Genomic DNA, 144,179 nt, shown 5'->3' with positions numbered 1-144,179 from the left:
TCTTGCAATGAAAGTACTCGCACAATGTGCAACAAATTCAAGTTCAGAGAGAAACTGGAGTATGTACAAGTATGTTCACAACACTATTAGCAGACAGAGCAGAGAAATTAATGTATATGTATTGCAACGAAAAGATACTGAATCACATTGAAAGTGCTGGCTACGAGGAGGAAATGCCAACCTGGTGTATGATTGTCAAAACGAAGATGAAGAAGATTTCAATGTTGGTGTATCTCAATGCATTGTAGACGAAATAGAAGAGAATTTGATAATAGATGTGGAGGTTGAATTACGAGGAGAACCACAACTCTCAGACTTAGAACCAGATAACAACTCAATTGATTCAATATAGCTTGAGAGTAGAATGAGTAAATGTCAAAAACCATTGTAAAAGACCTTGTATTCAAATGTGTTTTGAGTAATTACAATGCTTCATATTCTCGATAGTACATAGTTTGTCGCGATATTACATAGTTTGTCGATCTCAATTGTGTTTCCCTGAAGCAACATCTTGCTCATCAAAGAGATTTCTAATTGTGCTAGGGGTATCTGGGCGTGCTTTCTTGAATTTATATTCGTTTGCCATGCCAACCATAATATATATTCCTTGTGGAATATCTTGTGAACAGATTGCACAACGACTACTGTTTTGCATCAAACGAATAAGAAAAACTAAATGATAATAGTGACCACATGTCAATGTATAGTACCCACTCCATCCATCAAAATTCTTGTAGTAAACTGGACATTGGGAAGATAAGGATGCATTTGAAGTAGACGAGGGGACCAACTCCGGATGCAAGACAAGGTGGCTGATGTGTGTCCCTTGTACATGTGTTGGATTCACTCGCTGTGTCAGGTTTTGAACGTCTTGACTTAAGCGGTGAATGCTTTTATCCATCCGGACTTGTGAGGGTTGCGGTGTCTGGGTGGCTATAGAAAGACGTGTTATTTCTGCATATTTCTCTGCCAGCTGTATTGTGTAAATATCCTTCTCTCTCTTTAACTGTAGGCCGACGCCTTTCACTATCAATGCCAGCTCATCTCAGGTGAAAGTGACACAACTCTCCCTTAAATCATGAGTGGCAACAGTTGTCTCCTTTGACGAGAAGTCTACTGGTCGTTGTTGCACAAAGTGAACATATAACATTTTTGCAAAATATAGCGCACAATCTGCATTGTGCAGGGGATGGCCATAAACCTCCAAATAAATCCTCTCAGCGTTATCTTTGATACCATCATGGTTGCACTTTGAGACCATCCACCTTCCTTTCTTGATCTCTGCGTCCTCACATGGCCATATTGTCTTGATCAAGTCCTTTGTCACTTCTTTATTGATCTCTTTCCACTGCATATGGTTTGGATTTTCCCACTTTGACAGTCGACGAGCAGTACGCGTCGCTTGTTGTGCCGACATGCCGTGTGCCAGAGACTTCATGGTTGAAATGCATTAACAGCCACTTGTTGTTGATCATTAGGCAATGATTGGATGCCAATATCTTGTTCTTGATCGGCCATTTTCTCTTAGAGCTGCAGTCAACAAAGTGGCAAATATTCAATATCATTGGAAAATATATATTCTCACTCATTGGGACACTGTGCGGAATCCACTAAATCAAACCACAACAAATGCGACTAATTGAACCACAGGCAAATTTGAAATACTGACAGTTAAATGACAAATTTGAAATGACTAAAGATAATTGATTCAATTAGGTGAACCACTTCAAACCGGATAATACACTTCAATAAAAAAAAGAATACACTTGACAAGACATGTATATCATAGAAATGTTTAAATCGGATAAAATGATGGTGCAAGTTCAACAAGTGGATAGTGGACATTGGACATGGTTAGGATCTGTCTTTAAATGTTATTTGAAAAATATCAACACGTCAGAAGCATTCCTTCTTTGGTCCCGCTCTTTTAACTTCATCCAACAATCTACTTTAATTCGAATAGCCCTCATAACATCTTCGTTCGGGTGGTGAAAAAATTCTTTTGGAAAATAAGATTTTATGGCTACAGTCCAAAAATCTGCCAGCATGTTGAACATGTAGCGCAATGCATAAATGTCGCTCGCTTTTGTGTATGCATCTGTGCACCGTGGATCGTATAGTTCGGGAGCAATCGATGGTCGCTTAGCCATCTTGGCATTCCCTGCTCTCTGTGCATTCAAAATTGCTTCGTCCGACTGTGCGCTTGGAGACAGATAATTATTTGCTGCGCACTTAGCAAGTGTTCTCAACATCATACCCCAATCAATTATACTGACGCGGGGTTTATTGGCGCGAGTAAAGTCCAACATTACGTTGAACGGGTGCAGGTCACTGTGCACTATATTGGCCGAGTGGGCAGCTGCAACGTCGTTGATTAAGGCATGACAAATTTCCGGCATCTGCTCGACCATTGCTTTGATCCGCATCATGTCTATCTCGCTTACAGGATTGTTTGCTGCAGGCAATGACCTCCAACCGTGTTGTAGCCTGTGCATGTGTCGTCTGAACAATCCATGAGCGAACAGTAAGGGGCATATCATGTCGCCCACGGTACCCCCATTGTAGTATGGGGAATATTGTGATCCAAGAATCTTCTGTAGTAAACCCAATGCACCTTACAATGGAGGGGTGAAGCGTTTGCATTCCTTGCTCTGTCTGAAAGCTGTCAAATTTTGCCTCACTCCCTCCCTTGTAACATTTTCCTGCATATGTAATGTGGCCTGAAAAAATGAGATACCTTTGATAGTGTACAATGTGCACACACCAAAGGAGCCTGCTCCAATCCTCATACCTTCTACCAAGGCTTTGTGAGGGATGCCGATAAGATGAGTGCACTTTTCATTCAAAGTAGTACGCATGATTGTGCCGGTGCCACTGGCATCGGATCGATTCCCAAAGCTGCTTGCGCATCTTGGGCCATCTTCAATCTCTTGGGTAAGGCTGCTTGGTCCTTGGCTTTCACACGCTTCATCTTTACCTTCTGTTCTTCCCAGAATTTATCCCAGAGCTCTAATTTTGACATGTCGCAAGCAGGTGGGATATCTTCCTTTAAGTCTCCGCAACATACTTTCATATTGCCCAACACTGTTCTGACCTTGTGGTGGGGGTCAAATTCTCGTATCCTAGCTGGACTCAACAACTCGTATTGGCCTTCAAGTTGCAACCTGCGCTCTGTGTTCTCCCATATAGCGCTAGTGATTTCTTTGATGTAGACATCGCTTTCACTAATCTGTTGTATGCGATCAACTGCACATGATGAGATTGCCAAAATACATTCTTTACGAATGGCACGCATAATATATTTCTTTTGATCTGGCGTCATATTTTCACTGGACAATACAAAAACAACATATCAAATACAAATTCATGGTTGCGAATGACACTACCACTCTCACACTATCTCAGGTAAACTCTTAACCACCACTTGAAGACTTTAACAAATGTGCAAGGAAATATTGATAAAAATTGAATATAATCTTCACTTAAAATTGCAATCTGTTACACGTGTAAAAAGCAGTTCAAACAAGTGATTTATAAGAACTTAATTCAGATCAAACAATACATGTTAACGGTCTTTAACATTTCAACATATATTGAATTTTTAACTTATATTTTTCTCCGTGCGCACATACTAATTCAAACAAAGCACACACCGACTTAAAATCTTCAAACGTTTAAAACATTGGAAATATACAAATTGGACTAGCAAATTGTGTTCACACACTTTTTTACATAGAATTTATGTAAATGTAGCAATCAAAAAGCAATGATAATTGATGGTCTTTAAAAAGATACAAAAGAATATTTAACATGAAAATTGTGTGCATTTAGATTTTTTGTAGAGAATTTATGTAAATGAAGCATTAAAAATAGCGATAATGCTTGAGAGTCCTTCAAAAAGATTAAAAACGAATATTAAACATGCAATTTGTGTGCAAATATCTTTTTACATGTAATTTACATAAATGGAACATTTAAAATAGCGATGATTGATAAATAAAGTATTCTATATAAATGAAACATTTAAAATAGTGGTGATTAATGAATAAAGTATTTTATATAAATGGAACATTTAAAATAGCCATGATTGATGAATAAAGTATTCTTTTGAATATGATTAGCCAGTATATAATTTCAAATGGACAGTAACGATTTATACATTTTGTATATGAAATACTCTTCACAGCCGCATTACCGACCAAGTATTTCATATACTTAATACTTAAAAAAATAATTGCACATGCACATACAAATTATATGACGTTCATACGGTCGGATTAACGATTTGAACGCCACATTTATGTAAAAACATATGCTTCTAACAAATGACACTCTATTAGCCGCATTACCGATCGAGTATCGCATGAATCTAAGAAAAAACAATAGCCTGCATACAAACATCATATAGCCGCGTTACCGATCGATGCCCATATGTTTTTGGGGAAGGGGAAGGAAAGTTGACTTACCATACGGATACTAGATTCGCCGTGTTACCAATGTAGTACCCAGATAGTAAGCCAATACTTACCACAAGGACAATATCTTCCCCGCGTCACCGAGGTGATGCCCCCGTGATAAGCATTGTTCCGTAGAACAGCTTACACACACACTCCCATTGTGTGGTAAGGTACCTTATTACTTCCGTGCACTAGGACAAAAGGCACGCTGCCACACAACACATACACACACACACAACACATGCCTGGATCGTGTGGTCAGGTACTCTGCTGCTGCCGCGCACTGCGACACAGAGCACGCTCCCATACGACCCCCTCTCTCCTCTCAAAGGTGGTCGCCAGCTCTCTCTCTCTCTCTCTCTCTCTCTCTCTCTCTCTCTCTCTCTCTCTCTCTCTCTCTCTCTCTCTCTGAAGACGAAAGCAGGACGCTTATACACCCAGCGGGCCCGATCGGACCCGCGTATATATAACGCTAATAGCTCGTCGGGATTTTTAGGATTCCCTGCGGGCCCACATGGAAAATAATGAACCCCAACGGGCCCGCCGGGGAAACTAAAGAGCGCCGGCGGAAATTTTGTGGGTTTGCAAGTCACCACTAACTGGGTTCTGTGTGATCATGTTTACTATGATCATGTAGATGTCTCAATAAGACCTTGTGATCACACAAAATTTGACGTAATTACGTAATATTAAATCCATGGCCATCATTTACATCTTGTAAAAAGCATTAGCAAGTGCAAATAACTACCACATGTAGTCGTAAGCGCAACGTTTCCAACTCCCTTGATTGGATAAGAAGCATTGCTAGCAAACGTGATGATATTCCTATTAGGAACACTCTTAACAAAAATAAATAGATTACAATGAGATGTAATGTGCTTAGTTGCACCACTATCAAAGTATCAAACATTATCAACAAATAGATTACAATGAGATGTAATGTGCTTTGTTGCACCACTATCAAAGTATCACACACTATTAACAAAATTTACAATGCGTCCATCATGAATAGATGAGTCATATCCACACACTATAATTTCATTGTTGTGTCTTGCACAGCTTTTGCCTCATCTTCTTTTTGCCTTTTTAGACTTCTCAGACCTATTGCTACAAGGGTTGGCCTACTACTTGAAGAAGCATTGGAGGTGGCAATAGTGGTATTGTTATTGCATTGCGCAACCACAAATTCCAATTCAATAGCATGTTGCAAGCCTTGGTCGTTCTGCACTAGAACTATTGCAGCAATACAGAGAGAATACCATTAAACTTCAAATCCTAAAGTTTATTATTTGTCACAAGTCTCTAGGTGAAGGCAAAAGTCTAATACGAATCTAGCAAAGCATTAAGAGTTATCTTCGTAAGAGACCTCCAAGGAATGAACTCATGGCAAGTAATTACTCGCCAAAATCTTTAATCTCCACAAGAAATACACACATATCCTCCTCCTCATGCTTAACATTTGACTCTAACTCATTACGTAGATAAAGCGATTGTTGCCATATTAGGTTCTACATACAAAGAAGTTATTATATCCCATGCATGTTTTGTAGTTTGGGTAGATAAAATGAGTGGAGTAAAGGAACTCTTAAAATAAAAGTGAAATAAATGCATGAGCTTGTGCACATTTAGTATCTCAAAATTCATTCTCAATAGTAGGCACAACAACTCTAGAAGGAGAACTATAAGAACTTGTGACATCATCCAAAGAACCTCGTATTACATCACAACTTCACATAATATTCCAAATTCCATTTGCAGCAAGGAGATGTTGCATCATGTAGGCCCAAAGTGGGTAGTTGTCCCTATCTAATCTATCCTAAGGAAACAACATGAGGAAAATATCATTGTTATTAGCCATGGTTGGGCGCTGCTATGATAAATTTTTCTGTGTGGAGGATAAATTAGATAAAATCAACTTGTGTTCTAGCACAATCCACAAAAGACTACAAAGCCCGTTTTGCAAAAGTTTGCACGATCAAAAAACCTGCATAAAAGAATGAAATTGGTTATGCAAGACTACAACTAGTGGTACTGGAAGTCAAAACAGGTCGGAATGAAAATTATTGTGACAAAAATCTTCATGAGCTTGCCCAATGGTTATGTTTCTTCATGAATGCTCACCAAATATCGACTCAATTTGAGAAAGTGATCCAAGAGAGGATGAGTGATGCTACCCATGATATTAAAGCCTACCTTGATACCTACTATTGGACATACAATTCAAGAATGAATGCAAAGATGGAGAGGATAAAGGAGAATCTCAAGTGCACATAACACAAGAAGTGGTGCACTAAATTTTCTAACTCAAAGATAAGGCATGCTCGGATGGCCAATGATACTTCTGCAAGGAACCATACTCTTATGAAGGAGTTTGATCCTCTCTTTGTTTGTGCAAGTGAAAGTCAAATAAGTTCTCAACCAAATATAATTTCTAAGCATGGCTGACCAAAAAAGAATTCTAAATTTGTTCAACCAACAAAATTCTTGACCTAGGTGTTGTTGTTTCAAGTGGTGACAATGAAGTTGACCCATCCTTAATTACCCTATTTGAAGACTTTTTAGAGAAGAAAGTATTATCAAGATCTTGGTCTCTAGAGACGGGAGGGAATGTTTTCAACTTACATTTCCAAAACAACAAAACTCCTATTGGTGGAGTAGTCATGTGTCGAGCCTTGAAACAAAAGGGGATTCATAGTTTTCATGGTGTGCTTGGGTATGTAGTTAAGAATTCCGCATTTTCAAGGTAATGAGATCTACTCAAACTGTGGTACTAATCAGTTGAAGAATACTCATACGCACATATATTTTAATTCGTGCTCTTATGTTTTGGAACTTTCACTTGAAGCATCTCTTTGTCATGAATTCTTATCCACTATTAATAAAAATAATCAAAATTGAAAAGTACTATCCTTCATCCTCTTGGAGCACTCCTCATCAAACTAAAGGAATGCTTGCTTACAAGTGCATGATGAACCCTCACAACACCGCTATGTTGAAATTAAAGAGATCTTTTTGGCTCACAATGAACCTTGTGATTCACACCCCCTGAGGATTGATTGGCTCAACCAACATTGGAAGAATGATTCAAAGTAACATAATGTTTCATTATGAATTAGATAAATTTTAAAATTCTTAAAAGTTAAATATGTATATTATATTTACCATGTAGATTCAAAGATAATGTTTTTATTTTGGATGATTTTATGGTGAAGATGAAGAATTTAAAAGAAAGAAAGAAAAGTGCTCTGTTATTGAGATTGAAGAAGACAAGGAATACATTTCATCGGTGAAAATATTGGTATTCTAATCAAGTAAATGATAAATGTAAAGGATCTCTCTCTCTCTCTCTCTCTCTCTCTCTCTCTCTCTCTCTCTCTCTCTCTCTCTCTCATTCATGCGTGGGGGTATGAGTGATTGATTACCTAACAATAGTTTGACATGTGCAAAATATTGAACCATACAATGGAATTAGACCAGTCATATGTATATACCACAATTGAGAGTTAAAGTTTGCAAAAAGGTACAAATTAGATTGTATAGAATGACAATTATATTTATTGAGTATATACACAATTGACACCAATTAAAAAATAAAACTAGAGCCGTTTCTAGGGAAAGTCCCATAAATTTGGGAATTGGAACCAACTATGGATGACGACATGTTGCTACTACTATAGTTGCTATTGTAATCCCAAGGAAGGAGACTCTTACTTGCCACCATCCAAGAAACACAAGCATGTCAGTATTCAAATTTACTTGGGAAGACAAGTGTCAATGACCCCTTCCCCTTGTTATCGGTGTCAAGAAATACAAATCAACTAGCAACAAAGTAGATCTCTAAGTATTAAATGTAAAGAGAGTGTGTGTTGGAGATCCGAGCTGCTGAGAAATGAGATACTGCCAAGTGATGAGTAATTCAGTCCCTGAGAAAGCCTTCATTTCATACAATTAAAAAGTCACAAATATATCCATGATCACATTATTGTTTGTGTTTACGTGTTCTAAAATCTCATGTTTACAATTTCTAAGAAAATTTGGACAACATTTTGTTCATTTGAAGTCTAATTTAAAAAAAAAACAGTCATACATCTCTCATGAGATCCTCATTGGAGGTGTTATGGCTCAATCCGAAAACAGAAACTTATCATAACTTTTAAAGGCAATCCTCTTTATCGTCAAGTTTAGCATTGTTAACCATGTATCGAACAATCATGCAAGAAATTCAACTATACAAATGTTCAAAAAGTATAAGTTCGAAGCCGAATAGATCCATTGCTATGTTCTAGGGATTGATTAGGTCCTCAACATGGCAAAAAAAAAAAGAATTTGGCAACAACAATATGCAATACGATCAAACAAGCTAGCTAATTGAAAGGTCAACAAATTGATTGTCATGAAGAACGCTAACACCTAAAAAAGCCAGCAAGTTGATAGTATGCTAAGCATCTTAGGCATGGTAGCCTTGAATGTACTAAGCATTCATAATGTGTTTATGAGATAGATAACAATCATTTTTAAGCTATTGTATGTCAATCAATTTGTGTAAGAATTTCGGTAGCATTTCCTTTGTATCTGCTCAATACTGTCAAAAAAACTCGACAACATTTCCTTCATATCTCCTCAATTTGTGTAAGAATTTCTGCAACATTTCCTTTGTATCTGCTCAATTTGTGTACGAATTTTGGTAGCATTTCCTTTGTATCTACTCAATTCTTTCAAAAAATTCATTCCCATCCATCTCCTATGATACCCTTAGATGAGGTTGCTAGAAAACCAAGTAGTGACAATCATCTCATACAAAGAAGGAAGATAAAAAGGCTCGACAAACCTGATCACATTTCATACCGAAGCAAAGATATTTTGTGTATGTGTGTGGTCATTTATTCATTTTCATCTTTAACATATAGGAGCAGATTTTAAAAAAACGTTATTATTTGTACAACCCTCTGCATTGTGAAATCTCACTACCATAACCTGACATGGTCGTATGTATCAATGTGTACAGTCATGATAAGCTCTCAGAGATATGTTACTAAGATGATGGACATTTGAGCTGAGCATACAAGAAAGCCATAACCTGTCAGGTTTCTCCACATAATACTCCTCAAACTCAGCACAAAGGAGTCTAATGTTGTGTGGGTGTTTGTGTGTGCTGTGTGTGAGTGACGAAGAACCCTGGCCCTTAGGCAAGCTAGTCAAGCCAGAGATCATGAGGAGATGGGATAGAAAACTCAAGAAAACCTCTTCATGAAAACCATTCCACACTCAAAAAGTGAATTAGCCAACCATCATCAAGCCTAACTTCATTTTGAAGCAAACGTGTGTAATACATGAATTCAAAAGGATCTTCAAAATACCATTTTATACATTTAAAAAAACTTTGATTACACTCAACTCAGTTTAGATCGTTGTCTTACCTCATTCGATGCTATATATATATTTCTCTCCATTTGTATAAAAATGCAGATAAATTGTTCACCATCTGATGCATTATTGCATGTAGATGCAACAATCACTGTTTTGAGAAAAACTTGAATTGAGCAAGTGCAAAAGCACCTAATTGTATTACGGATTTGCTTTATAGAATCAGGAACGGGAACCACGCATGTGTGTGTGTGTGTGTGTGTGTGTGTGTGTGTGTGTGTGTGTGTGTGTGTGTGTGTGTGTGTGTGTGTGTGTGTGTGTGTGTGTGTGTGTGTGTGTGTGTGTGTGTGTGTGTGTGTGTGTGTGTGTGTGTGTGTGTGTGTGTGTGTGTGTGTGTGTGTGTGTGTGTGTGTGTGTGTGTGTAGACAGGATAGTCACCTCAGCAACCACCACTCAAAGAAAACCCATTAGCCAAACATCCAATCATCCTCTTCATTGTGTGTGTGTGTGTGCACGTGCGCATGCATGCACATGCGCATGTGTTATTCTCATCCAATTGGAGGAGGGCGTGGGGGCATGTGTATCAACAAGAGCATCCTCATCCGCCGATGAACAAGAGAAACCCACTTGGATATCAGTGCGAAAGAATCATGTAATTGCATGTGAGAGAGAGATCAAAGCCTATGCATGATACAAATTCTGGGGGATGCAACAAAGTAGGCACCAATCTTATCTCAACTTTACGTGTACCAGATCCATGTGGCCACAATGGGTGTAGGTAGCTTTACAGATGCACTTGCTTGATAGGGAGTTACAATGTGTGTGTGTGTGTGTGTGTGTGTGTGTGTGTGTGTGTGTGTGTGTGTGTGAGAGAGAGAGAGAGAGAGAGAGAGAGAGAGAGAGAGAGAGAGAGAGAATCCCAAAGTTTAGCCAATACAGGAAAGTCCATCATATTCCAAGTTAGTGTTTTTATAAATCTGCCAATCTAGAGTTAGCAACCCCTGGTAAATGGGCACCATGGAAACATAAGGGCCTTACCACAACTCTCATACCAGAGCAATATAACCCATTTTTTGTCTTTCTTATGCCAAATCCCAGGCAGTATAGCAACAAAACTAGGTCAAAAATGATATGTAGGCAAAAAAAGCTATTGCTAGAGTCCACCATCTTCTTTTCCATAAGCAAGCAAAACTACTAATGATATGCATAAGGTAATACAGAGATTGCATATTTTAGATTAGTAAATTCTCAAGCTTTGTAAAGTGAGCAGGCTAGAAGTCCGACAAAATAGATACTAGCTTTATTAGTCAGAAGGCCAGCAGTAATCAGAGAAAAAATTATCATATTTTGTGCCCAAGCTATCCCATTAATGTAAATCCATAGTTAACCAATATGTTACTCAGGCTAAGCGTTAGAGATTAGGTTAGCAAAGCTCCCCTCCTTTTTAACTGGTGTCCAGTAAAGCAGTAAAGAATTTAAATAAAAAAATTCAATAAAACCATAACCCCCCAAGTATTGCAGAAATTGAATGCCATCAATATGAACTGTTATACAACACCACCATATAGTCCATTACTTAAAACAACCATTATTAGCAATGCAATGGGCAAACCACATGTCCAAGTAAAAAGTCAAGTGAGTTTCATAATATGCTTGGAGTGACCTAAGAAAATTGCCCAACACACCATCTTTTCATAACCATTTTTCCAACCAATTTTGTTGGAACCAAAATTGTACATCAAGTCACTAATACGAGGCAGGTACCCTTCCAAAGCCTATCAAAAACATGCTTAGAGACCAGTACCTTTAAACAATGCATGAAAGTGACCTTGTAGAGCATGTAAGCCCAAGCAAAACCAAAGGTTAGGTTTATTAACCCTCACCTTAGATGATATCTTATAGGGGTAGTAGATTGGTATGAAGCAACACAAAGCATGTCAGCTACTGTCGGTATAATGAAACTTGAAAGGTATGGCCACACCTAGCGTGCACACCATGGCAAGGAGTCCCATCAGAATAATGTTGTGCAACATTCCATCCTGGGTGGGAAGTAAGTTGGGAGGGAGAGGAGCAATGAAAGCTAGCATCAGGTAGGATGCAAGCACATTGATAAAGCAGGCACAATTAAGGCTGGCAGGGCAAGTTTTAATTTAAGCTAAAGGGCAGCCATTCCTTAGTTAAAACCTGGTAGGTAGGGGACAAGAGGTGAGTCACTCGGGGTGGGGTCGGTGCAAGGTACTCGATACCCAATAAAGGTTATATCTTAGTTAAAGGATCTCATTCCAAATGCTCATAGAGAGAGGAGATAGGGTCTTATAAAAAAGGGTTAATCTTACCAGGTATGCAATCTACTATAACTTTCGATGAGATATTAACAAAGTATAAACTCATGTAAGACACCCATAAAATGCTACATACATCACTTCAATTATGCACTGCTAAAGCCAAAATTACTCATTGAGGGAAGTGTAGAGTATAGACTCACGATAATCACCCATAAAATAATAACCATGAACCACATGAGTAAGTGTGTGTGTATCCAAATGTATCCATCCAGGCAGATGAAGTATATCAAGGTATAGACATCCAGGTACTCACCCACAGGTCCAGATACTTACATGTTACCTCAGTAGTTCAAGTGTTTGTTGTATAGCCTGATGAAGCAGTCAAAGTTATATGAAGTGACCAAGTGTGTGTGTGTGTGTGTGTGTGTGTGTGTGTGTGTGTGTGTGTGTGTGTGTGTGTGTGTGTGTGTGTGTGTGTACGCGCGCCGGTGTTATGCTCTCCAATTGGAGGAGGGCATGGGGGCATGTGTATCAACAAGAGAATCCCCATTCGCTAATGAACAAGAGCAACACACTTGGATATCAGCGCAAAAGCATCATGTAATTGCATGTGTGAGAGAGATCAAAGCCTATGCATGATACAAATTTTGGGGGATGCAACAAAGTAGGCACCAATCTTTACGTGCACCAGATCGATGTGGCCATAGTGGGTGTAGGTAGCTTTACAAATGCACCTACTAATAGGGAGTTACGATGTGTGTGTGTGCGTGTGTGTGCATGTGCGTGCGTGCATGTGTGTGCGTGTGTGTGTGCATGTGCGTGCATGTGTTTTTGTTTTAAACTAATACTTATACACAACAGAACATTTCAGTTCAAAAAATAGCCGGCTTTAGAAAAAGGATAGAGAGAAGCACAAAAACAACTCAATCTTTGATTCATTTTTGCACATTACAGTGAGAATGAAGTATCACTTTAATGTTTTTGTACAATGGATAGTCAAGAATAGTGGTATCTATAGTTAAAAAAAGGCTTAGGTACACCAATGGCAGACAATAGCTTTGAGCCAAAAAGACCCTAAGTAAAATAGAGTCCTCACCTGCATCCATATAAGCAAGTTAACATATTTGTTAGCCTTGAATACGTATTACAGTTATCAAAGAGCTTATCAATTGTCATCCATGCCCTACTTAAAATATTTTCACCTTAAATCTACCATCCAATCTTGTATGAAGTCCTACTAAGTTTTTCGAGAAGATTTTATCCCTTTTTAAATGATTGTCAACTTCTTTCATGATCCAAATGTTTAATTAAAACAGTGAATCTTGCAGTGTAAAAAAAAACTACTTAAAGTTGTACAAGTCCAAGACAGCACTTGAGTAGGTAGCCAAAGTGTGTTTAAAGTTAGTACTAATCAATCCTAAGTAAGAAAATTTGTTAGATGTAGTCATGCATGCATCGATATATAGTCAATGGATGAACTTTAAGCAAGGCATATAAGTGCTCCAGGGTTTTCTTTGGTAAGTATCATACAGTGCAAGGAAACCAAGCACCCCCCTTTTTTTAAGTGCACAGAAGTGGTAGAACAAACTAAATTTAACATAAATGATAAAAAAAGATGAGGAAACCTTTAACACAAAGGTTAGGACCAAGATGATAGTATTACAATGGTGTGTTATTTTTTTAAAAAATTGTGTCTAGTTTGAATGCCCAACAATAAGGTGATCAACCAAATAACAATCATGTGTGATGCGAAGTGGTAGAATAGACTTAATTATCCTAAATGATCACACAAGATGGAAATCTTTAAACACAAATGTCAAGCCCGAAATAGTAATATGGAGTATTTTAAACGTTACATCTAGCAAATCCCCAATAGGTAGGTGATCCATTTTTGGAAAAAAAAACATCAAACCTTTTAAGCAAGCCAACTAGTTGAATGTTCAATAGTAAGGTGATCAAACAAATAACAATCACGTAAACCATTTAAGCCATTCAACACTGTCAAAACTGATTGCCCAACTCGAGAGTTTTTCAACTAAACACGGCCAATCATAGATCAAACTTCACCCAAAAAGCCATCGATTTTCAACCAAATTAAGGGAAAGGAGCCACATTTGCTCAATCAATCCCCATATTCTTAAAACTTAAATATACTTGTGATCGAAAGATCACCCACAATGCTTTTAGAGAAAATTATATACTCCAAAAGATAGCATCAGTAACAACATTTTAATGTGGTTTTTTTTTAAAGATGTGCAGAAAATTTTTAGAAAAACCAAAAAAACGACTTGTTCTGTTTTCAAAATATGAGCGGCGGGTTTTGATCAACCAACTCCACAACGTTATTTTGAACAGGAAGTCGGAGTTTAGATCACAGTGCAGCAGCAATCACTCACCCACACTCAACTCCCTTTCCAAAACACACACATAAATGTCAAGTCTAAGTGAAGGGAAAAGCATCCCTCACCTCTATTTATATTGGTTGAGGGAGATAGCACCATCAATTCTGAGAGGAGGGAATCCCACAAGTTGAGCTTCCACTATTGGATCAAGGCCCGAGACAACCAGCTACATAGAGCGGGTGATAGGGATGAATAATACAAGTGCAAAGAATACCACGCGGCATAAAACCTCAGAGAGAAAAGCCCAATACATGCAATATGCAGACCGCTAGGGTACAAGAGTAAAGGGGAGGGCAGGGGGAATAGGTAAAGGGGAAGAATAATCACCACACCAGATTGGGGGGAGTGTACGCATTAAAATCCAAGTACCTATTAAGATCAAGGTATAATAACTCCCGCTCAATTTTTTACAAGGGCACTAGGGTTTTTGCCCAAAGGATAAGAGTTTTCTATATATATGTAGCAAAGCAATCAAGTCGGGTACTATTTCCACATGCTGCAGATTATTGAGTGGGGGAAAAAGAGTGGTGTGTGTGTGAGGGGGGGGGGGGGGGGGGGGGGGGGGGGGGGGGGGGGGGTGTAATGTTCGTAACTAACATTCCCATTACCAGTTAGGGCACTAAAATTTGGAGAGGTCTTTCAAATCTTCAAAGTGCGATATTTGATGTGTATGTTCCAGTATAAATAAGAAAATTTTGTAAGCAGTAGCTAGTAGGGCAAATACATGTATGTGTGTGTGTGTGTGTGTGTGTGTGTGTGTGTGTGTGTGTTACCCGCCCAATGAGTCGATAGTAGGCCCATGGAGTATGGACCTACTACCTTTAATTAGGCAGCTCATTCATACTTCAGAATGCTTCGTATGTACTTAGGATCAAGGTACATTAGCATATGATACTTTGTTTCATGGGTTGTATAAGCTTGATGCACACAAGAAATGTGTGGAAAATTCATTGTGTAGATTTTGATTTGAAGGTTATTTCAGATGCAAAACTTTGGCATGCTTCTTTTGTTTTTATGAATCTTTCCATCTTGCTATTTTTGTAAAATGTTGAAATGGTTAATTGTTGCCTCTTCTTGAAGCACTATTGAAACATAAATGTGAAGGCTATATTTTGGGATGGTTCCCTGGAGACTATTTAGCAAACTGTATCTTGTACACAATGATGCTTGTGATCAAATGCACACCTTTTCTTTGTACTTTGTGTGAATTTTATTGATGATTATTCTAGGCATGCATGGGTATATGTCCTTAAAGTAAAGTATGAAGTATTTATATGCTTCAAGGTCTTTTTGCTTATGGTTGAAAATGTATTTGGTTATAGTATGGACATCCTCCATTCTGATCGAGTGAGGGACTATATGTCTAAAGAGTTCAATGCATTTCTTGCTAGTCAAGGGATACAACACCAATGTACAATGTCATATAACTTTCAATAAAGAGGCATTGTAGAGATGAAAAAGAGGCCACTTATGGAGATGACAAGCTATATGGTCAAAATTCAAGCTGTGCTACATGCATTTTGGCTTGAGATTGTCATCATGATGTATATATATGTACTAAACAAGTGTCTCATTAAAGTGTTGTAGTCTATCACTCCTTATGAGGCTTGGCATAGCAAGAAGTCATTCATAGGTCAATTGTGTGTATTTAGTTGCTTGGCTTGAGCAATAGCAAAAAAAATACATGATAAGGTTGTGAAATTTATTTATTTTGGTCATGGTTTAGAAAGGAAAGGTTAATGTTGTATCATACACAAACAAACTCTACCTTGATTAGTCAAGATTATTTTTTTTGTGGAAGATGCAGTTTTGCCTTTGTTAGCATGTATCAAGGAGACATACACAAGCTCACAAAATGTATATAGTACGTTGTTACCTTTGTTCAATGGTGGAAGTATGAATGTTGGTCCTAATGAGCCACGTGCAATCTATGCAAGTTTCATTTGATGCTACAAATCATCCACTTTTTGATGTAGATTAACAAGATGTCATTGATGAGGGTAGGGTTGAAAAAGAGAAAGCTAGAGGTATGCCAAGATGGTTGGTGCAAACCTTGCATGATAGTAAAGTGGGTGCACCTTTGTGTGGTTGTACTCCTTGAAGTTTTTAGCATGCCTATTATACATCAAATTGTGAGGTTTTGGTTGTATCTAGTATGCATGCTGAGGAGGAAGAGTCTTTGTCATTTGATCAAGCAAAAAATTCATTATTTTGATTTGCTGCAATGCAATCCAAGGATGATGCTATTGGAAATAATTACACATGATCTTTGTGTGACTTGCCTCATGGCAAAAAGGTGCCATTGGTACTAAGTGGGTTTTCAAGTTGAAATGTAAGCGTGATGGTAGTGGTTAATTGGACGTGTATCAAAAGGGTATGTTCAATAGAAGGGCATTGATTTTGATGAGACTTTTTCTCCCACATGTTCAATGGCATAGAATTTGTACCTTGCTTATAATGGTTTTAATGTACATCAATGGGACATCAGTTGGATAGAAAGACTAGGAATTTAAATACTGATTTTAACGAGGGAGTATATGTGTTGCACCCTCATGGTTTTCCTCACAAAGGGCAAGAAAACACGGTGTGCAGGGTTAGGAATTCATTGTATGGTTTGAAGAAAGTTCCACGTGCTTGGTACAAAAAGAATCATGCTTCTTTGGTTACACATTGTTTTCAAAATAGTCTAGCTAAGAGCACTTTGTACATTAAGCGTGTGGATGCTTTATTTCTAATCTACATGGTGTAGATGTTTCTCATTGGATCAAATGAGAAACATATTTTTGATTTTAAGGCTAATTTGAATTCCTCTTTTGAAATTTCATATATGGGGACTTTGCATCATTATTTGGGCATATAGATTAATCGGGTCGATGGAGATATTGCTTTGTGTCAGAGAAACTATATTGAGATAATGTTGCATAGATTTAGGGTTGAGGATTGCAAGACTATTGCTACTCCTATGGAAACAGGTTTGAAACTTAGTCTTCGTGATATTGGAGATTACTTTGATGTTTACGCACTCTATCAATAGCTTGTTGGTTGCCTTATTTATGCATGCATTATCAGGTGCGATGTTCAGTATGATGTCTCACATGTGAGAAGATTTATGCACAACCTAGGATCTATGCATTGGAAGTAGTTACGCGGATCTTTCATACTTGAGTGGCACTATACATTTTGCATTTTAATTTTTTAAGAGGGGATCATCGCCACTAGATTTACATGCTTTCTCAAGCCAAACTTGGATTGGACTGATTATCATAAAAATGTCCACTAGTGGCTTTTCATTCATGTTCAACATCTCATATATATCTTGGTTGAGCAAGAAGTAGCCTATAGTGGCCACTTCTAATTGTGACTAAGAACATGGCAGCTTTCATAGCTAATGTTGGAGTGTGTTTAGCTTAGATGCCTTTTGACTAACTTGGGTGTTGGTGGACATCAGTTTTTCACTACCAACTTTACAGTTAGTCAAAGTGCTTTCGCATTTGCAAAGGAACCAAATTTTTCATGCTCATACAAAGCACATAGAGGAGCATTTTGATTATATCAAGGAGAGATTATCCGCGAAAGTAGTTAGCTTCCCTTATGTGTCTACATAGGAAAATCCTATTGATCTTTTCACAAAGGCCTTGCCGTATGTGATGTTCAAAGCTTTTAGGCTTACACCCCTTTGGGGAATGATCAAATAGGGTCTAGCGCTTCCCTAAACATAAGTGTTGGCTCATGTTCACCGCATCACTAATAGGGGGGATATGGATATTATGGATATGTTACCATATTATGGTAGTGATGTGTTTAAGAATGCTAGGATACTTTTTTCCCTCTTTAGGAGGTTTCCCCAGATCTACAGTGTTGGCTCATGTTCACGACATCATTAATAGGGGGGATATGTTACCATATTATTGTAGTGATGTGTTTAGGAATGCTAGGATACATTTTCTCTTTAGGAGGAGGAGGTTTCCCCTCGGATTGTATTTGTCCATCACTCTTGGGCAAGCCTTATCTTTGTATTGGCACACTTAGTAATATTACTTCTTGTATTGTGTGCTCTTGAGATTCTCCTTCGATTTGAAAAGAGCCACCACGATATAGTAATCTTTGGAAAGAGCAAGACAAAAAAACAAGAAAAATACCTTTCTTAGTGGATCCTTTCCTTTCACATGAATGACTTACACAACATTGAATGAACAGAATAATCTACCACCCCCCATAGTGCCACAAGCCCAACATGTGAAAACAAAACATAGGAGAATAGGAGCTGCAAGGTCCAACCAATCCTCTAGACCCTTCTAAACCTCTAAGAAAGCAATCTCCAAGGGAGCAAAGAGTAAGCAAGGTCAAGCATCTTCAAGATCTCAAAGGAAAACAACTTTAGTGGCCATGTACAAATTCTATGAATAAGGGTTCGGTGACCTACTACCTGAGGAAGAGGATAAAGAGTCATCTACCCCTTCACCAACTCAACCCTTTCAGGAATCTCCTTGCCAAGAAAGCTATGAAGAATATGTGAATCAACCACATTTCCAATTGCAAGGAAAACCAATCAATGTTCCTAAAGGAGAAGTTGAGGATCAACCAACATCGAACCCTCCTAAACAACCCATTAAAGGACTCTCTTTCATCACAAAGTGCTAGAGTGCCTTCCTCACCCACATAAGAAGATAAGGAGAATCTATTTGCTGACTCATAACCAAAATCTAATTCCATTTCAAAGAGGATTGCTTCTCCATCTATACAACACCTCTATGAGACCTACAAGCTTTGATCTTCGAATATGGAGACCCATGTAGCGCAAAAAATGTGGTCCACTCAGTCATTGAACATTCCATGAGACAAGTCTCATGGGAAAGTTGAGAGAAGTAAAGCTATTGTAGCATCAAAACGTGGAATGATTTGCATCTAAATGCCTCCAAGACTGCGAGAAACAACTGTGGCAATACAACTGTCAAATCATGGACTGATATCTCATAATAACCTGCCAACCTCAGCCTTAGGCCAAGGGTCCTCATAAAAAATTCTTAGCAAGGGCACTCCCAGGGCATCAACGAATAAAACGTATCGTACCGTGTAAGTGTAGGGTAGGGGGGTTTCTTCAAAAAGCTAGATAACCATATAAGTTAGGGGCAAGCCCCCAATAATATTCCTTTCAAACTCATAAGCGAGGGGAGAGGGAGTATATAAGTTACACTTGAGGAGGAGGAGGAAAGGGGAACGAGAAGACATAAACATGTATTGGAAGGAGAAGAACATATATTCTCTCTATAAATCCTATATATATCCACCGACATATATAGATAGAGAGTTTGATAAATGCATCAAACACAAACATTTTTTGCACAATATTTGTGATTTCCATCTGATATGAATGGAAAGTTACTCATTGATATCACAAGTCCTTGATTTCCATTTAATATCAACTGAAAGTTAGTCCTTGATATCACAAAGCTCAGACCCTTTTCACATATCCATACTCTCATAAGGTGATACTTGATGGAAATATGTTATCTCCCCTATCTTGATAGTACCTAGTGGACTAGTAGATTTTGACATGAGCCACGGAAGGGAGAGATTTGACTACTCTTCCACATGGTTTTGGGTGATACAAAGACAAATGTCACTCTTGCATCTATCATAGTTACACCTTTCTTGTATCAAGGCGCTTGGATTAGGCCATTGACTTTGGGGTTGGATTCTCTTTTTCCTTGTGTGAGAGAGGCTAGCAAGACTGGTCGATGAACAATGTATTTAGTTATATCAAGACCCACAGTTTTTCCATCACCTTAGAAACCTAGGGATGACTCATTTGTTGGAGACTTTTTGGCCACTAACACGCCTTGCACTTTTAGTGATGCTAGATGACTCAAGCTGGAGTCGCCTGACTTTGTGCATGATTGTTCATCTGCAAAGTGCCCTCCTCCCCCCCAATGGGGGATCCACTCTTTATAGATTAGGACATGCCACCTGCAAGCAAAGGGTATTAGAAAACGCCCTATTTACGATTTGTATATGGTAATTTTAAACCTTTCTTATGCTTATAAAACTATCATGAGAAAAATCATTATACGCCTATCTTACTTATATGGTAAAGTATGGTTCTTTGAAAGCACACTTTGTCTTAATTTGTTGTCTGGTGAAATTCTCTTTTTTGTATTTTTAGCACTAGTTTATGTCAATTTAGTTTGATGGGATTCTCCTCATTCCTATAAGAGAGAACAAAAAATAAGAAGTAATGAATTTGCATCTCTTAAGAAGTCCAATCCCAAGGAGGGAAGGCCAGAGAGAGAGCTCCATCCAATGGAAATGCACAAGAGATGCTTAGTAGCATTTATCAAAGAGTCGAGGGATGATTTCTCTTCAACAAGGGAAGGTTGGGGTGGAGGCACAAGGAGCCCTATGCTCGGGGAAACATAAGATAAAAGAGGTGATGAAGATGAGGAAAGGACATATAAGGTAGGTCAAGTGGAGGATTAGAGGCAACGGCAAGACATGGAGGTCAGGAGGGGGGAGGCACCATGGCGAGAGAAGGTGGGTGGGGTAGAAGCAAGGTTGATGTTGAGGCAATCCCCCTACATGTTGGGTGGCCTCTTCTTGGTAGGGCTACTATTGACAACCCATGGGATCAAAACCTTTCCTTGTAGAACCCAATTGTTGGGTAACCCCAAATACTCATCTCTTTGTCTGATTCAAAAAATGTCCACCTTTAAAAATCTAGTTTTCTTGGTGGGTGTTCTTATAGAACCTAACAGGACATGGGCAAATTGACATCAAGCATCTAGCACTGAGGTAAACAAAGTACGAAGCGCATTGACAAATTTTTAAAAAAGAATTGCGTATATGATGACTAATTACCTCTAAAGAAACCGTAAAACGATCCAATTTCATGGCATTGATGAACTTTTAAAAATGAAATACATGTATATTTATTACTCCAAATCAAACGTAGTCAATTTTCTCTTATTTCTCATAGAACTTGAGAGAGAGAGAGAGAGAGAGAGAGAGAGAGAGAGAGAGAGAGAGAGAGAGTGACGTGTTGTCGTTGTCGAAGGGAGCAAGGAGTCTTGGCTATCGATCACACAACCTAGAGCAAAACATATTTGAGGAAAATGCTAGGATAAAGGGTTGTCCTCGTGCCACGAAACCGTTATGCAAAGGAGAACGTTGGGCTCCAATATATGAGATGCATTGCCAAACAAGGACGTACGTAGATTCACATCAACCACCTAGGAATAAAGTAAACATGTGCAGAGTGCAGTGAGTATTGTAATACATGACTTGAATTCTCGAATTGTGAGAAAAGAAGTGCGTGTTTATTTGATATATAGATTCAATGATCAAGATTGAGCATGCACTAGTGAGAAAAATGTGGCTAAATTAAACTTAGAGAAGCATTAACAAACTCAAAAAATACAAAAGACATCAACAAACTAAAAATTAAAATGCACTATCGGCCTGGTAATCATGTGCAAGTGTCGTCCAATCGTGCAAGCCAAAGGACAATGTTTGAATCAAGCTACATAAAAGCAATGTGAATAGTTAAACATTTCGTTTTGCAACTAGGCACAAAGTGAGAATGCTAAATATACAGTGTATGTCATGAAGAAGTGCCATACAAAAGTATGGTGGAGAGTTAGCACTGTGGTCTTTCCATATATTATAAGAAACGGAAGTCGTGCCCTATCCCGTAGTCATCCGGCCCTCTTTTGTATATTCATCCCAGTGTCTTTGTGCCCAAGCCTCCTTGATGATGATGCCTCCCGCTCTCAATCACCTACAATCTACTGCTCTCAATCACCTACAATCTACTGCTCTCGATCACCTGCAACCTAAGCTGTCTCTGGTCCCTCAATGGTGCTGACCTCTCTCGTCCGGCCTTCGAGCCCTTTGTTGCTCTCTGACATCGCTTGCTCTTGCATCACTATCAAGAGCCATTACTTCTATCTACTCTTGAAGCACCACCTTGGCTTTGGCTCCCTCGCTCTTGACACAACTCTACCATGCCTTCTTTCACCCCCTTGCTATCACTACCCACGCATGTGCCACAGGCGTCTTTGCTCAACCTTGGCCACAGGCCTTTTGTTCACCCATCATGTCCCAATTGCCCCCATTGGATACATGGAGCCCCGAACATCTTATAGCCCCTCGTTCGTGAGCCCAAGCCACCCCCTATCCAGCTACCACAAGAGCCCTCGATCCGCTCCTCTGCCCACTAGCTCTCGCCATAACTATTCATCTTCACTGTGGGCTGCAACCACCTACAGCCACTAGAAGAGCGGACATTCAATCCCAAGGCACTCTACTGAGAATGTTTCTGCTGGATAGTTCTCTCTCGGATAGATCCGTACTTCATTTGAATACCATGCAGTGCACATGGAAACCTCCTTGTGCTGTAAACAGCTTCAGCCACCAAAAGAGCAGACATTCAAGAATAAAGTGCACATGGAAACCTCATTGTGTTGCAACGAGCTTTAGCCACCAGACAAGCAAACATTGGAGAATTAGGCATTGCAAACGGTCCACCTTGCCATGCTTAGTGACACCCATGTAGTGCAGGCAATTCGAATCGAGGGCAATGGCATAGATTGTGCCAATCGGTCACCTCCAGGCACGAGAAAAGTGAAAATTTCATTAGGCTTACCAGGTAAACAGATCATCTCCACATTCACCTGGTAGAGGTTTCTTGAAAAGTGGATGCAAATAAGTACACAGCTTTGTCCACATTGTGTGCACATCGGAAATAGATTTAGCAAAACCCATGCCCCACAATAGCAGGTTCTATCTCCTTCAGCCTCTAGCACAGATCACTTGATCCAAGTGCAAGGTTTGAGCTTGCGCCACACATCCATTTCACCCAAGTGCATAGCCCAATTCATGCATTGTCGTTTGATGATGATTGGCCTCCTTGAGGATGGCATCGTGTTGTGATCGGGTGCCTGCATATAGATCTTTCAATGCTCTTGAATGAGATGCCTTGTGTCACGATGTTCTTAGGAGGTTGCTTTTTGGTCAGCATCCCCAACAGCACAGCTCAACACATTAGAACTCTATGGGATTCACACCATGGCTAGCTGCAAATCGACTAGGCAATCGCTCCTGCACCTCTGTCTTCACACGAAAATGCCAACAGCAATGGCAAGACAACAAGCTTACCCCCATCGCCTCCATCCACAACCGCTTCAAGGACTTGTCTTGTGAGACACTTCCAACAGATCGGTGCCGATAATCTTGCAAATGATGAAGGTCGTCTGTACTCGATGGACCTCCGGCTTAAGGACCGCTTGCTATTTTGATGAGTTCCTCCTTGTTGGCTGTGGATGAGGGGACTATACTTGAGCCCCTCTCTCGGAGACATGAGGAATCTACTAGTGTTTGCTATAGAGGTCCAAGAGGAGGAAACATGGTCGTGGTTGAAGGTGTGTTGCTACATGAGTAAAACACCTACAATAAAATAGAGGACCAAGGAAGTAAGCGAGGAAAGGGATCGAAATGTTCAACGCTATGGTTGATATTTCTTCTACAAAGCAATGGCACCTCTTCATAAATGAGATGCAAAAGGGGAGATTCCTAGTCACTCAAACTGGTTCAAAGTGTTTCATGCATTGACAATCGTGAAAGAAAGCTTTGTGTCAATTAGTAGCTCTTGACAAGGTTTTGACAAGATTTCAAGGACAGTCTCAAAAACACACCCAAATTATGTCCATAATGTGGGTCTAGGGAAGCTTTTGGTCTCCCATGCCTCTCATACTATGCTTTGGCATAAACTGCCATTGCTACAATGACAAGTTTGACTCTAGCGCTTGTCATTATGTGCATGGAAACACAATCACATTGAGAAGCAGCCTAAAGTATTATACTCAAGCATGAGTTAGGTCATTGGGCAGAGAAAGGGCGTGGAGACTTGCCATATACAAAAGAGGATCCTGTACACTTGGTCCTGTATTTACTTGAGGGTTGAGCACACAGTTGTTATATGTATTGTCCCCCTTCTTGATTTTTGCAAAGCTTTCTTACAACACCCCGGTGGAGATTGCCGCATAGATCATATGTTTGGGTGTCCCATTTGTACTTGCAAAAACATTGGTCTCCCCTTGAGGAGGAAAGCAGACCTGTCCATTGCTTTGAAACTATGGTATCATCATTGAGCTATCATCCTTCAGAAAATGTACTAAGACAAACTAATTCCTTAAGAAATTTATTACCTATGTTGCATCAGCTAAGTCATTTTGCAATAGCTTACAAAGTGTTTTTGTGTTGGAATTATACAATGGCTCAACAACACTATGACACTTGCCTGGAATTAGTTTGTCCTGAATTGCCATGTGCCATAGTATGCCCAACCAAAATCATAAAGATGTTCCATTGAGGTTCTCCAACAAGACAAAGGGAGCAATTTGAAAATAAGGTTTCAAAGAGATCAACGCCACCTTTGCTTCATGCCTATCTAAATGCTTCCATTTTACAATGGAGCGAACACGTACTACAAAGTGCTTGTGATGAGACTAAGATACATTCAAATGGTAAGGTACTACCACATCCACATGTCTCATTGTCAGCGTGCAGCTCCTGCTTCACTTTTAATCTCTGCCAGAAAAGACCACAATCGCATCTTCATTGGCAGTACATGCCAATATTATGAGGGCATCAGTGAACATGATTTACAGGTATTTGCGGGCAAGTGCTCGAACTCTTGTATCAAAATAAGGTGACATAATGCGAGACCCAGGAATGTACAATGGATTTAGTAAGATCTGCAAAAAGAATCATTGGTGGGTGATTAAAGAAATAAACATGGCAATTACGTCATCTGCAACTGCCATTACCTTAATGTATAGCTCGTAGACTTCTTGGAAGAAATTTCTGATTCCATCCTCATTGCGTGAATCGTGCAGAAGCATGAGTTTTGTACGTGTTCAGCTAGTTAAGGCTACCAATTTTTTCTTGCTTCCTCCGCTCTTTTGACAAGAAAACAATGCTGAAGACTACTACTAATAATACCCTTGTCTACGATAATTTGTTGTGCGAGCTTCTCTCCAGTAATCTCTCTCTCTCTCTCTCTCTCTCTCTCTCTCTCTCTCTCTCTCTCTCTCAGTGAGAGGCTCGCAAACAAGTGAGGATCCTCACATGCCGTGAGAAGCGGAAGTTAAGAGTTGTACCACCTACTCTTGAGCCGCAATTCAGCCATGGCATAGCGCCAACTAAGGGAGCCCCACCCACCCACCCACCCACCCCCATTGAGGGCCACAAAGATGGCATGCCTATTACCATCAACTACATCTTTACTTCACACTACCCTCAGCCAGAGTTTTCACCATCAGCAGCCCAGCATTTTCTGCATTGCAGCCAGCGTTTTTAGCAACCCATTACGCCAGCGTTTTCAGCCCTGCCGAACCAGCATTTTCAGCATCAGATCTCAGCCTGATCAGCCCGCTACTTTTTCAGCATTCAGATTTCAGCCCTAATCGCCATCAAGTCGCAGATCCTTGCCTCAGCATCCTTAGTGTTTTCAGCATTCAGCCCTGAGCCTCGCAGTAGCCAGCAAGTACCATCAGCATTCCTGCATTTAGAACCGTTGTACCAGCATTTGTGCAATCTAAAGCATAACTCTCTACCAATAGAAAGGAGGGCCCTTGGAGGGGGGTTTGGGACATTCCCCGCATGGGCAACCCCAGAAAAGGAAGCTGCTCACGGAAATGCTCCTGCTGACGTGGCACTGCAGGCCCGCAGAATCTGGAAAGGCTGCCGTACTGCTGACGTGTCTTTCCGTAAAAAGCGGCGCCATTTGCGGCAGTTTTGCTGCTTTTCTCTACGCAAGCAAGAGTTGGCGAGAGAGAGCTTTTATTTAAAAAGTTTTGCTTTATTGCCAAGTATGGCTTGTGAGAGAAAACCTCTTCTGCTTTATTTCCTGAAGAGTTTTTGATTTTACAGCTTTTGGGGCTCTGCTTTTAGCATCCCTTGTAAACCTTTAAATAAGTGGGCAAGCCTCCCACTTTGGAGAGCATCTGGACGCAAAGTCTGAGAGTGAGTGCCTACCTACACTCTTGTACTTTGAACACAGATTAATACAAAAAGAAATACCGAAAGGGGCGCCAGACTTTGGGGCCAATATATCTAGACACGGAACTCCACCGCGGGCGAGTGTCGTATCAATTGTGAACTGTAAACTGTTTTGAAGTGATTATTTGAGGTGTCACGGTAGATTCTTGACTTGGAAGTGTTCAAGTCTGTTACAGTGGTATCAGAGCACGGCCGATTTCTCTTCTACGAGAATTCCAATCTTTTTTACGCGGCACTTATGGCTTGGGGCAGAGATCGGTCGACTTCCTCTGCATCAGGAGATGCTAGAAGAGATCACAACGAAGATTCACGCGAGTATGGCCCGCCTTGGCCTACTCAGGCGGAGCTTGAAGAGATGGTGCGTCGACGATTGATCGGCGATGCAACAAAGATGATGCTTAATTTTGCGAAGGACTGCAAAATATATGAGCGAGACCTCTTTCAATGAGGTGCACACACAGTGGCGGTAGACCACAGAGCCACCCCTCAAAACGGCTCTCAAGAAACCTCCTACTCCCAGGATGTACACAGAGCAAGAATTAGAAGAGGTGGTTGATGCACGCATTGCTCAGCTTTTTGACGCGCAAAAAAAAAAAGCTAAAAAGCAACAGAAAGGCGCCGACTTCCCGAATTATTTGGGTCGTCAAGTTTGCCTTTGAATCTGCAAGAAAGCAGAAGAAGCGTGTTCGATTTGAAGGAGTACCCACTTCTTCTCCTCCTCCTCCTCCTTCTCCTTCTCCTTCTCCTTCTTCTTCTTACAATTCTTCTAGCTCTTCTGACTTGAGCGAACGCCGAAGAAGACGGAAAAGGCAAAAAGTGAAGCAAAAAGCAAAGCTTCGAGAGGGGCAAGAAAAAGGCAAAGAAGCCTCAATCTCGCCCCGTGGTTGACAGTTCTACAAAGGACTCGTCTTCAGATAGTTCAGACTCTGATGACAGCAGCCTTTATGCAAAGAAGAAGAATTTTTATAAAGCCAACCAGTATGACTTTCTGGAAGACAAAAGCAAGAAAGTCCGAGAGTTTAAGGAAGGTGGACAGTCAATTAAATTTGACACGTTTTCTGGTTATAGAGATGCTTCTAAGGCTTTGTCTTTTATACAGCAGTTTGACATAGCTTTCTTAGGAGGGCGTTACTCAGAGCACTCTAAGATTCGGAGAGCTGCCTCGTACTTTAAGGGGAATGCTCGAACTTGGTGGTTCACGCTTCTATTAAACAAGACAACGCCAATTAAATGGCTGAAATTCAAAAGGCTTTTTATTTCTTCGGCTGACTCGGGAGTATGAACGCGACATACGAACTGCTTGGAACCATCTTCGGATGACCAAGAAGGATACAGTGGACGCTTATTGCGAGAGATTCTGGAGCTCTTTTCTCCCGCCTCTTCATTTAAGAAGATCTCGTTCAAGGAACAGATTGAGCGGTTTACCTTGGGTCTTCCTACAGAGATCCGAGATCACTGCTTAGAACAAAAGTCAGCTTCCATTCAAGAGTTGATGAGTCATGCAAAATGGGGTTTTGCCATTCACTCTGGCAGTCTGACCTACCCCACACATGAGATCATGACGCAAAGAGTTGAACACACTCGAAAATGAAAGTAGAAAGAGAAAGAGCAACCCAGAAAAGGAAGAAAAGGATGCACGACCCAAACTTACTCCTCAAGAGAGGGCTCGCTACATCAAGGCGGGAAAGTGCTTTGGATGCGGGGAAACTGGGCATATCTTCGCGAAGTGCCCTAAAAAGGCACAGAAAAAACAGAATGACAAGGACGACAAAAGGCATGAGAGTTCGAGAGCAGCTGAGGACCGTGGAAGAAAAGGCAAGATGAAAACAGGACTGGTTCTAGATTGCGTGGGTACTGATCCCAGTATGATGGACGAGAGTACAGAACTTTGTCGAGCTTGGGGCAAAGTGAAAGACCAAGAAGCCCTGATCTTCTTCAATAGAGGAGCCAAGGCCAACTTCATTTCACCGGAATTGGCGGCGCGGCTCGAGATCACTCCCGATCGGATGGGACCACTTGCAAAGACAGTTCTAGCGGCACCCGGTAGGGATGTAGCCATTACACCTGTCATTGGCAAACTTCGGTTGCATTGTCAAGGGTATTTGGGGCATGAGGACTTTTACATAATACCTTTGGAAGGTTGTGATGCCCTCTTGAGAATTCCCTGGTACCACAAGAACAATGCCTTACTCGACTATCGGGGGAGCAAAGCGACATTGACCATAGAGAAGGGCAGAACCATTATACTCAATGTAAAACTTAAGGGCGAGTCTGTCCCTATTGTATCGGCTTCGGCCATTTCTCAATTAATGAAATCCAGTCTGTTTGTTTACTTGATCTTTTTGAAAGAATTGAGTGATGAGGATAGGACAAATTTATCTGAACTTGATTTTCTCCACTCTCATGCCGATTGCTTCTCAGAGGGCCTGCCAGGTGAGTTACCACCCGCTCGTCCTGAAGATCATACTATTGATTTGATACCTAGAAGCACACCACCGAACCGGCCACCTTATCGTGTGAGCCGAGCCCAGAACGAAGAGGTTATGAACCAAGTGAAGGACCTCTTGGAAAAGGGTCTTGTCTAGCCTAGTACTTCACCGTTTTGCTCTCCACTGTTGTTAGTTTTGAAGAAAGACGGATCTTGGAGAATGTGCAACGATTATAGAGCTCTCAACAAAATCACAATCAAAAACAGAATTCCGATTCCTAGATTCGATGATATACTTGTCCAACTTCAGGGATCCTCGTGCTTTGGCAGGATCGACTTAAAAAGTGCATATCATCAAATCCAAATCGCGTCGGGAGACGTCTACAAGACGGCCTTTCGGATGACTTTTGGGTTCTTTGAGTTTTTGGTGATGGCTTTTGGCTTAACCAATGATCCTGCGACATTTAACTAGATGATGGACAAGATTTTTCGAGAGTATACACTATTCGTTGGCACTTTCTTTGACGACAGCTTCTTGGGAATGTGTTCGTGTCACGTGAAGAAGCCCAACCCTATGTGTCCGTGGACAAGCTACACCACAGCAGGGTTCAGTCAGTTCAGTCGAGTCTAGATTAGTAGTGATCTGGCACTTTTGTGAGTCTATTCGTAGACCGTGCATGCCCAGTCACTTAGCATAGATGCATATCCTCCGGTTGCACACAGCATGATCATCAGTATTCCCTTCAAGATCCATCAGATTCAATCAGGGGAATTTTCCAGTGCATTTAGCCTATTTTCCCTACTTTTGGTATTTTCACTTATTATTTTTAAGTGACTTTCCAACAAAAGTAAGTAGGGCAATTTTGCTAAGTTAATATATAAGCAAACCCAAGTTAGCACTTTCTGGCAGAAGAGGTAGCAGGAGCTTCCCGCTCAACAAGCAACTTCTCAGAAGTACCCCTCTCTCAGCACTTAGCCTCGCCATACCTCCCACCTTCCATTGGCGTTTTTCCCAGATCCCGCCCATCGCAATCCCAGCTCATTGGCCTGGCGTTTTCCCCCTTCAAGCAGCCCATAGCCCAACGTTTCTGGAGAGCTAACCATCAGCAGATCACAGCCTTTTGCCTCAGCTTTAACTGCAATATCTCAGCGTTTTTACAACAGTTTTAAGCAAGGAAAAACACAGCTTTTGCTGGCGTTTTTCAGCCTGGAACCCACAGCAAGGGCAGCGTTATTTAGCAAGCACAATAGCAGCGTTTTTCAGCATTGACATGCCTGCAAGATCCAGCGTTTTCAGCCAACGATAGGAACCCTAAACGCAGCCTGATAGAGCTACATCATCAGCGTTTTTCACCCTCAGCAGGAACCCCGACAAAGCCATCAATTTCAGCCCCGAAACAGCCAGGAAATTCAGCAGATAGAAGAAGACCAGATTTTAGCCTAAGTCGTCGTCGTCATCAGCATAGTCCCATTGCATCAGTCCATTGCATACGCATTGTACACCTTTGTGCAATCAAAGTAGACCACTCTCGGCGAGAGTGGGGCCTTCGGAGGAGGGTTTTACAAACTCTCAGGTGTCGTATCTCTTCTCTCTCCTTCTCTCAGTCTCATTCACTTGCACGCACAATATCCACCCACTTTGTTCATGATCATAGCACTCTCCATAAAGACGGAAGGCTCTCTCCTTCCCTAAGAACTAAAAGGAACCTTGAGCAATAAAGATCACTAATCTTGAGAAAATACAACATTCATTCCGCTGCACCTAACATTGGTATCAGAGCTTTGGAAGTGTTCTGCATTACTCAAGGAAAGAACCAGAAGAACCACAAGAGTTTTTTTGCTTGTTGCGATCGCACGAAAACAAGTTTACTTGGGCGTGGAGTTTCCTAATCGTGTTTTGTTGAAGAGTGACAGGAATCCCAAGAAAGAAGGGCTTGTCCAACCTCCCCTTGTGTCTCTTTTCACTCATTGACAGCGGACCGTGCACTTAGCGGCCGGCCAATCGACGTGAGGTGGGAAAAAGCAACCTTGGTGTGAGTGCAAGGCCGCCAAGGGGTGCGCCCGCAGAAAAGGGTAGAACTCGGGTGAAAAGAAGATCCTTCTCGAACGCGATTTGCAAGCGAAAGAAAACCTCAAGAACCTCAAGAACCCAAGACCCCCAAGAACCCAAGTTCCTCGTGAACTTAAGAACCCAAGAACCGCAAGAACCCAGGTTTCTCGTGGACTTAAAAACCCAAGAACCCACAAGAACCTACGATTGCAGAATGGTCATCACTCGAAGCGGAATGGATACTTCGCTTGGAGGTGATGAGCATAAGAGAGGCGAAGAAGAATTTTACCCACCAGGAGGTTTTTCTGACCCTTCCCCATCTACGACACCGATTGCACTAACTCCAATGGAGGAGTTGGAGCTGTTGTTTATGGAACAGAATTTACAACGCAAAGCAAGAATGGCACAAATGAAACGCAGACATGCAGAAGACAAAGCAGAAAGAGAAGCAGAAAGAAAGGCTTACGAAGAACGAAGGGCAACCATAGATCGTGAATACAAAGAAGGAATGGTAGCCATAGCGCGTGAGAGCGAGCAAGCACGCTTGGAAGAAAAAGAAAGACAAGCAGAGAACACAGCAAGACAAGCAAAATTTTATCGCGAGCACAAAGCACGAATGCAAAGGATATTGCGACTCTTCTCTCAAGTCTCGACACCGATGCAAAAGATTCAGGAAAAGGAGACTCTCTCAGTGTCTTCTTCTCCCAAGATGACACACAGGATTTGCATGATTATGAGAAGCATGATGATTTGCAGGATAATGATTTGCATGATGATTTGGATGACAATGACAAGCATGATGATTTGCATGAAGAAGATGTGATTGTTCACAAGGATGATGTGTTAGTTGATGCTTTTCCTAGCGAAGCTAACCTCGTTGTAGATTCGATCAATCACCAATAATCGATCTTGGCTTTCGAGTCGAGGTCCATAGATCCCCCACAAGAAGATTCGATAGATCCCGAAGAAGCGATCTTGGCTCTCGAGCCTTGGTCCAACGAACCCTCACAGGAAGTATTATGTGTTCGCATGATTGATACGCACGCATTGTTCGAGTGTTTCGTTCGTGAAGGTTTCCTGTATTTAGTGAGCATCGTTATGTGATCCCTTTTCCTAGGCATGACATATTGTATGTTGAGCACGTTTCTCCCATGGATGAGCACGAATGTATGCGGATTGTTCATGAAATTTGTATGTTAGGAAGTCACATTCCATGTCTCTTCCTTGGCATGACACAGTTTCCGAACGAGCACATGACAGTATGAGCACCAAGCATGGGCATTTTTATTGTGATTTGCCACAGTAGACTGATTTCGATCAAACAGGAAAGATTCGATCCCATTGTTTGTATGTGTTGGATGAACGGGTCGTCACTCCGTCTGTTTGTTCATCTACATTGCATACACAGTCTTTAGAGAAGACAAGATTTTTTCCATTCACTTTACATGAAATGGGTATGTTCATGGTTTTGTGTTGGAGATGGTTTCAGGAATTTTCAGCCATGGAGATTCTTGAAGACGAAAGAGCAGGTCTCTCGATGAAGTTGAAGCATCAAAGAAGCCACAGAAGACTTTGAGTCGCTTTCGGCGCAACCCAAACAAGCAAGCGTTGCAGGCCTTTATGAAGTTCGAGTACCACACGACCCACACATCAGAGTGGGCCAGCGAAGAGTCCCTTCCAGGATTCCGGATGCTGTTGGCGATCTCCCTCGACGCCATACAGTTCGGTACCAGTACCTCACTTTGAAAAGGAGGGGATGTCACATGACACATCCCAACCCTATGTGTCCGTGGACAAGCTACACCACAACACGGTTCAGTCAGTTCAGTGGAGTCTAGATTAGCAGTAATCTGGCACTTTTGTGAGTCTATTCGTAGACCGTGCATGCCCAGTCACTTAGCATAGATGCATATCCTCCGGTTGCACACAGCATGATCATCAGTATTCCCTTCAAGATCCATCAGATTCAATCAGGGGAATTTTACAGTGCACTTAGCCTATTTTCCCTATTTTTGGTATTTTCACTTATTATTTTTAAGTGACTTTCCAACAAAAGTAGGTAGGGCAATTTTGCTAAGTTAATATATAAGCAAACCCAAGTTAGCACTTTCTAGCAGAAGAGGCAGCAAGAGCTTCCCGCTCAATAGGCAACTTCTCAGCAGTACCCCTCCCTCAACACTTAGCCTCGCCATACCTCCCACCTTCCATTGGCGTTTTTCCCAGATCCAGCCCATCGCCATCCCAGCACATTGGCATGGCGTTTTTCCCCTTCAAGCAGCCCATGGCCCAGCGTTTCTGGAGTGCTAACCATCAGAAGATCACAGCGTTTTGCCTCAGCTTTAACTGCAGTATCTCAGCGTTTTTACAACAGTTTTCAGCAAGGAAAAACACAGCTTTTGCTGGTGTTTTTCAGCCTGGAACCCACAGCAAGGGCAGCGTTTTTTAGCAAGCACAATAGCAGCGTTTTTCAGCATTGACAAGCCTGCAAGATCCAGCGTTTTCAGCCAATGATAGGAACCCTAAACGCAGCCTGATAGAGCTACATCATCAGCGTTTTTCACCCTCAGCAGGAACCCCGACAAAGCCATCAATTTCAGCCCCGAAACAGCCAGGAAATTCAGCAGATAGAAGAAGACCAGATTTCAGCCTAAGTCGTCGTCGTCGTCATCACCGTTGTCGTCATCGGCATAGTCCCATTGCATCAGTCATTGCATACGCATTGTACACCTTTGTGCAATCAAAGTAGACCACTCTCATCGACGAGAGTGGGGCCTTCGGAGGAGGGTTTTACAAACTCTCGGGTGTCGTATCTCTTCTCTCTCCTTCTCTCAGTCTCATTCACTTGCACGCACAATATCCACCCAGTTTGTTTGTGATCATAGCACTCTCCATAAAGACGGAAGGCTTTCTCCTTCCCTAAGAACTAAAAGAAGCCTTGAGCAATAAAGATCACTAATCTTGAGAAAATACAACATTCATTCCGCTGCACCTAACAGTTCGTACTACAAGCGGTTCATTAGAAAGTTTGTAGAGGTTGCTTCCCCTTTGCATGTTTTGACAAAGAAAGGAGTCCCTTTCTCGTGGGGACCCACAGAGGTGACTGACTTTCAATCTTTGAAAGAGAAATTGACTACAAGACAGTTTCGACTTTGCCGGACTTGTAGAAGTCATTTGAAGTAAATTATGATGCTTGTGGTCGTAGTCTGGGTGCGGTCTTAATGCAAGAAGGCCATGTCATTGCTTACGAGAGCCGATTGTTGTCAAGGCCGGAATTGACAGCACAGATTTATAAGAAGGAGCTTTTGGCAGTTATCCATGCTCTTACTCAGTGGCGGCACTACCTACACGGAGCGGATTTTACTGTCTTCACAGACCATCAGAGTTTACGCTACTTCTTGTCACAGAAGCAGCTATCGGAAAAGCAGATGCGGTGGGCGAACATCTTGTCACAGTTTCACTTCCAGATTGTCCATGTTCAAGGACAGAAGAATTTGGTGGCAGATGCTTCGAGGATATGGTCGATCAGTATGCCACGGATACAAATTTTGCAGACATTTTCACACGGATACGGGATGGGGAGATAGTAGCGGGATATTCCATTCGGGATGGCTACTTGATGAGAAAAACCTGTTGTGCGTTACACAGCCGATGAGGGAAAAGGTTATGACTGAATGCCACTGTCAGGTTATGTCAGAATGCCACTGTCCACCGGTTACGGGTCACCGCGGCATTGCTACAGTCTTGAAAGGGGTAGAAAAATACTTCTTTTGGCCGAGACTCAAGAAGGACGTGGACGAGTTTGTGCGCAATTGCTTGGTATGCCAGAAGGTCAAGTTTGACAGGCATAAAGCACAGGGATTGTTACAGCCTTTGCCCATACCCACCCGCCCATGGGAAAGTATTACAATGGATTTCATTTTGTATCTCCCAAGAACACAGAGTGGTCACGATGGTACCTGGACTGTTACTGACAGATTTAGCAAGTAGGCTCATTTCATTCTAGTGGAGAAAACAGTCGAGTCAAATCACTTAGCGAGACTGTTTGTGGCCCAGATCTTCAGATTACATGGCATGCCCGAGACGATTGTCTCCGACAGGGACCCCAGATTTACGAGTTTGTTTTGAAAGGCAATTTGGGAGAACAGTGGCACGTGGTTGCAGTTCTCGTCATCTTTCCACCTGCAGACTGATGAGCAATCTGAGATTGCCAATTTAGTGGTTTTAGATTTATTGAATTCATATATCTCAGATCAAAAGACTCAATGGAAAAAGTATCTACCTTTGGTGGAATTTGCCTACAACACCACAATACACTCTTCGACGGGGAAGGCGCCGTTTGAGATTATTGAAGGTGTTGTGAAGGTTCCACCCTTCCTAAGCACAAAAGATAAGATTTTTGAAGTTGATGAGTACACACGCGACTTAGATACGGCTTTTGCTAAGGTCTACGAGGCTTTGCAGAAATCTCAGGAAAGACAGAAAAAGGTAGCAGATCGCCATCGTCCGATCTGAAATTGAAGGAGGATGATTGGGTGCTCTTACGTTTTGAGAAGGCACGCCTGAGAAAGAAGAAGGGAAAGGAGAGGCTTTTTCCAAAGCTTAGTATGCGATACTACAGACCTTTCCAGATCTCCGAAAAGATCAACGATGTCTCCTTCCGACTGAAACTGCCAGACACTTGGAGGATTCACAATGCATTTCATGTGAGTCTCTTGAAACCTTTTAAAGCTGATGTGCTCGAAGATGGGGAGCTTGATGAGCAAGCTGAAGTGGAAGAAAACGAGGAGATCCTTGTTCCTGAACAGATTTTGGCACATAAGGACAGAAAGAATAAGGGTAAAGTGAGAAGGCGGTTCTTGGTTAAATTCAAGATCTATCCTGCATTGGATGCGAAGTGGATGGAGGAGGAGGACCTAGTAGATACTCCTCAGATTGTGAAACTTTACCTTGAAGATTTTGGTTTAGCATAGTCTACTCCAAATGGAGCCCCAAATTCAGCTTGGCCGGAGATCTGGTGCAGTGGGTTTGCACAAGAGGGGAGTTCCTCCACTCTTTTGTCAACAGATGCCTCGATTTTTGAAAACTAGAGTCACTGATCTCTTTGAGCTTCAGGGATACTGAGAGTTGACAGTATTCTGTTGTATGACTTTATGAAATGGAATTCCGGATTATATGAAACTGATTTGTTCTTGACTTGTTTAAGTGTAGGAACTGACAGACAAAATGATTGCAGCATTTTGGTCTGAATGGTCTCGATAGACATGGTTGCAATAGGGATTAGTCAATCGGGTATCTATGAGGTCTTGAGTGGATCTAGATGCGGTTGCTAATTGCATTGCCGATAAATCATGGTCTGAGATCCGAATAAATGTTGAATGTGATTTGTCATGTGATGTTCTGTGATGTCCTATGATGTCATGTGATGTGACTGTTGATTGGTACATGTACTAGATGTGTGTTCCTAGTACGTCGGTACTAACACTCTGTGTCTGCTAAGGCAGTTTATGGCTTCTGTCTGTTTTACAGACGTAGTCGAGGGCGATTACAATGCTTTCAAGAGGGGGGTATGTCACAAACTGGTGACATGGCTACCCCTAGGCATGGACATTCCCCGTGTGGGCTACCCCAAAAAAGGAAGCTGCTCACGGAAATGCTCCTGCTGACGTGGCACTGCAGGCCCACAGTGTCACGTGACACATCCCAACCCTATGTGTCCGTGGACAAGCTACACCATAGCAGGGTTCCCGTCAGTTCAGTCAGTCTAGATTTAGCAATGATCTATCACTTTTGTGAGTCTATTCGTAGACCGCGCATGCCTAGTCACTAAGTGTAGATGTATATCCTCTGGTTGCACACAACATGATCATCAGTATTCCCTTCAAGATCCATCAGATTCAGTCAAGGGAACTTCTCAGCAGTACCCCCCCCCTCAACATCCCCTAGCGTTTCCAAGCTGTAGATCGACCTCCCTTCAGCCATTGGCGCTTCCTCGTTTGTAGATATCGCCTTCATCACCTGGATCCCCCAGCATTACAGTTTCCTCCCCGTGCTAGCAGTAGAGAGCCCAACGTTTTTGCTTGCAAAAACGCTACACAACCAGCCCAGCGTTTTCTTCACAAAAACGCCAGCCCAACTTGCAGATTTCAGCGTTTTGGTTTCAGCCCAAGGTGGCGTTTTTCACAGCAGTATTCCAGCCCATAAAAACGCAGCCTTACCTGCTGCCATACCAGCGTTTTCCAGCATAGAATAGGCAGATAAGACCAGCTTTTTTCAGCCTTCAAGCAACAGTAGAAACTCAGCCCAAAAACGTACAGATCCTCAGTGTTTTACCCTCAGCATGGCCCCCGAATGAACCAATCAATTTCAACCATGAAAACAGCAAGAAAACAGTCATTTTCAGCCACCAAGACAACCCCGAATTCAGCCATGGAAGATCACTGATTTCAGCCTAAGTCGTCGTCATCACCGTCGTCGTCATCGGCATAGTCCCATTGCATCAATCCATTGCATTCGCATTGTACACCTATGTGCAATCAAAGTAGACCACTCTCGCCGACGAGAGTGGGGCCTTCGGAGGAGGGTTTTACAACCTCTCGGGTGTCGTATCTCTTGTCTCTCCTTCTCTCAGTCTCATTCACTTGCACGAACAATATCCACTCACTTTGTTCGTGATCATAGCACTCTCCATAAGACAGAAGGCTCGGAAGGCTCTCTCCTTCCCTAAGAACTAAAAGGAACCTTGAGCAATAAAGATCACTAACCTTGAGAAAATACAACATTCATTCCGTTGCACCTTACATTGGTATCAGAGCTTTGGAAGTGTTCTCCATTACTCAAGGAAAGAACCACAATAATTTTTTTGCTTGTTGCGGTCGCACGAACCCAAGTTTACTTGGGCGTGGCGATTCCTAATCGTGTTTTGTTGAAGAGTGACAGGAATCCCAAGAAAGAAGGGCTTGTCCAGCCTCCCCTTGTGTCTTTTTTCACTCATTGAGAGCGGACCGTGCACTTAGCGGCCGGCCAATCGACGTGAGGTGGAAAAAAGCAACCTTGGTGTGAGTGCAAGGCCGCCATGGGGTGCGCCCGTAGAAAAGGGTAGAACTCGGGTGAAGAGAAGATCCTTCTCGAACGCGATTTGCAAGCGAAAGAAAACCTCAAGAACCTCAAGAACCCAAGACCCCCAAGAACCCAAGTTCCTCGTGAACTTAAGAACCCAAGAACCGCAAGAACCCAGGTTTCTCGTGGACTTAAGAACCCAAGAACCCACAAGAACCTACGATTGCAGAATGGTCATCACTCGAAGCAGAATGGATACTTCGCTTGGAGGTGATGAGCATGAGAGAGGCGAAGAAGAATTTTACCCACCAGGAGGTTTTTCTGACCCTTCCCCATCTACGACACCGATTGTACTAACTCCAATGGAGGAGTTGAAGTTGTTGTTTATGGAACAGAATTTACAACGCGAAGCAAGAAATGCAGCAAGAATGGAAGAACTGAAACGCAGACATGCAGAAGACAAAGCAAAAAGCGAAGTAGAAAGAAAGGCTTACGAAGAACGAAGGGCAACCATAAATCGTGAATACAAAGAAGAAATGGCAGCCATAGCGCGTGAGAGTGAGCAAGCACGCTTGGAAGAAAAAGAAAGACAAGCAAAGAACACAGCAAGACAAACAGAATGTTATCGCGAGAACAAAGCACGAATGCAAGAGATGTCGCGACTCTTTTCTTAAGTGTCGACACCGATGCAAGAGATTCGGGAAAAGAAAACTCTCTCAGTCTCTTCTTCTCCAAAGTATGATACACAAGATTTGCATGATTGTGTGAAGCATGATGATGATTTAAATGACAAGCATGATGATTTGGATGACACTGATAAGCATGATGATTTCCATGATCAAGATGTGATTTCTCACAAGCATGATGATTTCCATGAAGATGATGTGATTTTTCACAAGGATGATGTGTTAGTGGATGCTTTTCTAGCAAAGCTAGCCTCGTTGCAGATTTGATCAATCACGAAGAACTGATCTTGGTTTTCAAGTCGAGGTCCAAAGAACCCCCCAGTACGATCCAATCATTCAAGAAGAACCGATCTTGGCTCTCGAGCCTTGGTCCAAAGAACCCTCACAGGAAGTATTATGTGTTCGCATGATTGATACGCACGCATTGTTCGAGTGTTTCATTCATGAAGGTTTCCTGTATTTTAGTCAACATCGTTATGTGATCCCTTTTTCTAGGCATGACATATTGTATGTTGAGCACGTTTCTCTCATGGATGAGCACGAATGTATGCGGATTGTTCATGAAAAGCTGAAAAGTTTGTATGTTACGAAGTCACGTTCCATGTCTCTTCCTTGACATGACACAGTTTCCGAAAGAGCACATGATACTATGAGCACCAAGCATGGGCATTTCCATTGTGATTTACCAGAGTTGATTAATTTCGATCATACAGAAAAGATTCGACCGCATTGTTTGAATGTGTTTGATGCACGGGTTGTCACTCCGTCTCCATGTTCATCTACATTGCATACACAGTCTTTAGAGAAGACAAGAATTTTCTCCTTCACTTTACATGGAATAGGTATGTTCATGGTTTTGTGTTGGAGATGGTTTCAAGAATTTTCAGCCATGGAGATTCTTGAAGACTAAAGAAGCAGGACTCTAGACGAAGTTGAAGCATCGAAGGAGCCACAGAAGACTTTGAGTTGCTTTCGGCGTGGCCCAAAGAAGCAAGCGTTGCAGACCTTTATGAAGTTCAAGTACCGCACGACCCACACATCAGAGTGGGCCGGCGAAGAGTCCCTTCCAGGATTTCGGATGCTGCTGGCGACCTCCCTCGACGCCATACAATTCGGTACCAATACCTCACTTTGAAAAGGAGGGGATGTGACGTGACACATCCCAACCCTATGTGTCCGTGGACAAGCTACACCATAGCAAGGTTCACGTCAGTTCAGTCAGTCTAGATTTAGCAGTGATCTGGCACTTTTGTGAGTCTATTCGAAGACCGTGCATGCCCAGTCACTGAGTGTAGATGCATATCCTCTAGTTGCACACAGCATGATCATCAGTATTCCCTTCACAATCCATTAGATTCAGTCAGGGGAATTTTCCAGTGCATTTAGCCTATTTTTCCTATTTTTGGTTATTTTCACTTATTATTTTTAAGTGACTTTCCAACAAAAGTAGGTAGGGCAATTTTGCTAAGTTAATATATAAGCAAACCCAAGTTAGCACTTTTTGGCAGAAGAGGCAGCATGAGCTTCCCGCTCAACAGGCAACTTCGCAGCAGTACCCCCTCCTTAGCATCCCCTAGCGTTTCCAAGCAGTAGATCAACCGCACTTCAGCCATTGGCGCTTCCTCATTTGCAGATATCGCCTTCATCACCTAGATCCCCCAACATTGCAGTTTCCTCCCCGTGCTAGTAGTAGAGAGCCGAGCGTTTTTGCTTGCAAAAACGCTACACAACCAGCCCAGCGTTTTCTTCACAAAAACGCCAGCCCAACTTGCAGATTTCAGCGTTTTGGTTTCAGCCCAAGGTGGCGTTTTTCACAGCAGTATTCCAGCCCATAAAAACGCAGCCTTACGTGCTGCCATACCAGTGTTTTTCATCATAGAATAGGCAGATAAGACCAGATTTTTTCAGCCTTCAAGCAACAATAGAAACTCAGTCCAAGAAGGTACAGATCCTCAGTGTTTTACCCTCAGCATGACCCCCGAATGAACCAGTCAATTTCAGCCATGAAAGCAGCAAGAAAACAGTCATTTTCAGCCACCAAGACAACCCCGAATTCAGCCATAGAAGATCACAGATTTCAGCCTAAGTCGTCGTCATCACCGTCGTCGTCATCGGCATAGTCCCATTGCATTCGCATTGTACACCTTTGTGCAATCAAAGTAGACCACTCTCGCCGACGAGTGGGGCCTTCGGAGGAGGGTTTTACAACCTCTCGGGTGTCGTATCTCTTCTCTCTCCTTCTCTCAGTCTCATTCACTTGCACGCACAATATCCACTCACTTTGTTCGTGATCATAGCACTCTCCATAAGACGGAAGGCTCTCTCCTTCCCTAAGAACTAAAAGGAACCTTGAGCAATAAAGATCACTAATCTTGAGAAAATACAACATTCATTCCGCTGCACCTTACATGGAGAATCTGGAAAGGCTGCCGTACTGCTAACGTGTCTTTCCATAAAAGCAAGGCCATTTGCGGCAGTTTTGCTGCTTTTCTCTACGCAAGCAAGAGTTAGAGAGAGAGGGAGAGAGAGAGCTTTTATTTAAAAAAGTTTTGCTTTATTGCCAAGTATGGCTTGCGAGAGAAAACCTCGTCTGCTTTATTTCCTAAAGAGCTTTTGATTTTACAGCTTTTGGGGCTCTGCTTTTAGCATCCCTTGCAAACCTTTAAACAAGTGGGCAGGCCTCCCACTCTGGAGAGCATCTGGACGCAGAGTCTGGGACTGAGTGCGTGCCTACACTCGTACTTTGAACATAGATTAATATAAAAAGAATACCAAAAGGGGCGCCAGACTTTGGGGCCAATATCTCTAGGCACGGAACTCCGCCGGTCCAGTGTCGAATCAATTGTAAACTGTAAACTGTCTTGAAGTGATTATTTGAGGTTTCGCGGTAGATTCTCGACTTGGAGTGTCCAAGTCCGTTACAGGCTCTCTCTCTCTCTCTCTCTCTCTCTCTCTCTCTCTCTCTCTCTCTCTCTCTCTCTCTCTCTCTCTCACACACACACACACACACTTTCATTCTCTTCACGTCCTAGTCTATTGCACAACTCTCATGAAGTTAAAGGGGGGCTCTTTCTCCCTTTCAGTAAAAGGAACCTTGAGTACACAATGAGCACTCATATCGAGCATTCACCATCATTCACTTCCGCTGCACATAACAGCTAGGAGGTGAAAAAACCTGGTGATGAGGAGAAGGTGCAAGCTGGGTTGTAAAAACATGAGATAACACTAGAGACCAGCTACAAACCACCTAAGAAGGCTATGGGTCCGTTGGGGGTGGAGGACCCCTCTGCTTGAATGAGTGTCTTGTCAATTGGCTGCCACTACTGCTTTGCAGTGCCCTGACTCTATAGGACTCAATGCTTGAGCCTGTCTATCCTAAAGGTGAGAGGGTTCAGGCCAATCAACCTATTCATGATACTACTGTATAAGTTGTCTTTGTTGGTGTTGTGTGTGGCGAGGTTGTATAGGATACTCTGGCTAGATGCCCCATCTCGTGGCAGCATCTCGTGGCAGCAAAGGCACTGGCCAAGCCATTCGATAACAAAAATCTCTGGAGGTAAACCAAATCTGGACTGTCTATCCTTTTGGAAAGAAAAATCTGAACTCTAGCGGGACCATCAGTAAGGCAACGTTGCGCGCATTTTGAAAACCATTTTTGGTACATATGGAGATGTCACACAGTGACATAAGAGTCTTTATGAATTTATTTTGTCACAAACTGCTGACATATCAAGCCACTGAAGATTGGAGCCAAACTGCAGATCCCGACCAACGAGCCCAAACCCTAGAAGCAGCAGCAACAGAAGTTATACCAACTTGCAGGACCCCGTCCGATGGGGCCCAAGTGACCTAAATGGATTAAATAAAGCAGGACCACACACACACATACACACACACAATATTGACGGATTTTCGCAACACACACTGACACCTTTTGGACCAATTGCTTTTGAGTTTGAAACCTTTAATGTAACTGCTTTTCATGGCCAAGGGCCTTTAAATATGAGCTAATAGCTCATTCTTGGTAGACTTTGGCTTTCACCCGAAAGACTTTAGGACATAGAGAAACTTGCAAATAAAACCTGTGACAGGAATTAACACTTCAACATACACGGCTTGGAAGCTAGAGTGCTACCAAGTAGACGCTGGCACCTGTTGGCCCCAAAGACTGGCGCCCCTTTCGGTATTCATTATTGTATTTAAAGAGGGAATAAACCCTGTGATTTCTTACGAGCTGCCCCGCATAATGTGGGCTGAAAATGACATGCTCTGGCTCGATTTTGGCAACATAACTGTACTAGGACGGTTCACAGACACCACCCCCACACAATAGGTGACTTTTCCGACGCATACGGACACTTACCAAAACTTGGCAAGAATCTTCAGCACACTGAATTCTCTGTTTTCTGCCTTGAAAATGCGACAAAACACCTGCACAGCAATCCCCTCGGGTCCCCAGACCTCATGGGGTATTAGGGACCGTTTAGGGCCGAAACCCTAAACCTGCAAAAATACATAGCAAGCTATATTTCCCTATTTTGGGCTCCGTTTCGCGAGCCACCTATAGGACTACTTGCCCTTTGAATGGGACGAAATTTCTCACGTGAAATCTCTCTAAATTCACCTGTACCTGCGGGGGATTAGCAACTAGCTAATCCAATATCTGTGTAAGAGATACGCTCTCTTGTGGGGCATCACATAACTGCACGGAGGGGAGAGAGAGAGCAGTGAATGATGTGCAAGGCTTCAGCTCTTGCACTTCACTGTACATAGAGGGTAGGCAAGCACACAGTAGCTTTGGTACCTGCAACAATCCACCATACGGCTGAAAAATGCAGACCACGTTTTATTTTTAATGCTTCTTTCTCTCTTAAGTCGGAAAATGCCCAAAAATGTGCCAAGGCTTTAGTTCTTGCACTTCATTGTACATAGAGGGTAGGCAAGCACACAGTAGGTTTGGTACTTACAACAATCCACCATATGGCTGAAAAATGCAGCCCACGTTTTATTTTTAATGCCTTTATCTCTCTTAAGTTAAAAAATGCCCAAAAAAGTGCCAAGTGGCACTCGTGCATTAATTCCCCGCTTTGAACCTTCTAGTCTAAAAATATCTCAACCAGTTGCTCATTTGACTTAGCGGCAGAGTAATGAAATGTTCCTCTCGTCATTCTAGAGCTAATGACGCAAACAGATTTCGTGGCCCAAAATAGTAGTTTCCTATATTTTAGGAGATGCTTCCATTGGACTCTCACTGGTCATCTGACAATCTTTCACCACTGGGACCACATCCAAAAATGCAATGTAGCCCAATTCTCGCGTGATTTTCTCTTGATGACCCCACCTTGGCACTGTGCCTCCATTGAGTTAGTTTCCTAGTATCCACCGACTTATTAAGTGTGGCCAAGGGATCTAGATGGCTTTAAAATGAGCCTAGACACCCTTTTACTACTGAAATTCCAATGCCAACCAACTTTCCGTCTGCGAGTGAAACTATTGTTTCACATTGGCCATACAATGTCCGACCATTTGCAACTTCAAAAAGAGGGTCTCAAAAATTAAACGAAAATCATCGAAAAGAAACCAACAACTAAGGTTAGCAGTTGGCACGTCCTCGTGACCTACCCCCCTCTTGAAATCGCAAACGTCCTCGATTGCATACCATAAATACATGCCATTGATGATCTTGTGTTGTCAGCACTCTTTTATCATTCCATGTATCCGCAAGAAAGATGATAAGACATAGATACAAATGACCCTGCCCGCCAGCCACCTGCCCCCACTGCTCGCTGCCCTGCGCTGCCCGCTGCCCCCCCTTTTCTTTCGCTGCCCTCACCCTCACCTCGCTACGCCCCCCCCCCCCCCTTTCACTCACAGAAACCCCCCCCCCCCCCCCCTCGGCCCGTGGCTGTTTTTGTACTGTTTTTTCCTCTTGCGCCGTGGTTCTTCTGTCGATTGGCTTTGACAGTGCTGGTTCTTCGACAATGCTTGCTGGGGCCCCTTTGCAGAAAAACTGCTTTGCCCTCTCTTTCTCCGCCACAGCAGTAGACACAGATGGAAGCTCCAGCTTCGCCACAGAGGGACTCACCCGAAGCCCCCTCGCCCGACCCCGCTGAGCCCACCATTCGACTTGCTCTCTCGCCGACAGAGCAAGCAAGCCTTGCCGCAGAGGTAGAGCGATTGCAGGCGACTTCGGTCATCTGCAAGATTCTCGGCACCCGACCTAGCAGAGGAGAGCTGCGAGACCTTCTCCAAGCCCGCCTTCTCGCAGAGGTGGGCAAGATCTTGGATGTCCAGATTCTCGGACGGGGTTACTATCAGATCAAGTTCGAGACCTCAGAGATGGCGTCCAAGGTCATAGCTATGAGTCCACTGGCCATTCGAGCATCACGCGCCCACTTTCGACAGTGGCGACATGGTTTTGACCCGGCCTCGGATGTTCTAGTAGAGGAGGCAGACATCCCCATCTCAGTCTGCTTTCCGGGTTTACGGAGGGAATACTTACCACTTCTTTCTAGGATCGGCTCCGCCATTCGATCTATCCTGGAGACACCTCGTACGGCAGCATCAGTAGCTGCCAAGGCGGCAGGCATCCCCTCAGTTCGAGTTTTGGTCAGAGATACCCACACGCTCCCGAAGGTTATCCTTCTCCCTCGGGTGAGTGGGGGTTGGTTTAGACAGAGTGTGGAGTACTCGGGCCTCCCGAACCAGTGCTTCATTTGCCGACAGATGGGCCATCTCGTGAAGCCCTGTCCATGGAGGAGGCCGAGACCTGCACCACAGCCTCAACCCAGCCAGAGGCACAGCGCACTCATGGAGAGCCACCCTTTGAGCCTTGGGCTCCAGCGGAGGAGGGGTGGCAGCACGCCCGTGGCCGGCGACGCCAGGGGCCACAGCGTCAACCTGGCACTCAGAGTGGCCCTCAGGTGCCTACTCTACAGTAGTGGGTTCCCACAGGGAACCGCTTTGGTCCTCTTGAGCAGGAGGAGATCCCTGCGCTAGCCCCCACCTCCGCTTCACCCTCGTCAGCCCCCCCCCCCCCCCCCCCCCCAAGAGATCCCCCCTTCTCCCTCATCCTCTCCCCCGCCTTCTGCTCCCGTCGCCTCTCCACCTCGCCCTTTTACCTCTGTCGCCCCATCTCGACCCTCTTCTCCTCCGCTCCCCCCTGCTCCTTCTCCTCCCCCTCTTGCTCCAGTTTCACAGTCGACTCAGGAGACTGGTCCCTCTCCGGCGGCTAGGAGATCTCTTGGCAGCGCACGAGTCACCTAGCGCAAGAGGGTCAGCCCTTCTTGCGGCCCCCTTTGCATATTCAGACATCTTCCCTTGCAGCTATCCCTCGTGGTCTGACGAGCATTGACATCCGACGCTGCTGGGACTTCTTCGACTACAGGTTCACTCGTTTTCTCGACGACTCCGCAGCAGACCATGAGGCAACTTGCTTTAGGGTCCATGTTTTGTTCCTCGCCGCTAGGGGGACAGAGGCCTTGGACTCGGCAGTTGGTTTCTCCCTCCCCCTCTGTGGTAGGGCCGCGACAGAGTGGTCCCTCGACTTAGTGCTGGGATGGTTGCATACACAGGTTCTAGAGTTCTCTCACCACATGGGAGAACTTCAGTTACAGATTTGCTGCAGACGTTGTGGCCATTGGCCAAGTTTGCGGTGACACCCCCAGACTCAGCAGGATGTAGACACATTGTGGTGTACTTCTTTGCTGATACACAATGTTTGCCTGTATACATTCATGAGGACTCCTGGACAGAGGATGTTGCTTTACGCACGGCTCGCTCGGCTTGGGCTTGGGCTAGGCACTCACTGCAGTCACGCCTATCTAGAGGACGGTCGGATGCGGATTACTCCCCATCCAAGCCAGCCTCGAAGATAGCCCGTCTTGCTACTGCGGCAGCATCTGTTCTCTCTCGCTCCCCATGAGGATCGTCTCGTGGAATGTGCAGGGATTAGGTGGGCCCCAGTTTCAGCGACAGCGGGGCCGATTGCGTCAGGAGCTTCAGCGTTGCCTTATGGGAGGAGAGATTGATCTCCTTATGCTTCAGGAGCACCATCTGTGTGAGAGCCGCATTCGGCGATGTGGTCAGATTTTGCGTGGACGATATGATACCTTTTGGTCAGCTGCTTTTGGACCTGAAGGCATCCAGGGTGCGGTATGTATGACTATTGCGCACTCATTGCAGCAGGCCATTGTGGGTAGCGGGATTATTGTGCCAGGCAGGGCTCAGTAGATTACTATGCAGGTGCAAGGTGGCCTTGTGGGCTTCCTGAACATCTATGCGCCCAATGTTGCGAGTGCTCGTGCAGACTTTTGGTCACAGATTGTTGAGTCTTTGCCGCAGGCCGATCATTGGTGTATAGGAGGGAACTTCAACATGTTGGAGGACCCTTCTGACAGGATTGGTGGCAGCCATTCTACTGTGCATGGGGTTGAGTAGGCAGCTTGGGAGAGGCTGTGTATGACTTTGAGGGTCTCGGATACATGGCAGCACTCTGGTTTTGTGAGGCCCCCAGACAGTCTTGCCTTCTCTAGATCGGATCGCAGAGTGGGAGGAGTGAATCTATCGCGGATAGATCGCTTCTACACTAGTGACCACTTCAGTGACTTGGGGAGATCAGTGGGCATCCTGGCAGGGATATCCTTCTCAGACCATGCACCAATGATCCTCACAGTGGCAGACAGGCAGAGGAGTGGGAGCACGATGCTTCGCATCCCAGAGAGGGTCTTGTTGGACTCAGTACTCAGAGAGAGGGTAGAGGCTCTCTGGACAGAGGGCATGGACAGCCAGTTTTCACCTGCAAACAAAGTGGCCTCAAGCCTAGCTCAACTTAGCCACTTTTTTCTTCAGGAGTCTCTGGCTCGCCGGGTTGCAGCGAGAGAGGAGGAGCAGCGTCTCAGACGAGGCATTGCTTCACTACAGAGGATGCAGGAGCAGCATCCAAACAGTCCATGGGTGGAGGAGCAGTTACAGCAGGCTCGACAGGAGCTTGCTAGCACAGAGGAGAGGCGTCATGAGTTTGCCATTTACCGACAGGCATCTCAGAGGACTCGGGTGGGTGACAGAGTGGCTGGTGCTTTTTTTGAGACAATGGGACCTCGGCACTCGCATGCCAAGGTCATTCAATTGAGGAGGCCCAATGGGTCAGTTGCTTGTGAGCCCGAGGATATGTGTGCAGTTGCTACTGACTTTTACCGTGAGTTACTGTCGGCTGAGCCTCAGTCAGAGCGGCAGGATGCATGGAGGGAGCAAGTTTGGGCACAGATGCCATGTCTTGTGACAGAGGAGATGCGCCAGAGGCTAGAGTTGCCACTTCAGCTTGACGAGATGCACACGGCTCTAAGGGCCCTCCCTCGTGGTAGTTGTCCAGGTGAGGATGTGTTGACTCCCAGCTTTTTCTTGGGAGTACTGGGACCTGCTTGGCTGAGATCTTTGTAGTGCTTTTCAGTACATTTTGCACACAGGAGTGATGCCTGACAGCATGAGTGAGGGCCTGATCTACCTCATTCCTAAGGAGGGTGGCTCCTTGGATGAGATTCGACAGTGGCGCCCCATCACCATCCTTAACTCAGCCTACAAAATTCTTGCCAAGGCTTTGAGTTTGAGGATTCAGCCACTTTTAGAGAGCCTTATACATGGGACTCAGACAGGTTTTGTCAAGGAACGCACTATCCTTGACAACATCTTTACTTTCTGGGACACTTCTGCCATGGCACGGCTCCGTGGTGAGGACCTTGTGATTCTTCTTCTCGATTTTGAGAAGGCATACGACAGAGTTTTCTTGGACTTTCTAGAGGGCATTCTATGCAGGATGGGCTTCTCAGATGCTTCGATCAGAGGGGTGTCAGCTTTGTACAGACAGGCTCACAGTTAGGTGCTTTTGGCAGGAGGGAGAGGTGAGCGCTTCATGCTCACACGCTCGGTCAGACAGGGTTGTCCTCTTGCCCCCTTTCTCTTTCTGTTCTATGCAGAGGCGATCAGCAGATTTTTGGTGTCACAACAGGTTGGTCTTCGGGGCTTAGCACTCCCTATTCGGGGAGATGAACTACTGGACGCTGAGTTTGCAGATGACTCAACCTTGTACTTAGATGGCCAGGAGGCCAATCTTCACAGATGTGAGCAGGCTTTGGAGACCTTCTGTTGTGCATCAGGCGCACTGATCAACTGGAGAAAGACAGTGGCTTTCTCGGTTGGCAGTGCTCCTATGCCAGATTGGATGCCAGGAGAGGGTTTTAGATGGATTCCCCCAGGGACTGCAGTTCGATACTTGGGTTGTCAGGTTGGCCTGGACTTGTCCCCGGAGCAGGAGATTGCTCCGCTGCTCTTGTCCATCAGGAGAAAGTTGTTACATTGGAGCTCAGCACGCCTTTCGCTTGCTGGCAGAGTAGTAGTTGCCAATCAGGTGCTGTTGGCGACTATGTGGTACATCACTTCGTGGTGGATCTTCTCGAGTTCTTGTATCAGCCAGGTAGAGAGGCTGATCAGGAACTTCCTTTGGTCAGGTCGTGACACTCAGATTGCCCGAGCCAAGGTGGCTTGGTCGATCATCACGCTTCCTTGTTCTCAGGGAGGGCTTGGGATCATTGATCCAGCACAACAGAGCAGAGCCCTCGTGCCAAGGTGCCTCAGTCAGGAGGCCCTTGGCAACCTTCGACCAGATGGATCTTTACAGAGATGCGCCGAGTTGGTTTGAGCAGGAGACTGGAGGACCGCTTCGCTGTGAGTTTGCTTCGATCTTGGGAGCTCTTACGGCGTGGCTTGGAGCAGAGACCATAGTTACAGGGGACGGGGGGGACGGGCCCTAGGGCCGGGGGACGGCCGTAACCAGGCCGGGAACGGCTCGGAACGCCGAGGGACAGATGAAAAACAGGCCGGACGGGCGGGTCGCAGGGGGGACGGCCGGGGCCGGACCAGGGTCGGACGGACCGAACGGGGACGGCAGAGGTCGTCCGGGGTCGGACCGGAACAGATTCAAAAAACTGGCCGTTTTTGACCGTTTGCAACGGCTCTGTGCAGCCCCAACTGCCATATTTTTTAAGCCTTGGCCCTTGGGAGGCTATAAAAGGCTCCCTTGGGCCTCTTAATACTCATAGTCTCAATGCTCAATGCTCATTCCATTTCCCTCAAGCTCAAGGCTCAAGCTCATTCCATTTCGCTCAAGCTCAAGGCTCAAGTTTGAACTTTGAAGCTCTCCTCTCCCTCTTCTACCCACTTTGAAGCTCTCCTTTACTCTCTCTCCACACAAGCTCTCCTCTAACCCTTCTAACTTCTAAGCTCTACTCTCTCAAGTCTCTCCACCATCATGTCATCTCAAGCCAACTCCACTTCTCAAGCCGCTTCTTCTCGAAGGAGGCCCGCCGTGCAAACATGGTCGTGGTGGGATGAGGTCGACTTTAGCTTGCGTGGCAAAGGTGGCGGTGCAAGACCATGGACGTGCAAGCTATGTCCATACAAGAGATCGGGTGGTTCAAACAAAGTGCGAGCCCATCTTCTTCATGAACCCGGTCACGAGGTGAAGTTTTGCCCTCATGTAGCTCTCGAGAAGAGGTTGGATCTTCTTGAGAAGCTCACGGTGTATGAGGTTGCGCAAGCGGCCAAGAGAGGCCGTTTTGTTGCCGTTGATCCCTCCGCCACAGCGACACCGCGAGAGCAAAGGGAAACCAACCTTGACGACATCTCTCGAACCTTCAAGAGCCATGGATCTACACCGTCCTCTTCCCTTCTGCATCGCCAAACCACTCTCAACGAAAATTGGAATCCTAAATTGAAGGAAGAGGTGAATAGGTCGGTTGCCCGATTCTTCTTCCACGACCACATTGCCTTCCATGCTTCGCGGTGAGTTTCCCTTGGCATATGCACATTGCAATCTTCCATTTTGTATTCACAATGGGTTATAATTTCTCGACTCTCCATACTAACGCAACATGCTCTATTTTGAGTGGATAGGTCTCCATACTTTTTTCTTTTTCCGAGAAAAAGATCCTTCTATTAGTTAATGAGAACTGCCCGTAGGGCTACATCCACCTCTCCAAGAGAGGGCTACAACAAGAATGATGGGGAGACTCTCCCACTGAAAAAAAAGCAGCATATGTACAATGAGGCTAAATCAAGAAATGGGAGGAGGGAAGAGCCACACAGGTGGAAAGTAGTGCCATCTGAGCACCCCCTAGACTATGGTGAAGAAAGGCCCAGGGCGCCAGAGTCCAAGGAAAGCCTCGCGGCGCTCTCGCATGCGGTCAGAGCTACCCTGTAGTCCCTCAAGCTGTCCTCTGAGAGTATGGATCAGCTCTAGCCAAAAGTCACGAACAATCTCTGCTGGTGGTACAAGGCGAGCCTCAAAGATGCGAAAACAGCGGGCCCGCCAAATGAACAAAAGAGTAAGGCCACTGATGAGCTCCCAACACTCATCTCTCTCACTGCACCACTCTTGTGTTGTAAGCTCTGTAGCAGGCTGGAGTGTAGGTCGTCCCCCCTTGAATCACTATCATCTTGCTGGTGGAAGATAGCTCAAACTGGAGTGCCAGGCCCATGAGGGTGGACCAAGCCGCTGCCCCCCAAGTGTACTGTCGAGCCGTGGAGAGGGCAGGCATCAGCCAAAGAACTCGTAGCCACACCTGCTGGGCCGAGGGACAGTCCCAAAGACAATGCCGCTGACTCTCCACCAACTCGTCACAGGCTGCACATGTGGCCAAGAGACCACTATGTACAAGCCAGCTCCCTACTGTTGTGGCTCTGTGTGCAACCAGCCACTGAAACAAAGTGACGCGCCTCGGTTGTATGGAGTCCCACAGCCTCTGCCAAAAGGCTGCCAAGAAATCGACTGTAAGGCCCTCCTCCTGCCAATGACGTGCTGCAGCGGGGCGGACCTCTCTTTGTGCGGCAAGTATATGACGTCCAAGCCGAACAGTGTACTAAAAGAAAGGGACTCCTGGGCGGTCTAAGGAAGAGAAGGGGTCCCTCCATAGCCACTCACCAAGATCCCACTGTACTCGTGCCAGTGGACAACACTCCCAAGCCCATAGCCTCCAGTGTCCAGTCTCAAGAGCTGCTGGGTCAGGTTCTATGACGCAAGTCCTCCCACAAATGCCCACAACTCGAATCCTCAGGAAACAGCACTATGCTACATGCGGGGCCTCTACTGCAACTCGCTGTAATCGTCCCCCACCCTGGAGCTCAAAGAAGAGGGCTGGGACAGTCTCTGAGCAGGCTCTGACTGAAATGAGAACCTCCAGTCGAGTGAAGGCTCCTATCCACCTGGTGTTACTGGCTCGAGAGGCGTGAGCCACTCAGCTGGAACTGACTCTGAGATGTCCTGACACATGCTCTGCACCCCTCTCATTCCTTGCAGCTGGAGACCCTGCACCTCCTCTGACAAGCTTGTGAACTCTAGCCAGTCACCTAGAGAGCACGCTAGACCTGCTGCCATGGGACCCCAAGAAACATGAGGCCGACTCCCAACCAAGTGGCCTCTCTGAGTGCTAACCATGGGGTTCCAGACGAGGGGCTGTCGTAGGCGCTCCTCCATGCACGTCGGCTGTCTCTGCTCTAGGCCACGCTGTAGGAGCTCCCAAGATCGAAGCAAACTCACAGCGAAGCGGTCCTCCAGTCTCCTGCTCAAACCAACTCGGCGCATCTCTGTAAAGATCCATCTGGTCGAAGGTTGCCAAGGGCCTCCTGACTGAGGCACCCTGGCACGAAGCCTCTGCAGCAAGAACTCCTTCCAACGCTCCTCGCTTGGAAGAAGTCCTCTGACAATGAACTTCCCAAGAAGGGCTCTGCTCTGCTGTGCTGGATCAATGATCCCAAGCCCTCCCTGAGAACAAAGAAGTGTGATGACCGACCAAGCCACCTTGGCTCGGGCAATCTGAGTGTCACGACCTGACCAAAGGAAGTTCCTGATCAGCCTCTCTACCTGGCTGATACAAGAACTCGAGAAGATCCAGCACGAAGTGATGTACCACATAGTCGCCAACAGCACCTGATTGGCAACTACTACTCTGCCAGCCAGCGAAAGGCGTGCTGAGCTCCAATGTAACAGCTTTCTCCTGATGGACAGGAGAAGCGGAGCAATCTGCTGCTCCGGGGACAAGTCTAGGCCAACCTGACAACCCAAGTATCAAACTGCAATCCCTGGGGGAATCCATCTAAAACCCTCTCCTGGCATCCAATCTGGCACAGGAGCACTGCCAACCGAGGATAGGTCTCCATACTTTCGAACCATGGTTACGAAAATAGGGAAATATGGCTCCTCTTATGTGCCACCTTCATCGGAGAGGCTTCACACCACCCTCCTTGACAAAGAGAAGCTTGCCGTGGAGCAAGCAGCCCAAGCAACAAAGGATTTGTGGGAGACCAATGGCGTCTCTCTTCTTGTAGATGGATGGAGCGACACCCGCAAGCGGTCCATCCACGGGGTGGTGGCCTACTCTCGAGGGGAGATGTACTTTGTGGAGTCACATGATGCATCCGATAGTGGCAAGGCCGCCGAGATGCTTGCTGCGGAGTGGACAAGCACCATAGAGATCACCGGCCTGGAGAATGTCCTTTGTATGGTTGCAGATGGAGAGGCGTCAAATAGGGCAGCCGGAGCTATCATTAAGGGCATGTATCCCAGCATCCATGTCACATTTTGCATGGCGCATTGCCTCAATAACCTCCTCAAGGACATGGGAAACTTGTCATGGATTTCACCCACCATTGGTGACGCCTCTCGAATTGTCTCCTTTGTGCTCAACCATCAAAAAGTGCGCCATGAATTCTCAAAGAGGAGCCACTTGTCTTTGCTCAAATATTCAGAGACAAGATTTGCATTCAATTGGCTTATGCTAGGCCGCTTGTCTACATGTGGCGGAGCCTTAAGGGGCCTCTTTCTCAGTGATGAGTTCCAGGCCATGCCATCTGCAGGATTATCCTGTGTATGGATCTTAGTCTAGGTGACTAGACCATCCTCCAATACATGACGTATGAAGTGGTACCGCACATCTATGTGTTTGGTACGTGCATGAAACATGGCATTTTTTGCTAAATAGACAGCACTCTAGCTATCACAATCCAACACGGGTGTATGAGCAGGCACGCCAAGTTCTTTTGCAAGTCTGCCCAACCAAATGGCCTCCTTGGAAGCCTCTGTGGCTGAAATATATTCAGCCTGAGTAGTACTCAATGCCACAATTTTTTGCAACCTAGAACACCAAGAGACTGCACCACCAGCAATGGCAAATACATATCCACTGGTAGATTTCCTAGTATCCATGTACCTGCCATGTCTTCACCACAATATCCCTGCAACTTGAAGTCACTTTTTCCATAACAAATACACTTTGATTGTGTACCTTTCAAATATCTCAAAATGCATTTGACAGCTTCCCAATGCGCTTTGCCAAGATTCGACATGTATCGACTAACAACTCCCACTGCATAAGCAATGTCGGGACGAGTGGCAACCATAGCATACATAAGAGAACCACAAGCTGATGCATATGGGATTCCTTTCATTGCTTTCAATGCCACCTCATCGTTTGGGCAATCTGCTTCGCTAAGCTTAGTGTATGGAGGTAAAGGTACTCCAAGAGGCTTAGCATCAGCCATATTAAACCTCTCAAGTACTTTTGCAATGTCCCTTTCTTGAGATAAAAACATCAATTTCAGCTTTCTATCTCTTTTAATACGCATGCCCAAAACATGCTCTGCATCACCCAAATCCTTCATAGCAAATTCTGAATTTAGCTTATGTTTCAGAGCATCAAGACTAGTCTTATGTTTCCCGGCAAGCAGCATGTCATCAACATAGTGAACAAGAATGATGGGACTACCATCTTCATCCCTTTTCGTATATAAACAATGATCTGCATCGCTGCGTTTAAAGCCTTGAGATAGTATAAAAGTGTCAAACTTCTTATACCATTGCCGTGATGATTGTCTCAAACCATACAGAGCCCTTTTCAGTTTGCATATTAGTTCCTCACGTGTAGGAACTACAAAACCTTCAGGTTGTTTCATGTATATGTCCTCTTCAATGTCACCATGCAAAAACGTTGTCTTTACATCCATTTGATTCAATCCCAAATCAAGCACCGCAATGAAAGAAAAAAGGACACGTGAAGTTGTAAGCTTTACAACAGGAGAAAAGATTTCTTGAAAGTCAATTGCTTCTTTCTGTGCATATCCTTTTGCAACCAATCTTGCCTTGTACTTGGGTTTTTCATCCACAATCTTAATCTTGTATACCCATTTGTTAGAAAGACCCTTTCTCCCTTTAGACAATGGCACAAGATCCCAAGTATCATTTGCATACAAGGATTTCATTTCCTCTTGCATTGCAAGCTTCCACTTACTACTTGACTCACATGACTTACCCTCTTTATAAGTAAGAGGTTCACCCTCATTTGTCAACATTACATGATGCAAAGAGGGATTAAATCTCTGCGGTTGCCTTCCCAAACGAGTTGACCTGCGTACCCAATGATCTACATTCTCAGGCAACGGCTCTACATCATAACAACTCATTTTCAGCTCTATCATGCTGTTGAAAACCATTTTCAGCCAATTCTGGTGGCTGTTTATCCTCATTAGGAGCATCAAAATCATCTCCAACCTCTTCTGGCTCAAGGTTAACCGGCTGATTATCAATTAAGCAAGGGGCTTTTCGATGGAAGGGAAATTGAGCGCGCGAGAGCAAATTTAACTCGCTGTCTAGCAGACTGCGCATGGCTGTTTTGAAACCCTAGGGCTTTTGATACCAGTTGAAAGCGCGAAGCAAAAGGTAACGGTAGGTGTGTGTGGCAATGTAGTGCAGGATTGGGGCAAGAAGCAAGAGGCACAGAGCAGCAGAGAGCTAGCTCTAGAGATCGAAGCAGGGAGAGAGAGAGAGCTCACGTTTTTGGGAAAAACTGCATAAGTGAGTTTTGGGTTTTCCCACTTTTATTATAAGTGACTTTAAAAAAATGTGGACATTGAACCTGGACAAAGTATAAAAATGTACAAAAAGGGGTTATTTAGGCCTTTAGCCCAACAGGAACAATGTGTGGGGGTATGCAAGGCATGATGCCAAACCCCATGTATGGTAGCTTCGGCATGCAACAAGGCTTTCAGAGCAACCAGGGCAAGTTTGGGGTAATTTTGGCATGGCTGGTTTTTCTGGACAGCAGCCAGATATTGCACCTATGACACAAAATGTCAATGGCCAAGACACACCGATGATCCCTACTACAGTGCCCATGTTGCAGACATTTTTTTTTTTTTTCCGAGAAAGAGATCCTTCTATTAGTTAATGAAAGCTGCCCATAGGGCTACATCCACCTCTGCAAGAGAGGGCTACAACAAACATGATGGGGAGACTCTCCCAATGAAAAAACAGCATATATACAATGGGGCTAAATCAAGAGATGGGAGGAGGGAAAAGCCACACAGGTGGACAGTAGTGCCATCTGAGCACCCCCTGGACCATGGAGTAAAACGGCCCAGGGCGCCAGAGACGAAGGAAAGCCTCGCGGCGCTCCCGCATGCGGTCGGAGCTGCCCTGTAGTCCCTCAAGCTGTCCTCTGAGAGTATGGATCAGCTCTAGCCAAAAGTCACGAACAGTCTCTGCTGGTGGTACAAGGCGAGCCTCAAAGATGCGGAAACAACGGGCCCGCCAGATGAACCAGAGAGCTAGGCCGCTGATGAGCTCCCAACACTCCTCTCTCTCACTGCTCCACTCCTGTGGAGTAAGGTCTGTAGCAGGCTGGAGTGCAGGTCGACCCCCCTGTATCACTAATATCCTGCTGATCGAAGATAGCTCAGACTGAAGTGCCGGGCCCGTGAGGGTGGACCAAGCCGCCGCCCCCCAAGTGTACTGTCGAGCCGTGGAGAGGGCAGGCATCAGCCAAAGAACTCGTAGCCACACCTGCTGGGCCGAGGGACAGTCCCAAAGACAGTGTCGCTGACTCTCCACCAACTGGTCACAGGCTGTACATGCGGCCGAGAGACCACTATGTACAAGCCAGCTCCCTACTGTTGTGGCTCTGTGTGCGACCAACCACTGGAACAAGGTGACGCGCCTCGGCTGTCTGGAGTCCCACAGCCTCTGCCAAAAAGCTGCCAAGAACTCAACTGTGAGACCCTCCTCCTGCCAATGACGTGCTGCAGCGGCGCGGGCCTCTCTCTGTGCTGCAAGTATATGACGTCCAAGCCGAACAGTGTATTGAAAGAAAGGGACTCCTGGGCGGTCTGCATAAGAGAAAGGGTCCCTCCATAGCCACTCACCAAGATCCCACTGTACTCGTGCCAGTGGACAGCACTCCCAAGCCCATAGCCTCCAGTGTCCTGTCTCAAGAGCTGCTGGGTCAGGGTCTATGACGCAAGTCCTCCCACAGATGCCCACAACTCGGATCCTCTGGAAACAACACTCTGCTACCTGCGGGGCCTCTACTGCAACTCTCTGTAAACGTCCCCCACCCTGAAGCTCGAAGAACAGGGCTGGGACAGTCTCTGAGCAAGCCCTGACTGAAATGAGAACCTCCAGTCGTGTGAAGGCTCCCATCCACCGGGGTGCTACTGGCTCGATAGGCGTGAGCCAATCAGCTGGAACTGACTCTGAGATGTCCTGACACATGCTCTGAACCCCTCTCATGCCCTGTAGGTGGACAACCTGCACCTCCTCTGACAAACCTGTGAACTCTAGCCAGTCACCTAGAGAGCGCGTTGGACCTGCTGCCATGGGACCCCAAGAAACATGAGGCCTACTGCCAACCAAGTGGCCTCTCTGAGTGCTAACCATGGGGTTCCAGATGAGGGGCTGCCGTAGGCGCTCCTCCGTGCACGTAGGCTGTCGCTGCTCTAGGCCACGCCGCAATAGCTCCCACGACCGAAGCAAACTCACAGCGAATCGGTCCTCCAGTCTCCTGCTCAAACCAACTCGGCGCAACTCTGTAAAGATCCATCTGGTCGAAGGTCGCCAACGGCCTCCTGCCTGAGGCACCATGGCACGAAGCCTCTGCAACAAGAACTCCTTCCAGGGCTCCTCGCCTGGAAGAAGTCCTCTGACGACGAACTTCCCAAGAAGGGCTCTACTCTGCTGTGCTGGATCAATGATCCCAAGCCCTCCCTGAGAACAAGGAAGTGTGATGACCGACCAAGCCACCTTGGCTCGGGCAATCTGAGTGTCGCGACCAGACCAAAGGAAGTTCCTGATCAGCCTTTCTACCTGGCTGATACAAGAACTCGAGAAGATCCAGCAAGAAGTGATGTACCACATAGTCGCCAACAACACCTGGTTGGCAACTACTACTCTACCAGCCAGCGAAAGTCGTGCTGAGCTCCAATGTAACAGCTTTCTCCTGATGGACAGGAGAAGAGGAGCAATCTGCTGCTCGGGGGACAAATCCAAACCAACCTGACAACCCAAGTACCGAACTGCAGTCCCTGGAGGAATCCACCTGAAACCCTCTCCTGGCATCCAATCTGGCACAGGAGCACTACCAACTGAGAAAGCCACTGTCTTTCTCCAGTTGATCAGTGCGCCCGATGCACCGCAGAAGGTCTCCAAAGCCTGCCCACATCTGTGTAAATTGGCCTCCTGGCCCTCTAAGTACAAGGCTAAGTCGTCGGCAAACTCAGCGTCCAGAAGCTCATCTCCCCGTATAGGGAGTGCTAAGCCCCTCAAACCAACCTGCTGTGACACCAAAAATCTGCTCATCGCCTCCGCATAGAACAGAAAGAGAAAGGGGGCAAGAGGACAACCCTGTCTGACCGATCGTGTGAGCATGAAGCGCTCACCTCTACCTCCTGCCAAAAGCACCTGACTGTGGGCCTGTCTGTACAAAGCTGACACCCCTCTGATCCAAGCCTCTGAGAAGCCCATCCTACTTAGCGTGCCCTCTAGAAAGTCCCAGTCAACTCTGTCGTATGCCTTCTCAAAATCGAGAAGAAGAATCACAAGGTCCTCCCCACGGAGCCGTGCAAGGGCAGAAGCCTCCCAAAAAGTGAAGATGTTGTCAAGGATACTGCGTTCCTTGACAAAACCTGTCTGAGTCCCATGTATAAGGCTCTCCAAGAGTGGCTGAATCCTCAAACTCAGAGCCTTGGCAAGAATTTTGTAGGCTGAGTTGAGAATGGTGATGGGGCACCACTGTCGAATCTCATCCAAGAGCCACGCAGGTAAATCAGGCCCTCACTCATGCTATCCGGCATCACTCCTGTGTGCAGAATGTACTGAAAGGCACTACAAAGATCTGGGCCAAGCAGGTCCCAGTACTCCAAGAAGAAGCTGGGAGTCAGCCCATCCTCACCTGGACAGCTACCACGAGGGAGGGCCCTAAGAGCCGTGTGCAGCTCCTCAAGCTGAAGAGGTAACTCAAGCCTCTGCTGCATCTCCTCAGTCACAAGACAACGCATCTGTGCCCAAACCTGCTCCCTGCATGCATCCTGTCTCTCTGACTCTGGCTCAGCCGACAATAGCTCACGGTAAAAGTCAGTAGCAACTGCACGCATATCCTCTGGCTCGCAAACAATTGACCCATCGGGTCTCCTCAACTGATTGACCTTGGCATGCGAGTGCCGAGGTCCCACTGTCTCAAAAAAAACACCTGTCACTCTGTCACCCACCTGAGTCCACTGAGATGCATGCCGGTGGAAGGCAAACTCATGGCGCCTCTCCTCTGTGCAAGCAAGCTCCTGTCGAGCCTGCTGAAGCTGCTCCTCCAACCATGGACTGTCTGGATGCTGCTCCTGCATCCTCTGTAGTGAAGCAATGCCTCGTCTGAGACGCTGCTCCTCCTCTCTCGCTGCAGCCCGTTGAGCCAAAGACTCCTGGAGAAAGAAGTGGCTAAGCTGAGCTAGGCCTGAGGCCACTCTGTCTGCAGGTGGAGCCTGGGTGTCCATGCCCTCTGTCCATAGAGCCTCGACCCTCTCTCTGAGTGCTGAGTCCAACAAGACCCGCTCTGGGATGCGAAGCATCGTGCTCCCACTCCTCTGCCTGTCTGCCACTGTGAGGATCACTGGTGCATGGTCCGAGAAGGATGTCCCTGCCAGGATGCCCACTGATCCCCCCCAAGTCACTGAAGTGGTCACTAGTGTAGAAGCGATCTATGCGCGATAGATTCACTCCTCCCACTCGGCGGTCCGGTCTAGAGAAGGTAAGACTCTCTGGAGGCCTCACAAAGCCAGAATGCTGCCATGTATCCGAGACCCTCAACGTCATACAAAATCTCTCCCAAGTTGCTAACTCGACTCCATGCACAGTAGCATGGCTGCCTCCGATTCTGTCAGAAGGGTCCTCCAACATGTTGAAGTCCCCTCCTACACACCACTGGTCAACCTGTGGCAAAGACTCAACAATCTGTGACCAAAACTCTGCACGAGCACTCGCCACATTGGGCGCATAGATGTTCAGGAAACCCACAAGGCTACCCTGAACCTGCATAGTAATCCACTGAGCCCTGCCTGGTACAATAATCCCTCTGCCCACAATGGCCTGCTGTAATGAGTCCGCAATAGTCATACATACCCCACCCTGGATGCCTCCAGGTCCAAAAGCAGCTGACCAAAAGGTATCATAGCGTCCACGCAAAATCTGACCACATCGCCGAATGCGGCTCTCAGACAAATGGTGCTCCTGAAGCATAAGGAGATCAATCTCTCCTCCCACAAGGCATCGCTGAAGCTCCTGATGCAATCGGCCCCGCTGTCGCTGAAACTGGGGCCCACCGAGTCCCTGCATGTTCCACGAGACGATCCTCATGGGGAGCGAGAGAGAACAGATGCTGCCGCAGCAGCAAGACAAGCTATCTTCGAAGCAGGCTTGGATGGGGAGTAATCCGCATCCGAGCGTCCTCTAGATAGGCGAGACTGCAGTGAGTGCCTGGTCCAAGCCCAAGTAGAGCGAGCCATGCGTAAAGCAACCTCCTCTGTCCAGGAGTCCTCATGAATGAATACATAGCAAGGCAAACACTGCATATTAGCAAAAAAGTACACCACAATGTGTCTACATCCTGCTGAATCTGGGGGTGTCACCGCAAACTTGGCCAGTGGCCACAAAGTCTGCAGCAGATCTGTAACGCCAAGTTCTCCCATGTGATGAGAGAACTCGAGAACCTGTGTATGCAACCATCCCACCACTGAGTCGAGGGACCACTCTGTCTCAGTCCTGCCACAGAGGGGGAAGGAGAAACCAACTGCCGAGTCCAAGGCCTCTGTCCCCCTAGCGGCGAGGAACAAAGCGTGGACTCTGAAGCAGGCTGCCTCGTGGTCTGCTGCGGAATCGCCAAGAAAACGAGTAAACCCGTAATCGAAGAAATCCCAGCGGCGTCGGAGGTCAAAGCTCGTCAAACCACGAGGGATAGCTGCAAGAGGAGATGTCTGAATCTGCAGTGGGGGCCGCAAGAAGGGCTGACTCTCTCTCGCTAGGCGACTCGTGGCGAAGGCGTTGCCAAGAGATCTCCTGGCCGCCGGCAAGGGTCCAGTCTCCAGAGCCGACTGTGGTACTGAAGCAGGAGGAGGGGGAGAAGGGGCTGGGGGGGGGCGGGGGAGAGGAGAAGCGGGGTGGGGCGGCAGAGACATGCGGGGGGCGAGGTGGGGAGTGAGCGGTAGCAGAGGGCGGGGGAGGGCATGAGGAGGAGGAGGGGAGATCGGAAGGCGGAGCGGCTGGCGAGGGTGAAGCGGAGGTGGAGGCTGGCGTAGGGGGCTCCTCCTGCTCAAGAGGACCAAAGCGGTTCCCCGTGGGAACCCACTGCTGCTGAGTAGGCACCGGGGCCACTCTGAGTGCCAGGCTGTCACTGTGGCCCCTGGCGTCGACGGCCACGGGCCTGCTGCCACCCCTCCTCCGCTGGAGCCCCAGGCTCGGAGGGTGGCGCTCGATCTGTGCTCTGCGTCGCTGGCTGTGGCTGTGGCCCAGCCTTGGCAGGCTAGGGCTGAGGCTGCGGTGCGGGTCGTGGTCTCCTCCGTGGACAGGCCTTCGCTAGGTGGCCCATCTGTCTGCAAATGAAACACTGGTTCGGGAGACCCGAGTACTCCACACTCTGTCTAAACCAACCCCCACTCACCCGAGGCAAAAGGATGACCTTCGGGAGCGTGTGGGTATCTCTGACCAAAACTCGAACTGAAGGGATGCCAGCCGCCTTGGCAGCTACTGATGCTGCCGTACGAGGTGTCTCCAGGACAGTTCCGATTGACCTACAAGATGAAGGCTTGACTGACATTGGAACCAGTAGCGTCTCACAAGACTATAGCCCCACAATTTGGAGTCAAAATCATCAATTAAAATTGACTCTAAGGACGATGAATCTGAGTTCAATCTTAGTGCAAATGTGGGGACAAACCATTCAGGGCCCAGTGGTACCTTTGATGATAATCTATCCAAGGGAGCAGTTCTAGTGACTCTTCCCTAGAGATCAACCGTAATAAAAAATTAGACAAGAAGAGTAAGAGATATAAGAGGCGATGATATCAAGCAAATGTGCCTACTAGAATAAATGAAAAGAAACTTTACTGTGGAATGGCTTAATTATATAGGGGCATGTGATTCTGCCAATCCTGGAGAGAAGTGGAAGGTACTCCCTCCGTAAACCCGGAAAGCAGACTGATATGGGGATGTCCGCCTCCTCTACTAGCACATCCGAAGACGGGTCAAAACCATGTCGCCACTGTCGAAAGTGGGCGCGTGCTGCTCGGATGGCCAATGGACTCATAGCTATGACCTTGGAGGCCATCTCGGAAGTCACGAACTCAATCTGGTAGTACCCCCGTCAGAGAATCTGGACATCCAAGATCTTGCCCACCTCTGCGAGGAGGCGGGCCTGGAGAAGATCTCGCAGCTCTCCTCTACTGGGACGAGTGCCGAGAACCTTGCAGATGACAGAAGTCGCCTGCAAGCGTTCTACCTCTGTGGCAAGGCTCGCTTGCTCTGCCGACGTAAGAGCAAGTCGAATGGTGGGCTCAGCGGGGTCGGGCGAGGGGGCTTCAGGCGAGTCCCTCTGAGGTGGAGCTGGAGCCTCCATCTGTGTCTACTGCTGAGTCGAAGAAGCGGGCGAAGAAGAAAATCTGCGAACGAGTACGCCAAGCACTTGTCCGAAGAGAAAGTGTTGCCGAGCCAGGTGCAGAAAAACCTTCGGGAGCAAAGAGGACGGGGGGGGGGAGAGAGGTTAGCGCGCAGGGGCAGCGTGAGGGGGGGGGGGGGGGGGGGGGGGGGGGGGAGAGGGTAGCGATGGCGCAGCAAGGGGGGGGGCGAGCAGCAGTAGCGAGCGTATTGTTGAATTCAAGGTTATTGCCTGCATATGTTGCAGACATTTCCTTATGACAATTTGGGGTACTGGAAAAGCCGAAAGCTTATAAAGAACGTGGTGCAAATGTAAAGATAGTACTTTCAGCGGCTTTGAGGATAAGGCAAAGGCTCTTACTTTCCTCCAGTAGTTTGATACAGCTTATGCAGGGGGGAATTTTACAGAGGCCTCTAAGGTCAAGAAAGCTGCCACTTTCTTGAAAGACAATGCGCTTACATGGTGGACGACATTGTTAATGCAAGGACAGGCACCCGCCACATGGGTATACTTCAAACAAATGTTTGCATCTACATTGGTGTCAAATGAATTTGAAGCTAGATGTCATGACGGATTGGCACCAACTTAGTGCGGCTACTTGCAAGAGCCTACAGGAGTATAATCGGAGGATTTGCAACGCATTTCTCTCAGTAACCTCCTACAAGTTTGTGCCACTGACAGAGCAGATTGAGAAGTATTCTTGTATTGTTGTGGGCTGCCTAGAGGGCTTCGGGATTACTGTACAGAGAACATCGTGGCTACCCTCACTGAACTTATGGAAGTTGCCAACACTGGTCTTGCCTCGTGGAAGGGAGAGAACAGTGGGTTCCTGGGCAACGCAAAAGGGGGGCAGCAAAAGAAAAATTCAGCAAAGAAGCCCTTTGTCAAAACGGCTCCTGAAACACCACGGGGGTCAGAAAAGGACAATAAGGATAAGGACTCAACCGAGACTTCTAGAGCGCAGGCAAAGAAGCCAAAAAGGAAGCCTTTTGTGTGCAAGTCGCTCGAGGAAAAGAAGGTCTTGATGGCTGAAAATAAATGCTTTATATGCGAGCAGCCTGGTCACTTTGTTGCAGATTGTCCACAAAGGAAAAGGCAAGCTGATTCGGATGATAAAGAAGATAAGAAAGGAAAGAAGCCTAAGCCCACGGTAGGTTTTGTGCTAGATATGGTGGGTGACAGGCCAAGTACAGATGCCAGGCTCCAGCGAGTTATACAGAGTGTCACCAGCGTGTGACTACTATCTATCCTTTTTGTTGATTTCTTTCTTATTATTTATTTACTTTCACTTTTTGGAAACACCCCTCGGGAAATCTAACTGCCATGCATTGCATATCTAGTGTGGAACTGTTCAAAGGGAGTCCAGGCTTGAGGGCAAGAGATCACTAAGGTTGGACAAGGACTATGGTTAGCCAAAGTGGGGTCATTGACTAGCCAAAGTGGAATCCTTTGCTACAGAGGCTACATTTCAGTTCTGGGTGTGGCTGCAGTGTACAAAGGGGGTCAGATGACCTAGAAAGATACAATGGCAGCATCTCCTAAAATTTAGGGAACTGCTATTTTGGGACCTGAAAATGTGTTCGCGTCATTACCTCCGGTGTGACTAGGGGAACATTTTACAACTCTGCCGCGAAGACAACTGGGCAACCGGTCAGGAGATTTTTAGGCGGCAACCCCGAAACGGGAAATGGCTTGTAAACGTGCCAAGTGGCACATTTCTGTGCAGTTTCCTCATGCAAGAGGAGGGGGCGCTGATTTTAGAGAGGAGAAGGCTCATTTTCATGCTGTCACAGGTTGAGAGCTTCAATGGAGTGCTTCCTTTCCCTCTTATGTACAGTACGGTGCCAGGAGTGATGCCCTGCACGCTACGCGCTGCTCTCTCTCTCCCCCCTATGGCAGTATGTTATGCCCCACTAGTGGGCTTTTCATTTGACCAATGTACAGTTATCTGGGTTCATGCGCGATTGCCGAGGCAAGAGCCTCTTGCACAGGTACTGGATTAGCTAGCAACTAATCCCCCGCAGGTACAGGTGAATTCGGAGAGGTTTCACGTCAGAAATCTAGTCCGATTCAAAGGGCAAGTAGCCCTACAGGTGCGGGAGCTCGAGGGCTTGCTACGGATGCGACCGGCATGCAAAATGGAGCCCGAAACAGTGAATTACAGCCTGCTGTGTATTTTTGCAGGTTTAGGGTTTTGGCCCTAAACAGACCCTAATACCCCCAGGAGGTTCGGGGACGCGAGGGGACCGCTGTACAGGTGATCTGGCGCATTTTCGAGGCTGAAAACAGAGAATTCAGCGTGCTGCAGATTCTCGCCAGGTTTTGCAAAGTGTCCGTATGCGTCCAGAAAGTCATTCAATGCGTGGGAATACTGACTGTGAAGGGTCCTAGTACAGTTATGTTGCCGAAATCGGGCCGGAACAGTTGAAATTCAGCCAAGCTTGTGCGGGGCAGCTCGTAGGGAACCACAACGTTTATTCCCTCTTTTAAACAATAAAGAAATACCGAAAGGGGCGCCTAAGTTAGGGGCCAATCTGGTGTCGGTCTTCTCATACAGGCGCATTCTAGCAGCCTCTATCCCTTTCCCCTTTGTTGTGTCTTGAAAGTACAGGTAAAGTGGGCGACAAATTAAATGGGTGAAAGCAAATAAGGTTTAATTCTAAGGTCTACCGCCCTTTTTGAAAGTACAGGCCGGTTTCATGGTTCCATCGCCGGGATTAAATCACTTTTTTCCATAGAAGTGAGCCTTGGTCAGGTTGGGCTTGCAGACAGAGGGGATCATAGACCAGACACAGGGGATCATAGACCAGACACAGGCAATTGCAATTATGGCTGACAAACCAGATGATGTGACTGAAGAGGTTTCCTCTTCACAGGGTCAACAGACACATGAAGTGGGTGAGTCTTCAAGACCACCACAGACGGATGATGATATATTCAGGACCCAGTTGGCTACTGCTGTGGCTATGTTCACACAAGTAATGCAGAACCCGAGGTTTTTAGCCTTTCTGCAACCTTCTCTTCCGTCTCAGCAAGTTGGGTCACTGGATCATATTCAATAGCATATTAAGGCTCGAGCATAGGTGATTTATACTATAGAGTCAATGGAAACACCTGTACACTTGACACAGAACATGCAGTCTCCACAACCTGTGCCTAAGGTGCAAGAATAGGTGGCTGAATGCCAGTCTTTCAAGCTGTACCAGTTCAGCCAGCCACCTTTCAGCAGCCTATAGCTGGTTCTAATGGGCAGGGAAGCAACCTAGAGGCTATGCAACAAGTCTTCCCACCACCTTCAGTACACTCTGGCTATTTTGGAGGTGGATCGGTATTCCAGAGCATGGTTGGTCATGCACCTAGAAATCAGTTTTACACGCCAGGAACAGTATTCGGGGGTGCTCAAAGAATGATGCCTAACCCCATGTATGGTTTCACGGGCATGCTACCACGGTTTCAAAGCATTCAAGGCCAATTTGGGATGCCACAAGCAAATTTTGGTATGGATTGAATATTAAATCAACAGCCAAATATGGCATTTCTAGGTCAACTTAATAGCGGTCAAGGAACACAGATGAACCCTCACAGTGTTCCCATGTTTCAGTCACTACCATATGACAACTTAACGCCGCTGGAGAGGCCAACTCCGTACAAAGAAGGTGGCAAAGGTGTGACATTCACGACCTTTATAGGGTTTGATGACAGGAAGAAGGCTCTCTCATTCCTCCAGCAGTTTGACAAGGCCTATGCAGGGGGAACTTTACAGAGGCTTCAAAGGTCCGCAAGGCAGCCACTTTCTTGACAGGGAATGCGGGACAATGGTGGACAACTTTATTGCTTCAAGGGCAAGCTCCGTCCACATGGATTTACTTCAAGCAGATTTTTGCCGTAGCATGGTTATCTGATGACTTTGAAGCAGATGTCATGACAGAATGGCACCAGCTTAATGTTGCCACTTGCAAGAATCTGGATGACTACAATCGGAAGTTTTGGAAAGCTCTACTTCTAGTAACTTCTTATAGGTTTGTGCCATTGACAGAACAGATCGAAAAATACTGTTGTGGCCTACCCAAAGGATTGAGAAAGTACTGCACGAAGACCAAAGTCACTACTTTGACGCAGCTCATCAAGGTAGCAAACACTGGCAATGGTTTGCTCAAGGGAGAAGATTGTGAATTCAATACTGGCGTCAAGGAACGATCAGCCAAAAAAATTCAGCGAAGAAGCACGTTCCCAATGAGGTTCCTAAAGGGACTCAGGAGCTAGCCAACGCAGGGAAAGGCAAAGCTATGGCTGAATCAGAAAAGGGACCAGCTAAGAAATTGAAAAGACGTTTTCCTCGCAAGTCGGAAGAGCAAAAGAAGGTCCTGAGGTCAGAGAACAAATGCTTTATCTGTGAGCAGCCTGGCCACATTGCTTACAATTTCCTCAAAAGAAAAGGCCAGCTGATTGTGAAGACAAAGAAGACAAGAAAGGAAAGAAGCCCATGGCTGGTCTAGTGCCAGATATGGTGGGCGACAAGCCAAATTCAAATGCAAGTGAGCTTTGCAGAGCATGGGGAAAGGTCAGGGATCAAACAGTCCTTATCTTCTTTGATCAAGGTGCCAAAGCCAACTTCATTTCCCTAAAATTGGCTTCAACGTTGGGAATCAAACCTGAAGAGATGGGGTATACAGCAGAGGCAGGTTTGGCATGTCCTGGCCATACCGAGGTTGTGACACCCATCATCGGAAAGTTGCGCCTACATATCCAGTCCTATGTAGATGCTGAAGAATTTTACATCATGCCATTGGACGGATGTGATGTGTTGTTAGGTATTCCTTGGTTATTTCGTGTACATGGAATCATGGATGCCTACAACAAAAAGATCACTGTACAGAGCAGGGGAAAAACTCACATTCTGGATGTAAAGCTTAAAGGGGAGTCTATTCCCACTGTATCAGCTTCTGCTATTACTTCTGTAATGAAAAAGCATCTTTCTACGTACTTGGTTTTTGCACGTGAAGTGTCAGATTTGATGAATCAAATTTATCTGTGCTAGATAAAGAAATGTCAATGTTTTTACAACAGTATAGTGACTGTTTTTCCGATTCATTACCGTCTCAATTACCGCCAGAGAGACCCGAGGACCATGCGATAGATTTGGTGCCAGGCAGTAGCCCACCAAATAAGCCTCCGTACAGGGTTAGTGCGGCTCAGCAGAAAGAGATAATGAGCCAAGTACAGGAGCTGTTAGAAAAGGGGCTGATTCAGCCCAGTTCATCCCCATTCTGTTCTCCAGTGTTGTTGGTGCAGAAAAAGGATGGCTCATGGCGTATGTGCATCGACTACCGTGCACTGAACAAGAATACCATCAAGAATAGATTCCCTATACCTAGAATTGATGATATTCTAGACAAATTAGAAGGAGCAGCTATGTTTAGCAGGATAGATCTAAAGAGTGGGTACCATCAGATCCGCATTAGATCAGAGGATGTGCAGAAGACTGCTTTTAGAACGACGTTTGGCCTTTTCGAATTTTTAGTGATGCCCTTTGGTCTCACAAATGCTCCTGCTACGTTCAATAGGATGATGGACAGAATTTCCCGTCCACACCAGCAGTTTGTTGGTACATTCTTTGATGACATGATAGTCTACTCAAAGAATGAAGAGGAGCATAGGCATCACTTGGCCATTGTGTTCAAAGAGCTACGTAGCCATAGGTTGCTCATCAATGCAAAGAAAAGTGAATTTTTTCTGGAAGAGATTCATTTTCTCGGACACATTGTCTCAAAGGATGGTGTCAGAATGGATCCTGCTAAAGTTGAAGGGATCAAGTCATGGCCAGATTTGAAGACGGTGCACGATGTCCGAAGCTTCTTGGGACTATGCTCCTATTGCAGAAGGTTTATCCGAAATTTCTCTGAGATTGCTTCACCTTTACATACTCTTCAAAAGAAGGCAGTCACCTTCAGATGGACACAGAAAGAGATTTCAGCTTTTAATCTCTTAAAGGAAAAGATGACTTCAGATCCAGTCATTGTGTTGCCAGATCTTAGGAAGTCATTTGTGGTCCAGTGTGACGCCTGTGGTAGTAGCATTGGTGCAGTGCTAATGCAAGATGGCAGGGTAGTAGCCTATGAGAGTAGAATCTTGCAAGAGCCAGAAAAGACTATGCAAGTCTATGAAAAAGAACTGCAGGCCATGATTCATGCGCTCTTAAGTTGGAAACAGATCATCAGACCTTGCGATACTTCTTGACAGAGGCAAAGTTATCTGATAAGCATATGTGATGGGCAAATATCTTGTCTATGTTCCATTTTCAGATTGTGCATGTGGAAGGCAAGAAGAACGTTGTGGCTGATGCCTTGTCAAGGAAGCCACGAATTTTAGCTGTGTCAATTCCTTATCATCATGAACTTGATGATATGAGGGAACAATATGCAAATGATGAAGATTTTGCAAGGGTCTTCGAGCAGCTAATGGATGGATAGCGTCATGAACACGATCTTCTCAAAGATGGGTTCATGATGATGCATGGCAAATTGTGTGTGCCCAAAGCCATTGCGACGCAAAGTTATGGAAGAGAGTCATGTCCCACCGTATGCAGGGCATCGTGGTATCGATGCTTTAGTTAAAGCGGTTGAGACATTCTTCTACTGGCCTACATTGAGAAGAGATGTGGATGCCTTTGTGCGAGAATGTCTAATATGCCAAAAGGTCAAGTTTGAGAGGCAAAAGGCACCAGGGTTATTGCAACCACTACCTATTCCAGATAAACCATGGAAAAGTATTGATATGGATTTTATCTTTGATCTTCCGAGAACGCAGACAGGAAACGATGGTATTTGGACCATCATTTGCAGATTCAGCAAGCAGGCTCATTTTATTCCAGTCAGGAAGAAGATAAAGCCAGATCAGATGGCACGCTTGTTTATGAGCAATATTTTCAAGTATCATGGCATGTCACAATCGATTGTTAGCGACCGTGATCCACGCATGACAAGTTTGTTCTGGAGAGGCTTGTTTGAGAATATGGGCACCACGCTCAAATTCTCTTCGTCATTTCATCCTCAAACAGATGGGCAGTCAGAAGAGGCAAATTCTACTGTCCTTGATGTGCTAAAGTACTACGTGTCAGAGCATAAAGGAAAGTGGGAGCAGTATTTGCCATTGGTGGAGTATGCATACAATAATACAGTGCAATCATCAACTGGCAAGGCACCTTTTGAGATAGTTGAAGGTGGCAAGAAAGTTCCTCCCATACTGCATACAAAGGACAAGATATTTGAAGCAGATATGTTCAGGACATGGATGAAATGTACAAAAAGGTCAAAGTGGCCTTGGAAAAGACTCAGGCAAAGCAAAAGAAATCAGCTGATCGTCACCGTCGTGAAGTGGTATTTTCACTTGGTGATTGGGTGCTTCTACGCTTTGAACAGGCAAGGTTAAAGAAGATGAAGAGCAAGGAAAGAATGGTTTCAAAGCTCAGCATGCGTTACTATGTGCCTTTTCAAGTATGCGACATAATCAATGATGTTGCATATAGGCTGAAATTGCCTGAGAGTTGGAAGATTCACAATGTGTTTCATGTGAGTCTTCTCAGACCCTATGTGGGTGATGTGCCAGAGGATATACCAGCTGAAGATCAGCCGGAAGTCGAGGAACTTGACGAGATCTTGGTCCAGGAACAGGTTTTGGCACATAAAGAAAGAAAAGTGAAAGGCAAGGTTGCTACGCGTTACTTGGTAAAGTTCAGAAACTATCCACCAATGGATGCTAAGTGGATGGAAGAAGGTGAACTTGCAGAGTCACCAACTGTGTTATCACTTTACCTTGAAGCTTTCGATTTGCAACCTACCTTGACCCCTTGAGTTTCAAAGCTACATGAATTGTCAGTGTGACAATGGCTTCTGAAAGAAATGATGTACATGGTATTTAAAGTGAGCTCAAATGAAATACCTGTTACATGAATCTTAGAGCTGTACACATTGTCAGTTTGGCATGGCAATTGCTCTTATGGAATGTCCAAAAGTTTGGTTAGTGCTATAGAAGTGAGTTTTTCTTGTCAGTTTGTCAAGGATACTGTAATTGCTTCTATTAAAGGGTACATGTGTAACTGCATTCTTAAATTGTCGGTTTGGGTATGCTCGAAAGTGTTACTGGGTCCAATGTGTACTATAAGATAGTGGCAAAATGTGTAGCTACCATTTTGTCATTGGAAAGTTACTGACTCAAAGCAATGGCAGAGTGCGAAGCTACCACTATGTCATTGGGACAGGGCTCACACGTAGGCAATACATGTGTCGACGAGGTGTTGAATACACCAGGGTTGACAATGAGCATGTATGTGTCGTACATGTGCTGACAGGTGTTGAATACATCAGTGTTGACTGTGAGCATGTACGACATAGATGCAAACGAGGACGTTTGAGATTTCAAGAGGGGGGTATGTCACCAGCGTGTGACTACTATCTATCCTTTTTGTTGATTTCTTTCTTATTATTTATTTACTTTCACTTTTTGGAAACACCCCTCCGGAAATCTAACTGCCATGCATTGCATATCTAGTGTGGAACTGTTCAAAGGGAGTCCACGCTTGAGGGCAAGAGATCACTAAGGTTGGACAAGGACTATGGTTAGCCAAAGTGGGGTCATTGACTAGCCAAAGTGGAATCCTTTGCTACAGAGGCTACATTTCAGTTCTGGGTGTGGCTGCAGTGTACAAAGGGGGTCAGATGACCTAGAAAGATACAATGGCAGCATCTCCTAAAATTTAGGGAACTGCTATTTTGGGACCTGAAAATGTGTTCGCGTCATTACCTCCGGTGTGACTAGGGGAACATTTTACAACTCTGCCGCGAAGACAACTGGGCAACCGGTCAGGAGATTTTTAGGCGGCAACCCCGAAACGGGAAATGGCTTGTAAACGTGCCAAGTGGCACATTTCTGTGCAGTTTCCTCATGCAAGAGGAGGGGGCGCTGATTTTAGAGAGGAGAAGGCTCATTTTCATGCTGTCACAGGTTGAGAGCTTCAATGGAGTGCTTCCTTTCCCTCTTATGTACAATACGGTGCCAGGAGTGATGCCCTGCACGCTACGCGCTGCTCTCTCTCTCCCCCCTATGGCAGTATGTTATGCCCCACTAGTGGGCTTTTCATTTGACCAATGTACAGTTATCTGGGTTCATGCGCGATTGCCGAGGCAAGAGCCTCTTGCACAGGTACTGGATTAGCTAGCAACTAATCCCCCGCAGGTACAGGTGAATTCGGAGAGGTTTCACGTCAGAAATCTAGTCCGATTCAAAGGGCAAGTAGCCCTACAGGTGCGGGAGCTCGAGGGCTTGCTACGGATGCGACCGGCATGCAAAATGGAGCCCGAAACAGTGAATTACAGCCTGCTGTGTATTTTTGCAGGTTTAGGGTTTTGGCCCTAAACAGACCCTAATACCCCCAGGAGGTTCGGGGACGTGAGGGGACCGCTGTACAGGTGATCTGGCGCATTTTCGGGGCTGAAAACAGAGAATTCAGCGTGCTGCAGATTCTCGCCAGGTTTTGCAAAGTGTCCGTATGCGTCCAGAAAGTCATTCAATGCGTGGGAATACTGACTGTGAAGGGTCCTAGTACAGTTATGTTGCCGAAATCGGGCCGGAACAGTTGAAATTCAGCCAAGCTTGTGCGGGGCAGCTCGTAGGGAACCACAACGTTTATTCCCTCTTTTAAACAATAAAGAAATACCGAAGGGGGCGCCTAAGTTAGGGGCCAATCTGGTGTCGGTCTTCTCATACAGGTGCATTCTAGCAGCCTCTATCCCTTTCCCCTTTGTTGTGTCTTGAAAGTACAGGTAAAGTGGGCGACAAATTAAATGGGTGAAAGCAAATAAGGTTTAATTCTAAGGTCTACCGCCCTTTTTGAAAGTACAGGCGGGTTTCATAGAGCATGGGGTAAAGTTAGAGATCAGATGACACTCATCTTCTTTGATCCAGGTGCGAAAGCAAACTTTATCTCACCAGAGTTAGCTATAAAGCTGGGCATTAGAGCTGAAGAGATGGGGTACACGGCAGAGGTAGGGTTGGCATGTGGTGGCTACTCAGAGTGTGTTACTCCCATCATTGGAAAGCTGTGTTTGCATATTCGGTCGTATGTGGACTTAAAAGAATTCTATATCATGCCATTGGAAGGGTGCGATGCGTTACTGGGAATTCTGTGGATGTTTTGAACACATGGCGTACTGGATGTCTGCGACAAGACGGTCACCCTTTAACATAGGGGCAAAACTCAAATTTTGGATGTAAAGCTCAAAGGGGATCTGTCCCTATTATATCTGCTTCGGCTATCTCTTCTATAATAAAAAATCATCTTTCTGTGTACTTGGATCTTTGCACGTTATGTTTCAGATAATTGTCAGTCAAATTTATCTGTGTTAGATAAAGAAAGGTCAGCATTTTTGCGAGAGTTTAATGACTGCTTTTCTGATTCATTACCATCACAATTGCTGCCGGAGAGGCCTAAAGACCATGCGATATATTTGGTGTCAAGGTGTAGCCCACCAAACAAACCTCTCTACAGGGTTAGTGCGGCGCAACAGAAAGAGATTATGGGCCAGGTAGAGGAGCTTTTAGAGAAGGGGTTGATTCAGCCTAGTTCTTCACCTTTCTGCTGCCCAGTGCTTTTAGTGCAGAAGAAGGATGGCTCGTGGCGCATGTGTATTGATTACCGTGCGTTGAATAAGAATACCATCAAGAACAGGTTTCCTATCCCAAGGATTGAAAATATTCTTGACCGTTTAGAGGGTGCTGCAATTTTCAGCAGGATAGAACTTAAGAGTGGGTACCATCACATTCGTATAAGGCAGAGGATGTGCACAAGACTGTGTTTAGAACGACATTTGGTCTTTATGAGTTCTTAGTGATGCCATTTGGTCTTACAAATGCTCCTGCCACGTTCAATAGAATGATGGACCGGATTTTCCGCTCGCATCAGAAGTTTGTTGGCACATTGTTTCACGACATGATAGTCTATCGAAGAATGAAGAGGAGCATAGGCATCACTTGACCATTGTGTTCGAAGAGCTGCGCAATCAGATACTTTGTCAATCCTAAGAAAAGTGAATTCTTCTTGGAAGAGATCCACTTTCTTGGCCACATAGTGTCAAAGGATGGTGTCCGAATGGATCCTGCAAAGGTTGAAGCTATTAAGACATGGCCAAACTTAAAGACTGTGCAAGATGTTTGAAGCGTCTTGGGATTGTGTTCATACTATAGAAGGTTTATCACGAATTTTGCAGAAATAGCTTTAGCTATTGACGCTTTGCAAAAGAAAGAGGTCACTTTCAGATGGACCCAAAAAGAGATTTCAGCTTTTAGTCTGTTAAAGGAAAAGTTGACTTCAAATCTAGTGATTGTTTTACCGGATCTCAGGAAGTCATTTGTAGGCTAGTGTGACGCGTGTGGCAATAGCATCGGAACAGTGCTAATGCAAGATGGTCGGGTAGTAGCTTATGAGAGAATCCTGCAAGTGTCAGAAAAGACTATGCAAATCTATGAGAGAGAGTTATTGGCCGTCATTCATGCGCTCTCTAGCTGGAAGCACTACCTGTTAGGTGCTGATTTTGTTGTTAAGACAGATTATCACACCTTGCGATACTTCTTGACGCAGTCAAAGCTATCTGAAAAACATATGCGATGGACGAACATTCTCTCTATGTTCCACTTCCAGATTATGCATGTGGAAGGCGAGAAGAATGTTGTGGCTGATGCGTTATCAAGGAAGCCACAAATTTCAGCTGTGTCAAATTCTTATCATCATGAGCTTGATGACATGAAGGAATAGTATGCTATTGTTAATGATTATGCAAGGATCTTTGAACAATTGCAAGAGGGGGCAACATCATGAGCACTACCTCCTCGCGGCCGGTTTTATGATGATGCATGGCAGACTTTGTGTCACTAGGCCATTGCGACATAAGGTCATGATAGAAAGTCATGTACCACCGTATGCAGGGCATCGTGGTATTGATGCGACAATTAAAGTGGTAGAGACATTCTTTTATTGGCCCTTCCTTGAGGAGATGTGGATGCCTTTGTGCGAGCATGCGTGATTTGCCAAAAGGTCAAGTTTGACAGGAAAAAGGCACCAGGGTTGTTATAGCCACTGCCAATTCCAAATAAGCCATGGGAAAGCATTGCTATGGACTTTATCTTTGATCTTCCAAGAACGCCAATAGGGAATGATGGTATATGGACCATTATTTGCAGGTCTAGCAAACAGACCCATTTTATCCCTATCAGGAAGAAGATAAAATCTGATTAAATGGCACGGTTATTCATGTACAATGTGTTCAAGTATCATGGTATGCCACAATCGATTGTCGTGATCGTGATTATCGCATGACAAGTTTGTTTTGGAGAGGATTGTTTGAGAACATGGGCACTACGCTCAAGTTCTCGCCTTCGTTTCATCCACAAACTGATGGACAATCAGAAGAGGCTAATTCTAATGTCTTGGATCTACTGAAATGTTATGTGTCAGATAACAAAGGCAAGTGGGAACAGTATTTGCCTATGCTTGAGTATGCGTACAACAATACAGTGCATTCGTCAATTGGCAAGGCACCTTTTGAGATTGTTGAAGGCGGCAAAAAGGTTCTTCCCATTTTGCATACAAAGAACAAATTCTTTAAGGCAGATTGATATGTTGAGAACATGGATGAAATGTATAAGAAAATCAAAGTTTCCTTGGGAAGACTCAGGCAAAGCAGAAAAGGGTTGCTGATCGTCATTGTCGTGAATTACTGTTTTGGTGATTGGGTACTTTTACGGTTTGAAAAGGCAAGGTTAAAGAAGATGAAGGGCAAGGAAAGGTTATTTCTGAAGCTCATCATGCGTTACTATGGGCCTTTTCAAGTGCTTGATAAGATCAACGATGTTGCTTACAAGCTGAAATTACCTGACGCTTGGAAGATTCATAATGCGTTTTATGTGAGTCTTCTAAGACCCTTCGTGGGTGATGTTTCAGAAGATATGCAAGAGTCTTGCTAAGGCTCAACATGAGCATTGCATACAGCTGGTGGGAGTTAGTTAACTTAAAGGCGTCATTTATGCCTTTAAGTGGGAGGTTGTTGGGTTAAAGGCCTAAATAACCCCTTTTTGTACATTTTTATACTTTGTCCGAGTTCACATTGAACCGGGACACTTTTTTTTTAAGTCGCTTATAATAAAAGTGGAAAAACCCAAAACTCACTTATTGAGTTTTTCCCAAATACGTGAGCTCTCTCTCTCTCCCTTCTTCGATCTCTAGTGCTAGCTCTCTGCTGCTCTGTGCCTCCTGCTTCTTGCCCCAATCTTGTACTACATCGCGACGAACACCTACCAGTACCTTCTGCTTTGCGCTTTCAGTTCCTGGCATATAATGATGGTTTCCAGGCGTATAACCAGCCATACTTTGGAACACAGATCCACCCCCGAAATACCCAGGATGTACCCTGGGTGGCGGAAAAACCTGATGCATTGCCTGGAAACTGGTTCCTTGTCCCTATAACGCAACATGCAGGCTTGGAAAGGTGGCGGGCTGAACTGGCAAAGCCTGTAAAATAGGCCTCCTAACCACCTGTTCATGGACGGAAGGAACCTGTTTTGGAGACCCTGACTCCGCAACATGCGAGTGCTCCCTCTCCTGCTGAGACGCATGAAGTACTTGGGTTTGAGCCTCAACAGGCTCCACGCGCTATGTGAGTTGCCTTGTCTGTTGTGGCACTAGCGGCGCTTGCAAGAACTCCATAAACCTTGAGTTCTGCACCAGTCGAGAAAACACATTCACAGCGGCAACTAACTGAGTCCTGAACGCATCATCGATAACTTCAAGTTGCCCAATCATAAAGCCCTCTACTGGGGAAACATTCACATCAATAGGAGGTACAAACAGACGTGGCCGTGAACTCTCGCCAACCTCAAACACTGTAGGAATTCTGTCCTTCGAAGAGGAACCCTCTTCCATAATACCCTTCCCTTTGTCGGCCATAGAGTAATCCTGCATTCCTGTACTCTGTGTCTTCATCAAACAAACCGAGGCTCACTTCTTGAGGAAAAAGAGATTTTGTCACGGCAACGGAACCATGAAACCGGCCCGTAGGGCGGTAGACTTTGGCTTTCACCCGAAACTTTACTCTAGACTTTAGGAACAGAGAAACTTGCAAATAAAACCTGTGACGAGAATTAATACTTCAACATACATGGCTTGGAAGCTAGAGTGCTACTGAAACCAGCCCGTGCCGCGGTAGGCTTTGGCTTTCACCCGAAATTCTTTACAGTAGACACACACAGAGAGAACGTGCAAAGGAAACATGTGACGGGAATTAACACTTAAGTACACACACGACTCGGAAGCTAGAATGCCCCAAGCAGACGCCGACAACCTGTAGGCCCCAAAATTGGCGCCCCTTTCGGTATTTCTTTATACTTTGAGAGGGTAAATTACAAAGTAGAGTCCTAGGAATCCTTTACTTGTATCCCGCTAGATACCAACTGCTTTTGCCAAATTTCGGCAACATAACAACCCCAAAACTTGCGCGAAACCAATTCCCCTGCTAGAACTCTCTTCCACTGGCATAAACCCTTTCTGCCCAAAAACAGTAAATTCAGCACGCTGTATTTACTGGTTTTTGCCCTGTTTTCAGCCCCAAACAGTCCCCTAACTGTCCTCTGCCAATGGGGCATTATTCCCAATGATTCTGGCATTTGTATGGAGTCAATTTATAGCGCATACACAGCGTTGAAAACGCACCTGTACAGTGAGGTTATGACCCTCACCGGTGCCTGCTTTGGAGTAGCAGTTAGCTACCCCTGTTCCTGCTCAAGGAGGCTCTTGCCTCAGCACAAAAGCATGAAACCACATAGCTGTACATCAGACAAATGAAGAGCCCTTTTGTGGAGCATCACATAACTGCACGTAGGGGGGAGAGACAGAGAGAGAGCAGTGTGTAGTGTGCAGGGCATCACTCCTAGCACCACACTGTACATGAGAGGGAAAGAAAGCACTCCATAGCTCTTCACCTGTGATAGGTTCTCAATGAAGCATCCCCCCAGCATAAATCGAGCGTCCCCTCTTCTGCGCTTGACGTGTAATGCAAACTGTGAACAAATAGATGCAAAAAGGAGAAGATTTCTATGGCTGAAAATGCAGCAAAACAACCTTGTAAACACACATCTGATGCCTTCTAATGCTGAAAATGAGCTCCTTGGTCCTAGGTAAATTCATGGGAAGCTCAAAAATGGAGAGAAATGGCTGAAAATCAGAGTTATCAGCCTCCAAAACTGCTCCAAAAAGTCAGCTACGAGTTCTGTTCTCCCAATCAATTTCCCCGCATTGGGCTTCTTGCTTAAAAATCTCTCAACCGGTGCATCAGTTGACTTTGCAGCAGAGCAATAAAATGTTCCATTTGTCATACCGGAGGTAATGACGTGCACACATTTCACGGCCCAAAATAGTAGTTCCCTAAATTTTAGGAGATGCTTCCATTGGGCTCCCATTGGTCATCTGACCATGTATCCTCATTGGGACCGCATCCAAAAGTGCAATGTAGCCCAGCTGTCAGATACTTTCTGTTGGTAATCCCACCTCAACTTTATGCCTTTATCGAGTTCACTTCCTAGTATCCACCAAGTTCACTTCCTAGTATCCACCAGCTTGCTAAGTGCGACGTGGGAACCTACATGATCTTGCACTGAGCCTAAACATCCTCTTACTATATGAATTCCAGTGCCGACCAACTTCCCGTCTGCAAGTGAAACTACCCGTTCACATTGGCCATACAATGTCCGACCATTTGCAACTTCAAAAAGAGGGTCTCAAAAATAAAACAAAAATCATTGGAAAGAAACCAACAACTAAAGTTAGCAATTGTCACGTCCTCGTGACAGCTACCAAACACACACCGACACCTGTTGGCCCCAAAGATTGGCGCCCCTTTCGGTACTTCTTTAGTGTATTTTAAGAGCGAATACAACCTGTATTTTCCTACGAGCTGCCCCCAATAATCTGGGCTGAAAATGACCTGCTCTGGCCCAATTTCGGTAACATAACTGTACTAGGGCGGTTCACACGCAGACCCCCACATAGTAGGTGACTTTCCCGACGCATACGGACACTTTGCAAAACCTGGCAAGAATCTTCAGCACGCTGAATTCTCTGCTGAAAATACGCCAGAACACATGCACAACGGTCCCCTCCCGTCCCCGGACCTCTTGGTGGTATTAGGGACCGTTTAGGGCCGAAACCCTAAACCTGCAAAAATACACAGCAGGCTGTATATCCCTGTTTTGGGCTCCGTTTTGCGAGCCGGTCGCATCTGTAGCAAGTCCTCGAGCTCCCGCACCAGTAGGACTACTTGCCCTTTGAATGGGACGAGATTTCTCGCGTGAAATCTCTCCAAATTCACATGTACTTGCGGGGGATTAGCAACTAGCTAATCTAGTACCTGTGCAAGAGGCTCTTGCCTCGGCAATCATGCATGAACCCACACAACTATACGTACATCAAATGAAGAGCCCTCTTGTGGGGCATCACATAACTGCACGGAGGGGAGAGATAGAGCAGTGAATGTTGTGCAAGGCTTCAGTTCTTGCACTTCACTGTACATAACAAGATAGTCCCATTCGTGGACCTACGAGAGCCCTACTCCACAGTGAGCGGTCACATACATGGATAAACTTGACAAAGTAGCAGTAAAGATAGAAACAAAATCACTCAAGGGAACAAAGGTGTGGATATATTGATAAATTTGACAAAGTAGCAATAATGCTAAAGGCGAAATCACTCAAGGGAACAAAGGTGTGGATAGTAGACAAGGACAATAGCCTAGCAGAATTGGCTAAAGTGAAAGAGGCAAGGAAGCGTTACAGGCCTGGACACTCCACGAGAGAAATCAATAACAACACACGAACAGAAACTTTAAAATCATTGAACTTTGATAGAGAGAGAGAGAGAGTCGACACGGCAGAAGAGGTCCGCGCCCTGAGAACTCGCCCCAAAGACTGGCGCCCCTTCCGGTATTTCTTTATTATTAATCACATCAAGGTACAACTCCCGAGAATCCTCTGCGTCCAGATGCTCTGCAGAGTGAGGCCCCAAGGGCTCTTATAAACAATACAAGGGATGCCCAAAAGCATCAAGTTGAAAAGCATTGAACCCCAAAAGCATCTACTCCCAAAAGCTAGCGCTGAAACCAGCTCAAAACAGCCAGCGCTTTTTGCGGAAATACGTGCCACGTGGCACAACTAGCACAAAACACAAAAAATCTGTACACAGCATCCTACGATCTACCACGTCAACATGTCAACGTGATTTACAGAAATCCTCAGAGTTCAAGCTTTTGGTCTTTTTAGGTTTTCGAACCCCACGGCCAGTGCTTCAAAGGTTCTTTCAGTTGGTTGGCTCAATTTCTCTTGTCAGCTCGACCATTTCGCTTCCAATTAGGCATGCCATGTCATCACTTTGTGACATTCCCCCCTCTTGAAAGGATTGTAATCGCCCTCGATAATGCTTACTGTCACAAGCTGCTGACGTGTCAAAACCCTAAAGAATGGAGCCAACTTGCAGATGCTGGCTGAGAGGCCTAAACCCTAAGAGAACAAGTAACAGAAGAAGAAGTCCTACCAACTTATGGGACCCCGTCCGATGGGGCCCCAAGTGACATAAAGGATTAAAATAAAGCAGAACCTGCACACACGCAAAAACAGATGACGTGGCAGATTTTCGAAAATTACGTTGGCATGATGACGTGGCAGGCTATACGGATTTCCGCGTTTTGCGTTGGCTGATGACTTGGCAGGCTGTACGGATTTCCGTAAATTACGCTCGCAGCTTTTGGCATTGCTTTTTGGACCAGAAGCTTTTGAGTTTTAAAGGCTTTTGACTGTAACTGCTTTTCAGGCCAAGGGCCTTTAAATATGAGGTTAGGGCTCATTCTCTGGCATGCTTCTTGGAGAAGGTGCAGAGTCTGGAGTACCGGCTTGGACTATGTTGATGCAATATAAAGAAATACCGAAAGGGGCGCCAAGGATTGGGGCCAATACTCTTTGGGGTGGAATTCCGCCACTCCGTGTCGCGTATCGTCTCTCTTTCAGTTCAGTTGTAAATGAAGTGCTAAAAGTTTGTTCAATCTGTTCTTTTCTATTGGCACGTGGTGCCCGTCTTGTGACACCTGCAAACATAAGCCAGAAACTAGTTCATTACACTGACTCTTGAGTACTGAGACACTACACAACACATATCCAGCACTTTCACAAAGACGACAATCACTGAACATTCAAATCACTACCCCCGTCGAGATCTTAAATGAGAGTCATGATTTATTGTAACGTATTTAGCAATCACGACCAAATCTGTCACTGATCTCTCGCAGATGTCTTGATTGACTAAATCTTATGACTATCATGTCCATCTCATCTCCCCGGAGAACAAAACTGAAATGCTGCACTCATTTGGTCTTTCAAACATGCACTCAAACACTACCCACATGAGAGAGCACATATAACAAATTCATTTCACGAATTCCCATTTCGAAGTACTTCTTTCTTGAAGTCATCCAGCATAATACTGTCAGCCACTCAATATCCCTCAAAATCACGAAGGAGCGGAGTAACTTCCCTCTTGTGCAGTCCCGGATGCACTAGATTCAACCCACTTATCTCCAGGAACTCTCGACATAGTCGAAGCTAGACCAAAACCTCAAGGTAAAGTTCTAATATCTGAGGAGTATCTACTAGGTCCTCCTCCTCCATCCACTTCGCATCCAACGCCGAATAGTTCTTGAACTTAACTAGGAACTGTCGTATCACTCTCCTTTCCTTGTGAGCCAGTATCTATTTTGGAACGAGAATCTCCTCGGTCTCTTCCACTTCAGGTTGCTCCTCGGGCTCCCTGTCCACTCGTACCTCACCTTTAAAAGGTTTCAACAGACTCACATGAAATGCATTGTGAATCTTCCACTTCAGGTTGCTCCTCAGGCTCCCCGTCCACTAGTACCTCACCTTTGAAAGGTTTCAACAAACTCACATGAAATGCATTGTGAATCTTCCAACTATTTGCCAACTTCAATCTGAAGGATACATCATTCATCTTTTCTTGAATCTAAAAAGAGCTATAGTATCACATACTCAGCTTCAAAAAGCCGCTCCTTACCCTTTCGTTTCCTTAGGCGTGCCTTCTCAAACCATAAAAGCACCCAATCATTCTCCTTCAGCTGCAAGTCACGTCGATGCTTCTCTTCTGCCTTCTTATGTCGTGCTTGGGACTTCTCAAGAGCCTCGTGCACCTTGGTAAAAGCACTATCTAGATCCCGTGTGTATTGATCTGCCTCAACAAAATTATCTTATCTTTGGTGCTTAGAAAAGGTGGAACCTTCTTAGCACCCTCGATTACCTCAAATGGTGCCTTCCCCGTTGACGTTTGAACCGTGTTGTTGTAGGCAAACTCTACAGGGAAAATACTTTTCCCATTTAGCCTTTTGATCCGAGATATATGACCGCAACAAGTCCAAAACCACTGAATTGGCTATCTCAAATTGCCCCTCAATCTGTGGGTGGAACGAGGACAAGAATTGCAACCCCGTGCCAATGTTCTCCCAGATTGACCTCCAAAACAAACTAGTGAATTGGGGATCTCTGTCCGAAACAATAGACTCAGCATACCACGTAATCTGAAAATTTGTGAGACAAACAGTTTTTCCAAATGTCAGGCTTAATTGTCTTCTTTATCGGAATGAAGTGAATTTGCTTACTAAATTTGTCGTTGACTGTCCAAAATGCCATTATGCCTACTTTGAGTCTAAGGTAGATAAAATATAAGTCCATTGCTATGCTTTCCAAGGGTTGAGAAGGTATGGGTAAAGGTTGTAGAAGACTTGGTGCCTTATGCTTGTCAAACATGACCTTTTGGCATACCAAACAACTGCGAACAAACTCGTCCACATCCTTTTTGAGCCTCAGCCAATAGAAGTAACGCTCGACACCTTTCAAGGTAGTATCCATGCCGCGGTGATAACCTTTGTCACTCTGTCATAACCTTTTCCCTCAATGGTTGTGTAACACACAACATCATTTTCCGCGTCAGATAACCTTGCCGTAGGAATAGCCTACAACTGTCTCCCCACTCTATGTCTGGTTAACGATGTCTGCAAAACCAGGATCAATGGCTACTGATCTATCATGTCCTCGAAGCTTCTATGATGAATCGCCCAAATAGCCAGAACCAATGGCTTGTGAGACAACATGTCGGCCACTAAATTCTTTTGTCCCTTAACATGGACAATGTGGAAATGAAACTGTGACAAAATATTAGTTCACCGCGTCTGCTTTTCTAAAAGCTGCTTGTAAGATAGGAAGTAGCGTAAACTCTGATGATCGGTGAACACAGTAAAATCAGCTCCAAGTAGAAAATCTCGCCACTGTGTACGAGCATGACTAACTGCCAAACGCACTTTCTCGTAATTCTATGCGGCCCGTTCAGGACGTGAGAACATCCTACTCTCATAAGCTATAACATGGCCCTCTTGCATCAAGACTGCTCCCAAATTGCGACCACAAGCATCGCTATAAACCTCAAAGGGCTTTTGCAAATCTGGCAAAGCCAACATTGGACCCGTTGTCAACTTTTCCTTGACAGTTCGAAAGGTTGCAATTTCCGACGGTCCCCAAGTAAAGGGAACCCCTTTCTGATTCAACACATGCAATGGAGAAGCTATCTCTGCAAACTTTCGAATGGACCGTCGATAATAAGAGCACATACCAAAACAGCTTCGAACTTCATAAACATTTTTCAAATATGGCCAATCACCAATAGTCTCAACTTTGGTCGGGCCATCTTTACACCTTCCGCTGTGACAATGTGTCCCAAGAAGTGTATCTCTAGCGAGAAAAACTCGCTCTTTTTCCCATTTACTATCAATCGATGTTGTCTATGCCTTGCCTCGCTCTTGGAGAAGACGATGATGTCGTTGAAAAGAGTGCCCACAAATCTATACTCTCTGAAAATCCTCTTCATCATGCGGTTGAACGTAGTTGAAGCATTCATGAGACCAAAGGGCATCACCAAATCCTCGTACAAACCAAAAGACATCCTAAAAGTTGTCTTGTAGACATCCCCATGAGTAATTCGGATTTGATGATTACCACTCTTCAGATCAATTCTGCTAAAACAAGTAGAATCCTAAAGTGTGTCTAGTATATCATCGATCCTCGGAATAGAGAATTTGTTTTTGACGGTGATTTTGTTGAGAGCTCTATAGTCAATGCACATTCTCCAAGATCCATCTTTCTTAAGAATCAGTAACACAAGCGAACAGAATGGTGAAATACTGGATTGGATAAGACCCATCTCAAGAAGCTCTTTCAGTGGGTTCATAATTTTCCTCTTGCTTCTTTGGAATCCTCTGATGATCTTGCATCAAGTTCCCTTAATTCGTCGGAACCCTTGGATGCGCTACTATCTGATTCTCATACTGTTCTAGAATCCTATGATGATCTTGTCATCTAGTTCCCCCAATTTATTCTCTTTATTGGAAGACTCTTGCCCTGATGAGGGTGGGCATTGCCCTGTCCATAGGATAAGTTAATGAGCCGGCATGATCCTTGCTTAGCATGTCCCATAAGTCTTTGAATATCGTTAGACTTCTGTTCCAAACAATACTTTCGAGTCTCTTTTTGGCAAACCTCAGCCAAACCCGCTCAATCTGGTTTCTCAAAGTAATCTTCCAGAGACACTAGCAAATAAGTATCCCAAAACCTCTCGCAGTAGTCATCCAATGTATCTTTCTTAATCATGCTCAAGTGATGTCAATCTGTGATGACATCTCTTTCATATTCGTTTGATGTCCATGTTGACGTGAAAATTATCTTGAATTTTACCTACGATGTAGGTGATTCTCTGCATAACAACATAGTATACCACCACGTCTGTGCAATCCCTTTCAAGTAAGATGCCGCCCTTCACACCTTGGAGTGTTCCATGAACCAACCTTCAAAAACGGTGATGTCAAACTGCTGTGTAAACTCAAGGCTCGATGGGTGTCTTCGTAGCCTGAAAACGTCTCAAGCCTGACGACCTGACCCCCTTCCTTGAACTCCTTGGTCTTCTTGCTCACCTGTTCACTGTCAGAAGAGGACGAGCTCTCCTCATCCGAATTGCTAGATGGCCTTCCATGCCTTCTAGACTTTTTCAAAAATCTGCATTTCTCGCTTTTTCTCCCCTTCTTCCGCCTTTTCGTATCCTCTCTGGAGGTAGAGGACGACGAACTGTCGGAACTCTCACAAGAGAAAGAAAAATCAGAGTCGTCCTTGAAACGAGCACGCTTCTTGGATTTGCTTGCCACCTTGAAACTCGACTTCCAGCCCAAATAGCCGGGGAAATCCACCGATTTCCTCTTCTTCCGAGAGTGCTTCAAGCCTTTCATTATCTAATTCATCTTCTGGTCAAGAGCTCTGTCCAGCTCTTTCTGCGAGTACAACTTCTTCTTTTTTGTACTCGTCTGTCCTTTTAGCCTTCCTCCCAACCTGAAGGAGAATTAATGGCCTCACACCATATGGAGTGAATCTCATCAATCGAGTAATTTTTCAGGTGTGTCGCAAATCTCGGGTCTCTAGAGTACTTGATCGCTCTTTTCACACACGTCTCGACCTGCAGTTGACGCTTGTACTCCACTCAAGCAAACTTTTCCGCCAAAAATTTGCCCAAATCTTCATTCTTTTCTTCAGCTCCCGTGCCGAATTTCAACTTTTCTTCATCCTCTCCCTTGAGACGTGTTATCTCTGTCAGCTTCTCCGCGACAACCCTTGTGTAATCTAGGGTTCTTTATGGCTTATGTCCTTTAAGATAGAGCGATGAAGACGAGAGTGATGCGCAATGGACGGAGGGTGGGAGTGGCTAATAAGTCCCAGGTCGAGACACGAAGATTCTTTCACAAACAAAAATCTTGACTTCCTTGTCAGATTCTCTTCAAGAACCTGTGTGCGCTGCAAAAGGGATCAGATCCTCCGTAGAAGAAGAATCATTCTGAGATCTGATACTGCGGTTACAGGCTTGGAAACTCCAAGCAAGAAAACAATAGCAACACACGAACAAAAACTTCAAAATCACTGAATTTTAATATATATATATATATATATATATATATATATATAGAGAGAGAGAGAGAGAGAGAGAGAGAGAGAGTCGACACGGCATGGCAGAGTTCCGCGCCAAGAAGCATTGGCCCCAAAGATTGACGCCCCTTTCGCTATTTCTTTATTATTGATCACACAATAGATACCTGTCCCTCTTGCGCAGAAAAAGCGACTTCCGTGCTTTGTAGTCTCGCGATCTCTTGCGTCTTCTGGCGGCAAAGTCTTCTCTTGCTGGCGTTGGCAACTCCCCCTCTGAGTGAGGGCATGTGATGCTTTTATAGCTCCCTCGCCATGGCAGGAATAGCTGAGTGGAGGCTGTTCGTGTAGAAATCGCGACGTTTTTTTTTTTTAATTACTATTCTACCAAAAATAGAGAGAGAAATCTCTGGCTGGTTTTGTTGCTTTATTTTCCAGGTGGCTGCCCACTTATTAAGTGGGCGGCCAGCATATTTTAAAATTGGTCTGAATCTGCCCAAAAACTCGATAGAACCTTCTAAGTTAAAAACAATGCTTTTCACAGCACTTCCCAGGCGTCCCTGGATGCAACCACATCCACATATGTAATGCAACCATAGATTCCTCGCAAGAGAGCGTCTGTTCTTCCTAGAAAACTTGTTGAACTATTCCTCTTTTTAAGAAAAGCTTCTCAGAACCCATCTTTATTCTTGTGCTTGCGTCTTTACGCGTATTCCTCTTTCCAGTTTGGGTTTCATGCCAGACCAACGAGATATTCCCTTACCGATGCTCCCGTCACCCCATCACGTGACGCATCAGGAATATTCGTTTCCCGGTCTCTCCTACCGAACTAACGGTAAAACCCCTTCACGCTGCTTAAGCTAATTCCTGCTCGGTCATCCACTGAGCATCTAGAGTAGAATAATTCTTAAACTTTACCAAATACTTCCCGGACTTAAATGGCCGCTCCTGATGATGAATGATCTGCTCCGATTGGAGTATTTCTTTTGTTTCCTCAACCTCAGGAGGTTCCTCAGTGATAGGCAGACTTGGAGGCGGTCCCACATATGGCCGGAGTAAACTAACATGGAAAGCATTGTGGATCTTCCAATTAGATGGTAAGTTTAATCGGAACGTCACATCGTTCACTTGGTCAATTATCTTAAACGACCCATAATAGCGATTGGAAAGTTTTACCTCTTTCCCTGTATGAGTCGCTTGTTTCTTTAGTCTTGCCTTCACAAACTTGAGTAAGACTAATTGACCGACTCTTAAGTCCACATTCCTTATGTGCTTGTCTACAGCTTTCTTATGTTTTTCCTGAGAACGCAAAATTGCTCTCTTAACTTGCCCGTAGGCGGTTGATCACGCACAGGTAAAGGTTGGAGTAACCCAAGCGTCTTATGCCGATCGCACTTTCCTTCTTGGCAAACCAAGCATTCCCCGACATATTGGTCAATGTCTGCTTTAAGGCTTGGCTAGAAGAAATGTGCTTCCATGATTTTTTTTCTCAATGGTTTTGCCACGCAAATTGCTTGGTGGTGATAGAAGTAACCATCCCGAATAAAATAGGGATATTCATCCTCTCCATTCTATAAATTACTCCAAATGGAGGAGAAGTCTGGGTCGTTTGGAGACAACTCTGGAAGTGATTCCAATTCTTGGTGATACACAGAGGTAACTGCATTTACCCTATGCCGTCTAGACAATGCATCTGCAGCCACATTCTTACTCCCAGCCATATGAAGGACCTGGAAGTGAAACGTGGACAACAAGTTGGCCCATCTAACCTGCTTCTCAGATAATTTCCGTTGCGTAAGAAAATACCGCAAACTTTGGTGATCGATTTTGATCACAAAATCTGCTCCTAGAAGATAAGGCCCAGGTGGACAAGGCATCGAGGCATGCAATTCTCCATCCTTAAGCCGTCTACATGGGCTTCTTGGTTAAGTACTGCATTGATTAAATCACCTGAAGCATTGCAATGAACCTCGAGTAGTTTTCTTAAGTCTAGCACTATCAACATAGGTCCATGGCTTAATAGGTACTTTAGCCTATCAAAGGCACCTTGTTGTCTCGATCCTCACTTGAAAGGGATCTTCTTCCTTGTTTAGGTCGTGGAGTGGTCCTGCTAATTGAGCAAAGCCTCGGATAAACCTCCGATAGTAGGAACCTTCGATAGCCAAAATGTTTCATACATCGCGTATTGTCCAAGGAGTTGGCCAATCTTGCACGACTTGGATCTTTGAGGCATTTATTCTCACTTGGTTGTGTGAGACTATATGGCCGAGAGAGTATATCTCAATGAGGAAGAACTCACTTTTCTTTGCATTCACATGCAAATCATGCTTTCGCAATTCCTGAAACATTATGTCCAAGTGCTTCCGATGTTCCTCCTCGATCTTTGAAAAGACAAGTATGTCATCAAAGAACGCTCCTGTGAAAGCTCGATGTGAGCTGAAAATTCGATCCATCCTTCGATTGAATGTGGCAAGAGCATTGGTCAAGCCAAACGTCATTACCAAAAACTCACAAAGTCCAAAGGTTATGCCAAAGGGAGTCTTATGGACATCCTCAGGGGCTATGCGTATCTGATGATACCCGCTTTTTAAGTCAATGCGACTAAAGATGCTTGCTCCCTGCAACTTATCAAGGGTATCGGAATAATCTATGCACATTCAAAACGTGCCGTCTTTCTTCACGCACCAGTAGAACTGGAGAGCAATAAGGCAAAGTACTTGGTCGTACTAGACCTTTTTCCAGAAGCTCGTTGACTTGCTTCAAAATTTCCTCTTGCTGAGTAAGACTGCCCCATAAAGGGGGTAGGTTTGGGGGAGAGCTACCTGGTACGAGATCAATATGATGATCTTCCGGACGTTCCGGAGGTAGCTTGTCCGATAGAGTATCCGTAAAACAATCTTTATATTTATCAAGAAATTGAAACCTTCAATTTCCAAACTAGAGAGCGAACCCTCATTAGTTTTATCTCTTTCACGTGCAAAAATCAAGTAAGCAAAAACGCACTTCTTTATTTCCTTCTTAATGGAGATATGGCTTACAATAGGGAATAGCCAATCCCCTACATCAGCAAAAAATTTTAATGTTCTTGCCATCATGCTCAAAAGCGAGGGTCTTTTCTACATAATCTGGGACCGGTTGCATATGGTAGTGCAATGGCATACCCAAGATGATATCACATCCCTCGATGGGTGCCATCAAAAAGCATTCGCGGTCCTTGTATTCACCAATTCGAAGATTGAGTTGTCCTTGCACTAGGTGGTGCAGTGTAGCTATCTAGATAGTGATCAAGTCTACACGGATCTGCCCAAAGTTTTGTCCACCTTGGGCCATGTAGCGAAAACTACAAAGTCGAGTGTTGTTTATATGACTAATATAAAGCATCCTCTGTAAAAACCTCCTGTAGTAGCTCACAAAAGCCAAGGGACTATGAAACCCCTCAGCCGAGCCTCCAGAATCATCCGCATCCACTCTTAACATTTCCTGATGATGAACCCCAAAAAAGGAAGCGGATCTACGGCACAACCAAACTGTAAGAGAGGCAAGGGGGACCTACTCACTATCCACCTCAAAAGCCAAGGGACGGTACCAAGATGCACATCTCTCTTACCAAACCAACTTCCCTACAGCCTCTCTAAACTGACTCTCAAACAAAATCTGCAAACTCTCTGATCTCCATGAAGTAATTGGCCTCAACCATTGTCTGTTCCTTTAGGGTGTCAAAAACAGCCTCCCTCGTCCAAAAGGAGTCATCGTGTAAAACCTCCACTCTAAATTTGATCGTGGGAGCCCTCTTTGGACGAAGGAAAATGTGGTGTGTTCCTGACAACTGCAAGAAAAGCATGTCAACACATAGTGGCACACTCCTCTGGAGATCTCCAAGGACAAACTGCAAAGAAATGAGCTGGCAAGATCTCAGACATTTTCTGGAGATGCAAAGCCTGTTGACTAGTCTCAACAAATTGCGAGGACCCACTCTCTTGCTCTCCCTGAACACTCTGCTGTGAGGGGCACTTGTGACTGAATCTCCAAAAGATCTAAAGCTTGCTGGCCTGCCGTATCCTGGGGTAGCTCAGTTTGCTCCTGAACTACTATCGACGACTAATCCTCCTCTATCTCTCTGTCAAACTGCCTTGGAGTATCTTGTCTATCCTGGTCTAGTAACCTCTCCTCTGGAGGTCTGCCTGGTGGCTGCTCTACCTCTGCCAACCTCTCTCTCACTATCCTTCTGTAGACGAGAATAGGTTGTGCATGTACCTATCTACCTGTCTGTATCTGTCTCTGTCTCTACGTCTGTACAACATTGTGCTGCTGCTGAGCACTCTGCTGTTGCCGTCAATGCACACGGTCCTGAGACTGTGCAACGTTCTGTGGGGTCTGTTGTGACTGAGAGGGTTGTCTCCTCCTCCGAGCAGTCAGTCTCTGTTGTCGCCCTCTAGGGCAATCCCTCATCAGGTGCCCCATCTCCTGGCACCGTAGGCACTGGTTCTGTCTGCCTGTAACCACAATCTTCTGTGAGTAAAACACCCCTTTGCACTCAAAAGTGATGGCATCTGGAAAGAATGTGGAAGGGGTGTAGCCACCTTTATAGATGGCATAGATGTTTGTAGCTTCACTGAACGAATAAATGGTATGTCAAAGACAGAACCCATCTGCCTCAGTATATCTGGTAACCAAAACTGTTCATGCAGCTCTGGGAAGATAATTTTACTGGATACTTTGGAACCTGACATCTGTCTTCAAAAGCAGTAAGTGTGAAATCCTTGTACCACGGGTGCAAAAACCCAATCTGTCTCCGAAGACGAGAGGAGTGCGGCCGACGACTCGAGAGGCAAGTTCTTTTGAAGAGAAAATAGCAATGAAAGTACCTTTGCCTAGCAAGATGATGTCCTCGACTTTGCCCTCATCTGAACCAGTAAGAGTGCACGAGAGCCACTCTCGGATGTTGACTCGAGCGTAGGAGCAACCCACTAAGCGGCCAACAGCCCCTCTTTGAGAGACGATGTTAATCCGGGGGGGGGCAAGGCAGGAAAAAGGCGGGCAGGGCGGGGGGGAGAGGCGGGGCAAGGTGAGTAGGGAGGTAACGGCAGGGCACGGTTTGATGGGGTGGGCCAAAGGTGGGCAGAACAGAGTAGGGAAGGGCTGGGAAGGGCGACACGGGCCTGGGAAGGCGTGGGAGGCAGAGCGAAGCCAGCGCGCAGGTTGGATGATGGCGTAGCAGAGCTGCGCAAGGTGGGACAGGGCAGCACGATGGTGGGGATGAGGCGTAGCAGGTCTGCGTGAGGGCTGCGAGGGCAGAGGAGGTGGCGCAAAGGCTTAGGTTTAGGGTTTCGATGCAGGCATTAGGGTTTCGACACGAGCAGATTAGGTTTCGATAGGGTTCGCGTCATCTCTCTCTCTCTCTCTCTCTCTCTCTCTCTCTCTCTCTCTCTCTCTCTCTCACACACACACACACACACACACACACACACACACAAAGGATATGACCAGCTGTCACATAAACTGAGACAGTCAAATCAGTGAACTTATCCACCGACTTTAAGAATCTGAAAAGGAAACAGTAAGAAATCTTTTATTCCACTGAGACTTCTGTGATAACATAAGGACACGCACTTGAAAATTAGGAAAGAACATACGTGGCATTCGTGGTCCAAGCCAAATCTTGAACAATATCTAATGCTGCATGCAGTATAAACTGGTGCTGGTGAGCTGCCTCTTCCTTCTGCACAAGTTAAGAGCAGAGATTGGCACAAAAACCAAGAAAAATAAAGCAGGTTACTCACCAAAAGTTTCATATTAACAAGCTCAATCAATATAATATCAAGCATGCTAAATACTTGATAAAAGTTTAATCATTACAATCTAGTGAAGGGTGGATTTTTGGGTGCAAATCTGGACCATTGGAAAAAGCTTGTCGATTAATGCCACATGACAAGCTAATGATAAATTTTTTAAAAAAAATTTAGGCCCTTGTGAGAGGGTGTTGACATTTGTGTGCCACTGTCTTTAAAGAGGGGCATTGGGCATTGAGTTTTGTGTCAAACATTATTTTTTATGCCATTGGAATATATGCATTGTTACTCTTTTTTTCAAAAGAACATAATATTGTATTTTGACACTACATGTTTAAAATTAATAGTGTCACTTTCTTTTTATTAGGAAATTCTCTTCAATAGCCTTATGCAGGCCATAGTGAATTTTCACCTTGTTATCACTAGATGTAAATGCATTGCATGCATGAGTACATCAGTCCACTCGAGTAAGATCAAAATGCATAACCTTCTTCATAGGTCAGTGCGTTGCAGATTCTCATTTCAGTCTTTAGCATACATTAAAGAAAAACCCTACAGCATATACGATGCCTCTACAGGCCAGGTAGACAAGGGCGTACAGATAAGAGAGTCGTGACTAAGCCTGAAGTATGCTATGCGCGCTCAATCTGGCATAATCTTCAAATTTGATCATGCCACATTAAAATCAGATGGTGTAGCAATGACTATTGTATTGGCTTCAGAAGATAGAGTTTCTTTCAGTATTAATGTTTGACATAAAGCAAATTAGGCGTCTACATGGTGATATCATTGTAGCCAGCACCTGCGCATGACCCCTTGGATCAATTCATTGAGTGCTGGTTGCAATAGTTTTCGGTCGCAGTTTCTTGCATCGAGGCCTTGTGTGCATACGAGTGTGCTGCTGTTACAACTGTTGTGCATGGCCAGTTGCAGCTGACGCAAGTTTCGCAGCCAAGAGAGAGGACTTCGCACCCATCTAGGGTATCACATCCACCTGCCAAGCCACCTTGCTAGCTGTTGCCGCTCACCTCGTCCAGGGTTGCCGTCACCAGAACAACCTTCTGCAGCTGCCAACACTAACAGCAGAGCTGCTGTTGCTGCCACCATAACACCCGCTGTCCAATTTTCCATTGCGCTAGTGTTAGAATTATGACATCTCTAGATTGGTCCAATCAGTCCATGTATCTCCCAGGGATAGGGGTGAGGAATGCTTTGTGGCTGTGCCCAGCCAAAGTGAGGTAGTTTTCTCATGTGGGGATTTTATCGCCATGTGTAGCTCAAGGTTTTGATTCATTCCGTGGCCACATAGGCTCCTGCAGGTTGGGAGTATTTTTCTCCAGCCTTGGCATTTTTTCCCCCTAAACTCTAGGGGCCCTTCTTGCCCTTTCTCCCACTTTTTTCCTCTTATTTGCCCCTATTTTATTACTCCGTGGGCCAGCTTGGGATTTACCCTATATAGACAGCAAAGGGGGTACCACCTTTGGAGACAGCAGATAGAGCCCAGCAGGGGGGCACCCTATTGGGGCAGCCCCTAGGGGTGTAGATCGGTCAATGACAGCCCTGCAAAGGCATCTTCCTCAGTGTTTTTGGCTCAGCTCAGTGGTGTTTTCCAGATCTCCCCCAGCATTTTTGTTGGGCAGCACCAATGTTAATTTGTCAGATTATCCTCTACCGTGCAGTTTCCTCCTCAGGGCAGCCTCATGATCATGCACTAGCAGAGTTTCTCATCCAAGATTCTAGATCCAGATCAGATCTCGCTAAGAGGAGACGATGCTCTCAGAGCACGTTAGAGGTGGTACCCATGTGGATGCCTTGCAAGTGGTCTCATGTGCAGGAGCAGCTGGCAGTAGCAATAGCAGTTGTGTGTACCTTGGGTCTTACCATCGAGGGCCTGTTGGATCCATGCCAGACCACCCTTGGTCACTTGTTTTAGCACTTTGTTATCAGCATGGAGAGCCTTTCCCACATCTCTCTCTCTCTCTCTCTCTCTCTCTCTCTCTCTCTCTCTCTCTCTCTTTGGAAAAAGTCAGGGCTGTATATCACTGAGTACAATATAATCCCCAGCGGATGCCAAAATAGCCTATCACGTGGGGTGTACAAGCTGAATGCAATTACTCCATCGACTCTTCTTCCTCGACGTGCCTCCCTCCTGCCCTTCAACCTCGGCCTCCATCTTTCCATTGCTCCCTTCAGTCCAAGCTACACTTTGGGTCTTGTTTTTTAGCATTTGCCAGTCTCGCCCATTCTTCATGGCGGCTATGCCGGTCTCGAGTGCTCCTCACGGCGCTCCATCACCACTTGCCTGTCGCGTGGACTACACTGGCGACCTATTGTCACGCATTGACTCCAAAGTACAACACTTGGCTCAGCATGCCTTGGTTGGCCGGATAATTCGACAGTCTTCACCCCGATCTTCTATACGTGATTGGTGTCAGACTGCATTGGGCACTACTCAGGGACGGACGTCCGAGCTTACACTCCTTGGCAGAGGCATATTCATGGTACGCCTTTCAGATCCCGCCATCGCCTCAGCTCTCCTAGCTCGCTCTCCAATACTCTCTGATCGCAGGATGATATACTTGACGAGGTGGTATCCCGAATTTTCCACCGAGGAGTTTGACAATCGACACCTTATTCCCAGATTCCCTCTGACGCTCTCCTTCCCAGATATGCCTCTCCATTTTATCAATGATAATCTCCCCCAGATGATTGCTGCTCATTTTGGCACGATAGTTCCAGGATCCTGCATCTTCTCGTCTGGCCCACCTCGCATTCAGGTCTTGGTGTTTGGGGATACTTCATTAATCAGAGACGCCATCCTGGGACCATGCCTCAGAACAGTTGGTATGACGAGGAGTGTAGAGAGACAAGAGCACAGCTTCAGAGAGAGCTTCTCCTAAGGGTCATCAATCACAGAGAGTCTCGGATAGCCTTCAAGCGCCTTGTGCGACGGAAGAAATGAGCATTCTTGAGTAGAGACTCAGGAAAGGCATGGCGTCTCTTTCATGAGTACTCCCCTCCCCTAGTGATTACTTCTCCTGATGTGTGGGGTCAGTATCAAACATCCTTATATACGGTTCTTGGACAGACACCCCTTCCAGATCCTCCTGAACCATGCCCATCTACGAGTACCTTCTTTACCACTCAGATGGTAAAGACGGTCATTGACAGGATGAGGACCAGGAGGGCATATGATCATGATGGTCTAGTAGCAGAGCACTTTATACATGCTGGAGATATGCTGGCAGAGGTTCTTGCAGTTCTGTTCAATCGTGTCATGTGTGAGGGTCCTGAGACTTGAAGACTGTCTACTATTGTGCCCATCTTCAAGGCAGGTGATCCTACGATGCCTGGAAACTACCGTACTATTATGATTGGACACACATTGGCACGGTTGTATGCATCTATCCTTGAGCAGCAGTTGAGCAGATGGCCAGAGAGTGAAGGCATACGAGCAACCGGACAGGCCGGTCTTAGGAGAGGCTTCTCTACTCTTGACCATATTCTGACACTCGGAGCCATCATTGAGGAGGGTAGGGCCCATGGGAGATGGATTTATTGTAGCTTTGTGGATTTCCACAAAGCATTTGACATGGTGCCCAGAGCAAGATTGTCGCGCAGACTACACAAGATGGGAGTGCCCATTCAGTTGATTTGGGGGATCATGGCTCTATACATATCAGTGGTGGGACATGTACGCACTTCCTCGACTTCCTCGCGGGAAAGCATCTACTTTCTCGAAAAGCAATCCCGCTTTCTCAAAAAGCATCCGTTTTTCCTCAAAGTTTCCTCCGAACCCATCTTCATTGAAGTGCTTGCTTTTCCTTGTGCACAATACCAACACAGTTCGGAATTTCCTCCTGACTATGGATATTCCCTTTCCGATGCACTCATCACCCACCTTGTGACGCATCAAGAATACCCATCACCTAGTCCTTTCCTACCAAACTTACGGTACAATCTGCTTCGCGATGCTCTATGTCACCCATCCTATGACGCATCAGAGATGTCCATTCTCGGATGGTCGGATACTTCTTTCCGATGCTCGCTGTCACCCATCCGATGTGACGCATCAGAAGCACTCGTTCCTGGTGGCCTTACAAATATTCCCCAACACAGTTCGGAATTTCCTCCTGACTATGGATATTCCCTTTCCGATGCACTCATCACCCACCTTGTGACGCATCAGGAATACCCATCACCTAGTCCTTTCCTACCAAACTTACGGTACGATCTGCTTCGCGATGCTCTATGTCACCCATCCTATGACGCATCAGAGATGTCCATTCTCGGATGGTCGGATACTTCTTTCCGATGCTCGCTGTCACCCATCCGATGTGACGCATCAGAAGCACTCGTTCCTGGTGGCCTTACAAATATTCCCTTTCACAGTGCTCCCGTCATTACTTTGAATGACGCACTAGGAATACTCTGTACTCGCATGTCTCCAGTGAGAAAAACCCTCTCATTTAAAATTCCAATAATTCATTTAGAATTATTTTTCCTTGGTGTTCCAAGCAAGAAAACCCTCTCACTTATAAATCCAATAATTCATTTAGAATTATTTTTCTGTCAGATAAAGCCAATTTAGCAACAATTGGAGTGAAACAAGGCTTTCCATTGTCTCCTACTCTATTTGGTATGTATAAAGATGAGGTTTCTGATTGCATTGACAGAGAGAGTGACAAAGGTGCCCAGCTTGCAAGGACATGGATTCCATTGTTGTTATATGCTGACGATAATAGATATTGTGTTGATCTCCAACTCACCGAAGGGTATGCAGCGACACTTGGATGCATTACGTTGCTTTGCGGAGGATAGTGGATTGTGTGTAGACCTTGGTAAAACCAAGGTTATGGTGTTTAACACCACAACGCAATGGATCAAGAGATCAGCACCTACATTCACTTATGGTCAGGAGACTATGGAGTACACAAATACATACGCTTATCTTGGGGTAGTCTTCACTGGGCCAAAGTTTTCTTTGAAGAGAGCAGCAGAGACTAGACTGACCAGAGCGTATGCGGCCTTGGGAGGATTGGAGAGGATGTGTTCGCAGGTTCAATTCCAGGAACCCCAAACAAAGCTCTGGCTCTTTGATACCTTGGTAACTTCAGCTATGCTCTATGGGGTTTAAGTTTGGGGACCCTCTGTGGGTCAGGATGGGTGGAGAAGTATGGAGAGGCCCTTGGTATCTATGATCTCTAGGCTGATTAGAGCCAAGGCCTCTGCACAAGAGTTTGGCACGAAGATGGCTAGCATCTTCTTCAACTCACAGGGGATGGGTTGTGATTCGTCCCAACTATATGGATACACATCTATTTCATGGGTTACGGTGTGCCATTGGTCAGATACGGACATTTTCACACCAGCTTGAGATTGAGACTAGTAGATTCAAAGGGATACCAGCAACTAGCAGGATATGCCGTCTATGCCATACAAAGCCAGAGACGGAGACACATTATATATGTCAGTGCACAGTGTATTATGAGGTACGAGGTCGCTTCCACTGTCTATTTAGAGAAGGCTTCGGACCCTTCTCAAGAGTCATGAGCTATCAAGACCAGAGATGTGTTGGCTTGTATCTACTTGAGTTACACAGACACAGAGATAGTTTACTGAGGAGATCTGGAGAGAGACAATCCCAAAGACAGATTGCTGATTTCTTCACACCAAACATTAGATAGATAAAGGAGCAACCACCATTGCAAAGCTCAGCCCATACTCACACCCTCGCTACTCTCATTGACCGAGCGTTGGAACTAGGGAGATCAAGACGCCCACGACTGAGGAGAGGAGCTTCACAACATCAACGGAGACTACAACAGAGGATTCGAGCTATACTATCTCGACATCCAAAGTACAGATGAGGGTGGATCCATCACCCATTGTATCTTTCTCTTGTATTTGGCACCCATTGTATCAGGGATCACACATACCCCACACAGTTCAAGCTAGTAGCACTTTTAGATTCATTTTAGTATTTCTTTTTTTTTACTCAGACATGGTACCAAATTTACATGTTTGTAACGGATTGGTCTCATAGGTCATTTTGGCCTTTTAAAGACATTAATATATCATTTCATTTCATTTCTCTCTCTCTCTCTCCCACACATAAAAAGCTTCTCTCACATTAAAAGTTGGGCTTGTCCCATCGATATTACTTGAAAAAATATACATGAATGTTCAGCCATAGCCATAATACATGATACAATTGGAGTGGAAAAACCCCTCCAAGGATAATACATGACAAGGGGAAAAACTCCAGCAAGCACAGAGTAATGTGAAAGAATGGATAGGTGTGAAAGTATGTAAGGGAACAATAAGGGGAGCCATGTTGACTCCATAGATCCACCCGAAGGTACTCCTCTACACTCCTTACAACATCCTCCGAACCATGACTACCCAGAGCAATCTCCGCATTGTATCCTGATCCTAAGGTGCCAATGTCATGCAATTGTACATCCTCTACATACACCTCTGACCATCTCCTTTGTCCATGCTCTAAAACCCCTCACCTAATTTATTCATAGCTCAAGAGCAATGAACATGATCTTCAAAACCTGTAGGAGTGAAAACTGCCATGCAATGCCCTGTCATGGATTACCCTTCACGACAACCGGCAAGTCCAACGTGCCACTGATATAATATGTAGAGCGCCTGCACTAAACCGGTAGTTGTGCCACAGATAGTACATTTAAAGCACTTGTGACTCCTTGCAAATAAATTGCCATCCTATAGAATCAAAAATAAATCAAAGTGTCTTGAGCTGTGAAATCCATGCATATCTCTGAAAATTCTATTAAAAATCCTATGCCTTGCTTTGCCAATCATTTACACAAGAAATAGCACCTCAACAAGCTCTGCCTCGTATGAAAATAAGGTGTTCACAACTTCAATTACACGGCTGCTCCGTTAAATTGCAACAAAACTAACGAAGTTGTGCCTCTAGAAAAAAACTAGTAGCTCACTTGCAGCTGTAAAACCTTAAAACCACAGAGAGAGAGAGAGAGAGAGAGAGAGAGAGAGAGAGAGAGGTTGTACTCTATGTACATAAGAGACCTCAAGAGATGCTCAATGGCCTATCACCAAGAGGAAGTACAAAGAGGAGAGACAATATGTAGGTTAAGTAAACATCAAGGTGGTACGTACGATGAACGTAGAATGAACCACTGTGGGGGTGCATAATGCCATGTAATGTGACCCTGATCCTGACGGAAAAGCACAAACAACCATGCCCAGGTGTGAAGAAAGACGCATCGACACTGCTCCGCTGTGTTGTAGGAGCTGTCACGAGGACGTGGCAACCGTTAACTATGTCACAAGGACGTGGCAATTGCTAACCTTAGTTGTTGGTTTCTTTCCAATGATTTTTGTTTTATTTTTGAGACCCTCTTTTTGAAGTTGCAAATGGTCAAGACATTGTATGGCCAATGTGAACAGTAGTTTCACCCACAGACATGAAGTTGGTCGGCCTTTTCCTTTGTGGATAATTGGTAGCAAAGTGACCAGGCTGCTCGCATATAAAGCATTTATTTTCAGCCATTAAAACCTTCTTTCCTCGAGCGACTTGCGCACAGAAGGCTTCCTTTTCTGTTTCTTTGCCTGTGCTCCAGAAGTCCCGGCTGAATCCTTATCTTTGGTGGCCTTTTCTGACCCCTGTGACACTTCAGGAGCCGTTTTCACAAAGGACTTCTTCACTGAATTTTTCTTTTGCTGCCCTTCTTTCTCGTTGCTCGGAAACCCATTGTCCTCTCCTTTCAACAAGGTAAGACCAGTGTTAGCAACTTGCATGAGCTGGGTGAGGGTAGCCACTCTGTTCTTAGTACAGTAATTGCGAAGCCCTTTAGACAGCCCACAACAATACTTCTCTATCTGCTCTGTCAGTGGCACAAATCTGTAGGAGGTCATTGAGAGTAACGCTTTACAAAACCTCCGATTGTACTCCAGCAAGCTCTTGCATGTAGCCGAAGTAAGCTGGTGCCAATCTGTCATGACGTCGGCTTCAAATTCATTTGACAGCCAAGAAATGCAAACATTTGCTTGAAGTAAACCCAAGTGGCGGGTGTCTGTCCTTGTAGTAACAATGTCGTCCACCATGTAAGCGCATTGTGTCACAAAGTGATGACGTGGCGGACAGCAAAAACCCTAATTTTTGCCAAAAACCCTAAACTTCCTACAAACCCTAATTTCTGCCAAAAACCCTAATTTTCGAAAATCACGGTAGCTGAAAAAAAAAATTAAAAAAATTAAATGATGAGCGACACGAATTTTGCCTTTTTTATAAAAAAAAAGAGAAAAGACTATCTAAGAGAGAGAGAGAGAGAACTGATGCTTTTTATTTTAAAAGCTTTTGGGGCTCTGCTTTTGGGCATCCCTTGTATCTTTAAATAAGTGGTGAGGGCTTTACTTCTCAGAGCATCTGGACGTAGAGTCTGAGAGTGAAACCCTAGCCACTCTCTTGTACTTTGATCTGATTAATATAAAAAGAAATACCGAAAGGGATGCCAGTCTTTGGGGCCAATATCTCTAGGCACGGAACTCCGTCGGGCCAACGCAAATCTATTGTGATCTTTGAATTGTTTTGAAGTGGTTATTTGGTGCTGTCACGGTTGATTCTTGACTTGGAGTGTCCAAGTCTGTTACAGTGGTATCAGAGCACGGCCGATTTCTCTTCTACGGGAAATCCGATCCCCGAATTTTTTTTTTCCCGCGGTACCTATGGCTTCAGGAAATGATCAGTCGACTCCCTCTACATCTTGAGATGCGGGCTGGGATCACAACGAAGATTCAGACAGAGAGTATGGCCCGCCTCGGCCTACTCAGGCAGAGCAAAGAGAGATGAAGCGTCGTCAATGGATTGGCGATCCAAGAAAGATGATGCTCAATTTTGCCAAGGACCCGAAGATGGAAATATATATGAACCAGACCTCTTTGGGAGAGGTACAGATGGAGTGGCAAAGAACCACAACACCACTCCCGAAACCCGCTCTCAAGAAACCTTCTGCCTCCAAGAAATATACGAAGAAGGAACTGGAGAACGTGGTTGATGCACAGATTGCTCAGCTTTTCGACGTGCAAAAGAAAGGCAAAAAACACGACAAAAAGCAGAAGAAAGACACCGACTTCCCGGGATATTTGGGTCGTCGGTCGACATTTGACAAGGCAAAGAAATTGAAGAAGCGCATCAAGTTTGAAGACCTACCCAATTCTTCTTCTTCTTCTTCTTCTTCTGACAGTTCTTCTAGCTCTTGAGACTCGAGCGAACAAGACGGGAAAAGAAAAAAGAAAAGCAAGAAACAACGCGTCGGAAAGGGCAAGAAAAAGGCAAGGAAGTCTAAGTCTCGCCCAGTGAGTGACACTTCTACAGAGGACTACTCGTCTACGGACAGTTCAGACTCTGACAACAGAAACTTTTATGCGAACAAGAAGAATTTTGCAAAGTCAACAAGTATGACTTTCTCGAAGATAAAAGCAAGAAAGTCCAAGAGTTTAAGGAAGGTGGCCACTCGATCAAGTTTGATACTTTTTCAGGATACTCAGATGCTTCAAAGGCTCTGTCTTTTATACAACAGTTTGACATCGCTTTCGCGGGAGGACGCTATTCAGAGCACTCCAAGATTCGGAGAGCTGCCTCTTACTTTAAGAGGAATGCTCGTACTTAGTGGTCCACGCTTCTTTTAAACAAGACTGCGCCAGTTAAATGGCTGAAATTTAAGAAGCTTTTTATTTCTTCTTGGTTAATGCAAGAATATGAATGAGACATACGAGCTGCTTGGAACCATCTTCGGATGACCAAGAAAGACACAATCAATGCTTCTTGTGAAAGATTCTGGAGCTCTTTTCTACCCGCCTCTTCATTCAAGAAGATCTCGTTCAGAGAACAGATTGAGCGGTTTACCTTGGGTCTACCTACAGAGATCCAAGATCACTGCTTGGAATAGAAGTCAGCTTCTACTTAGGAGTTGATGAGTCATGCAAAGCGGGACTTTGCCATTCACTCTGGCAGCTTGACCTACCCCAAAGATAAGGCCATGACACAACGAGCCGAACAGACTTCTAGGAATGAAAGTAGAAAGAAAAAAGAGCAACCCAGAGAAAAAGGATGCACGACCCAAGCTTACTCCTAAGGAGAGAGCTCGCTTCATCAGAGAGGGGAAGTGCTTTCGATGAGGGGAACATGGACATATCTCCGCGAAGTGCCCTAAAAAGGCATAGAAAGAACAGAATGATAAAGACGACGACAAGCCTGAGAGTTCCAGAGCAACTGAGGAATGTGGCAGAAAAGGCAGATAGAACAGCAGAATTAGTACCACATGGCGTGGGACCTGCACCGAATCTAATGAATGAAAGTAAAAACTTTGCCGCTTTTGAGGCAAAGTGAAGGATCAGGAAGCTCTTTTGAAGGAACCAAGGCAAACTTCTTTTCACTTGGAACTGGCGGCTCGATTTGGAATTACGACCGACAGACTGACGCCACAGGCGGAGGTAGTTTGACTAGCACCCGAATGGGATGTTGCCATTACACCGAGCATTGGCAAACTTTGTTTGCAATGACAGGGGTGTTCAGGGCACGCGAGTGACGTTCTACTCAGTATCCCTTGGTACCACAAGAACTACGCCGTGGTTGACTACCGGGCCGAGAAAGCAACTTTGATAAATGAAGGACTTAGAGATTGTACTTGATGAACTTCAGTTTCTTACTCATGCTTTTGGGAGAGAACTGAACGATGGATAAAGGTTGAATATGTTTTGACCTGATCTAAAGAACGCCAAGCTTCTTCTCCACACTCATGCCGATTGCTTTTGAGAGGGCCTGAAGATCATACCATTGATCTGATACCTGGAAGCACGTCACCGAACCGGCCACCCTACCGTGTGAGCCGAGCACAGAATGAAGAGATTATGAACCAAGTGAAAGACCTCTTGGAAAAGGGTCTTGTCCAGCCTAGTACTTCACCGTATTGCTCTCCAGTGTTGTTGGTTTTGAAGAAAGACGGATCTTGGAGAATGTGCATCAATTATAGCACTCTCAACGAAATCACCATCAAGAACAGATTTATGATTCCTAGGATCGATGATATACTCGATAGGTTGAAGGGATCCTTGTGGTTTAGCAGGATTGACTTAAAGAGTGGATATCATCAGATCAGGATAGTGCCGAGAGATGTCTACAAGACACTTTTTCGGACGACTTTTGGGTTATTTGCGTTTTTGGTGTTGCCTTTTGGCTTAACCAATGCTCCTGCGACATTTAACCGGATGATGGACAGGATTTTTCGAGAGTACACGCTATTTGTTGGCACTTTCTTTGACGACATCACTGTCTTCTCCAAGAATGAGGCAGAACACAGAGATCATCTGCTTCAAGTCTTTCAGGCATTACGAGATCACACGTTAGTGATTCTTGTGAGTGCAGGAACTGACAGCCGAAATGACTGCTGTATTTTGGTCTGATTGATCTCGAATAGACATGGTTGCAATAGAGGTTACTCAATCGGACATCGATGAGGTCCCGATTGGACCTAGATGTGATTGCTAGCTACATTGCCGATAAATCATGGTCTAAGATCCGAATGAATGTTGAATGTCATGTGATGTCCTGTGATGTCTGGTGATGTCTTGTGATGTGACTGTCGATTTTGTACATGTGCTAGATGTGTGATCCTAGTACGTAGGTACTAACAATCAGTGTCTGCTAAGACGGTTTATGGCTTTTGTCGGTTTTGCAGGCATAACCGCGATCGATTACAATGCTTTCAAGAGGGGGGTATGTCACAAAGTGATGATGTGGTGGACATCAGAAACCCTAATTTTCGGAAATCACGGAGACCGAAAAAATAAAAATAAAAAAATTTAAATGATGAGCGAAGCGAATTTTGCCTTTTTTATAATAAAAAAAAAGAGAAAAGACTCTCTAAGAGAGAGAGAGAACTGATGCTTTTTATTTTAAAAGCTTTTGGGGCTCTACTTTTGGGCATCCCTTGTATCTTTAAATAAGTGGTGAGGGCTTCACTTCTCAGAGCATCTGGACGCAGAGTCTGAGAGTGAAACCCTAGCCACTCTCTTGTACTTTGATCTGATTAATATAAAAAGAAATACCGAAAGGGGCGCCAGTCTTTGGGGCCAATATCTCTAGCCACGAAACTCCGCCGGGCCAATGCAAATCTTTTGTGATCTGTGAATTGTTTTGAAGTGGTTATTTGGTGCTATCGCGGTTGATTCTTGACTTGGAGTGTCCAAGTCTGTTACACATTGTCCTTCAAGAAAGTGGAAGCTTTCTTGACCTTAGAGCCATCTGTAAATTCCCTCCTGCATAAGCTGTATCAAACTGCTGGAGGAAAGTGAGAGCCTTTGCTTTATCCTCACTAAAAGTGCTCAACTTTACAGTTGCACCACCTTCTTTGTAAGCTTTCGGCTTTTCTAGTGCCCCCAAATTGTCATACGGAATAGTCTGCAACATGGGCACTGCAATAGGCATCATCGGCACATCTTGGCCATTAACATTTTGCATCAGAGGTGCCATATCTGGCTGCTGTCCAGAAAAACCAGCCATGCCAAAATGACCCTGTGGCACCCCAAACTGGCCCTGGTTGCACTGAAAACCTTGCTGCATGCCGATGCTACCATACATGGGGTTTGGCATCATGCCATGCATACCCCCAAACATTGTTCTTGGCATGTGCGACTCACTTCCAGGCGCATAACCAGCCATACTCTAGAACACAGATCCACCCCCAAAATACCCAAGATGTACCGTGGGTGGTGGAAAAACTGGATGCATTGCATGGTAACCAGTTCCCTGTCCATTCAAGACAACATGCGGGCTCTGAAAGGTGGTGGGCTGAACTGGCATAACCGATGGAATAGGCGTCCTAACCACCTCTTCACAAACGGGAGGAACCTGTTTTGGAGCCCCTGACTCCACAACATGCGAGTGTTCCCTATCCTACTGAGGCGCATGAAGTACTTGGGCTTGAGCCTCAACAAGCTTTGTTCGTGGTGTAGGTTGCCTATTTTGTTGTGGCACTGGTGACGCTTGCAAGAAATCCATAAACCTTGGGTTCTGCACCAGTTGCAAAAACACATTCACCGCGGCAACTAACGGAGTCCTGAACGCATCATCCTCGAGTTGCCTAGTCATAAAGCCCTGTATTGGAGGGACGTTCATATCAACAGAAGGTACAGACTGACGTGGCCGTGAGCTCTCACCAATTTCCTGTCTTTCCTTCGAAGAGGAACCGTCTTCCATAATACCCTTCCCTTTGTCGGCCATAGTGTAATCCCACGTTCCTGTACTCTGTGTCTTTACCCAAAACAACCGAGGCTCACTCTTTGAGGAAAAAGTGATTGATGTCCCGGCAACGGAACCTTGAAACCGGCCTGTGGGACAGTAGACTTTGGCTTTCACCCGAAATTCTTAACCCTACTTTAGAGACAGACAGCTAGATACCACCTGTTTTGGCCAAATTTCGGCAACATAACAATCCCAAAACTTGCGCAAAACCTATTCCCCTACTGGAACTCACTTCCACTCGCATAAACCCTCTGATTTTTGCCCAAAAACAGTAATTCAGCTCGTGTATTTACTGGTTTTTGCCCAGTTTTCAGCCCTAAACAGTCCCCAAACTGTCCTCTATTAGTGGGGCACTGTTCCCAATGGTTTTGGCGTCCATATGGCTGAAAAACAGTCAGAATACAGCACATAACCAGCGCTGAAATTGCACCTGTACGGTGAGGTTATCACCCTCACCGGTGCCTACTTTTGGAGTAGCAGTTAGCTGCTCCTATTCCTGCTCAAGGAAGCTCTTGCCTCAGCACAAAAGCATGAAACCACACAGCTGTACATCAATCAAATGAAGAGCCCTCTTGTGGCGCATCACATAACTGCACGTAGGGGGGGGAGAGAGCAGTGTGTAGTGTGCAGGTCATCACTCCTAGCACCACAGTGTACATAGAGTGGAAAGGAAACTACAAAATGAGCCTCCAAGCTAAAATTCAACGTTGCGCTACCTTGCATCAAAATGCACCACTTGGCACGATTACAAGCATTTTCCCGTTTCGGGGTTGCCGCCTGAAAATCTCCCGAGTCGTTACCCAATTGACTTCGCGGCAGAGTTGTAAAATGTTCCCCTTGCATTCCGAAGGTAATGACGCGAACACATACCATCAGGTACGAGTATTCGAAGGCGACATTTTCAAGACCGCCTTTCGTACCGAGCGAGGGCAATGGGAGTATATTGTTATTCCTTTTGGATTGACAGGTGCCGTGGGTACATTCAATCGTCTCATGGTAGGTCGTTTCGACGATATGGTCGGTGTATGTGTGTTCATCTTTTTAGATGATATTCTCATTTTTTCTGCATCGTGGGAACAACATGAAAGAGATGTTGAAAGGGTACTAATTCGTTTGGATGAGTGTCAATTGAGAAGTCATAATTTTTTCTTATTGAAGTCACTTATTTGGGTTATATCATTTCTGCAGAAGGCGTCAAGCTAGATCCCGCGAAGGTGGAACACGTTCGTAATTGGGATTTGCCCAAAACTGCATATGATGTGCATTTTTTTCTTGGTTTATGTCAAGCATATAGTTCGCACATAGAGAATTTTTCACGCATTGTTGCACCTATGACTGATGTTTTGAAAGGGGTAAAGACTCGCCATCAGCGCATAGACTTGCCCGAGGCAGCCATTGAGGCTTTCGCAACTCTTAAGGTTGCGGTGTCAGAAGCATCGTGTCTTATCCTTACCTCTTGGGATGATCCCTTTGAGGTATGGACGAATGCGAGCAATGTCGCCATAGGCGCTGTGGTTCAGCAACATGGTCGTCCAGTAGCTTTCCTTAGCCGGAAGCTCAATAGTGCAGAAAAGAATTATTCAGTTTATGATAAAGAACTTTTGTCTGTCATTCACTCTCTTAAGCATTGGAAGCATTTTCTGTATGGTAGAGAGTTTACAGTGCGCACAGATCATCAAGCCCTCAAGTGGCTCCAGTCTATGCCTAGTGCACATTGGAGTGATCGCCAAGCACGGTGGTCACAATTTTTTGAGCAATTTGGAGGTTTGATTGAGTATGTGCCTGGAAAAGCTAACCCTGTTGAAGATGCGTTGAGTCGCAAAGGACAGATTTTGGCTCTTGAGCCAAGACCCACATTTTCTATTCAGGGTGAGTCTTTTGATAGCAGGAAGAATCAGTATGCGGATTCCGATTTTGGTAAGCATTGGTTGCAGGCTCTTGCTTCCCAAGGACCAAGCAACTATCTCATTCGTGATGGATTGTTGTTTTTTCGTCACCGTTTATGTGTGTTGCCCTCTCTCAGGCCAAACATATTGCATGATGCACATGATTCTCTCACGGGTGGACACAGGAGAATGAACACCACATTGAAAAAAATTGAAAGATTTTTTATTGGCCTAAAATGTGAAAAGATGTGTTTCGTTATGTCACACAGTGCACTATATGTCAAAAAGTAAAAGCTCCTCGAGGTAAGCAGCAAGGCCTCTTGCTTCCGCTGCCTATTCCCGATGGACCTTTTCAGGATATTTCCATGGATTTTGTGACTAACCTACCACCAAGTTTGCATTCAAGGAACACTCAAAGTTTAACAATTGTTGATCATTTCAGCAAATTTTGCATGTTGATTCCTTGTAAAGCCACAGTTACTGCACAAGATATAGCACGGCTGTTCATTAAGCATTGGTACCCCCTCTGTGGTTTGCCAAAGTCAATTGTTTCAGATAGGGATATTAAGTTCACGTCCAATTTTTGGCACGCACTCTTTGAAAATTTTGGCACTAAGTTGAATTTTTCATCGGCTTTTCATCCACAGTCAGATGGTCAAACAGAAATTTACAATCAGTTGGCTTTTGATGTTTTAAAGTCATATGTGCATGATCAACAGTCTCAGTGGGAGCTCTATCTTCCATTGGTACAGGCTATTTTGAATGACTCTTTTTCTTCTGCTATTGATCGAACTCCGTATGAAGCAGCTTTTGGCCGTCCGTTCCAGTCACTTTTGACTCGCTCGGTCAGTCAAATACCTGATGCTAATGTTGAAAGTCAGTCATTGAATGAGATTTCTGAGAGTGTGAAGCTTCGGCTAAGCAAGGCTCGGGAATCTTCTTCACGGCAGGCTAATAAGCATCGTCAGGATGTTTCGATCAAGGAAGGAGATTGGGTGTATTTAAGAATCATGAAGCAACGTCTTAAGCAAGTTGGAAAGAAGTGTCCAAAGTTGTCTTTTCGTATGTATGGTCCATTTCCAGTCATTAAAAAGATAAATGAGGTTTCAATGAAATTGCAGTTACCTAACTCATGGTCAATGCACAACGTTTACCATGTGTCTTGGTTGAAAGTGTTTTAGGGAACAACTCCAAAGGACATTTCGAAAGAAGAAGAACCGGAGATCATCGATGAAGTTGAAGTCATGGAGCCGGAGCAAGTGTTGTTGCATCGGTTTCGCCATGGTTCGAAGAAGCAAGTGTGACAATATTTTTTGAAGTTCAAGGATCGAGGAACCCATGAAGCGGTGTGGGTAGACGAAGAGTTCTTCAAGAATTATCCAGAGTTGTTGGCAGACTACAAGGAAGCCATGCAGCTCGGTACCAGTACCTCACTTTAAAAAGGAGGGGAGGTCACGTGACACATCCAACCCTATGTGTCCGTGGACAAGCTACACCATAACAGGGTTTCCGTCAAGTCTAGTCACTCTAGATTAGAGGTGATCTTGAACTTTTGTGAGTCTATTCATAGACCGTGCATGCCTAGTCACTTAGTATAGATGCATATCCTCTGGTTACACACAACATGATCATAATCATTCCCATCAGAATCCATCAGAATTAGTCAGGGGAATTTTCCAGTGATTTTAGCCTATTTTCTCTATTTTTGACATTTTTCACTTATTAATTTAAGTGACTTTCCAACAAAAGTAGGTAGGGCAATTTGGGTAAGAGAATATATAAGCAAACCAAAGTTAGCACTCTTTGGTAGATGAGCAAGGAGCACAACAGGCCTTTGGCAACCCTCTCTCAGCAAGAACCCCTCAAGCACCTATCGCCTTGGCGTTTCCATCAACCGCCAGCCCTAGCGTTTTGCCTCATCGGTAGCACCTCCATCGCCTGGCGTTTTCAGCAAGTTTCTGGACCGCGTTGCTTCCCCAACACCTAGCGTTTTTCACCATCGCTACAAGCTGCATTTTACCAGCGTTTTTATCATCGACAGAGGCTGCATTTAACCAGCGTTTTCAGCCTTCATTCGCAGTAATACAAGCAGCGATTTCAGCCTAAAGACAGCAGCATTCCAGCGTTTATTCCTCACAGCACAGCAGCGTTTTCAGTAGCCCCAAAGCAGCCCCAAAATTCAGCGATCACCCGCATCAGAATTTCAGCAGTTAGCGTTTTTGGGACAGCAGTTAGAACCTTTCAAATTTCAGCCCTATTGTCGTCTTCGTCATCCGGTTGTCGTCGTCGTCATAGCCTAGTTTTGCATCCACCACATGCATCAACTTTGTACCACTTTGTGCAATCAATCGTAGACCACTCTCGCCAACGAGAGTGGGTCCTTCAGAGAAGGGTTTTACAACGTCTCTGGTGTCGTATCTCTCTTCTTCTATCTCTCAGTCTCATACACTTGCACGCACAGTGTCCACTCACTTTGTTCGTGATCATAGCCCTCTCCATTAAGAACGGAAGGCTCTCCCTTCCATAAGAACTAAAAGGAACCTTGAGCAAATATGGATCACTCATCTTGAGAAAGTACAACATTCATTCCGCTGCACCTTACACTCGCTAAGTGATCCGGCTTGATTGTTTTCTTCACTGGAATGAAATGAGTCTGCTTGCTAAATCTATCAATAACAGTCCAGATACCATCATGACCACTCTGTGTTCTCGGGAGATCAAAAATGAAATCCATTGCAATACTTTCCCATGGGCGGGTGGGTATGGACAAAGGCTGTAACAATCCCTGTGCTTTATGCCTGCCAAACTTGACCTTCTGGCATACAAAGCAACTGCTCACAAACTCTTCCACATCCTTTTTGAGTCTCGGCCAAAACAAGTATCTCTCTACCCCTTTCATGGTGGTAGCAATGCTGCGGTGATTCGTAAAGGTGGACAGTGGCATTCGGTCATAACCTTTTTCCTCAACAACTGTATAACGCACAACATGGTGAGAAGGCGGAAGTGAAAAATAGACCCGGTGGCCTCTACACCAAGACTATGCACAATGGCCTCATCATGGGAAATACGCAATAGGGGCACCACCTAGCAAGATATGCGGCTAGGACGCATACATATACACAATGAAACATGCCATGGAAAACAATTTCAAGATCCACGCCCAAATGTGGAATGGGGTGGTAAGAGAATAAGGTGAGAGGAGTGGTGAGTGAGTGAGAATGGGCTCGCTACTCGTGCATGTAGTAAGGAAGATAACGAGGTCAAGGATACATGCAAGTATGCTCACTTCTCATACAAGAGGTGGCGAATCCGCACACCTCAAGATGGAAGTAGCAAGATGATAGGAATATGAGAGGGAGAGAGAGTGTGTGTGTATGGTGGCGAATCCGCACACCTTAACATAAGCAGAAAGAGAAAAAATGGCAAGAAACAAGCATATACCATACTCACAAATACCCTACTCACAATGAGATGTATCCAAAGCGACACAAAGTATGGCACCAAGATAGAGTGTGTTGATTGCTTGCAAAAGATGAATACAATAGGTAGCGTATGACAGGAAAATGAGAAGGGAACAAGATCGTAGGAGGCATAATGGAGAGATGGGAATTGATGGCGAGGAATATCATGAGTGTGTCCCCCCTTCTTCTTCTTGAAATTGTGCCTTCAACCCTTAATTACAAGTGGTGTGGAGGTGTGGTGCTCATCTTTTGTGCATGGTGATGGTGATGATGATGGTGTTGTGATTATGTGATTAGGGTTCATGCTACAAGCATGTAGCACAAGAGTGTGTATGGATAGGTGTGTATGTGTGTGTCTCTCCCCCTTAGTGAGCTCTCATGGCCTCCTTATATAGGGAAGGAGGGAAGGATTTAGCAATATTTCTATTTGAGGTGAGTGTCCCACTTTGGTGACTAGGAAAATCGGGTGCATGTGACTGTGGCCCCCATCTTGTCTCCTCATTATTTAAAATACCAGAGTCAATAGAGAGAGAAGAGGAGAGAATGTGGGTAGGATGTAGAGGATAGGAGATATTTACAATAGTCTAGCTTTGACTAGAGACATAAGCTTATTAGGAAGAGAAGAGAGAGGTAAGAAATTACAAGAGAGGTTGTCAAAGGTGGATAGTTGTTGATGAGGATGGATCCTCCAAAAATGGTGATAGAATTACTCTAGACTAGCCAAGACCTCATTAAAAGAGCCTTATCTCTTGTAATCATGCTTGAAGACTTGTAGAACCATAGTCATTCTAGAGAGAAGAAAACTGGGGATGGCCTGTATCACCATTACACGAGAAAACTGGGATCCATCACAAAAATCATAGCTCCGCGTTCATAACTCCAAAAATTCTAAAAAAATTTGAGCTAAAAGTTGAGATCACGAGCTACATCTTTCATGTTGAACGCTCCTTCAGATTCGGGGTTCTTCTCTACTTAAAAAATTCAGCCAAATAATGTATTATTCGTGGCTGCAAAGGTCTTTTGGTGGTCCCCTTTGAGTGGACTTCTCTCTTGCCTTCAAGTGTAAGCTCCTTCATGTGTATGAAAACATGACCTAGAGTTTTGAAAAGATTGGCAATCATCTAGATAGAGGTATTATTGAAATTTGAAAGTGGGGTTGAGGTTTAAAAATGAAAACTAGTGAATAAAATATTTGGTAGGGTGGAATAATATATATACATGAGAAATATATTAGAAAATACTAAAATATATAATGTGATTTAGAATATATATATTTAATATTTAAGGTCAAAAGAGATATCAACAAAAAAAGCTTATTTATGCTACATCGTGATTGATTAGCATAAGTCTTATTTATTTAATAAAGGCTAAAACGCTTGTGAAAAAGGGAAGAAAAATCAAAAGTAACTTATATAATAGGAAATACTTTTGGTAAAAGAGAAAAAAATATGGGGGGTTCCTATGCATGGAAAAGCATGCCTCATTAGTCCTCCCCCTAAGGCTAGAGGTATTCATGCCTCTAGCTCTGTACTTCTAGAGCATGTTGAAATAGAGTAGGATTTCTCCCATGTGGCTGGTAGATCCTTGTAGGGAAAAATGGATCCCTTGGAAGCATGAGACTCCCCTAAGTTATTTTCGGTGTCCACCTGGGTCCCACACTAAGCGTAAATCCATTGTACGCAATAATGCCTTCTTCAGAAGATCACACTTATAATGATTCTTGAGTCCACAAGCTGCACAAGAATTAACTCTTGCATAAGTGATAGAAGGTATGGAAAGAACTTGATCAGTCCTTAAAAGTATTCCAAAGCGGCACCATGCATGGCTTCCTCGTCCAGACACATAGCCTAAAAGAAGTAAGAAACCATAATCCTCATATCTTGCTTGTTGTCCTTCTTCATGCCAAATTGATAGAAACCTGTTGCCCACATGGATAGATTGCATGGTTGATGCCTGTTGCACAAGAGAGCCCACCATGTACAAAAGATAAATTGCAAACCACATTTTGAAAAATGACTCCATGTTACCACTGGTATGCAAAACCATTCTTCCTTGATTGGTGTGTCCTAGATTGATTCCACTGGTTGTTGATGTCAATCCTTCCACTCTTGTCGCAACCCAACTTAAAGAGCTTCCCAAATTAATGTTACACACAATGTTCACAATTAGAAAGGAAAACCTAAAGTGCCAGTAGACCTCAATTGCATTTCTTTGCATGAGTCTTTCTCTAGAAAGGACTTGCCAAGTGGTCGTCAATATAGCTTTTGGTCGTCTTCCACCAATCTCGTGCCATAGGGGTAGTTGAAGTGTCTTCACCACTTTCACCTGTGGTTGCAAATTTGAAGGGTCCACCTTGTTGTGGTTGAATGTGAGGCCCATTACCTCAATGGAGCTATCACTTCCTTCGCTCCCTGTTGAATCCTCCTCTGAAGTGGTTGAAGAGTCACCACTAGAAAACTCATCTATAGAGGTTTCTAGATCCATGTCGCATTGTTGACCTATCTTCATGTCGTAAAGTATTGGCCTCCCTTTTGCATCCTTCATCTGGATTATGCCGGTGTCCCAGTCCTGCTTAGCTCTCATAGCCATAAGCCAAGGCCTCCCTAGAATGATAGGATAGCCCTCCCCTTTGTGTGGCATGACAAAGATGTCCACATCTACCTCGGTGTTGAATGTCTTTATCCTAACTGCATTTATGACACCAACACATTGAACTTTTAAATTATTTGCCATTTTGGCTCGGCATGGTGCCGGCCGACTCACCTCTAAACCCAAACGGTGCATCATTTTTTCACTCATGACGCATATTTGTGCGCCACCATCGATGTAGATATTGGAGATGTGTTGCCCTTTGATGTAGGCATCCATCACTGGTAGTATGTCATCTAGATTCCCTTCAGAGATAGCCCCAGCTATCCTTGGCTTTGGTCGTCTCGTGCTAACCATCTTTGTCCATTGTCTCCTCACCCTAGGCGCTAGGTGGAGTAACTGGGGCCAGGTGATTTTTGGGCCCTGCACAGAAACATCTTGAACCAAATCATATGGTTTAGAACATTCACCCAAAGAGAAATCTACAATGTCAATTTTACGTCGTGACTTGGACGGCTTTTTGCTAGATTCCCCTTTAGTCTTCATCTTTTCTTCCTTTTGGGAAGATTCACCATGCCTAGCGCATTTTACCCCAATGGCATCTACTCCTTTAACCTTGGTCTTATCCTCCTCCACTTTCTCCTTTCCTTCACCTTCAAGACTGATGACGCTTACTGTTTGATTGCCAACTAGTAGTGAGGGTAAGGGTGGAATGAGAGGTGGTGGTGGGGGTGGTGGTTGAATGGGTGGTTGTAGGATTTGCACGGGTGGTGCTTGTTGTGGTGCCCTCGGTCACTGCCAACGTAGCCAAAAAGCATCGCTCACTGCCAGCATAGCCAAAAAGCATCGCTATACGTTGGGGTTCCGTACAGCAGTCCGAAGCCAGCCACGTTAGCATCTGCCACGTCAACATTTTTCGAGACCCGCCAGTTGGTGTGTGTACTGCTGCCCATAGCCAAGCCATGCCACGTCACTGATTTGTGACAAAGATCATCCTACAAAAAGAGATGCTTAAACTTAGTAAACAAAGCTGAATACCTGTCTGGAACCTGAATACTCTGGGTAACTCGAGAGGCATAAATGAATGCCGCTTGTTTTTTTCTATTTTACTTTAGCGAGCCGGGGGACCGGGCAAAGATGCCTGGCCTAGTCTCGCCAAGTGAAGCTTTTGTCACTGATTTTAATCTCAATTAGAGACCTTAGACACCGCCTTGGGGATGGAGAGCCCGTTCAATCTTTTAGAAATTGCACCCTTGTTAGTTTATTTAAAGGATCCCTGGCGGATCCCGTTAGGGACATGACAGCACCCAAGAGTCCCGTAGGGCTCCAAATACTGCGAGACTTGGTTTCCCTCACTCGCCCAAACCTTGAATCACCCCCGCGGGTTTTCGAAAGAAATTGCCATATCCAACTTGGGCGTCAGCTCGTAGGTGGGGTCCCGATCCGGTGACAATTAGAGTCTCCAACACTTCTCTTGCCCATTGATGAGGCAACCCATGTATCAATATCATAAAGTCATTTTCGAGTTTAGCACGTAGTTTCATAAGTTTTGCTATTAAGGAGCATTTCGTCCTTTCCCCCCTTCTAGACGTCGGAGGGATCTGATTCATCCAATCGGCTCGCTAGGTTAACAACCTAGCGTTTGATGCTCTTTGATACTGTGGAATTGCCTCACCAAGGAAAGCTACTACAAGGTGGTGCCCTGCAACCGCTCCCCTCGAATGCGAATCCAAAAGGTCAACCTAACTCCGCGAGCCTCCCCACCGAGGATAATGGTAATTTCACCGTCACTTAGCGACACCCACCGGGTCCTAAAGGTCCCGAATGGTACACAACAACCCGCCGAGACGATCAGCTCGAGCTCGGGTCAGGGCCGGGCAGTTCAGCAGAACATGATCAATTGATTGCCCGCCCTCCAGGTCATTACAAAGGGGGCATGCACACCCCCTCGGTAAGACTTTATCCGCAAGTCTTAATCCTCCTACTCGAGCGAGCAGTAAAAGGCGCTCGCCGTCACGCTTCATACTCAGAGATAAGTTGCACCGAAAAAGGTACTTGCGCGTGATATTCATCCCACGAAGCTTGTAGTTAGTCATAGAGGCACAAACAGCTCTTGATTCCCATTTATCCCATATCAATTCCCTGGCCGTCTCCATGTCCATGACCACCCCTTCCGGGACTTCGGAGTGGTCGCTACCAAGTCCCTAATCACCGTGCTCACCGATCCAAACTTATCATAAGCACGCTTTCGCTTGTGCTCCTCGTAATTCACGCTTTGCCTACACATGAGAATTAGAGGCAAAGAATGCAGACCCTCGTCACCATGAATGATCATGGGAGAGTCACTTTTGGCATTCACTGTGAGTATTGTCCGCCCAATCAATGAGAGGGTTATGCTCACAAAAACATCTAATGCCTAAACGCATGTCACATCTTGAGAGAGGAGACACGACAAATTTTCTACGCAAGGCAATCTGTTGAACTGTAAAGAACACATCAAGGCACTCTTGCATAATGAGATAGTCCATACCAAGAGCGAAGCCCGACACCTCGAGAGGACATGTTTGACTAACCTCTAGGCGGGCTCTCTCTACAAGAGAGGCACTAATCACATCATACATACTGCCTAAATCAAACAATATGACAAAATGTTGACCCTTCACATGACCATAACACTTAAAGAGAGACTCATCAATGTGTGTGTCCGAAACATGTGAAGACTTGGATTGGTTCATTAAAGTGCTTGTGGTATCTGTTGGTGCTTTGGGTTCTTTAGATGGGGTTGTCTTAGGACAAGCCGCCTTAATGTGACCCTTGACGTGACATTGATAACAACGACCTTCCTTAGCATAAATGACGTTCTTCTGCCGCGTAATGTATCCCCCTATAATTCCTTTTGCGGCTTTTTCATCCGGGGTTAGCTTAGGTTTAGCACGTGTTTTAGCTTTTACCCTTATATTCATTTTGTGAGTTCTTTTCTGAAGGATTAGACGAAGATTGGCTAGAAGAGTTACCGTTCTTACAATTCTTACCGTTCTTACCGTTCTGAGGGTTCTGAGGAGGCTAAAAGGTACTTTGAGAAGACTTGTTCTCCTTAGGCTTTCCCTTATTGTGCTTCATTCTTGTGCAAGAGCAATCGCTACCGCCTTGTTGAGATCTATTGGATCGAGTACTTCGACATCATACTTGATATACTCGTCCAATCCATAAAGGAATGCCTCTTTGCGCTCATCATCCGATTTGCGTAATTGGGTGCCGAGTTGCAAAACACGATTAGAGAAAGACATAACCGGCATACCATTTTGCTTGAGACTACGCCAATCGTCTTTCAACCGTGCTAGGTATTAGGGTGGCATAACCCCTGCCTTGAGCTTGTCTTAGCAATCGGCCCAATTGAAAGAAAGGGGTGCACCTTCTTCGGCTTCCTCTAGGTGCGCGGTCAACTATGTCTTGCCATGCGTGGTACCAATTAATGGCATCACCAGCAAGGTACATGGCTGCCGTCAAAACCTTGCTATTTCTTGTCTTCTTAGTTGTTGCAAAGTGAGCATTAAATTGATGCAACCAAGAGTGAATAATAGTAGCATCCATCTTATCGTCATATTTACTGAACGTCAACTTCTCAGTGACGGGGTTGTTGGAGTCCGAACCTCTGCTTGTGCTACTTGATGAACTACCAACATCTTTAACTAGTTCGGGCTTCAAGATGAGTACCTATAGGACCAACTCTTGCATGCATTGGTCTCTCTGCGCCTCACGCTCTTAACTCCAAGGCCGCTCGTCTTTCTTCGGCCGCCAAGCGCGCTCACGCTCCAAGGCTAACGTCTTTCTTCACGCTCGCGATCCAATTCTACCTTTCTTTCTTCGTGCTCGCGCTCCAAGATTGCCTTTCTTTCCTCGGCTACCAAGCGCGCTTGATCACGCTCACGATCCAAGGTTGCCTTTCTTTCCTCGACTGCCTCGACTGCCAAGCACGCTTGATCACGCTCGCAATCCAAGGCTGCCTTTCTTTCTTCGCGCTTGCGATCCAAGGCGGCGCGTTGCACTTCTTGTTGTAACATCATGTGCATCATCGTCTTGACCAAAGCCTCCATAGGATTTGGTACAACCCTTGGCGTAGATGGGGAGGAGGGAGGGTCGGAAAAACGGCCTGGTGAGGAAAATTCTTCTGCGCCACCTCCATGCTCATCACCTCCACACAAAGTATCCATTCCGCTTAGGGTGATGACCATGCACTAAGATCTTGGGTACTTAAGTTCACAAGGAACTTGGGGTCTTGTGGTTCTTGGGTTCTTAAGGTTCTTGAGTCCTTGAGGTTCTTGAGTTCTTGAGGTTCTTAAGGTCTTTAGCTTGCAATCCGTGTTAGAGAAGGCTTTTCTCTTACCCGAGCTCTACTCTTCCCTGCGAGCGCACCCCTTGGCGGCCTTGCGCTCACACCAAGGTTTCTTTTTCCCACCTCACGTCGATTGGCCGGCCGCTAAGTGCACGGTCCGCTCTCAATGAGTGAAAAGAGGAACGAGGGGAGGCCAGACAAGCCCTTCTTTCTTGGGTTACCTGTCACTCTTCAAAAACACGATTAGGAATCGACACGCCCAAGTGGACCTAGGTAACGTGCGACCACAACAAGCAAAAAAATTCTTGTGGTTCTTTCCTTGAGTGATACAGAACACTGCCAAAGCTTTGATACCAATGTAAGGTGCAGAGGAAGTGAATGTTGAACTTTGCTCAAGATGAGTGCTCCGAACTGTGCTCAAGGGTTCCTTTTACTTATAGAAGGGAGAGCCTTTCGTTCCTTTAGTGAGAGAGTGCAAATGATCACAAACAAGTGAATGACACTGTGACTTAAGTGCTGAGACTGAGAGAGAGAGAGAGAGAGAGAGAGAGAGAGAGAGAGAGAGAGAGAGATTTTATTTACGTCTTCAAACGGCCAAAGAAAACAGGCCTATGAGACAGATCCATGTACAAAAATATGAATATCCTCTGGATATCTGGAATACGACACCAGACTGTTGTCAAACCCTCCTCTAAGGACCCCCCTCTCTATGGCGAGAGAGGTCTACGCTATTGATTGCACAAATCTGGTACAATAGTCTAGATGCAATGGACTTGCTGACGATGTCGACGACAATGATGACGGTGACGAGACAGGTTGAAATCTGAAAACGCTAGGGCTGAAATCTGCAAATCTACTAACTGCTGAATTCTGACACTGTGTAGGCGAGGACGGCGATGACGACGATGTGCTGAAAACACAGATGCTGAAATCTCCGAACAGCAAGCTGAAACTGAAAACGCTGGCTGATTTGACCGTGCGGCGAGGATCTGCTGGTGAGATCTGCAAGGTTTGGGGCTGATCTTGCGGAGTCTTAAGTGCTGAAAACTGGAAACATTGAGGTGCTTGGGCTGAATTGTCGCCAGAAACTCCAAACGCTAGGCACTCTGCAAACTGGAAAACGCCAGGTGAACCAACAGCAAAAACGCTAGGCCGGATCTGCTGCAGAAAACGCTCGCTAAAACTACTGGTGAAAAACGCAAGTGGTCTTGCTGGCTGAAAACGCTAGGGAGTTATGCCGGTTTTGCTAAGAAGGTGCACTGCAAGTTGTAGGACTTCTGCTGCCTCTTCTGCCAGAAAGTGCTAGCGCTAGGTTTCTTTTATAGAGCTTAGCGAATTTGCCCTACCCAGTTTCCCAACAAAGTCACTGTCACAAATTGGTGACGTGGCATGGTGGATGCAGTACACATACACACGCGGTGCATTGCTGACGTGGCAAGCAATCCCGAAATTCTGCAACGGCACGTGGCAGCAACGTACGGACACCCCCACAGATTGCGGTGCAAAACGCAGAAGCCTGTACAGCTTGATGACGTGGCAGTTGCGTACGGCAGATTGTATGGATGCTTTTTCCTATGCTGCAGGCTGGAAATTTTTACGTAAAGGATTTTTAGAAGTTGCTTTAATTTCCCAAGAAGCTTGTGAGAGGTCTTGCTTTATTTTCAGCCTTTTTTTAAAAAGTATGGCAGCTTTTGGGGCTCTGCTTTTAGCAACCCTTGTAAACATATAAATTAGTGGCTTGGGCTTCCACTTCTCAGAGCATCTAGACGCAGAGTCTAAGAGTGAGACCCTCCCACTCCCTTGTACTTTGACCACAGATTTAATAATAAAAAGAAATACCGAAAGGGGCGCCAGTCTTTGGGGCCAATGTCTCTAGGCACAGAACTCCACCGGGCCGTGTCGAATCCATTGTGAACTGTGAAGTATTATGAAGTGAATCTCTGTTGTGTTGCGGTAGATTCTTGACTTGGAGTGTCCAAGTTTGTTACAGTCACTTATTAATAATAAGTGAAAAATGGATAAAATAGGGAAAATGGGTTCTGTGCACTGTAAAATACTCTTGATGGGTACTGATTGTAATGTTGATGATCATGCTATGTGCAACCAGAGGAGATGCAACTACTCTAAGTGCCTGGACATGCACGGCCTGCGCACAGGCTCACAAAGGTGCCAGAACACTTCCTACGCTGACCAGAACCCTAGCCCTGAAGTAGCTTGTCCACATGCACATAGGGTTAGATGTGCACGTGACACTAACAAGCTGCCAATGGGCAGTCAACTACTGATCAGGCAAAACCTCACCCTGAAACTCCGGTTTAATGTGACCTCCACGATGGCAAGTATTCACAATTCTAATGACAAGAGTTCCATGCTGAGCAACATCGGGTCTCCCGAGTGAGAATCCAAAGTACACCCACCAACATTGATGAGAAGGTAAAAGAGTTTGTCCCCCAATGAAGGCGTGCAAATCGGGTGGAATAGCCTCATCAATCTCTCATACGAGCAGCAACCCCTCTGTGGATCCCGTAGGTAGCGTCAATCACCTGTGCCCCAACCAAGCAAGCATCTGACCAACGGTGTAAAGAGCTTGAGGGCCCATCATGTAACAGACTTGGACACTCCTGGCGCTATCCTGATCTGATGATATCCACTCTTCAAGTCAATCCTGCTAAAGCACGAGGATCCCTGTAACCTGTCGAGTATATCATCGATCCTAGGAATCGGAAATTTGTTCTTGATGGTGATTTCGTTGAGAGTGCTGTGAATTGTTTTGAAGTGGTTATTTGGTGCTATCGCGGTTGATTCTTGACTTGGAGTGTCCAAGTCTGTTACACATCATCCCATCTAGCCCAGTCAATGTGTGTCCTTTGCCTAGCTAACTGCCTTCTCAATCTGTCATATATGAATTCCATACGAGTGGATGCCTTGCTACCTCCTCGACACTCGAAGGCAGATGGCGAATTAAAGCAAGACGTAAATCCTCCCAAATCCACAGCAAGCAATGCATAAATGATAACGAATGAGACATATCCAAGGGTGCATCTACGAAGATGAATCTGATGGTCAGACGCCAAACACATGCTGTATCTAGAGATCAAGACCGAGGAGAAGTATGTGACAAAGCATGGTGCAGAAACTATTTCCAATGCCGACATGGAAACCCAAAGATCTGCAAGTTTGTCCTTTGAGTAGCCAAGTGAAATTATCCTATGCACCCCACTAACAATCCTCATCCAATCCTACAAGAAAACCAAAAGACTTGTGCCAATTTATGAGAGCACCGCTGGCCAAGCAAATGGTTGCAAGAGCTTCTAGTAGAGTGCTACATAAAAAAAGGAGCTAGTCACTTATGGCACATAACCTCTGTAACCATTGGCTGCACATAAGACCAAACCTCTTCTCTGGCACGCAACATATCTTCAGTAAGCTGGTTAGCAGTAGAAAAATACTCAAAATAATATGAAGCTATGTCAAGAACCTCATCAAGATCCATATGTAACTTGTCTGCAGAATCACGTAATGCACTAATGAAAGTCCCCTTGAAACGTTTCTGGAAGTGTGCAAAGAAATCCTTATTCATCATATCCGCTTCGCAGATCCATGTCGAGACTGAAGCATGATAGGCAAATTCGGACTGCTCAATTTGAATGTGGCTAAGTGTCGCTAGTGTCAACATCGTGCTCTCCCAGGAACTCATCTCTTGGAGTTGTCAATGTAACGCTCCGCTCCCTATGAAACAGGCCTCGTCACTGCTCTACAGCTATCTATCTCCAAGCCTCGGAAGACACAGTGATGCATGTAATCAGATGGGACGCGGGATCTAAAGAACCAGTACGTGTCCACACATCCTAAATCAAACAATGTACAAACAGGAAGAACAAGATTATCGCCTTTATCATGCATAGCTTGGACAACACCTATAACATCCCTACTTACGTCATCAGTTCCCAATAGTAGCTGCAGGTTTGTATAGAGGCATTCATGCTTTGAACATACCCTTTATAAAACCAATGAGCTAAGTTTCTATCACCCTCCGGAGGTGATGGGCATACTCGTCCATGATAAAGGCTAGCATTTGTCAAGCTAGAGCAAAAATAATAGGAAGCGCTAGAGATCAAAACATCCAAAAGTGTGTTACTAAGTCAAACAATAAGTGGGCTTTTAAGCTTCCCACTTTTATTGAATCTACTACTAATTATTTTAGACATTCCAAAGGAGGAAACACTTGAAAATAAACTTACTACGATGCAAAAATGAATGAACGTTTTTCATGATTCTTTTGAATGAGTATTCTTTCTCAGCGAGTAAAGAAATAAGATGGCACGACTGAACAACAAAAGCAGATTTACTAGAACAAAGACAAGAAAATCTAAATAGTTGAGAACAAATGACACCGTACTTAGCTAAAAGAGAAATGTTCGAAGAAATGTGAGGCATACAGATGATATTTAGATTGGCATATTCTCGTTCAAGGCGTTTATCATAGATATGTACTTCCAATCCCATGCGAGTCTGAAAAATCTTAAGGTCTAAAAAGGCACAATAATCACTATTTGTGGTACTATTAAGTTCACAAAACTCCTTAGGATAAATTCCTCCACCTACTACAGAACTCAAATTCAAGTACATAAAATCTTGAAAAGAAGGAATGTCAGGAACAAAAAGATCATCTACAAACATTGCATAACTTGTGCAAGAATATAGGGCAAGACAAGACAAGACGCTCCATAAAATCAAACTCATAAGTAAAAAGATAGTGATTAGCAAGAAAAACAGCACAATTGGTGTCAATAGGGAAAAATTGTTTGCTTGAAAAGAGAGTAACTGACGGTTATATACAAATTTATCGAAAAGAAAATCAATATCATCTACAATCCTGGTGAATCTCTTTCTTCCTTTGTTTAGGCTACATTCTTATATACCTAGATGAATCCAGGATAAGCCCCAGATTCACCCTTGAAGGAAAGTGAAAGGTATAGACCCATGGTAGTCACCCACAAGACAATATAACCATCAACTCCACTATGCATAGTATTGACTAAATACCACGACATCCCCACTAACATCGTCAGTGCCCAATAGTTGGTGTAGAACCATATGCTCCCCAACACAACACACACCACACGCACACGCACACGCACACACACATGAGCATACATCAACACAAAGTTCAGCGTACTGAGTTTTTGTCATGACTCCTGAGATCAAGGGCAGACTCGGCCATAACGAAGCCTAGCACTAAAAGAAGCATTAAATCGAAAAAATTGAGGTAGTTGAAAGAGCATATGCACGAGTCTACATTCTTACTTTAAACCATAAGAAGTCAAAGTTCAAGGCTTACTTTTCTACAAGCGATGCCTTATACCTATCCTTCTCAAGCTTGTATCCAAAAACTTTTAAAAATAAGAGACTTGATTCTAATTTAAGGTCCTCCAAATTTAGCTTTGTATATAGCATCGTAAAGTCAAAAGTTTGGAGACATAAAGGAGAAGATTTCTCCTTAATGCTTCTTGAAGAGTTCAAAAACTTTATGACTGGAATCACACCTAATGAATCATTTAAAATCCAACTTGAATCGGTAGGTACGTCTGCTTCCTTTAGCAAATTTTTCCACAACTCATTTACGCTAGGTAAAATGGCTTTGAAACAATAACTAAGCCATTTGGAAACCTCGGTCAAAGAGGTGTTACAAGAAGCAACTATAAATCTAGGTTTTATAAAAATTTTTGTGGAACCTATATACAAAAAAGGTAATTTAAGTTGGCACTTGAGACTAAAAGACTTACAACAGTCTTGATGTATCACAACCATTGTAAGTTTGAGAGTTTAGTTCACCTAACAAGAATTTTGAATAGAACTTTTTGCACGTAACAACTAAGTTATTAGAGCACTATCTACATAAGAGATTACAAAATCACCATGAAATTTCCTAAGAGCATAACAATCCGAAGAAGATCAGTTATTCCTTCTTGAAGAAACATTCCTAGAGCAAGATGCTAATTTCAAAGAAGCTAACTTCCAATGCGTAAAAACACCTTGAACTCCTAAAGACTCCTCAAGCTTTACTACGAAACTAGAAATTCCTTTCTCTATGGATTTGAGAAGACAAGTCATCTGAGGAAGGGAGCCTATATTTAGTACCTCTAGAGAAAAGGTCTTTCAAGGAATCAGAAGGAAGAATAGAGCAATCGGTAGTAACTACATGACCCAAAGCTCCATTTACGTAAGAAGAAAAGATAGCTTTGCTACAAGGGCAATCAATACATGAGATTGCTAGCCTTTCTTGCTTTTTAAGATAACGTCCGATGTCACTATAGTTGAATACTTTTTGTCCTAAAGTTTTCACATAGTTGAAAGCCACGACGGGATGGTTCCATAACTTTCTCACACAAGGAGCGAGAGCATCCAAAGCTTCTTGAGATCTCAAAATAGAGCTTAATCCAATCTTGTCTAAATCAAGGGAGGTAAAAATAGTTATGAACAAATCTTTCTTCCCAACCAAGAGATTTTTAGACTAAAACACTTAAGACTTCAGAAATTTACTTAACAGTACTCGAAGTTGAGTACTATGAGACTTTCCTCAAACTCTTTTGAACCGACTTGAAGGAAGAACAAACTCGAGTTTTGGATGCCTTCGCCAAAGCATAGGATTCTTGTGGTAAATTGTCTTATTTTTACATAAAGAAGACTTTCCTTCCAAGTTTAAACCTTTAGGGAAAAAGGTATACAAAAATTATGACTACCTTCAGCTATTGATAAGAAAGAAGGGTCGAAAAGACGTACCTAAGATTCATCAACATTGCTCGTTGAAGGTGAGGAAGAAGTAAAATATATTTAGTCGCACGAGCAGACAACCAGATTTCCTTTGAAAACCCCACAAAACAAGCAATGATTGTGGAGTATGAGCCACAGATGAAGTCTGCCAAGCATCTATATCGGAAACTACAAAAAGGAATCTGTCCCAAGCATCTCGCTCACACGGTGCTACATATGGAAAAGATGGGGACTGAATGGTGCGCCAATCCTTAGTGGTCTCTACATCGTTGAAATTCACCGCCAACAACCCACACATCCACAGTAGGCAATACATTTACAATCTACTACCAAAACTCGGCTCTCTCGAGCTGAAGTGGGAGCACCAGCCAAGGTATCATCAATCTCTAGAGTAATCCACATAGTTCTATCATGTACTAAAGTACCATGGTCACATACATAATGGCACCATCGATGTCCCATAAAAATGCATATACCATTGCTAGAATACTTTTGTCCAATCACAGTTTCCCAAAATGTATGAAAACCCCCAAGCAACAACTTACCACATCTACGATAACTGTCATACATAACTTGTGCTCCTGCACAAGGACTATATCCGCATTATCATACGTTCAGTTATTCATTGTCAAGGTTGATTGGTTCAGGAGACTCTCTCTCTCTCTCTCTCTCTCTCTCTCTCTCTCTCTCTCTCTCTCTCTCTCTCTCTCTCTCTCTCTAGGACGGACACCACATGTCGAACAGATTGAACAACTTTAAGCACTTCATATAACATCTAAACAGAAAGAGATGCACGACACAAGAGACGGGGAGTGGCGGTGTTCCACCCCAAGAGAGCACTAACCCCAAACCTTGGTGCCCCTTTCGGTATTTCTTTATATTGCTTCAACCCAGTACAAGCCGATACTCCGTCCTACCTTCTCCAAGAAGCATACCAGAGAATGAGCTCTCTGCACATATTTTGCCTTGAAAAGCAATTACATGAAAAGCATTCAAACTCAAAAGCAACTGGTCAAAAAGCTTAAAGGTTGCCAGCACAAACTACGAAAATCCGTACAGCTGCCACGTCAGCACCTGCAGCATAAAACGCGGAATTTCGCATTGTCTGCCACGTCAACATGTCAACGCAAATTCGGAGTTGTCCGTACAATTGCCACGTCATCAGTTTTCCACGATAGTTGAGTGTGTGTGTGTGTGTGTACGCGCGCGCTCCGCTTTATTTTAATCGCTTTAGGTTCACTTAGGTCCCATCGGATGGGGTCCCATAAGTTGGTGGGGACTCGTCTTTAAAAATAGGTCACTCGGCAAGATTTTGCAAGTTGGTAAAACTTCTTCTGGTGCTTCTGCTTCTTCACTTAGGTTTTAGGCCCCTCGGTTGGGATCTGAAGGTTGGCTCCGTTCTTCAATGACTTGACACGTCAGCAGTTTGTGACATCCCCCCTTCTTGAAAGAATCTAATCATCCGCAATTAGAGCAAATCTGCAAAGCAACTCAAGTTAGCTCAAAGGAATGACAATCAATTTTCTTAATCCAAATCCAAATCGGAGCTCTTGATTTCCTGGGTCGTTGGCTTTCAAGAAGAATCTCATCCAATAAGGAGTCTCATTCCAGATTGGAGCTCTTAATATCCTAGGTCGTTGGTTTCTCAGAAGAATCTCATCCAACAAGGAGTCTCATTCCAGATCAGAACTCTTGATATCCAAAGTATCTCATCCAATAAGGAATATTCAATGGCTAGCGCATCGGAATGCAACACGAATGCTCACATATGCATGTTACAAGACATAGAAACATAAGGCCGCCAAACACTCCCCTCGTCAATAACCATCCAGGTCCGGGCCATGAGTTGTTCAACGACTCCCTCATCACTCCTCCCGCATAACCTAAAGGTCCGGGCCGGGAGATATAGAGGCGTTTACAACCAAACGCCCGCTAGACCGCAGCCTGCGTCGTTTGGAGGTTCAAACATACAACAAAACGCTCCCCAGACATCCCATCTGCGTCATTCTTAGGTTTTCAAGCATACAACAAAACGCACTCCGGACATCCCGTCTGCGTCGTCGATACTAATCGGTGCTCTGCCTCACTCTTGGAGAAAACGATGATGTCATCGAAAAAGGTGTCCACAAATGATCTATACTCTCTAAAAATCATGTCCATCATGCGGTTGAATGTGGCCGGAGCATTCGTGAGACCAAAAGGCATCACCAAATACTCGTACAAGCAAAAAGATGTCTTACAAGCTGTCTTGTAGACATCCCCAAGAGCAATTTGAATATAACCACTGTTCAAATCAATTTTGCTAAAGCAAGTAGAACGTTGAAGTTTGTCTAGTACATCGTCGATCCTCGAAATAGGGAATTTGTTCTTGATGGTGATTTTGTTGAGAGCTCCATAGTCAATGCACATTCTCTAAGATCCATCTTTCTTTAAAACCAATAACACAGGTTAACAGAATGGTGAAGTACTGGGTTGGATGAGACCCTTCTCAAGAAGCTCTTTCACCTGGCTCATTATTTCTTCATTTTCGGCTCGGCGAACTCAGTAAGGTGGCCGGTTCGGTGGTGTACTACCGAGAATCAAGCCAATCGTGTGATCTTTAGGTCGCGCAAGAGGTAACTCCCCTGGTAAGCCTTCATAGAAACAATCAGCCAGAGCTTGCAAAAAATCTTGTTGATCTTTTTTTAGGTTGGACATATTTGACCTTTAATTATCATTCAATTCTTTCAAGAAGTAAACAAAAAGATTGGATTTCATTAACTTGGAAACAGTTGAAGCCAATACAAGTGGGAGAGACTCGCCCTTTAGTTTTACATCAAGTACAATCTCTTTACCCTTCTCATTCTTCAAGATGGCTTTTCTTGCCTTATAATCGACCACTGGACTGTTCTTGTGGAAACAAGGGATTCCTAAGAGAACGTCGGACCCTTCCAAAGGCATGATCTAAAAGTCTTCATGCCCTAATTACCCCTGACAATGCACTCGTAGTTTGTCAATGACAGGTGTAATGGCAACATTCCGTCCAGGTGCCGCTAGAACTACCTCTGCCGATGGTCCCATTTCCTCTGGCGTAAATCCAAGTTGAGCCGCCAACTCGGTTGAAATGAAGTTGGCCTTGGCTCTTCCATCGGAGAAAATAAGGGCTTCTTGGTCTCCCACTTTGCCCCACCTCTATAAAGTTCAATACTCTCGTCCATCTGATTCGGGTCGGTCCCCACAAAATATAGTACCAACCATGCTTTCATCTTCCCTTTCGTGTACACTCTTCTGATGCTCAGGAACTCACTGGCTTTTCCTCTGGGTGCCTTGAGTGGACACCTGGCCAACACATGTTTGTGTTCTCCACAATCGAAACACTTTCCCTCCTTGATACACTCAGCTCGTTCTTCTGCTGACAACCGAGGGCTTGAAGTTCTCTTTTTCTCAAGCTTTCCTCGTCTTCTGTTACCGTTCTTCGAATTTGGTCCAGTCCTTGCTAGTCCTTGCTATCAAGAGCTGATCACTCAGATACGTAAGAGTACCCACGTGCATTGCAAACCCTTGTTTGGCATGCCCCATTAATTGTTGTATGAACTCGGACTTTTGCAACAAACAGTGATCCCGTATCTCTTTAGGTAGACCACAACAAAATCACTCAATCTACTGCTTAAAGGTGATCCTTTTGAAAGAAGACGCTGGTAGAAAAGTATCCCAAAATCTCTGGCAGTAAATGTCCAATGTATCTTCAAGGATATCTGCTGATGATTCCAAGTGGTGATCACATCACATTTGTACTCCTGAGTGAGCCAAGAAGAAATAAAAACCCGCTTGAACTATAGCCACTTCATTGGTCTTTCCTTTGTAACAGTAGAGTAGACCACCATGTTTGGGCGTTTTCCCTTGAGATAAGATGCGACCCTCCTGACCTTGGAGTGTTGTAGCAAATTTTGGACAACCCAAGTCAAGATTCTACCGTGACACAACAGAGCAGTCCACAAAATTGACACAGCCCAGCGTAGTTCCGCGCCAGAGGTATTGGCCCCAAAGACTGGCGCCCCTTTCGGTATTTCTTTTTGTATTAATCTGTCTTCAAAGTACAAGAGAGTAGGCAGGTGCTCACTCTCAGACTCTGCATCCAGAAGCTTTGAGAAGGCCTTGCCCACTTATATAAAGGTACAAGGGATGCCCAAAAGCAGAGCCCCAAAATCTCTCAACTCAAAAGCTTTTAATCTCCAAAAGCAATTCTCACAAAAGCAGCCAGAAAAATCAGCCAGCGCTCTTGGCGGAATTCCATACAACCCGCTTTTTGTGCCACAAATTGCGGAGGTTCTGTACGGCAACTCAATAGCGTAAAATGCGGACGTCCGTACAACCTGCCACGTCATCTTGTCAATTTGCATATTACGGAGTCTACTGCCACATCAGCAGTGTGTGTCCGGGGACCTTCTGCCACGTCACCAAATTGTGACATACCCCCCTCTTGAAAGAATTGTAATCGTCCTTGATTATGCCTGTAGAAACAGATAGAGGCCATAAACTGTCTTAGTAGACACTGACTGTTAGTACCGACACACTAGGCACAACACATCTACCACATGTACCAATCGACAGTCACATCACCGGACATCACTTCACATCACATGACAAATCACATTCAAATTCATTCCAAATCTCAGACTATAATTAATCGGCAACGTATTTATCAATCGCATCTAGATCTAGTCAGGACCTCACAGATGTGCGATTAACTAATCCATATTGCAATCATGTCTATAGAGATTTATGAGACCGAAATGCTGCAGTCATTTCGTCTTTCAGTTCCTGCACTCAAACAAGTCAAGTACAAATCAATCAATATCACTTTCATTTTTGAGAATTCCAGTTTATAAAGTCATACAACAGAATATTGTCATCCCAACAATATCCCTGAAACCCAAAGGGACATCAGTGACTCTATATCAAACATCGGGGTAATTTGTTGACAAAGGAGCGGAGTGACTCCCCTCTTGTGCAAACCCGTTGCACTAGATTCACCCATGCTGAAATCTGCGTTCTATCGGAGTAGACTATGCTAAACCGAATGCTTCAAGGTAAAGTTCCACAATCTTAGGAGTATCTGCTAGGTCCTCCTCCTCCATCCACTTCGCATCCAATGCAGGATGTCACAAAGTGATGACGTGGCTACGGACAACAAAAACCCTAATTTCTGCCAGAAACCCCTACAAACCCTAATTTTTGCCAAAAACCCTAATTTCTGAAAATCGCCGAGCCTGAAAAAAATTATTTTTTTAATTTTTTTTTTCTTTGGAAATTTTGAGCGACGCTTTTTGCTATGATTTGGGAGAAAGAGAGAGAAAAAGAGAACTTGCTTTTTATTGACTCTCAGAGAGAGAGAGAGAATCTGCTTTTGCTTTCAAGCTTTTGGGGCTCTGCTTTTGGGCATCCCTTGTAATCTTTAAATTAGTGGTGAGGGCCTCACTTCTCAGAGCATCTGGACGCAGAGTCTGAGAGTGAAACCCTAACCGCTCTCTTGTACTTTGATGATTGATTAATACAAAAAGAAATACCAAAAAAGGCGCCAGTCTTTGGGGCCAATATCTCTAGGCACGGAACTCCGCCAGGCCAATGCAAATCTGTTGTAATCTGTGAATTGTTTGAAGTGGTTATTTGGTGTTGTCGTGATTGATTCTTGACTTGGAGTGTCCAAGTCTGTTACAGTGGTATCAGAGCACGGCCAATTTCTCTTCTATGGGAAATCCGATCCCCGAAAAATTTTTTCCCGCGGCACCTATGGCTTCAGGCAATGATCAGTCGACTCCCTCTGCATCTGGATATGCGGGCAGGGATCACAACGAAGATTCCGGCACGGAGTATAGCCCGCCTAGGCCTACTCCGACGGAGCAGCGAGAGATGGAGCATCAACAAAGATGATGCTCAATTTTGCCAGGGACCCAAAGATGGCAAAATATATGAACCAGACCTCTTTGGAAGAGGTACAGACAGAGTGGCAAAGAACCACAACACCACTCCCGAAACCCGCTCTCAAGAAACTTTCTGCCTCCAAGAAATATACGGAGAAGGAACTAGAGAACGTGGTTGATGCACGGATTGCTCAGCTTTTCGACGTCCAAAAGAAAGACAAAAAGCACGGCAAAAAGCAAAAGAAAGGCACTGACTTCCCGGGATATTTGGGTCGTCGGTCGACATTTGACAAGGCAAAGAAACGGAAGAAGCGTGTTCGATTCGAAGGAGTACCCAGTTCTTCTTCTTCTTCTTCTCCTTCTGACAGTTCTTCTAGCTCTTCAGATTCGAGCGAAGAAGACAGAAAAGGTAAAAAGCAAAGAAGGCTACATCTCGCCCAGAGACTGACAGTTCTACTGAAGACTCGTCTGCAGAGAGCTCAGATTCCGATGACGGAAACCTTTATGCGAAAAAATGAGAATTTTTACGAAGCCAACCAGTATGACTTTCTCGAAGATAAAAGCAAGAAAGTCCGAGAGTTTAAGGAAGGTGGCCAAGCACTCAAGTTTGATACTTTTTCGGGATACTCCGATGCTTCGAAGGCTTTGTCTTTTATACATCAGTTTGACATCGCTTTCGTGGAAGGACGCTATTCATAGCACTCCAAGATTCGGAGAGCTGCCTCTTATTTTAAGGGGAATGCTCGCACTTGGTGGTCCACGCTTCTATTAAGCAAGACTGTGCCAGTTACATGGCTGAAATTCAAGAGGCTTTTTATTTCTTCTTGGTTGACGTAAGAATATGAATGAGATGTACGAGCTTCTTGGAACCATCTTCGGATGACCAAGAAAGATACAATCAATGCTTATTGTGAAAGATTCTGGAGCTCTTTTCTACCCGCCTCTTCATTCAAGAAGATCTCGTTCAGAGAACAGATTGCGCGGTTTACCTTGGGTCTACCTACAGAGATCCGAGATCACTGCTTGGAACAGAAGTCAGCTTCTATTCAGGAGTTGATGAGTCATGCGAAGCAGGGCTTTGCCATTCACTCTGGCAATCTGACCTACCCCACAGATGAGGCCATGCCACAACGAGCCGAACAAACTTCTGGGAATGAAAGTAGAAAGAAAAAGAGCAACCCAGAGAAAAAGGATGCACGACCCAAGCTTACTCCTGAGGAGAGAGCTCGCTTCATCAGAGAGGGGAAGTGCTTTGGATGCGGGGAACATGGACATATCTCTGCGAAGTGCAATAAAAAGGCACAAAAATAACAGAATGACAAAGACGACGACAGGCCTGAGAGTTCGAGAGCAGCTGAGGAACGTGGCAGAAAAGGCAGATAGAAAAGCAGAACCGGTACCACATGACGTGGGACCTGCACCGAATCTAATGAATGAAAGTACAAACTTTGCCGCTTTTGGGGCAAAGTGAAGGATCGAGAAGCTCTTTTGAAGGAGCCAAGGCCAACTTCTTTTCACTTGGAATTAGCGGCTCGATTTGGAATTACGCCCGACAGGCTGACGCCACAGGCATAGATAATTCGACTGGCACCCGGATGGGATGTTGCCATTACACCAAGCATTGGCAAACTTCGTTTGCAATGACAGGGGTGTTCAAGGCACGCGAGTGACGTTCTACTCAAGATCCCTTGGTACCACAAGAACTACGCCGTGTCTGACTATCGGGCCAAGAAAGCGACTTTGATAAATGAAGGGCTTAGAGATTTTACTTGATGAACTTCAATTTCTTTACTCATTCTTTTGGGAGAGAACTGAACGATGGATAAAGGTTGAATATGTTTGACCTGATCAAAAGAACACCAAGATTTTTCTCCACACTCATGCCGATTGCTTTTCAAAGGGCCTGAAGATCAAACCATTGATCTGATACCTGGAAGCACGCCACCGAACCGGCCATCTTAACGTGTGAGCTAAGTACAGAATGAAAAGATTATGAACCCAGTGAAAGACCTCTTGGAAAAGGGTCTTGTCCAGCATAGTACTTCACCGTATTGCTCTCCACTGTTGTTGGATTTGAAGAAAGACGGATCTTGGAGAATGTGCATCGATTATAGCGCTCTCAACAAAATCACCATCAAGAACAGATTTCCGATTCCTAGGATCGATGATATACTCGACAGGTTACAGGGATCCTTGTGCTTTAGCAGGATTGACTTGAAGAGTGGATATCATCATATCCGAATCGCGCCGGGAGACGTCTAAGACAGCCTTTCGAACAACTTTTGGGTTATTTGAGTTTTTGGTGATGCCTTTTGGCTTAACCAATGCTCCTGCGACATTTAACGGATGATGGATAGGATTTTTTAAGAGTACAGGCTATTTGTTGGCACTTTCTTTGACGACATCATTGTTTTCTCCAAGAATGAGGCATTACGAGATCACAAGTTAGTGATTAATGCAAAGAAAAGTGAATTTTTTCCTACCAGAGATACACTTTTTGGGACACATTGTGTCAGCAGCAGGAGTGCAAATGGATTCGGCCAAGATAGAGACTATACGTGATTGGCCCGATTGGAAGAATGTCCATGAAGCTAGAGCTTCTTGGGACTGTGTTCGTACTACATACGGTTCATTCGAAAGTTTGCAGAGGTTGCTTTCCCTTTGCATATCTTGATACAGAAAGGAGTCCCTTTCTTGTGGGGATCCACAGAGGTGACTGCCTTTCAGACATTGAAAGAGAAATTGACTACAGGACCAGATTTGACTTTGCCGGACTTGCAGAAGTCATTTGAAGTATTTTGTGATGCTTATGGTCGTAGTCTGGGTGCGGTCTTGATGCAAGAAGGCCACGTCATTGCTTACGAGAGCCGATTGTTCTCTAGGTCGGAGATGACAGCACAGATTTATGAGAAATAGCTTTTGGTGGTTATCCATGCTCTTACTCAGTGGCGGCATTACCTACTCGGAGCGGATTTTACAATCTTTACAGACCAGCAGAGTTTGCGCTACTTCTTGTCACAGAAGCAGCTTTCGGAAAAGCAGATGCGGTGGGCGAACATCTTGTCACATTTCCACTTCCTGATTGTCCACGTGCAGGGACAGAAGAATGTGGTGGCAGATGCTTTGTCTCGGAAACCGTTGGTTCTGGCTATTTCCGCGATACATCATAGGAGCTTCGAGGATATGGTCAATCAGTATGCCACAGATACAGATTTTGCATATTTTCACACGGGTACGGGATGGGGAGATAGTAGCTGGATACTCCCTTCGGGAAGGCTACTTGATGAGAAAGACTATGTTGTGCGTTACACAGCCGTTGAGGGAAAAGTTTATGACTGAATGCCACTGTCCACCTTTTGCGAGTCACCGCGGCATTGCTACCACCATGAAGGGGGTAGAGAGATACTTCTCTTGGCCGTGACTCAAAAAGGACGTGGAAGAGTTGTGCGCAGTATGCCAGAAGGTCAAGTCCCGAGAACACAGAATGATCACGATGATTTTCCGATTACATGGCACGTCTGAGACGATTGTCTCCGACAAAGACCCCAGATTTATGAGTTTGTTTTGGAAGGCAATTTGGGAGAACATTAGCACGCGGTTGCAGTTCTTGTCATCGTTCCACTTGCAGACTGACGGGCAATTTGAGATTGCCAATTTAGTGATTTTAGATTCATTGAAGTCTTGTATCTCGGATCAGAAGACTCAATGGGAAAAGAACTTACCTTTGGTGGAATTTGCCTACAATAACACGATACACTCTTCGACGGGGAAGACGCCATGTGAGATTGTTGAAAGTGCTGCGAAGGTTCCATCCTTCCTGAGCACGAAAGATTAGATATTTGAAGCGGATGAATATTCGCGAGATTTGGATACGGCTTTTGCCAAGGTTCGCGAGACTTTGCAGGAGTCTCAAGAACGACAAAAAAAGGCAGCGGATCGCCATCGTCGCGACTTGAAATTGAAGGAGGATGATTGGGTGCTCTTACGTTTTGAGAAGGCACGCCTACAAAAGAAAAAGGGAAAGGAGAGGCTTTTTCCAAAGCTTAGTATGTGATACTACGGACCTTTCCAGATCACCGACAAGATAAATGATGTCTCCTTCCGATTGAAACTGCCAGATACTTGGAGGATTCACAATGCATGGCATGTGAGTCTCTTGAAACCTGTTAAGGGTGATGTGCCTGATGATGGGGAGCCTGATGAGCAACCCGAAGTGGAAGAAAACGAGGAGATCCTGGTTCCTGAACAGATTTTGGCACATAATGATACGAAGAAAGGTAAAGTCCGAAGGCGGTTCTTGGTTAAGTTCAAGAACTTTCCTGCATTTGATGCGAAGTGGATGGAGGAGGAGGACCTAGCAGATACTCCTCGTATTGTGAAACTTTACCTCGATGCTTTTGGGTTTTAGCATAGTCTACTCCAAATGGAACCCAGAAATTCAGCTTGGCCGGAGATCTGGTGCAATGGGATGCACAAGAGGGGAGTTACTCCGCTCCCTTGTCAACAGATGCCTCGATTTTGATACTAAAGTCATTGATGTCTCTTTGAGCTTCAGGGATACTGATAGCTGACAGTATTCTGCTAGATGACTTTAGCGACGCTTTTTGCTATGATTTGGGAGAAAGAGACTTGAAATTTTGAGCGACGCTTTTTGCTATGATTTGGGAGAAAGAGAGAGAAAAAGAGAACTTGTGACTCTAAGAGAGAGAGAGAGAGAGAGAGAGAGAGAGAATCTGCTTTTGCTTTCAAGCTTTTGGGGCTCTGCTTTTGGGCATCCCTTGTAATCTTTAAATTAGTGGTGAGGGCCTCACTTCTCAGAGCATATCGACGCAGAGTCTGAGAGTGAAACCCTAACCGCTCTCTTGTACTTTGATGATTGATTAATACAAAAAGAAATACCGAAAGGGGCGCAAGTCTTTGGGGCCAATATCTCTAGGCACAGAACTCCGTCGGGCCAGTGCAAATCTGTTATGATCTGTGAATTGTTTGAAGTGGTTATTTGGTGCTGTCGTGATTGATTCTTGACTTGGAGTGTCCAAGTCTGTTACACAGGATAGTTCTTGAATTTAACCAAGAACCGCCCGATCACTTTACCATTAATCTTCCTAACTTTATGTGCCAATATCTGTTTTGGAACGAGTATCTCCTCGCTTTCTTCCACTTCGGGTTGTTCTTTTGGCTCCCCATCATCGGGCACATCGCCTTTAAAAGGCTTCAAGAGACTCACATGAAAAGCATTGCTAAGTCTCCAAGTATCGGGCAGCTTCAGTCTAAAGGAGACATCATTTATCTTTTCTTTTATCTGGAAAGGTCCATAGTATCTCATGCTAAGCTTTCGAAAGAGCCGCTCCTTTCCCTTTTACTTTCGTAAGCGTGCCTTCTCAAAACATAAGAGCACCCAATCGTCCTCCTTTAATTTCAAATCGCGACGGTGTCGATCAGCTGCCTTCTTGTGTCTTTCCTAGGATTTTGCTAAAGCCTCCCAAACCTTGGCAAAAGCAGTGTCCAAGTCCCTCATGTACTGATCGGCTTCAAAAATCTTATTTTTCGTGCTTAGGAAGGGTGGAACCTTCGTAGCACCTTCAATAATCTCAAATGCCGCCTTCCCCGTCAAAGAGTGTATCGTGTTATTATAGGGAAATTCCACCAAGGACAAAAACTTTATCCAGTACGACTGAATTTGCAGTCTCACATTGCCCATCTGTCTGCGGGTGGAAAGATGACGAGAACTGCAACCGTGTGCCAATGTTCTCCCAAATAGCCTTCCAAAACAAACTCGTAAATCGGGGATCTCTGTCAGAGACTATTGTCTCAGGCATGCCATGTAATCTGAATATCTGGGCAATAAACAATCTCGCTAAATGATCCGGCTTGGCTGTTTTCTTCACTAAAATGAAATGAGCTTGCTTGCTAAATCTGTCAATAACAGTCCAGATACCATCGTATCCACTATGTGTCTCCGGGAGATCAAAAATGAAATCCATAGCAATACTTTCCCAGGGGCGGGTGGGAATGGGTAAAGGCTGTAACAATCCCTGTGCTTTATGCCTGTCAAACTTGACCTTCTGGCATACCAAGAAACTGCGTACAAAATCGTCAACGTCCTTCTTGACACCTTTCAAGGTGGTGTCAATGCCGCGGTGACTCGTAAATGGTGGACAATGGCATTCAGTTAGAACCTTTTCCCTCAACGGTTGTGTAACACACAACATCGTTTTCTTCATCAAGTAGCCATCCCATATGGAATATCCTGCTACTATCTCCTCATTCCGTATTCGTGTGAATACATCTAGAAAATCTGGATCTGTGACGTACTGACCGACCATGTCCTCGAAGCTTCTATGATGAATCGCGGACATAGCCAAGACCAACGGCTTCCAAGACAAAGCATCTACCACCAAGTTCATATGTGACGTACTGACCGACCATGTCCTCGAAGCTTCTATGATGAATCGCAGACATAGCCAAGACCAACGGCTTCCGGGACAAAGCATCTACCACCAAGTTCTTATGTCCCTGTACATGGACAATCTCGAAGTGAAACTATTAGCCCATCGCATCTGCTTTTTTGAGAGCTGCTTTTGTGACAAGAAGTAGCGTAAACTCTGATGATCAGTGAAGACCGTAAAATCGGCTCCGAGTCGGTAATGTCGCCACTGAGTAAGAGCATGGATAACCGCCAGAAGCAGCCAATGCGATCTGCAGAAATCCGTACAGCAACATTATCAGTGCGAATCACGGAAATCCATAGACTTTGCCACGTCAACAGCAAGCGTAAATTTCGACATTCGTACGGCTAGACAAGGTGCTCTTTTAATTTGCTTTATGTCCCCAAGCCCCACCTCGGCCAATGTCCATAACTTGGAACACTTTAATGTCTCGGGTCATGTCACGTCATCAAGTTGTGACAATCCGTCTATTGGACACACCTCGAATTTGCTTACCTCAACTTTGTACCTTAAAAGAATGCCATCTTGAGCATCAATTGCCTATAAGAAAATTGAATTGTACACCGCACTACGTCCAAAAATCCCCATTCATGAACTGTGAACACATCATGTCTGAAAATACTTTCCAGATAATGAACTTTGAAACACATCATGTGTCCATAATCAGACCAACAATAATAAATTGGTGCACTCGTCCATAGTGTTTTAGATACATCTCATTGGTTCCCTGCCAAATGCATGTGCCTTGAACTCCAACCTACGGGTTCAAACACCGATAACTTGCTTTTGGCTTCACAATCTCAAGCCAAACAATTTTCCGGTTTCCTTGAGGACTGCTCCAAGGCATAGGCCGCTAACTGGATGGTTGTTGATCTAATGTCCATACCCATTTGTTGGTTTTGGTCGATGTTGAGGGCGGTCGAGCAAGGGGGGGCCATGACGAAGTCGCAAGATCTAGAAATTTGCGAAGCCTTCTCGCACTCCAAAGGTGGCTGCCCGAACCAAGCCGTAAAATTCTCCAATCTCCTTGCCTCTTCCAAGCTGCTCCACAATCCTTCGAGGCTCCTTTGCGTCGCCTTGCCAAAGCAAGTCCAGAGTGCTCAGATTTTCCTTGGCAAACCTCTTACTCACTTCCCAAGCCAATAAGAAGCCCTCTGTAGCTGCCCCTCTTGGGTTTCAAACCACCTGCCAAGGCAAGCTGCCTAAAGCTTTCTAAAACGCTGGCAATGACCAAGGCCACACATGGACGAAAAAAGGAAGGAGAGGAAGGCGTTTTGAAACACATCGCAAGGAGTGTAGCAAGAGGTTAGGCATCTCGGGATGCTGCTCGCCGAACAGAGTGAGCCACAATTGCCTAGCGGCGTTTTAGAACAACGTCGCCAAGAGTGCTTCCAAGAGCGTTTTAAAACACTAGCAATGGTGGGCACCCTGCTATCGGGAGCCAGTTGCCGTCGGACTGTCGTCAACACTTGCACAATGTGCGTGTCAAAACGCTAGCACTTGCAACGCCTAGGTCCACCAGCGAAGGGGAGCAAAGGGCACAAGAAAAGCCTCCACGACACCAATGTTTTAAAAACGTTGAAGATATGGATAGCACCACCGCCTCTTCTCAAGGGTGCTCCTCTTCTCAACGATGTCACCTTGCTCCACTAAGGTCACGGATATCTCGGCTTTAATACCATGTCAAAGTCGACGATACGGAAACGTAGAGACCAAGGGGAAAAAGCACGAGAGAGAGAGAGAGAGAGAGAGAGAGAGAGAGAGAGAGAGAGACTACTGAACCAACCAACCTTGGCAATGGAATGATGATAATACAATGGGGGCTAAGGGTTTCTTATATAGCAACCTCAATAAATTGCCCTACCCAGACTTTGACAAATAAGTAAAATAAATACCTAAAAGCCAAACTAAATAATGGGATCACATTGGCAGTTCACTTGAGATGTCGAAACATTTCGAGGGTAGCAGTTGGATTGTATACTGCAGGATACTTTTCCACTGCGGAGTTTGTAGCAGATATCCTCGTCCACGAAACCCTCTCTATACAGTTGCAGATTGCTCACTGAGAGGGGGTGTTAAGAGTTCAAGCATCTCTCTTTGTCAGATGCAACGGAGGTGTTTATGGATTTAGCTCTGATCTAGTACTCCGACTAAACTGAAAGAAAGCGCAAGACGAGAGAGAGAAAAGAGACAACATTGGAATGTCGGGTCCCAACCCTCAAGGGCCCCCTTGCTCTATTGCCAGAGCAAGTGTTTTTTTTATTCTTGCACAAATGCTCATACAATGATTGAATGCTGAGATGCTGAAGCTAATGGATACTATGTCAAAGACGGTGGTCGGCAACGAGATCATGCTGGTCATGCTGCTACTATGGAGTACTATGTCGACGATGATGACGACAAGGTTGATGACGACGATGACGGCGACGGCATCAATGCTGAAATCTGAGAACACTAGATACTCCGCTATAATCTGCAACATGAGTTCAGCCCCAGTTCAGGGGCGCCCGCTCATGGGCACCCCAGGGGGCAACATGAGGAGACCACAAGCAGGCAGGCCCTAGCCTTTTTCTCGGCAGCCTTAGCGTTTTCCTTGGCGGCCCCCGACGTTTTTGGTGGGCAACCATGGGGAGGTTTGCAAATGATGGCAAGATCCTTGTGGAGGCAATTCCTTTGCTAGGAGAGACATGGGCAGTAGGTCTTTCCCTTCTTGTGATCCTCTCAGGGAAGCCAATTCCGTGGGCATCTTAGTCACAGGCATAGCACTATCCTCATGTGTCTGCCTAGGAGAGCAAAGATCCAATTCTGTCTCTCTCCTGTTCTTCCTTTGCAAGGAGATGGATCAGTGTTGGGGAGCCCAGCTCATGTTGTGGCCATGTTGGTGATCTCATGTGCATGAGCAGTTGACAATGTCAATAGCAGTCGCATTTGTGTGCACCTCGGGTCTATCCATTGGACATGTCAGTTCTATGTCGGACCACCCTTGGTCACTTGTATGAGCATATTGTTACCAACATGGTAAGCCTTTCCCAAAACTGTCTTTTTCTACCTCAGTGATCTCTCTTCTCCACAAGTATGCCTTGTTTATGTGTTTGGCATTGCAGGTGTTCTAGATCGGAGCTAAGGTGCACACCGGATTACGAGCAAGTTCTTGTCTTCATTGCATCTTACACTGCCACCTTGGCAAATGACACAACAGAACAACAAAAGCAGATTTATTAGAACAAAGACGAAAAAACCTAAATAGTTGAGAGCAAATGACACCGTATTTAACTAAAAGAGAAATGTTCGAAGAAATGTGACATATACGAATGATATTTAGAATGGCATATTCCAGTTCAAGGCATTTATCATAGATATCTACTGTAAAATCTTAAGGTTTAAAAAGGCACAACAACCATTATTTGTGGTACAGTTGAGTTCACAAAACTCCTTAGGATAAATTCCTCCACCTATAGAACTCAAGTTCAAAAACATAAAATCTTGAAAAGAAGGAACGTTAGGAACAAAAAGATTATCTACAAAGCATCTTACATTGCATAACTTGTGCAAAAATATTGGGCAAGAGTTAGCAAAGACGAGACGCTCCATAAAATCAAACTCATAAGTAAAAAGATAGAAATTAGCAAGGAAAACAACACAATTGGTGCCCATAGGGATATCAATCGTTTGGTTGAAAAGAGTCACTAACCGTTATAAATAAATTATCCAAAAGAAAATCTAACCAAGATATAATGTCAATGTCATCTATAATACTGGTAAATCTCTTTCTTCCTTTGTCTACGACGCTACGTCTACATTCTTACTTTTTAACCATAAGAAGTCAAAGTTCAAGGCTAACTTTTCTACCAGCACTACCTTATACCTATCCTTCTCAAACTTGTATGCGAAAACTTTTTGAAATAAAACACTTGAATCTGAATTTAAGGTCCTCCAAATTTAGCTTTGTATATAGTGCTAAAAGTCAAAAGTTTGGAGACATAAAGGAGAAGATTTCTCCTTAAATCTTCTTGAAGAGTACAAAAACCTTTATAACAGGAATCACACCTACCAATTCATTAAAATCCAACTTGAATCGGTAGGTACGTCTGCTTCCTTTAGCAGATTTTTCCAAAGTTCATATACTCTAGGTAAAATGGCTTTGAAACAATAACTAAGCCATTTGAAAACCTTTGTCAAAGAGGTGTTACAAGAAGCAGCTATAGATCTAGGTTTTATGGGATTTTTGTGGAGTTTCCATATGGTTTAAAAAAATGGTAATTTAGGCTGGCACTTGAAACCAAAGACTAACAAAAGTTTTGATGTTTCAAGATGACCTCTTGCATCACAACCATTGTAACACTTTGAGAGTTTATTTCACTTAAATAGAACTTTTTACACGTAGCAACAAAGCTATTAGAGCACTTATCTATGTAAGAGATTACAAAATCACGATGAAATTTCCTAAGCATAACGATCAAAAGAAGATAAGCTATTCCTTTCTGAAGAAACGTTCCTAGAGCAAGATACTAATTTCAAAGAAGCTTCTTGAGGACTACAAACTTCCAATGCGTAAAAACACCTTGAACTCCTAAAGACTCATCAAACTTTACTACAAAACTAGAAATTCCTTTCTCTATGGCTTTGAAAAGACAAGCGTCATCCAAGGAAGGAAGTCTATATTGAGTACCTCTAGAGAGGTCTTTCAAGGAACAAGAAGGAAGAATAGAACAATTCGAAGTAACTACATGACCCAAAGATTTACGTAAAAAGAAAATTGAAGAGCAATCAATACCTCATACTGCCAACCTTTCTTGCTTTTTAAGATTACGTTTAATGTCACTATAGTTGAAATCTTTTTGTCTAAAGTTTTGACATATTTAAAAGCTACGCGGGATGGTTCTATACCTTTCTCACACAAGAAGGGAGAGCATCCAAAGCCTCTTGAGATCTCAAAATAGAGCTTAATCCAATCTTGTCTATAGTTATCAATAAATTCTTCTTTCCAACCAAGGGATTTTTTAGAATAAGACACTTGGACTTCAGAAATCTATCTAACAATACTCAAAGTTGAGTACTATGAAACTTTCTTAACTCCAATCTTCACAAGAGTATTCTCAAGGGTATACATGAGCTTAAATAGGATCCTTATATTATACCTCTCAAATCATTTATAAGAAAAAGAACCCAGCTCCATGACTCTAAATAGGTAAATCAATCTTTGTTTGTAATTCCTATATGCAAAAACTCTATGGTTAGAAGGGCTATTTATGACCACTGACGGGTTTTAGGATTAGGGTTTGTGTCAAGATCATAGATGCAACGGTCGAATGCGTTCGTTTGGCCTGCCTCAAATTCACTCTCCTTAGAAAGGTGGTCCATGTCAAATCTCTTGGTTAAAGCAGAATCCTATGTACGTGAACATTTCTCTCTATGTGGCATTGCATCACTAGGGTATCTCAATGACCTCAGTGACCTTAGGGTTTAGAACTAACTTGACTGTGTTTTGCAGATTCAGACCGAGGGGCCTAGACCCTAGAGAAAAGATAAGGTACCTATTTATGGGACACTCGCCAAGGAGCCCAAGCTAATAAAGAAGAAGACACAAAAACCTTCCGACTTACAAATCCTGCGGAGTGGCCTATTTAATAAAAAGGCTCCCTAGAGGTTCTTTCAATAAAACCACACGCAAAAGTCTCATGGTGTGGCACTACAGTAGACATACTTACGTGGCTGACCGTACGGACAATCCCATGAAACGCGTTGCTAACGTGGCAGACCTGTATTGATTTTTGCTTTTCGCGCTAGTAGATTGATGTGAAGCTTTTTGAGAGCAGTTACTTTTTATTTAAAGTACTTTTAGGCCAGTAGATATTGGGGCTCTGCTTTAGCAACCCTTGTACTCTTTATAAGTGTCCCTAGGGCAAGTCTTTATGGTATCTGGATGCAGAGGTGGAAGATTGGTTCCGACGGGAGTTGTATCCTTTGCAGATCAACAATTAAAGAAATATTGAAAGGGGGCGCCAATCTTTGGGGCCACTACGTATGGGGTGAAACTCCGCCACTCCACCTGTTCCCGTGTGAATTCTCTATTTCTCTGTTATCTCATTTGTTTTGAAGTACTAAAAGTGTTGCCAAGTGTGTAGATTGCCGCTTTGTTTGTCTTTTCGTTCGATCACTCACTAAAAGTGATTATAGTAATATCACGGTCTCGCGGGAAACTCCCAAAGTGACTCCACATCCCTCCTTGAAGGGAAACCATCCAGACCATGGATAACTGCCACAACTCTTCAGCAGTCTCTACATGTGCACTGGATCACCCAAGGTAGTGACTTTGAAAAATATACATGTGGAACCTTGAACCAAATCTAGGAGAATCGAAAAGACCACCTTCCCACTTAGAAAATGCTCAAACTAGCTGTAACTGGCTCCTAGTCCAAGAAGGACCACTTGTACAAGAACTCCTTGCCGGTTCGATGGAAAGGAGAAGTAGGTGTGTCTTGAATAATACAATTTCTAGGGATCAATCTAGAAGACGAAACTAAAAAAGGTATTGAAAAGTCTTCTTTGAAACAAAATGCTACTGAGTGTTAACAAAGATTGTGGGCAGACCTCATACTCACCTTGCACATAGAATCAAGTATTGCACTAGCAAAGTAGCTCATTGTTTTAGGACCGGACACAATAAAAATCTGCCTGTAAGATCCCTTGAAAGCGTTCACTCTTTGGTGTGTGTTAACAACTACATCTCTTCTACAATGGCTAAAAATCATACAATCTCAATGTATCTTCTAACAGCTTTTATACCACATTAAACAATCCCCTTGCACCTAAAGTTGAACCAAGCTCTCCTCTAAGTACCTAAATGCAGGGAAAGAAATATACTCTAACCCAGAAAGTAAAGTGGTCACAGCAAGCCTCCCGGCTAAAATGGTCTAACCTTGGGTGCAGGGCCAACTTCACTCTCATAGAGGGGGCTATTGTTGTTGCCTCCTACAATCACAAAGCAAGCCGTAGTGGCCATACAGTGCTACTTCAGCACCCAACTTATAGTACCTGCAAAAGTCAAACAAACACCAAATCCTTTAGATTTCAAGAGTTCCCTTCCCCTTGTTCCAGAGAGAGAGAGAGAGAGAGCTGACGAGAACAAAACCTTGCCTGGACGTGCAGGTCGCTGGCATGCAGGCGCCCGCGTGGATGCAGGGTGAGTAGATCGGACAGTCTACGATCGTTGATGTTTATTACCTTTTATTACCTTTTTAACCAATGTAAGGCGTGAATATATTACAACGAAATTGCATCTGTTAGCTCAAGGAGTGAGCTTGACCTGGATGTTCTAAGAACGTTTTGAGTCATTATGGTGTCCCAATGGCAGGAAGACACCGGCATAATCCAAGGTAAAATTGAAAAATACTTCTGTGAGAGACTCGTGCGTGCAAATTGATGCAAGGAGTTTGTGAGGCAGGTGGATACGCAAGCACAAAGAGTTGTTGATGACCTTATTGTCCAAAATGTCATTTCTTAGAGGGCTTTGATTGCAGGATGTACTCAACAAGGACAAGGTTCGGAAGCTTTTTCTTTCTGAGATGTCATCTCTTGGAGTGCCTTGATGGCAGGCAATATGTGCTCAAAAAGGACAGGTTTACTTGGAACGCAGTGTTTGTAGCATATGCTTAACAAGGATAGGGTTGGGAAGCTCTATGTTGTTTTCATCAAATGCAAAGTGAAGGCTTTTCAACATATGCAATCACCTATGCTTGCACCTTGAACGAACCAGCAACAATGGTACCTTTGATCCCATGGTGAGTGGCACCTCGTTG

At 44.8% G+C, this 144,179-nt stretch overlaps 1 protein-coding gene and 1 pseudogene across 2 annotated transcripts; both read right to left on the bottom strand.

Moving 5' to 3' along the window:
* Positions 1 to 24,690: 24,690 nt before the first annotated feature.
* LOC147461862 (SNARE-like superfamily protein) lies at positions 24,691 to 143,671 on the bottom strand. 2 transcript variants are annotated; one of them, XM_086509333.1, is made up of 6 exons: positions 143,518 to 143,671; positions 143,300 to 143,415; positions 91,536 to 91,621; positions 91,385 to 91,445; positions 25,332 to 25,418; positions 24,691 to 25,259 (listed from the first exon to the last, which is right to left on the bottom strand). In XM_086509333.1, the coding sequence occupies exons 2-6, from the start codon at positions 143,381 to 143,383 to the stop codon at positions 25,167 to 25,169; spliced, it is 411 nt and encodes a 136-aa protein (XP_086365459.1). In that variant the 5' UTR covers positions 143,384 to 143,415; positions 143,518 to 143,671; the 3' UTR covers positions 24,691 to 25,166. The 2 variants fall into 2 exon arrangements, with proteins under 2 accessions (XP_086365459.1, XP_086365458.1); XM_086509332.1 differs by having other exon boundaries at positions 143,513 to 143,663.
* LOC147461863 (uncharacterized) lies at positions 121,400 to 140,034 on the bottom strand (annotated as a pseudogene).
* Positions 143,672 to 144,179: the final 508 nt, after the last annotated feature.

The sequence above is a fragment of the Adiantum capillus-veneris genome, chromosome 3 (genome assembly GCF_014529385.1).
Source record: "Adiantum capillus-veneris isolate H3 chromosome 3, ASM1452938v2, whole genome shotgun sequence".
Classification (NCBI taxonomy): Eukaryota; Viridiplantae; Streptophyta; class Polypodiopsida; order Polypodiales; family Pteridaceae; genus Adiantum; species Adiantum capillus-veneris.
The sequence above is the reverse complement of the archived record's forward strand: the minus strand, read 5'-3'. Positions and strand labels throughout refer to the sequence as shown.

What these genes read in the sequence shown, in the direction of transcription:
- LOC147461862 (XM_086509333.1), bottom strand. Translation starts at nt 143,383, where the DNA reads ATGGCCACTACGGCTTGCTTTGTGATTGTAGGAGGCAACAACAATAGC. An exon ending in AAGTTGGCCCTGCACCCAAG is followed by an intron (nt 91,622 to 143,299) that starts GTTAGACCATTT and finishes TAACTTGTGCAG; the next exon opens with AAGGAAGAGGCAGCTCACCA. An exon ending in TCTACGAGCTATACATTAAG is followed by an intron (nt 25,260 to 25,331) that starts GTAATGGCAGTT and finishes TTCTTTTTGCAG; the next exon opens with ATCTTACTAAATCCATTGTA.